The sequence below is a fragment of the Ceratotherium simum genome, chromosome 11 (assembly GCF_057802395.1).
Source record: "Ceratotherium simum simum isolate JZ-2026a chromosome 11, ASM5780239v1, whole genome shotgun sequence".
Taxonomy (NCBI): domain Eukaryota; kingdom Metazoa; phylum Chordata; class Mammalia; order Perissodactyla; family Rhinocerotidae; genus Ceratotherium; species Ceratotherium simum.
This window is the reverse complement of record NC_141910.1, coordinates 53,811,618-53,936,632: the sequence shown is the minus strand read 5'-3', so window position 1 is coordinate 53,936,632 and position 125,015 is coordinate 53,811,618. Positions and strand designations below refer to the sequence as shown.

The window sequence follows — 125,015 nt, the reverse complement described above, 5'->3', positions numbered from 1 at the left end:
GCGCATTCTACTCCATTATCGGATCACACCTAGATACCCCTGAGAGTTGAAAACCCAACACTGCTGTTAATAATAGCGTAACTCTCACCTGCAACTTTTCTGCAGAAACAGCAGCAAGGAACAGGAGGCAGCCATCAGACTGGTCACAGATTCCACCACAAGGCACAGGAGTCATCGTGGTTAGTGCCTCAAAATGAAATTAGTGTTCTTCAAGCCCTTTCACAGAATCAAAGACTCGTAGGTTTGGGAATAACCTACGCTCAGCCAATCTATACCCACACCCATGCCTGAATCTCCTCTAACAACCTCCTCCTCCCATCTGCCTGTGAAGCTAGGGCGGTATGCCTCTTCTTGGACTCCTCTATTGAGCAGGAGCTCATTATCCCCCCAGGCAACCTATTCCATCCCCCGACACCTCTGACTCCAGAAAAACCTGTCATTTCCACCTACTGTTTCTAATTCTCCCCATTGGGGCCATACAGGTCAGGCCTCAGCCCTCCCCAACATGACAGGCTTTCCTGTAAAAAGACAGCCACGTGACAGCTCCAATGTCACCACTGGATTGCCTGTCCTGACTGTTAGGTCAGAGACTCCAGCTCCTTGGCTCAGAGGATATTTAAATTTGATTACGACTTTCGAATCGGGGAGGAAAGAGAAGGTTCCAGGCCCCAAGCCCCTTTCTCAGATCACATCCCCTCTCCCCTAGGGGAGCCTCTTGGCCCCAGGCCTTCGTTGGTCACTCTCATGGCTCCTAGGGGAGGAGGTAGGATGGGGCTCACTTCTCAGGACCACCCTGGGCTTTCTAATTCTCTGAGGAATTTTACTTGAGCATAACCGTTCACTCTCTACTTCTAAAGTAGGCTCTTTAAAGTGTTGAGGAAGACGCACGCCCAGCCAAGGAGACGATGCCTTCATTTCCTGCACTGCTGTGTCTTGGGCTTCCCTCTGGGCCCTCCTGTACTGGGCACCAAGATGCTCTGGCAACCACCTCAGCTCTTCCCCTGACCAATGTCCTCCTTTCTTCCCTGAGACCGAACCAATATTTTTACTAAATGTTTAAAGTTGTGAGCAGATATATTTACTATGTAAACTACAAACTTGGAAGACTGAGTAGTCAGTCTTGGAAGACTGAGTAAGATTATACACCATGATCAAGTGGGATTTATTCCAGGGATGCAGGGATGGTTTAACATTCGCAAATCAATCAATGTAATACACCACATTAATAAAATGAAGAATAAAAATCACAGGATCATCTCAATAGATGCAGAGAAAGCATTTGACAAGATACAGCATCCATTTATGATAAAAACTCTGAATAAAATGGGTATAGAAGGAAAGTACCTCAACATAATAAAGACCATATATGACAAACCCACAGCTAATATCATCCTCAATGGTGAAAAACTGAAAGCTATCCCTCTAAGAACAGGAACCAGACAAGGATGCCCACTCTCACCGCTCCTATTTAACATAGTACTGGAAGTCCTAGCCAGAGCAATCAGGCAAGAGAAAGAAATAAAAGGGATCCAAATTGGAAAGGAAGAAGTGAAACTGTCACTATTTGCAGATGACATGATTTTATATATAGAAAACCCTAAAGAATCCACCAGAAAACTTTTAGAAGTAATAAACGAATATGGTAAAGTTGCAGGATACAAAATCAACATACAAAAATCAGTTGCATTTCTGTACACTAACAACGAAGTAGCAGAAAGAGAAATTAAGAATACCATCCCATTTACAATTGCAACAAAAAGAATAAAATACCTAGGAATAAACTTAACCAAAGAGGTGAAAGATCTGTACACCGAAAACTACAAAACATTTCTGAAAGAAATTGAAGAAGACACAAAGAAATGGAAAGATATTCCGTGCTCTTGGATTGGAAGAATTAACATAGTTAAGATGTCCATACTTCCTAAAGCCATCTATAGATTCAATGCAATCCCTATCAAAGTTCCAACAACATTTTTCACAGAAATAGAACAAAGAATCCTAAAATTTATATGGAACAACAAAAGACCCCGAATAGCTAAAGGAATCCTGAGAAAAAAGAACAAAGCTGGAGGTATCACACTCCCTGATTTCAAAATATACTACAAAGCTATAGTAACCAAAACAGCATGGTACTGGCACAAAAACAGACACACAGATCAATGGAATAGAATTGAAAGCCCAGAAATAAACCCACACATCTATGGACAGCTAATCTTTGACAAAGGAGCCAAGAACATACAATGGGGAAAAGAAAGTCTCTTCAACAAATGGTGTTGGGAAAACTGGATAGCCATATGCAAAAAAATGAAAGTAGACCCTTACCTTACACCATACACAAAAATTAACTCCAAATGGATCAAAGACTTGAATGTAAGACCTGAAACTGTGAAACTTCTAGAAGAAAACATAGGCAGTACGCTCTTCGACATCAGTCTTAGCAACATCTTCTCAAACACCACGTCTGACCGGGCAAGAGAAACAATAGAAAAAATAAACAAATGGGACTACATCAAACTAAAAAGCTTCTGCACAGCAAAGGAAACCATCAACAAAACGAAAAGACAACCTAACAATTGGGAGAAGATATTTGCAAACCATACATCTGATAACGGCTTAATCTCCAAAATATATGAAGAACTCATGCATCTCAACAACAAAAAAACTACCAACCCAATTAAAAATTGGGCAAAGGACCTGAACAGACATTTCTCCAAAGAAGATATACAGATGGCCGACAGACACATGAAAAGATGTTCAAAATCATTAACTATCAGGGAAATGCAAATCAAAACTACAATGAGATATCACCTGACGCCCGCCAGAATGGCTATAATTAACAAGACAGGAAACAACAAGTGTTGGAGAGGATGTGGAGAGAAGGGAACTCTCATACACTGCTGGTGGGAGTGCAAACTGGTGCAGCCACTATGGAAAACAGTATGGAGATTCCTCAAAAAATCAAGGATAGAACTACCATATGATCCAGCCATCCCACTGCTGGGTATTTATCCAAAGAACTTGAAAACACCAATTTGTAAAGGTACATGCACCCATGTGTTCATTGCAGCGTTATTCACAATAGCCAAGACTTGGAAGCAACCTAAGTGCCCATCAAGGGATGAATGGATAAAGAAGCTGTGGTATATATACACAATGGAATACTACTCAGCCATAAGAAATGATGAAATCCAGCCATTTGTGACATCATGGATGGACATTGAGGGTATAATGCAAAGTGAAATAAGTCAGAGGGAGAAGGTCAAATACTGCATGATTTCCTTCATTAAGTAGTAGATAATAACAACAATAAACAAACACATAGGGACAGAGATTGGGTTGGTGGTTACCAGAGGGGAAGGGGGGAGGGAGGAGGGTGAAAGGGATAATTCGGTACATGTGTGTGGTGATGGGTTGTAATTAGTATTTTGGTGGTGAACATGATGTAATCTATGCAGAAATAGAAGTACAATGATGTACACCTGAAATTTTTACAATGTTATAAACCAATGTTACTGCAATAAACAAAAAATTTAAAAAAAAAAGAAAAACAATTCAACTAAAACTTACACAGAAATGTACCAGGCACATGAATACTATGAATGACAATGAGGAGATGGCCAAGTAATTAGGTGTGGTGATCAGCAGGCCATAAGTGAGTGACCCAAATGCTAACTGATGGCCATTGGGACCAGGATTATAACACACCGAATCCAAGGTCACCAACCCCTGGGGGTGTGTTGGGGGAAGAAGGGGCAGCTAAGATGGGCCTGCACACCCAGCCCGAGGGTTGTTAGCAGTAACCAGGTACCTCTCATTCTCTCCCAGAGCCTAGACTGATCAGGATAGGACAGCCCTGCAATAACCCCCTAGAGACTTCCAGGGGTTCACATAAACCTGGGGCCCCACTGGGCTCTACCGTTGGAGTCCCTTCCAGTCTCCCCATTCTACAGCCAAGGAAAAGGAGAGGGTAAGTGAATTCTTGGGCAAAGAGGCTGCCCTGACTGAGGTCAAGGGGACTTTGCAGGCGGGAGGTGGGGCTGGTTCTTAGTCATGACACAGTGATGGGGACCACAGATCAGGGAGACCAGGGTGGGGAGAAAATTGACACAGAGAAAAGAGGGACACAGCATTAGTCTGGGACATGAGTCAGCCCGAGTTACCCCTAAGATCCCAGGGGGCACCAGGTCCCCGTGTCCTGTGCTTCTGATCCCACTCCCCTCAAAAGCAGAGTCCAGCTCCCCTGGGGCTGCAGGGAGCACTCCAGGCCCTGCCTTTCTGTGAGGAGAGAAAGGGCTGAAGCCCCAGTAACCACCAGAGCCAGGCAGGCAGAGCATGGCAGGACGTTGGGGACCTTTCTGTCCCTCTCCATCCCTGCTGCCACTGCCCTCACTCATGCAGGACCCCGACCTTGGAGACCTGTCTAAAGTATCCCTTTGACCCTTGTTATGGGCTGAATTGTGTCCCCCCAAATGCATTTGTTGAAATCTTTACTCCCAGTACCTCAGAATGTGCCTGTATTTGGAGACAGAGTCTTTAGAGGTAATTAAGGTAAAATGAGATCATTAGGGTGCGCCCCAATCCAACGTGACTGGTCTTCTTATAGGAAGAGGAGATTAGGACACAGTCAGATATAGAGGGAAGATCATGTGGAGACACAGGGAGAAGACGGCCGTCTACAAGCCAAGGAGAGAGGCCTCAGAAGAAACAACCCTGCTGGCACCTTGCTCTTGGCCTTCCAGCTTCCAGAACCAAGAAAGAATGAATGTCTGTTGTTTAAGTCACCCAGTCTGTGGTACCTCGTATGTCAGCCCTAACAAACGAACACAGCCCTCATCTACCACCCGGATCTTGCTGTTATAGAGGCATCCACAAGACGACAAGCTAGATGTGACATGGAAACGGGCTCTGGGACCATTACAGAGAATGTGTGTGGAGGGTGTGGGGTAAGGTGGTGAAATGTCACCACGGCAGACACGGGGGGTGGGTTGCTCAGGGCAGCAAAGCTGGGGTCCACACAAGTGAAGATACCCAGTAGAAGGAATGGGTCCCTGTGTGCTTGGGAGGGAGTCCAGTCTCACATGGGGCCTTTTCACTGGGACCCCCAGCAGCGAATGTTGAGTAGGGGGAAGAAGTGTAGAACTGATGGTGGGGAGAGAGTTCTGCAAGCCACTGCTCACCTTCAACTTCTAAGGTGGCAAGAACAGCAGGCCACAGGCCCGGGAGGAGCCCTGAGGGAAAATAAACCCGATTAGATCACTGCACTGGCAGCATCTGTGCAGGCATTTAAATTAGAGAATAATTGCAAAAATAAAGAGAGACAGACACATTGATAAAGAACCCTCTATGTTCCGAGGGCTTTCGTGGGCTGATACCTAGTCCTCCTGACAACCCTGTGCAGTGAGCGTTAGGACCCCATCTTCCACACGAGCTAGTGAAACAATGGAATAGAAAGGAGCATAGGCCTGGCATGGGACAGCCCCAGGTTTGAACCCCAACTCTGACCATAGCTCGGTGACCCGGGCAAGTTGCTCATTCCCTCTTAGCCCCAGTTATGGGGTTCAGCAGATGGGGATGAGAGAACCTCCTCACTGGGGCACTGTGAGGACTGAACTCAGTGATGTTGGGAAAGTGCCTGCTACCCAATAAATGGCAGCTGCTACTATTATTATGGTTCCATAGTGATGGCTTCGGGGAGGCTGAGGAGCCACGTGGCAGAAGTGGGGCTTGAACCTGGTCTGCAGATCTAAGCCAGGAACGACTGCCAGTAATGGACACCCTGTACCAAGCAAGGAGCACGGGCGGCCACATCCACAGGGTGTCAGCCCTTGAAGCACCTGCACAGGGAGCCCTGGGCCCTGTTTCAGGATGGTTACATGAGGATGGCTCAGAGGGCAGCAGTCTTGGGGACTCGGTGGGGCTCAGGGGTTTTAAGTAATTCTGAAAGGTTGTCACAAGCTATTGAATAAGATTGATCACCCTCAGTTCCAAAGCAGAGGGACTAAGACGCTGTGACATCTCGAATTTATTCGGTGACTTTCTGCCGAAGGAGATCAAAGCACTTCAAAATCATTTCCTCTAAACTTTTCTGAGAAAGAAGCCAGTAGGGAAAAACCCATTTCACCTATGAGCCATGCTTGGCATTGGTCACATCTCTGAAATTTTATAATTCTTTATGGTTTACTGCGGCTTTTGCATATACCCTTCGTGGCGCTCTGGGAAGTAGCAGACAGGTGGGATTGACCCCATTTTACAGACGAGTAAATGGGAGCCCAGGGAGCTTGAGTGCCTTTCCAAAGGGAAGACTTCCATCACACGCTGCTGCACATTGATATTTCCACGGCTTGGTGTCAAGCTCCACGCAGACCCCAAGCAGGGCCAGGCCCCTGGAAGGCCTCTGAATCAAGCAGCTCATGACAGTGCCGTTATGCCCCACTCTGCGAATCCCGAGGAGCCGGAGCCTGAGCACAGCGGAAGCAGCCCTGCGCAGTGCTGAGCCAGGGCCAGGGCTCTCCCAGCCACAGGGCTCTGGGACTCCAGCAAGTCTCAGACTGGGAGGGTCCTCCATGCATGCCATGTTTGCTAGTTTGTCCTTCCCGGGGTGTCCCCAAATTCCTCCTGTGTTCTCCTCTTCCCCGCTCCCTTTCCCCAGAACTCACCTTCTTCAATCCTTCTACACCACTGTCTCCCCGCTGCATTCAGCTTCTTGCTCTTCACGGGACATTTCTCCTTGCCTACAAACATGGCCCAGGCCATGTCCTCGAAGCTGGAAAAACCTTCCCCTGACCCTGCTGCCCCTCCTCTTAGCCACTGCCCACTCCCACCCCCGCCCCCTCCTCTCCCTGACAAGCTTCCCCTGGACTGTGGACAGTGGTTGCTTCCATTTTTTCACTGCATTCTCCTGATCCTACAGGCAGACTTTCACCTCACCCTTTACTGCAACTGCGCACCAAACACATTCTCGCACTCCTAAATAATGACTACCATATATTGAGGGGTCTACCTTTGTAGGCGCTGTGCCATCCACCCTTAAAATGACCTTGAGAGATAGGTACTGTTAGCCCAGGTTACAGATGAGGCAACTGAGGCTTACAGTGAGTGTCTGTGCTCCAGCTCACAAGTCTGATTCTGAAGCCGGCGCCTCTGCTGCCCTGCCACAATCCCTCTCCTTGTGCTGCTATGAGTCTGGAACAGGGCAGGCCTCCCCCACCCCTCAGCAGCCCCCTCTCTTGCCCTCCAGGCTAGAGTTTCCCAACGTTCTTCCTTTGTCCCTCTACGACACTCCTACACTCTGCCCAGGCTTCAGCTGAGACCTCTTTGCTGAAGGCCCCCAAATCCTGCCTCTGGCTCCAGCCCCTCCGAGATTCTGGTTCTACATTTCCAAATCCATGAGGTCGCAGCCCCTTGGCTGCACAACTTCCTGCAATATAAAGTTTCTAAACCCAGACTCTTCATCTTCTCCTCAAAGCTGTCTCCATCTTGCAGCTGCTTGACTTCTGCCAAGGATGCTGGAATTCTTGGTCATCTTTCTATAAACCTGGCCTTTCCACGTTCAGGCCGGTCACCACTGCATAATTCTTTCTCCCTATTTTTCTCAAAACCGTTGCTTCCTTCCTCACTTTGTCTCCTTACAGCTGATCTACTGTCACCATCCCACAGGCCTTGCCTGCCCCTTGGAAACCTCTGGCCCTGGGCCCCCTCAGTCTCCTGCGCATGCCCTGGGATTGACCTTCTGTGAGGTGAAGTGTAGGGAGTCTGTTCCTCGGTCCCAGCCTCCTGACATAACTCCACCTCCCCAACCTGGATGCCACACCCACTGATGCCCCACTGAATTCCTCTACAGAGGAGACACAGGGTTCAAAGTCAGACAGACCTCTGCCTGAGACCTAGCTCCCCTGTTCACTTGCTGTGTGACCTTTAGATTGGTAAGTTAACCTCTCTGAGCTTCAATTCTCTCATCTGAAAATTTAGCAAGTTGTTGAAAGGATTAAATGGGGTAATATTTGTGGAGCACTTAACATACCCCTGGCACCTCATTTAGGAAGCAGTGACCACTATCTTTACTGGAGACCAAAATATACTTCAGCCACCCCCAACCCTGGCCCACCTCCCCACACCCCATGCTGCCTTGGGGACAGACTTCTCTGCTGCAGGAAGGGCAGAGATGCCCCATCAGGAGTCGTCTGTAAGGGGAAAGCAAGTGACGACAGTGACAGCACATTTAATGTCAAGGGGAGATGGAGAATTACTTGCTTGAAAGGCAATACCATGTCAGGTGACAGCCAGGACCAGCAGAAGAAACAAAGCCTTCATCCTAGGAGCAGCAAAGGGCCACTTCCTCCCCAGGGATGAGGTGCTGGGCGGAACCCGAGCTGGCCTCTCCCTTTATACGAAGGATGAGCCTTGCAGCCCCTCCCATGGGAGGAACTTGATGTTTCTCCGCCCTGGTGCTCTCAGGGACCAGGCCAGGAACCGGGGTCCCTCCTCTTCTCAGCTTCCAGCCCTGGCGTCAGGCTGACCTCCAGCCACAGTGGCCTCACTCTCCTTCTCAAGCCCAATGTGGCTCCCCAGGGCTCTGACCCTCAGCCCTTATTATGGAGAATCAGGCTTCCCAAAGTTCTCTCTTCTGTACTCTGGGGATTCAAGAGTCACATAGAAATTGATGTCACAGGGAAATGGAACCAGGGCTTACCCGAATTCATTATCGGTAACTGCGGCCAATCAATGAAGCTCTCCCCTGGATGTGAGGACAGGATGGGACTCACCCTTGAGTCAGGGACCTACAGAGGGTTTATTCATTTTTGTTTATTTTGTTCATTTCATGCTCCAGTTTAATTATATTATTTTTGTGGATTTGCCTCAGGAGTAGCTCAAAACTACATAGTGAAGACTATTCTACTTCAATTACATTTGATTTGCAGGTCTGGGGAGAACGGCTTGGGGGTGGCTCCACAGTGACGGCTATAGGGTACATGAGTACACACACACACACACACACACACACACACACACAGAAATAAGCCTTATTAAGATGCATTCTGGAGTAATAAACATGCTGTAGAGAGAAGGCACATTTACAGACTGCAGGTGGGGATGTAGTTGAAGGGGTTCAGAATATGTCACCCCAAAATATGCCACTTCGGGGTATTGATTATTTTGAATTAAAGGTACTTAAGAAACAGCCACTGTAAGAAGGATACTCTGACCCTCCTTTCTCCTCCTGAAAGCAGGAGATAAAAATCTCCCATGTGATAGGTACCCTCCCTGTACTGGGAGGATAGAAGACATCTTTATCACCAGAGACAGGGAATTCGGGGCCAAGAAGGCTGTATAAGCAAACCTTGTTAAACTAACCCGTCTCTTCCTAGCCGCTTCTTCACTATTTACTACCCCTAGCCCAAACCCCTTTGTTTTGTCAATTCTTCACAAATGTATTGTTTTTTTGTCTAAAAGGTATAAAAGCTTCCTGCTCTGGTCACTTCTTCAGGTCTTCATTCTCTTACGAAGGTTCCCATGTACATGTAACACTTCAATTAAGTTTGTATGCTTTTCTCCTGTTAATCTGTCCTATGCCAGTTTAATTCTTAGGCCCAACCAAAGACCCGAAGAGGGTAGAGGATAATTTTTCCTCCCCTACATAATCCCATATTTTCTGTATAAAAATCCTTAAAAATATGAGTACCCAACAGTTCTGCCAGTAGGTTTCCCTTAATGAAATAATCAGATCAGGATACCAGGATGTATGTTCAAAAATGTTTGTTCTGGACTGTTTATAATAGTAAAAAATACAAACAACCTGGAAGTCCAAAAGTAGTCTACAGTTAGAGTTCTTAATTGCAAGCAACAGAAACCATTTCTGACTTATCTAGACAAAAAGGGGATTTATTAAAAGGATCTTGTACTGCTTTAGTTATGCAGCCAGGAGCAGTGGGTGCCTGAGATCACGGGGCAGGACTGATGCGGTGGGCTCACCACTGCTGCCAGGGTGTGTACTTCCAGCCCCACCAGCACCAAGCGCTGGTCATCGCCACCAGCTCCACCACTACAGGCTGCCCAGGGATGTGCCATCTTGCTGAAGCTGCTGCCTGTACCAGAGAGTTCCATCTCTGCTTTTAGCCACCAGCTCCTAGTTCCAAGCCCAGGGTGGATGCTTGTAGGGGGCAGAGCCTGACTCCTGTCCCTGTGCTCTGACGGCAAGGGAGCTTGGGGACTGATTTGGGACTTTTGGCTCCTCTAGGGGGAGGCTGGCTCTGCCTCTCCTCACCCAGGTAGGGAGTTTAGATGTTGAGAAGCCAGAAAGATTGATGAAGGTACACCAGATTAGGAGATAGATAAAGTAAATGATGATACCTGAATACAAGTGAGATACTTTTGTAAGGGCGCTGAATCTAAATCTACAAGCTTGATTTTCCCAACTGAACTTGATTTTGTCACAAGTGCCCATTCAGTGGGACTGGGAGTAGCAATGGTAAATTAATCTCAGAGAATTTGTGGTTCTCCTCCTGTCGGGTGTATCTAAAATCTGGGGGCTTACATAGAGCAATAGCAAACACTCTCTGCTCTAGATTTGCTATTTTATTAGGGCAGACTTTCACCCCAGCCACCACGGTTTGACTTGGAGCAGAGAGAAAGCCACAGAGCGCCCTCTATTTGGTATCCACGATAGCTATGTTCAACCCTCCTCATCCTCCCTATTGCTCTCCTGAGCCCAAGCCTGGAAATCTTGATCTGACTCCTGAGCATGAAGACTTACCCATGCTCATATATTATTTCAAATCTCTTGCTTATGCCCGAGCTCCTTCTGCTCTCCCTGAGGGCTAGGCTTTGGAAACACAAAAGGCAGGAATTAATTCTTTTTCTCTCTGCTTTCTGTATCTTCATCCTTTTCCTGAGGCAGTGAATGTTGAATACCCTAGCTGACTGACTGGGGAGAGAACCAAGGAATTGTGGAGAAATATCCTTCTGGAGACATTTCAAAATATTATCCCCTCACACTCTGTACCTCCTGATATTTTTTTCAGAAAGATAAGATCATGACACATACTAATATAGAATGAACACATTTAAAGATTTTATTTAACTCATTTATTACTGAAAGAACCAGTAAGATATAAAAACTATTAACAAGGAGAATCCAAAAAACAAAGACATATAGATAACCAGGAACACTGAGGTGAATTTGGTAATAGATGCAAGACTGGTCTCTTTCACTGGATGAAATGAATTGCCTCTTTACTGGGGAAAATGTATTCACGTGTCTATAAACAGGAATCATTTGCAGTCACCGTCAATTCTCCTGTTATGTTTTTTTCTAGAGTTACAAAATGATCAAAGATCATGAAAGGCGCAGACACTATGGAATCAGATAACCCCAGAAAGGTCCCAACCTGGCCAGCCATGGAAAGACTACTGTATTAATTTCCTAGGATTGAGTCCCATAACACAAACTTGGTCTTTTAAAACCAGAGAAATTTATTTTCTAACAGTTTTGGAGGCTAGAAGCCTGGGATCAAGGTGTCTGCAGGGCCATGCTTTCTCCAAAGACTCTAGGGAAGAATCCTTCCTTGTCTCTTTCAGCTTCTGGTGGTTCCCCGCAATCCTGGCCATCCTTGGCTTGTAGACATCACTCTGCCTCCGCTGTCACATGGCATTCTCCCTGTGTATCGTGTCTAAATTTCCCTCTTCTTATGAGGACACCTGTCATATTGGATTAAGGCCCACCCTAATGACCTCATCTTAATTTGATTAAATCTGCAAAGATGTTACTTCTCACAGTTCTGGTGACTGGAAGTCCAAGATCAGGGTGCCAGCATGGTCAAGTTTAGTGAGGGCCCTCTTCCAGGTTGCAGAATTCTCATTGTGTCTTCACATGGCGGGAGTGGCAAGGGAGGTCTCTTGGGCCTCTTTTATAAAGGCATTAATCTTATTCGTGGGGGCTCTGCCCTCGTGACCTAATCACCTCCCAAATGCCCCACCTCCTAATACCATTACATTGGGCATTAGGATTTCAACATATCAATTTGGGGGGGGGGGACACAAACATTCAGCCTATAGCAGAGCCCCATCTTAGAGGGGCCTCCACACTTTCATGGGTTTTACCTCCAGGAACCCCACTGGGTTCTCATGGTGAAGACTGGAGAAAATCACCCTTGTGTTTCTGGCATGGAGAGGGAAAAGTAACCATTTTAAAATAAGCCCAGAGGGTTCTGCATAATAAGAACCCTTCAGGGGAAAACTTACCAGAGTCTTATCTTACCTGAGGGAAGGGCAATTAGCCAGCTCTGGCCCCCTCTAGCCCTCCTGTCTATGTAAAAGAAGGGAAAAAAAAGTTGAGGAATATTTCTGAAAGTCATAGCCCAGCAACTCAAGCCCACTAAAAACAAGGGATTTAATCATAGGATTATAGAACACTTTCCTTCCCAGCACCTTACCACCACATCAACAGGCTCCAGGATAATAAAAGTGGATTACAACTGAGAAACCTGCAAAAATCACAGAGTCATTTTAAGAAGGAGTTCTTAGGAAAACTTAATGATAACAGAGGAAGAAAAAACAAGGAAATTAGAGGAAACAAGCCTTTGGCACCCATAGCCATAGCAATTATTAAATATAGTCCAGCTCCTAACCAGATAACACAAAGCCTTACACTAAAAGCCTAGTTACCTCAGTTTCTCTTACCCAGTGCATCATGTCTGGCTCTCAACAAAAAATTACAGGTCATGTTACAAGAGAGGAAAGAATACAGTCTGAGGAAACAAAGCAAGCATCAGGACCAGACTCAGATGTGACATAGATTTGAAATGATGAGATAGGGAATTTAAAATGACTATTATGTTGAGGCTCTAATGGAAAAAGTAGACAGCATGCAAAAACAGATGGGTACTGTAAGCAGACAGATGGAAACTCTAATAAAGAGTCAAAAGGAAATGCTGGGAAAAAACACTGTAACAGAAATGAATACCTTTGATGGCCTCATCAGTAGACTGAATACAGCCAAGGAAAACATCAGCAAGCTTGAAAATATGCTGATAGAAATTTCCCAAACTGAAGTGCAAAGAGATAAAAAAAGAAACAATATGCAAGCATGGTGGGACAACTACAAAATATATAACCTATGCATAATGGGAATACCAGAAGAGAATACAGAGAGGAGCAGAAGAAATATTTAAAATAATCATGACTGAGAATTTTCAGAAATGAATGACAGACACCAAACCACAGATCCAGGAAGCTCAGAGAAAACCAAACAAGATAAAAATAAACAACAACAAAAAACTACACATAGGCATATCACATTCAAACTACAGAAAACAAAACACAAAGAGAAAATCTTGAAAGAAGCCAAAGGAAAAAAACACCTTACCTAGAGAAGAACAAGAATAAGAATTTTGTCAGACTTCTCATAAGCAACCACGCAAGCAAGAAAAGAATGGAGTGAAATATTTAGAATATTGAACGAAAAAAACACCAACCTAGAATTTTGTATCTAGTGAAATTTTCCTTCAAAAGTGAAGAAGAATTAAAGACTTTCTCAGAGAATTTTTGACCAGTGACCAGTAGACCTGCCTTGTAAGAAATGTTAAAATAAGTTCTTCAGAGAGAAGGAAAATGGTATAGGTCAGAAATTTGGATCTAGGGCCGGCCCTGTGGCTTAGCGGTTAAGTGCGTGTGCTCTGCTGCTGGCGACCCGGGTTCGGATCCCGGGTGCGCACTGATGCACCGCTTCTCCGGCCATGCTGAGGCCGTGTCCCACATACAGCAACTAGGAGGATGTGCAACCATGACATACAACTATCTACTGGGGCTTTGGGGGAAGAAAATAAATAAATAAATAAATAAATAAATAAATAAATAAATAAATAAATAAAAAAGAAATTTGGATCTACATAAAGAAAGGAGGAGTGCCAAGGGAAGGATAAATTAAGATAAAATAAAATATTTTATTTTTCTTATTCTTAGCTGATCTAATAGACAACTGTTTCTTCAAAGTAATAACAGCAATGATGTATTGGGTGATTATAGCATATGGATAAGTGATATGAATGACAGCAATATTATAGGATGTGAGGGAGGAATTGGGGAATTTTACAAGGTACCTGCACTATCCATGAACTGGTATAGTATTATGTGAATGTGGACTTAGATTAGTTGTAAACATATATTGCAAACTCAAGGGCAACCACTAAAAATATTTTTTAAAGAAGTATAATTGATACGTTAAGAGAGGAGAGAAAATGGAATCATATAGAATGCTCAAATAAAACCACAAAAGGCAGAAAAAGAGTGGAAGACAAAAATAGGAACAAAGAACAAGGGTAACAAATAGAAAACAGTAACAAGTATGGTAGATATTAATCCAACTACATCAACAATCACATTAAGTGAATGTTCTAAGCACACAAATTAAAAGACAGAGACTGTTAGAGTGAATTACAAAAAAACACAGAAAACAAGACCCAACTACATGCTGTCTATAAGAAACCCACTTTAAAAATGAAGACACAGACAGATTAAAGTAAAAAGATGGAGAAAGATATACCATGCTAACAGTAACCAAAAGAAAGTTGAAGTGGGGGGCTGGCCCGGTGGCATAGCGGTTAAGTTTGCATGTTCCGCTTCAGCAGCCCAGGAGTTGCCAGTTTGGATCCTGGTCACGGACCTACTCACCGCTCATCAAGCGACGCTGAGGTGGCGTCCCACATAGAAGAGTTATGACTCTCCAGCTATGATACACAACTATGTACTGGGGCTTTGTGGAGAAAAAAGAAAAAAGAGGAAGATTGGCAACAGATGTTAGCACAGGGCCAATCTCCCTCAAAAAAAAAGAAAGTTGAAGTGGCTATATCAATCTCAGACAAAGCAGACTTCAGAAGAAGGAAAATCGCCAGGGATAAAGAGGACCAACACATAATGATAAGCATTATGTAATGATACAGGTCAATTCTCCAAAAAAGACGTAACAAATAATTAATTGTAACAAATGTACCACACTAATGTAAAATGTTAATAATAGGGGAAACTTGTGTGTGTGTGTGAGTGTGTGTGTGTGTGTGTGTAGGGAGGTATATAGGAACTCTTTGTACTATCTCCTCAATTTTTCTGTAAATCTGAAACTGTTCTAAAAAATAAAGTCTATTAATTTTTAAAAAGTAATACATACTGATTTTTTTTTACTTGGATGAATCAGAAAAATAGATGAAAAGAAACCTGATGACCTACCACCCAAAGACAACTGATATTGACAATTTGGTATAGTTCTGCCAGACTTCTTTGTGTAGGCTTTCACTAATAGAACGTTCTTTACACCTATATTATATCCTGTACGCTCACTTGTCTCTTATTATAGTTATCTGTGTCCTCTACTAGGTCTTAAGTTCTCTGAGGGCAAGAACCACATCTTAGTAATTTTTATATTTCATATGGTTCTTGGCTTAACATCTGGAACAGAGTAGGGCTTCAGTAAATCTTTATTTAACTGAATTGAATAGAGAAGAATCTTTCCAATATCAACTCTATATTTACTGGAGAAAAAAAATTCAGAATGACTGAGAAAAATAGAACTATTATGAGAAACTCTTATTTTAAAGAGTTTATACCAGATTGAGATGATAGAGAAGACCTTAACACAGCAGGATCAAGAAAAAAGAAGTGTTAAATTTAACTTTAAGGGCCTCAAGGCTGGTACCTCTTGGTGGTCACACTGCTCAGAGGACTAAATCTTTGGCTATGCTGGTTCAGGAACTAGGAGACTTACATAGAGCATGTGGTTCTTCTAGGGTGGATCTGCAGAGCCTACTGTGAATGCATTTCCTCAGGAGAGCAAGCGGCTGGTGGCACTTTAGAGTATAAATTCCACGTGTTCATGCTGGCTATGGGGTAGGGCCCCTATTCTTCTGTAGGCATCTACCTAAAGAGTTGAATAAGTACACAAGATTTGTTGGGTGAATAAAGCATTCCAAACGCAAGATGAAGTCTTGTCCTTAGGGCTTTTCCTCTTCATATCATGGCGAATTCTAATTTGATTTTCCTCATTTCCTACGAGGGCTATACCTAAGTTTCAGCACTATAGGTTTGGACGTTTCTGTGTATTTCTTTGTTCTACCTTATGAGGACTTTTGAGAAGATAAAGTCAGAGACTCTAGAATTTTCACTTCCACAAAGAATAGGGCAAAATGATGGCTCTCTGAACCACAACTACAAAGTTACATATATAATTTTATGACCAAACTCTAGCACCCAACCCCACCAGCCATTCCCAAGGACTTTGGAACAATAGCGCAGGTCTTCCCTCTTAGTGTTTCTCAGGCCATTGAACCACAGAGTTACAACTTTCTTTCTGATTAATGGCCATTTTCTTCCCTACACACTCAAAAAGAAGGATTCTCAAACAAGTAATGAACTTCCTTCTCCATCTTAAATCAGTCTAAAATTTAAATCTCCATTTCCAGATTTCGAGTATTTGTCTGGAAGAATTTTCAATAAACTTCTTAACTCATCTTGTCTGTACTCAGGGTCTAGTGGAATTACAGATTTTACAAACCATACTCATCACATTTCTATCAATCCAGGCGATGTGTAATTTGCAAGGATAAGGGCTGCTGACCAACTGCCCACACACAGCAAAAAGAGAGAGAGCAAAACCAAGGGATTCTTTAGGCCTCAGATCAAATCATAATGACAATAATAATTGGCATTGATATCATGCTTTATATTCAATTCAACAAAAAGTTGGGTAATTTCTTAAATGTTATCTCACTTGACTGGGTGTCCTAAGGCACTTTGCTTGGTCTCAAATGAGCTTAATTCCCAGCACAGACAAGCATTTGCTGAAATGTCTCAAAGGATACTTAAATTGTAACCAGCCTGACCACAGGCTCTCCTCCCTAAGAGAAAAAAGCTGGAACGTGTTAAAGTGTGTTTGTTCACCTCCAGTTCTGGTACTCAAGGTGTGTGGGGTACATCACCCACTGTTAGACTGATGCCACATTTGTAATCCTCCTAATGGGAGCATCCCTGGCTGTGGCAGCCTGGCCCTCTGTAGGGAGTGGGGCACTCTGAATGACAGGCACAGCAGTCTTAGCATGCGGTGTCCTTGCCAGAAAGGAATGGGAGAGGGAGGCGAGTGGGGGCCTGTGCTTGGATTCTGGACACACAGAACAAAACCCTCAAAGCTCATTTGAGGGACTTCGGTCCACCTACAACTCCTGGCCAGGTACCTGGATCTCGCTAGGAATTTGGCTAAACTCCTGGCTTATAGCTGGACAGTTTGGTGAGGCAAGATTCCTGGAAAGGGAACGGCCGAAGGACCTCAAAGACTGTTTCCATTCTGTGTATGATAAAGCCAAGCAGAGTTCTTTTATTCTTACCGGGAATACGATCTGTCTACCATAGTTTCACACTTATGGACACTTGTTTCACTGAACATATAATAATAATGATTATAATTATAATTGCTAATAATTTGTGAGCACTTACAAAGCACATCTGACTTATTCAATCCTCGTAACACCCCCAAAAGTAGGTATTCGGCTATAATTGTACATTGCAATTGCATGGTGCTTCACACTGTCAAATTTTTAAACTATTAATTATAAACAATTGATTAGACACTGAACATGTGCCGAATACCCGGCACCTTATGTACATTACCTCACTCACTCCCCACACCACCCTGCGGGTAGGCACTGAGTTATCCTGCTGGTACAGGGGAGGAAACTGAGACTTGAGATGCTGCTAACTTGGTCCCGCAGCTAAGTGAATGATTCAGGCAGGTGTCAAAGTTGCTCCAGCGACTCCAGAGTCTGCCCTGTCTCCTGCCTCCATTGACGCTCACAAGTGTCACCGACTAATTGTCCTGAGGAACCCAAGGGAGGTTTCAGAAGCATTTGTTTCTCCAAATTGTTTTTTCTTTTTTATTACGTTAAGAGATGCAATCACCAACCACACTGAACCAGTCCAAATCCCACCACAAGAGCGAGTCCTGCGCAGATGGGCTGAAAAGTGCCCAAGAGGTGACCTTTGCCTCATTTTAATGCTAACATCTCCTCTCCGGGAGGCGGTTAGGCCTTATTGCCATAACCTGAAGTGTATGTGGAAGGATATTCCAACTGAGACTGTGCAAGCAAATGCCCACCTCTCCCTTTTTAATATTCATTCCCCATCTGAAATAAAAAGCCACTGCTGTCTGGGCTCTCGGAGAGGCACGGCTTTGGGAAATAATTCCCCGTGGGCTCCTTATGTGTGCAAATAAACTTTACTTTGTGTGACAACTACTTCTGGGGAAGGCTCTGATTTCAACTGACCAAGAAGTGGACGCACTTTGGTTGGGTAACAATAGCAGAGCAGATGATCATTGCCCTACAGTGAGGAAGCAAAGTCTCAGCTGAGGGAGGGGACTCGTCCCAGGTCACCCAAGCACTTGACCTATTAGCCGCACAGGTCCAGTCCTTCTTTCAAGTGCCCTGAGACACTGTAAGGTTGAACAGCAGGACACATGGCTCCCTGGGCACCTGACAGAGCACCCACATGGGGCTTTTCATGAGAAAGTGGGGAGGCAAATTAACCAAATTCAACAAAATCGCTACCTTGGATGGGATGGCTGCCATTCTGACAATTACAATATGAATTCTAATAACCATTACAGATTTGAGAAAAGGGCAAATGTAAAGAGAATAATGGTCAATAACAGGTAATGTGGTCTAAAGGAACACAGATCTTGGGGTCAGACCTGGATTTCGATCTCGGCTCTGCTCCTTTGAGCTGTTTGAACATGGGCAAGTTATTTGCCTTTGAGATCCTGTTTCCCTCTTCCATAAAGTGGGTGTCATGATATCTTTCTCACAGGTCTGCTGTGGCGATTAAATGAATAATGTACTTAAGTATTCAGGAAATGCTCAATAAATACTTGTTTTAATTCTTGCTAAGTTCTGATTAATGGAACTAAAGAGGAAAAATTAGCTCAATGAAGGGCTGGCTTCATAAAAGAGTATCAGAAAAAAATCGGGTAAGGCTGTAACGGGTGTGTTTTTTCTTTGTTTGTTTGTTTTTTGCTGAGGAAGATGAGCCCTGAGCTAACATCTGTACCCACCCTCCTCTATTTTGTATGTGGGATGCCGCCACAGCATGGCTGATGAGTGGTGTAGGATCCGTGCCCAGCATCCGAACCTGCAAACCCAGGCTGCTGAAGCGGAGCACGCTGAACTTAACCACTACGTCACTGGGCCAGCCCCTGTAATGGGTATTTTTTCACTCTTGTATTTCTTTGGACTCATTTCATAGATGAAAAGCCAACTTGGTGAGGAGATTCTTCCCAATATTCTCAGCAACTCAGTGCTGGTCAGGGGTTTAATAAAGTGTTGTGTTGTGGAGTGTGACAGGTGGGGATCAAAAAGATGATTAAACACCTGGCTCTTAGAGAAACTCTTTTGTTTTCTGAAGGTGATTGTGTATATTTGAGTTGTGTTTCTTGTCCTCACTATTATTGGTGCTAATATCCAGATGCATTGTATTTGTTAAGGGAGAAAATGGCTTAAAACAAAGCCTCTTTAACCTTATCTGTATAATGTTGGTATTGTGAGACTATGCAATTTCTAGGTTCCCTGTGGCTTGAAGAATCTCTATAGCTGTGTGAAATAAATGCAAATTTAAAATTGTAGATTTCTGCTATGGGGCTAGGGCAGCTGGAATCACCTAGTGATTCCTTCTTTATGTTGGTTTATGGCCATTCCAGTTTCAAGAGAAGACAAACTTTTATTTCAAGACTAAACTTTGAAATTTAAAAATAAAAGCAGAAAAAAAAAGTTTCCTAGGCCAGAAGGAATGATTTAAATTTTTGGAGAGCTCATTAGCATTTCAAGGGTAGTGATAAGCCATCGGAATTTACTTTGATTTTTTTTTCTTGTTTTTTGTGAGGAAGATCAGCCCTGACCTAACATCCATGCCAATCCTCCTCTTTTTGCTGAGGAAGACTGGCCCTGAGCTAACATCTATTGCCAATCCTCCTCTTTTCCCTTTTTCTCCCCAAAGCCCCAGTGGATAGTTGTGTGTCATAGTTGCACATCCTTCTAGTTGCTGTATGTGGGACACCGCCTCAGCATGGCCCAACAAGCGGTGTCGTCGGTGCACGCCTGGGATCCGAACCTGGGCCGACAGCAGCGGAGCGCACGTACTTAACCGCTGAGCCATGGGGCCGGCCCTACTTTGATGTTTTCAACTCAAGCACTGCCATCTCCAGCCTCCCAGGTCCCTTCCCCTGTGTCTCAGTGTCTCCCCAGTGTCCTCCCCAGTGTCTCAGTGTCAGGCTGGGTGGCCACAGCTCTGGGGGCTGAAATTGTCCCAGTCTCATTCCATACTGTCCCTGTTTGTATATCTGGTTATCTCTGTGTCTTTAAATCCTCTTCATGCTCCCTCTGTTGTCCTCTCCCTCTCCCCCTTTCCTCTCTCTCTCTCGATGTCCATTTGCCCATCTTCTGGACTCCTTTTTGGCCCCTGCCCTGTGGCACTGACCTCAATACAGAGGTTTGACTGCTGGCTCACAATTTTTTATAATGGCTAAGTAGACTTCACAGCATGTTCTCCACACTAGGGTTGTCATGGAGAAGTATGAAGGGGAAAAAATGTAAAAAGAGGAGGCCCAGGAGGAAATTTAATGCAAAGCTCCTCAGGAATGTTGAAGAACACCCTTCTCAGAGGGCACCTCAAGGTGGAAAGGTTGAAACTTCAGAGGAAGGAACATCTGGGTGCCAGTGACTTGGTAACAGGCTCTCCTTGGTCTCATTCATGGTCACCTCGGTCTGTGTGCACTGGAGAGTCAGCCCTCTGGAGGAGTTGTAGGGAAGGGTGTGCGGGAGAAGGAAGGGCTCAGCTGTGCGTCAGGTAGGTGGGTTTGGAACCCTGGTTCTGCTACTAATAGCAGCGTGACTTTCCAGGCAAGTCACTCCACCTCTCTGAGCCTGATATCCTCGTCTGTAAGAAATGAGCAGTGCCACCTGCATGTGGTGGGGTAAGGATCAAATGTGTTCTAAACACATCTGCAGGTCTTTCCTCCCTCTCCCTTCGATGGAAGCCCTTCACTTGCCCATTATTCAGAAGCTTGTTCGGGCAATTTGAAACCCCACACACATTTACTCATAAAAACCAGTAGCCCTGAACTTTGTGAAGTCTGGCCCAACACCAGCCTACCTTACTTTCCCCTTTCTCTTCCCACCACCTCTGTTCATGGACTTGACTTCCAAGCCACGATGGATTCCTCAGCTGTCTTCCAAACACCCCTCAGCTTCTCCACCCACAAACTTTTACTCCTTCATCCTGGAATCTCAGACCTCTGCTTAGAATCATCCAGCAAATCAGTATCCAGGTGAAATCCAAATCCAGCCCCTCCATTCCCTGATGATTTGTTTAGAATTGACCTCTCTTGTCTGAATTTCTATTCTACTTTGTCTAAGCTGGTCATAGGAGCTTTACAATAAAAGTCACAACATATTGCCTTTCATGCCTCTTATAATGGGAGTGTCGTATTATATCCCTTGCACTGTTCAATAACCATTTGTTCTTGAATAAATGAATAATAATAGCTACATTTGTGGACTGCAAGCTATATGTCAGGCAGTGGGCTATGCCATTTATATGCATTTCCTTGTGTAATTGCCACAGAAAGGTTAAAAGAATGTATTACTACTCTCACATTCTGTGGGAAGCGAGGCTCAGATGGAATCCGTAACTTTCCCAAGGTCAAGTATCCAGAAAGTAGAGCAAGGATTCCAACCTAGGGATATATGACTCCAGCCCTGTGCTCTTTCTACTTCCCAGGAGAGAGAGCCTAGATTAGAAATAAAGACATAAATAAAGCCAAAATAAGTACTGGGGACATTTACAACTTCAGGTTTGGGTGCGAGTTTCATCAATGTCCCAGGCCCACAGACGACTTCGAGGCAGCCCTTTCTCTGACCAGGGGTAGTAGGCCCAAGAAAGGAAAGAAGCCGAGTCCAAATTTGAGGTCCACTAAATCCTGCAGAAAACGTTTGCTGCCACTAGAGGGCTCCCTCCCCCACAGGCAACAAGCGTAGCGTTGAATGTGCGCCGTAGTCAGAGGACCCAGCTGCCGCCAGCCGGCTCTGGGCTCCACTCCACCTCGCCGAGGCTCAATCCATTTTGCCTAAATCGCTGGGTTGGCGCAGAGCCTGGCCAGCCTGGGGGAATCCATAGGGCAGTGCCCCAAGTTGGAGCAGTGGGGGAAGGACGAGCCACTCCCCCCAAGTTTTCACAGACACATCCCGGCTCCCTGGGTTGGGGATTCTTTGGTGTAGGCCCTAGGCTCATTTGGGGGTCCCTGCGTCACCATGTGGAAGGTGGGGGTTGGGGAGGTGGGCAGAGAAGTAAACCTTCCTCCCAGGAGAAGTGGAGACTCAGTGGGGGTAATCCAGAAGTCCATCCCCCGAATGCCAGCCTGGCCTGGTCCAGGCTCTGAGTCCACCGCGAAGGTCGGCAGTGAAAGTGGCCCACGGTGACCTCACTTCGGGGGGCCACGTATTTTGCTGAGACGGGGAGGAGAGAGCCTCCGGAGAAGTGAAGCACCGTTTTGTTTGAAAACATCCCGGAGAGAGAACCACCTCTCCGGGCGATGGCTCCCGGCCATGAGCCAGTTCCACGGTTCCCAGGCAGCCAGGGAACTCCCTCACCTCCACCCCTTCCCGCCAGCCAGGGAGGAGAAGGGCTCCTGCAGCAGCCCTTTGGGGTTCCCCGGGGGCCCCGGGGTGTGGTTGGAGGTGAGGACTGCATGCTGCATTTTAACACCGTATCAATAGCAACGCCTTTGGAGTGACATTAAGTGAAAAGAGGCAAATCACTAAACCATATCTAAGCTATTGTTACTATCACATAAAATAACAGATATACGTTAAAGCCTTGAGAGGGGATCAGGGAGGTGGTACAAAGCCGTGATGATCCTCCCTCTCCTTTTTAGATCTGTTGATTTTGTTAAACTATGTGTGTATTTAGAAAGTGAAGAAAAAAGGTGAAGCGAATATAAATTGAGTTATAAAACATTTCCAGAGGCTTCACCATGCCCTGAAAGGAGGCGTCAGAAATAAGACAGGCAGCTGGATCTGAGAGCTCTGGATGGAGAAGCCTTAGCTCAGCGCCGCGGAAAGAATGAACTCCGGGTTCGAGCCCCAAGAGGGGACGGATGCGAACTCAGGTGGCCCTGGGTGGCCATCCACCTGTATGTGAGAACATTTTCCTATAACGACCACCCCCGCCCTCTCCATCCTGCAATCCCGCCGAGCGCCCACTTCGAATGCCTCGGACTGGGTCTTGGAGGGAACCCGGCGGCCCTAGCCGGGCCCAGCAGCGAAGAGCAGGCCCAGCAGTAGCCGGGAAGACGCGGCCGGGGCATTGTTTTAGCCCCTCGGGTTGGGTCCTGCAGGGGGAGGGGAGGCGTTGTGTCCTCGAGACGAGCCCCGTAGCCCTCCCAGGGGACCCGTGCATCAGCGCGTCCGAGCGCCCGGGCTTTGTGAAGTGTCGCGAGTCACCATGGAAACCCAAAGGAAAGCGCAGAAGGGCGCGAAGGGGGCCGGCGGGTTCTCGGGCCGCTCCCTCTGTGCCCTCTCGGACCCCGGCCCTGCAGCAGGGCCTGTCGGGAGTTGTAGTCCCAAGGCGGCGGCCGCGCGCGGCGCCGAGGATGCGGGGCGCCGCCTGTCTCCGCCTCCCCTAACCTGCGAGCGCGAGGTGGGGAGCACTGGGGAGGAGCCGTTGGATCCGTGATTGGCCGAGGCCGCCTCCCCCCCCCCCACGTCCCCTCCCCCGCTCGCGGCTTCGGACTCCAGCGCCCGGCGCGCCAAGGCGGCGATCGAGCGAGCGCGCGTGCAGCCGCCGCCGCCCCGAGCACCCGCAGCTCCGGCGCCACGGCGAGACCGAGGAGAGACGGACCGACCGACGGAGCCTCGCAGCCGCAGCATCCCGGAGGAGTGGGTGATGGCGGGGCGGGCGGTGGGCTTATTCTCCCCGGGCTGGGACATCCATCTCTCACCCTCTGCTTCTCTGGGAGGCGCACAAAAGGGCGGGGGTTGGGGTGCGCCTAGGGGCCCTGCTGCAGGGCACGCGGTGGGAGGTGTAGTTTGGGATTGGGGGCGGCCGTCCGGGCTAAACTGGGGCCCGAATCCGGTCCTCTTTGTACGCCCACAGAGCGCCGTGCGGTGCCTTGCGCATAGTAGGCGTCTAATGTGAGCTCGTGGGATTTCGAAGAACTGGGGTGAGGAGGCGGCTTGGGTGAAGGGGTTTCATTCCTAGCACATAGTAGGCGCCCAGCCTCGCTCGTCGAGGAGCGGTGAATGGCTGGAAGGCTGGGCGGGGGCTTCTCTGGGTGTGGGCCTGTCCTGCCCGGGTCCCTAGATCGGCGCGGTCCCCGGCCCCCCACCCACCACCCATACACACACCCTCGGTCCATCTCGCCTCCGGGTTGGGATTTGCCCAGCCTGGACCGGACCCGGCGGCCCGTTCCACCCGTCCGGCTGACGGAGCGGACGCCTGAGGACGATTCGCCTCCGAGGCACCTGCCTGAACCACAAAGGCCGCCTGCCGCTGCCCGGCCCAGAGCGGGCGCCGAGCTGGGTTCCTTCGCTTGAGCCCAGCGCGGGAGCCCTCCCCGCAGCATCGATCTTGGCGGGCGAGAGACGTCGACGCCCCAGGCCTGGGGAGGGTGCAGGAGTCCAAGCCGGAGAGAAGCTGCTGTGGGGAGAGACGGAGGCTAAGCCTCCGTTTGAGCAAAGATGAGGAGATGGGGAAGCTGGGTGGGGACAGGTGACTGGGTCTGGGAGGAAGGGGGAGTGGAGACCAGGGTTCGAGGAGGAAAGAGAAGGGGGCGGGGGGAGGGTCTGAGGAGGGAGGGAAGCAGCTTGGAGCAGGTGGCGCGAGACGAGGGGAGGCTGGGGCTGATGAAGAATGAGGATGGGAGGAGTGATGCAGGAGGGTGGAGACCGACTGGGTTTGAGGAGGGTAGACGCGAGGGAGGAGGAGACCAGCGCGGTGCGGGGGAGGGTCTCCCTGGGGAGGGAGGTCTCTGGGGAAGGGAGGAGCGGGCAGCTGGGAGGCCGGTCTTGGGCCTGAAGACCCTCAGCTTTAGGCGTGGGGCCTGGCGGTCCAGGTGGCCGGCTGGGTGTGGCCCTTGGAGAGGCGACAGACCCAGGATGGCGGATCCGGGACCCGGCTGGGCTGTCCCCTAGAGGAGCTTTGTCTCCCGGCTTGACACAAATCCGTAGGGACTCCTTTAGGATTTTGTGATAATCCGCAGCGCCGCGGGCACTCCCTTTTCTTCGCGGAGCTGAAAGGCTTGGTCCAGCGGCAGATGCAGCCAGGAAGGCGGAATGGGGAACGTCTCCCGCCGAGGAGACCCGGAGAACAATAGCTGGCGTTGGTATCCACCTGACCACGAACTAGGGCCCCCCAGAACTCAAGTCTGCAGTTTTCTGGTGCAGAAATGCTCCCAGAGAAATCTCAGGGCATGTGCTCGTCTCTTGGGGTTTGTGTTGGGGCGCCAAGCCCCGCCGTTAATTCCCTGGTGTGACTTGCGCGTCCCCCTAGACTGTGGGGCCGGCAATTGGTGCTTTCTGGCTGCGGCGCCGCCGCCCGCGGCTTGCTGTTGTCCAGCAGCCGAGACGTGGCGCGGCGGCCCGGCGGCGACCTGCGGGTCGCCTGGGTGCATAACGGGCTCCCTGAGCAGCCGGCTTTGTCTGCGAGGCGGCCTGCATCGAAGGTCGGTTATGTGTTCACAGAGGGAGCAGTCGGGGCTGGTGCGGATGGTGGTAAAATCTGGGATAAGCACTCGTGGAGATTCCCGCCAAGGGTGCGGCTCCTGGTCTTAGAGCCTGTAGGACCAAAGCTTCCCTCTGCCGGTGACCACACCCAAACCAGCGTGTCCATCCTTTGCAGATTTCGCCCGTATTGTCTGCTGACCTAAGACGGGGCCGGCTCTGTGATAGCAGGGGGCTGCTTGCCCATGGGAAAGCAGATGAACAGACATGGAACCACAAAACAGGAATCCAGCAGAGCTTTGCGTGCGTGCATAGTCTTCCTCCCTGTCTAAGCACCTTTCATGTCAGCCTGCAGCGTCTTGACACGTGAAATGACAGCCAAAAACCAGAATTCGGTTTTATAGGTTTTCTTTGATAATTGTTTAGCTGATATTAAAGGTGAGGTTATAGCATAAGGTTTATACTTTTCAATTATCATTCATTAAAAAAAAAAAAAGAGCAAGGCAGAAGCATTTTTATTCCAAGAGCAGAGGAAACTTGGCTAAATTGACAGAGCATCGTAAGACTAATTGATGTGACTTATGTTTGCCATTTGCCATGAAGTTAATTGATGAGCCTTTTGGCTCTCTTATGCTAGCCTTGAAACCTCAGGATTTTCTTTCTCAACCAGTTTGATGCATAAGGTGAGGGGCTCTGATGTAACTGTTGGCTCTGGCCCAGAACGTATGGTCATTGCTAGCACGAAGGCCTCCTATCTAGGCTGTGCCGAGTGGCCACAGGAAAGTAGCAGTAGACTGTGTCTTGCAGGTTTTAAAGGATGGTGCTTTGAGGAGGTGCTTCTCAGAATTTACAAAACTGGTCTGGAAGGACTGGAAGCTGGATATTTTTAACTAAATTAATAGACCTATCTATCTCCAGAATAGGTGAAAACCGGGAATCTCAATATTAGAAGACCCAAAATCTGACGCTGAAGGTTTTTTGTTATGAAAAAGCTGCAATAGGAAATGTGTTTTCATGTTATTACCCAAGGGGAAAAGTTTCAGGAGGGAATGTTTTGTTGGTTTATTATTTTTGAAAGCATTTTACGGATTTGTTTAAGGGTGTAATCCTAGTAAAGGGCTGTGAACATCCTACCCAGTCTTTTCCTTGTGGGGAGTCCATAAATGAGGAATGCCAACATGCCCAGCCCGTTTCTACAGGGAAGATGGAGAGAAAGCAGCATCCCCCTCTGGCCTCCTGTGAAAATGTCTGGGAGGCAGGTGACCCCAGAGAAGGGCTTATGTCCCCAGAATCCAGGGTGCCATTCGTAACTCCCATCTCCCTGACCTTGGGGACCTCAGCTAGGTGTACAAAAGATGTTCACAGGACATGAAGACCTGGTCGTTTTCAGCATAGCCTCTCCAAGATGCAGACTTAGCCAGGGTACTTCCAGTATTCTCAGCGCCCTGCGTGCATGTTTCCACCTCCAGAAACAGTTACACAGCAAGGCAAGTCTACACAATTGGCAAAACTTAGGTTTGGGGACTTGGTGTAGGCTTCATCTGTGGTACCTCCACCTCTCTCTGTCCTCCTGCCATGGATGTCTGAGAATTTTCCCTTCTTAATAATAGCTCCTCTGACCCAGGATGCAGTGTGACCCAGCATTAGCTCCAGGGAACTGTAGGCCAAAGGCCATCACAACTGTGGACAAATCTCTGGGGTAAATTAGGATTTAGATAAATATTGACAGCCAGAGAAGTCAATTTTACTAGAAAAGAGTATTGAAGACTCAGTCTATCTTTCTGGTGTAAAAATTAACCAAATTCTGATAGAATCTGATCCTGTTCATACATTTTTGTTTTCTGAGCTATAAGAAAACATTTCAGAAAAGTCTAAGACTTAGTTCTCTGGATCCTGTTGGAGAACTATAATACAGAAAATCCTTGTCACTGTGGAAACCTGTAGGGAGAAGCTGGTGTAATATGAAATCAAACGAGAATAACAAGAAGGTGTTTGATTTTATTGCACTGCTAGTGAATAAAATAAATGAGAAATTAATCTCAAGATCTTTGCCTTAAATTTTTTAGATGAAGATGAAAGGCTCAAATACTATGATATGAATCTTTAGTGAACTTTGATATTTATGCATAAAAGTAGACACATTATATTCTTTTTTTTTTTTTTGGTGAGGGAGACCAGCCCTAAGCTAACATCTGTGCTAATCCTCCCCTTTTTGCTGAGGAAGACCGGCTCTGAGCTAACATCTATTGCCATTCCTCCTCCTTTTTTTTTTTTTATCCTTCCCCAAAGCCCCAGCAGATAGTTGTATGTCATAGTTGCATAGCCTTCTAGCTGCTGTATGTGGGACGTGGCCTCAGCATGGCCGGAGAAGCGGTGTGTCGGTGCGCGCCCCGGATCCGAACCCTGGCCGCCAGCAGCGGAGCGTGCGCACTTAACCGCTAAGCCACGGGGCCGGCCCGACACGTTATATTCTTTAACAAAACAAATTCATGAAAGAATATTGTTTATGATTTGTTCTATTTCAATCTTTGAAACTTATTTAATTGAAAATAATGGACTTAACCATAGCATCCTCTGTGTTAATATATGTATAGCACTGAGTAGTATCTGACACCTGGTAAGTGCTCAATGAATGTTAGTTATCACCATCATCATACTCTCCCCCCAGAACGTATGCCCACAAAAACAACATTTCGGTTCCTTATTTAATCTTTCATTCCAAGGGGCCAGGGCAGGCTGCTGTGGGCTACCAACAGTGGGAACAGAAAGAATGATTAAGTCCTCTTTCTGAAGCTCCCACCCTTGCAAATAGTAGGAATAGCTCTGTGCTGAGTCTGAGCCTCTTTAAGCACAGCTGTTTTCAGCAGCTGAGAACTTGCAGAGTTAAGAATGTTCCAGAAGCACTCTGACCCCAGCTTTGCCAAATCATCCCTGGGTGTAGAGTTGGCCTGGCGTCTCACCCTGCTCCTACACCTTCTAAAGGAACAATCAGACACCTGTATTAGTGAGGTGCTGTTGTTCCGAGGCTGTTCTGTTCTTGGTGTGGGAAAGAGTGACCCTCTTTGGTTGATGGCAGATTGTTAGGAATAAAAATATCTCAAGTTTTCCAGCTAAGAAATAAACTCAGCACCACAAAATTACTTATTTAACAAACACTTTCAAAGCACTTACTCTTTGCTGGGGTTTGTTCTAGCTCTTATGAATTAAGTACTATTATCATCCCCATTTTACAGATGAAGCAACAGAGGCACAGAAATCACCCAGCCAGAGAAGTGGCAGAGCCAAGCTTCAAACCCTAGGAGTCTGCTTAGAGTCTGTATAAGTCAGAGTTCTCCAGAGAAACAGAACCAATAAGGATTGGCATATGTGATGGGGGGCTGACAAGTCCCATATGTGTAGGGCAGCCAGCAGACTGGAAACTCTCAGGCAAGGAGCTGATATTTTGGTCTTAAGGTAGAATTTCTTCTTCCTCGGGGAAACCTCAATTTTTCTCTTAAGGCCTTTCAACTGATTGTATCAACCCACATTATAAAGGAACATGTCCTTTACTTAAAGTCAATTGATTGTAGATGTTAACCACATCTACAAAATACCTTCACAGCAACACATATACATGAGTGTTTGATTGAATGACTGGATACTATAGCCTAGCCAAGATGACATGAAAAACAAACCATCACAGGGTCCATGCTTTTAAAGATTTTATTTATTTTATTCTTTCCCCCCAAAGCCCCAGTGGACAGTCGCGTGTCGCAGCTGCACATCCTTCCAGTCGCTGCACGTGGGACTCGGCCCCAGGACGAACGGAGAAGTGGTGCCTCGATGCGCACCCGGGATCCGAACCCGGGCCGCCAGCATCGCAGCGCGCACACCCAACCACCAAGCCACAGGGCCGGCCCCATGCTTTTAAACACTACCCCAAGCTAAGAACCTTACTTGTTGGGTGTAAAGTTTACAATAAACTAAATAATTTAGCAATGGGCTATTCCATTACAAAATGGTGCTCCTTGCCTTATTTAAAATAGAATTTGGACCTCTTTTTTCATCCATGTAGCTTCTAGCACAAAACATTGCTCAGAGTAAGGGTTCAATAGGTAATATTGAAAGAATGACTGACGGAATGATTTAGATGATATTTTACATGATTTTCCAGCCATTGAGGCCTCTGGCTCCCCATTTGAATTTAAAGTCATTGGCCCAAGTGAGGTTGAGGTTTTATGAATGACTAGATTCTCCTGAAAAAAGCAGAATATCTGCATTCTGAATTGAGCGTTGTGTCATTCTCCACCCGCCAACATCTGTCCATTTTCATTCGCTCGGTAAAGTTTTTTGGGTCTCAACTGCCTTGACTCCTTGTGCGTGTCTCCCACACAGTAGCAGTGCCCGGTGCTCAGTCACACCATCTTTGTGTCACTTCAGTGTCCATTTACAGGCAGCCCCTTTGTTGAGTTCAGATCTGCATGGGCTCGCTCTAATGTCTCAGCCTTGGGTCTTTATTCTCCCTGCTTTTGTCTGGTCCTGTCCTTCCCTTTTGTCCTTTTGCAGAGCATGATCCACTGTTAAGGAAAAAGTTGCCTCGTTTCTCATTTTTACCATTTCAACCAGATTTCTGTCTTTGTGGATCGATATGTTCATTCTGTTATAAAATTCAAGCATAGCCTCTAATTTTTTCATTCAATATCTTTTTGCTCTTGTGTCCAACACATGTGAAACTCAACTTTAATGAAGTCACGTGGATTGTTTTAAGTTGGCCATATTGTCAATTATGTGGGCAATACACATATGTAAAATGGTGACTACATATGTGGGGGTGGGGTGGGGTGGGTAAGGGTGTGTTTTTAAAATATTTTTATTTTTTAAACTTTTTAGTGAAGTATAACAGATATACAGAAAAGTATACAGATCATAAGCCTATAGCTTAATGAATTTTGGCAAACTAAACACATCCATGTAATCAGCACCAGATCAAGAAAGAGGTTACCTATACCCAAAAGCCCCCCTTAAATCCCCTCCCAGTTGCTACTCTTCCTCAAGGTCACTAACTACTATGCTGACTTCTTACAGCATAGATCAGCTTTGCCTATTTTTGAACTTTTTGCGAAGGGAATCAGATAGTGGGTCCTCTTTCATGAGTGGCTTCTTTTGCTTAACATTATGTTTGTTGCATTTCATTTGCTCGCTTTCATTGCCATCTAGCATTCCGTTGTGTAAATGTACCACAAGTTATTTTCCATTATATTGTTAATGGGTATTTGGGTAGTTTCCCGTTTGGGGCTATCATGAATAGTGCTGTTGTGAACATTCTAGTATGTATCTTTTGGTGAACACGTGTGTTTTTGTTGGGTATATACTCAGTAGTGGAATTGCTGGGTCAAGGGTACGCATATGTTGTGTTTTAGTAGACTATGCCAAACAGTAAGATTAACGGTGAAATTAAAAAAAAAAAAAAAAGACACTCTGAGGTACACAATGCTGTGATTAAACTATTTTTGGAAACCCTGAAGGCTGGCGTAATGTTGTGGCTTGATCGGAGGTTGGTTTCAAACTCATTCTTCAGCAAAAAATAGAACTTGAAGCTGTGTCTAATTCTGAAATGAACATTTTTAAACTAATGGTTCTGTGTTTCAGTCTTGCTATAGCAGTTTCCTTACTCCTATTTCTTAAGGTAAAGATGAGACTCAGATTATAGTCACAGCATGGGCCCAAAGAACATTCCGGAGATGTCCTGTCAGCCTTGAACAGGATTAACAAGTGATTTTTGTTCTGTTAACTATTTTGTATTTCTTGTTTTGGGTCAAATAGCGATTTTGAATTATGTGATTTCTGTGGCTTAAAAATTCCTCAAAAAGTGTCAGCTTGGAATCACGGAGTTCAGATTTCTCACTTGGGAATTAGAATTATAGCCTATATCCCACTTTTTGTGGGTTTCTAAAAAGACTTAAAATGGACATGATTTTTACAACTAGATTATAATGGAAAAAACCTCTGCAACTACTGAAAAACAGCAAATATGAGACACAGAGATATGAACAATAGCCTTTAGATTGTGGATATAAGGCAAACTCATCTCATTTCCATGGCTGGTCTTCGTTGATGGCAGTGATAAACATGGCCAGTGTGGATCAAGGGCAGCAATTCAGGCATAATTATAGGATGATGGTGAGGAAACCTGTGCCACCAAAGGAGCATGACAAGGCAGTCATGAATTCCTAACTTGGCTGGGTTTTCTTTATGAGACCCATTCACAGCCAAGTTGTTCCTGAGAAAGATTTTTTTCCTGTCACATGGCCTGCCATTTGGTATTGGTATTGGTCCCCATTCAAGCAAGTGAGCGAGATGAGATTTATCATTGCTTTAAAACCTAAATTTACTGCTTGAACTCTGAGTCCCTTGGCACTTACATATTTCATATCTTTTATAATATAGGATTTATTTTGTACTTTAAAATGTACAATATTCCAGTATTTAATCAATTATAAAACCACCTATAGACCATTTTGCTAATACAGCCTATGTAATTTTTACTTGTTCCAGCAAACCCTTGTCCATATGCGCACGTCATTTTTACAGAGTTGTAACCCCAACGTGGATACTGTTTCATATTCTGTTCTTTCATCTGACATTAGAAAAACTTGTTCATGTCTCCACCTAATTTAAAAAGGTAAACTTTTAAATGGCTACCTAGGGGCCAGCCTGGTGGTGTAGCAGTTAAGTTCACGTGCTGTGCTTTGGCTGCCCAGGGTTTGCGGGTTCGGATCCTGGGTGCAGACCTACACACCACTTATCAAGCCATGCTATGGTAGCATCCCATATAAAGTAGAAGATGGGCACAGATGTTAGCCCAGGGCCAGTCTTCCTCAGAAAAAAGAGGATTGGCAACAGATGTTAGCTCAGGGCTAATCTTCCTCAAAAAAAAAAAGAAAAGAAAAAAAGAAAGAAATGGCTGCCCACCATTCCATTGGAGTATACTATACTCTATTTAGACAATTTGATTGTCTTATTGATTAACATTTGGGTTATGTCCATATTTTTCCATTATTTTAGATAGTATTCGTGTCTTTGTGAACATCACATACATTATTTTATTGCCCAGCTGATAATATTTTTTTGAGAAATGAGATTCTTTTCAAAAAAATGTTTTTGATGTGGGGGTTGCAACCTTACCCATAATACCTGATAGTTTTCACATAAAGAGAAATGCATAAATACATATTAATTCCATGATTTAAGGACCAACTTCACCAAGTTCCCTCATCAGAGAATGCTTTCTAATCAGTCTTAGTTGGCAAGTTGGTCATCAAAGAATTTGTAAAAGTGGAATAAAATTGTCTGAGATAATCAGTCATTAAAAGCAGGACTTGCAATAATAATTTGGAGGGCAAAAGACTCCAAGTAAAGCTGATTTTTATCAATACATTCTATAAAATTGTGCTGTCTCTTAGTAGCAGATAGCACCTAAAGTTGGCCATTGTGAAAGAAATTAAATGGGCTCCATGTTGTGGAGATGAAACAGTTATGAGAGAGTCCAATACTTAGTTAAGTTCTAAATATCTAGGAATAGAATGCAAATAGCCAGGAACTGGAAATGAATATTGGAACAGCCTGGCAAGTGAGAGAGAGGTTAACTAACCATTCAATACCTGGACTTAACTTGCACTGAGCTGTTATGGGCTTGAGCCTCCTCTCAGACCTACACATATTTCCTGAGTACCTGCAAGAGGCAGTGGGAATTCCAGGAAAGACCTTGCACGTGGGAGAGAGATGAGTTTGAATCCTGACTCTGCTGTTTCCTAGGTGTGAGAGACTTGGGTAAAGTCATTAATCTCCCCATCCTCAGTTTCCTTGTGATTTAAAGAGATGTTACTGTCTTCCTCACAGATTTGTTAGGAGGATTCATGCAATAATATGCACGGTGCCTGGTGGGTGCATGGTAAGCACTCAGTAAATGGAGATAATGGTATTCTCTAGATGCTAAGTTAGGTGCTTTGAGATATATATAGGTATATAACAGTATCGTCAAAGGTTCATGATTGTCAAATGAACAGGCTGGACCATATGATAATTGATGCAGAGGTAATAGACAGCACATAAGAAGTTCAGTCAGAATGGCTCAGTTCCCCCTCTGTACAATGAGGAAATGGAGACTAGATGATATCTGACAGCTTTGATGTTCTGTGACAGCCATGTTGTGTTACTGCTGAAACTGTCATGATTCCTAACCAGCTAAAACCACAGACTTGCAGTTTGGCAGTATCTATCAAAGTTAAAACTGCGTACTCTTTAACCCGGCAATACCGCTTCTAGGAATTTATCCTAAAGCTATACAAGTATGTGTGCACAATGAAAAATAGGAAGGGAAATTATTGCAGCATTATTTGTACTAGCAAACAATTAGACCCAAACTAAATTCCCATCATTGGAGAGCTAATTAATTACATTATGATGCATTCTTACAAAGAAATATTATGCAGCCATTAAAAAGAATAAGCCAGCAGGTATTTTTGCTATGATATAGAATAATCTCTAATATACATCATTGAATAGGAAGAAAGTGGGCAGAACAGTATTTAATGCATGCTGTCATTCGTGTAATAAAAAATATATACATTTATGCTTAAATATGCTTAGATTGTCCATGGAAGGAAACACAACAAAACCTCTGTTGGTGCTTGTCTCTGGAGGAAGGGCCTGGGGAAAATTTAACTATTTATATGGTTTTAAGTGTTTATCATGTATATATTTTACCTGTGTAAACAATAATGAAAAATATTGGGCAGTCCTGGATGGCTCTGGCTCACCCTGTTAGAGACTCAAGAAAACTTGAGAAGGGTGCAGTTCTTGGCCCCATGTTCATGGCATGTTCTCGTGGACCCCCAGATGGAGGACTCCTGAATAAGACACAAGCATTCAGAGTAAGGCTTTTAAGCCTACTGAAGAGACATAATGTGTCACCCATTCAAAAAAGAAAGGCTCTGGGACCAGGAAGTGGGGATGACCCATTACTGCCGAGTAACAAATAGCATTTCTTTTTTTTTTTTTATTTTTTTTTTTTATTTTTTTTTTTTTTAAAGATTTTATTTATTCAGTTTTTTCCCCCCAAAGCCCCAGTAGATAGTTGTATGTCATAGGTTCACATCCTTCTAGTTGCTGTACGTGGGACTCGGCCTCACGTTGGACGGAGAAGTGGTGCCTCGGGGCGCTCCCGGGATCCGAACCCGGGCCGCCAGCATCAGAGCGTGCACACTTGACCGCTAAGCCACGGAGCCGGCCCGCAAATAGCATTTCTAATATTTTCCCTTTTAGTCATTTTTATTCAAATTTGATTCAAATTTTAAGACACAGAAGATGAGAAGCACTAACTGGGCATCATGAATCTCCCACAGTGATGTGTGCATGTGCTCATTCCCATATCCCATCCTTCATAGAACGGTGTTTCTTGAACACCTACAGTGGTCCAGGTGTCATCATAGGATATCAGAGCTAAAAAAGAACCTTAGACAACATTTAGTCTTTTCACAGAGGAGAAACCTCTAAGGCGATTTACCCTCCAGTGAGCTGTATCAGTGTGGAGTATTGGCTAATTTTGCCCTTTTTGGTCTCGAATGACAGGTTAGGAGGCCTCTGGTTGCTCCTGCAGAGTTAGTTCCCTCATGTAGAGTGTTCATTCCATTCTGCCTTGCATTCTGGTTACATGTGGACATGTTTCCTCTGGAAGGACTGTGAAGACAGACTCTTGGTGTGTCCCCCGCCATGATCCCCGACTCCTGGTGTTCACACCTTTGTGTAATCCCCTTCCTTGAGGGTGGGCAGGACCTGTGGTTTGCTTTTAACCAATAGAAGATGGCAAAGGTGATGGGGTGTCATTCCCATCACTATGTCGTGTAATATAAGACCCCATCTTGCTAGCAAACTTGCTCTAGAGACTCTCATTGCTGGCTTGATGAAGAAGTGGCTATGTTGGGAAAGCCCACTTGGCTGGGAATTGGGTGGCCTCTAGGAGCCAGTAGTGACCTCTAGCTGAAAGCCTACGACCACAAGGAAATGAATTCTGCCAGCAACTTGAGTGAGCTTGGAAGCAAGTTCTTCCCAGTCAGATCTCCGGATGAGAGCACAGGCTGTCCAACACCTTGGTTGCAGCCTGTGAGACTCTAAGCAGAGAACCCAGGACTCCTGACCCACAGAAAGTGTGAGGTAATAAATATATGTTGTTTTAAGCCATTAAGCTTGCGGTAATTTTCTACACAGCACGGAAAACTAATACAGAACTCTCCTGAGGCACTGTTTATAATTTTATTTATTTATTTATTTTTCCCCCAAAGCCCCAGTAGACAGTTGTATGTCATAGTTGCACATTCCTCTAGTTGCTGCATGTGGGACGCGGCCCCAGCATGGCCAGACAAGCAGCGCGTCTGCGCGCGCCTGGGATCCGAACCCGGGCCGCCTGCATCGGAGCGCACGCACCCAACCGCTAAGCCACGGGGCCGGCCCATTGAGGCACTGTTTATATGTTTTCCTCGCCCATTTTGCCGCGTGAACTCATTGCTTCCTTTGTCTATTAATCTCTTCCCGGTCTTTGCTCCCCCCCTGCCTCCCCGCCCTTACTCCTGGCTTCTGCTGGTTAGAGGTGGAGAGCAGCTGTGCTCTGACCCTGACAATCTGATGGAAGTCACTGGCACAGTGGGCACCTCCGGCCTCTGTAGTAGAGGTCCAGCAGAGTGAGGGAGGGTATTTTGCCCAAGTTGGTGGGGAGGGAATCTGGGATGGAGCTGTGCAGAGGAATTTACTAGAAAGCAGTTGTGGGGGTGGTCAACACTCAATTAGTGGCCTTTTTCAATGTATACAACCTATTCCGGAAGTTGTTTCAGTCTGTTCCTGGTTGTTTTTGTTGTTGTGTTTTGTTTTGATGGTGGGGAGGGTACTTGTTGAGTCCTCTTTTTGGAATACACTCTGTAGCCTCTGGCACATGCACTCTGAGGGCCTCTCCACAGAGGAAGAGAAGATGTTCCCCTTCCCCTACCACCCAACTCCATAATCATCTTCCTCAGAATCCACCTGGGGAGCTCAGCCCCTTCCCTCATGTCACCTGAATGTCCCTTCACTTTTATAGCAAGCCAGACACCTGCATTGCCCTGGGCCCAGCCCACCCCTCAGAGCTCAGCTCTGCCAAGCCACATCCCCCTTCACGCCCTTTGCCACAGCTCTGACATGGCTGCAGATCTGCCTCCAAAAACCACTCCAGGCTTTTGGCATCCTCACCCCCGTTTACACTGGTTCAGTTTCAGCTTCTGTCTAGGAGCAGTGGGGACGTTCTTGACACTGACCCCCAAGCCTTTACCCCACTTGCCCTCCTGGGAACTTGTTTTTTGACTTGTGGACCAGGCTGGAGTATCCATTCTTTCCTATTACTGCTTCTTAAAGCTTGCCCTGTGGGCTTAGCCTGAAGCCCCCTGATGCAAGTTTGAAATATCTTTGAAGCCTTATTAACAGCTTTATTAAGATATAATTTACATACCATAAAATTCATCCATGTAAAGTGTGCAATTCAATGGTTTTTAGTGTATTCACAGAGTTGTGCAACCATCACCATACCCTGATTTTAGGACATTTTCATCACCCCAAAAAACCCCTTAACAGTTACACCCCATTCCCCTCTACCACTCCCCCTGCCCCAGCCCCTGACAACCACTAACCTACTTTTTTATCTCTATAGGTTTGCCTTTTCTGGATATTTCATATAAATGGAATCATATGTGGCATTTTGTGGCTGTCGAAGCCTGAGTTTTTAACCTTAAAAAAGTAATGGCATTGGGGCCGGCCTGGTGGTGTAGTGGTTAAGTTGGCACGCTCCGCTTGAGCGGTCCAGGTTCACAGGTTCGGATTCCAGGAGCAGACCTACACCACTTGTCAGCCATGCTGTGGCGGTGACTCACATACAAAATAGAGGAAAGATTGGCACAGATGTTAGCTCAGGGCCAATCTTCCTTACACACACACAGAAAAGTAATGCATTGTCTGCACTCTAGCTCACAATATACTCTTTTTTGTTGTGATATAAAGTCATAAAGGTTTTGGGAATTACATACAGCTAAAATATGTAATGCCACCAAAGTGTTCCAGGAAGAGGTGTGCTGTTTGCCCCAAGCTCACTCATGCAACACTCCTTGGGCCCCAGCCAGAAGGGCAGACCAAGACAATTCTGACAGCATCTAGATGTCTTTCTATCCAGAGCAGGTAAAAGTCCAGAAGTAGCATTATTTGAGCAGACAATTAAAGGGGATGATGATTAACATTCTCTGAGCATCTGCCGCTAGCCAGGCCCATGCTAAGTACTGCAGGAAGGAAAAGATGGAGGGAGGCACTGCCTTAAAGACTGTGTAACTGGCAGGGAAGTGGCCACTACAACTTATGGGGGCAGGGCCCACAAGCCCAGAGACTCATCTTGGCCATTAGGATACATCAAAGGTCTTCCCTTGATGAGGTCTTTGGGGAAGAAGATATTCAGGCAAAAGGATGGGTTTGAAATGGAAAATAGGGCCAAGGACATGGAGGATCCGCTTGGCTGGTGTGTCAGAGGAAGGAGGCTTGGACAGCAGGGGAAGGAGACAGACTGAAGGTGGTTAGGGGCAGCTGAGCACAACCCCACCCCCGTGTTTCCATCTCTTCCCCTTTGGGAGTCTGTGTGCTCAGGGGAGTAACAAGGATGGGGCCCGGGAGGATGGAAAATGAGGAGACCTTGTCTTTATCTGCATGAATTCACACAGACTCACTAGTGCCCCTGGGCCTCCAGACCACTCTCAGCAATTTTTCTTTCCTAATCAAAATCAATGACAACACAACGACAAGTTTCAAAATATATTTAGTTTAGTGTGTGTGTCTGTGTGTGTTTAAAGTAAGAAAATCATGTGGGTAAATGCAATGTGCTTTTTCTCTTTTTAAGCTTGTATTAAAATAATCTCTTGTTCTTGCTTTCTTTAGAACCTTTGTTTGTGTCCTTCATGCTCCAGATAACCAGTAAATAGCACAGAAAATGCAGTCTTTCCTCCTAATTGTGGAATCCTCTGTTCTCAGTTAAGATGTGTAGATAGTTTTTGTTTTTGTTTTTAAGGTTATGGTGAGCTTGGAGTAATCAGCATGTTTTATTGTATAAGAATTTATTGTTGGGGCCGGCCGGGTGGTGCAAGCGGTTAAGTGCGCGCGCTCCGCTGCAACGGCCCGGGGTTCGCCGGTTTGGATCCTGGGCGCGCACCCACATGCTGCTTGTCAAGCCATGCTGTGGTGGCATCCCATATAAAGTGGAGGAAGATGGGCATGGATGTTAGCCCAGGGCCAGTCTTCCTCAGCAGAAAGAGGAGGATTGGCAGATGTTAGCTCAGGGCCGATCTTCCTCACACACACACACACAAAAACAATTTATTGTAATGGGTATGGCCCATGAGAAAGAGTGGGTGAAGAGACTGTCAATCAAGAGCCTGGAAAACATACATAGCTCAAGGCTTCTGTTATGTTTTTCAACTCCTAAGTAGTAGTCAACACATTGAACATTTATGGGGCCCTGTGCCAAGTGTGAACACAGATGTTAACACAAAGATATCTGTAATGCACAGTCCTCGCCCCTCTGACAAGCACAGCCTGAAATGCCAGCAGAGAGGCAGAGACTTGAGATTCTTGAAGGCGGGGATTCTGTAGTACTCATTTTGAAGCCCGCCATCCAGGACAGTGAGGGGCACCTGGTGGGCGTCTGTATGCCTGGTGGGTGAAGGACACATGGGTTGGCCAGACAGAAGGTAGATGCCCTGTGACCAGTAGAGCCCGGAGAGTGAGAATGCAGGGCAGAGGCAGGAAAGAGAATGTCTAGGAGTTCAACCTGGGTTTAGATCTTGCCTTCCACACTTACTAATATTCTATGTGATGCGAAGCAAGTTACCTCGCCTTTCTGAACCCCATTGTCCTCATTCATTGCAGTGTTGCTGTGAGGATTAGAAATAAGGCACATCTGCTACTGTGCATGGCACATAAAGGGGCTCAGTAAATTTGACCAGCCTTAGAGGATGGAAGGTAGAGTTTCCTCGGTGAAAATGATTTTATTGCTTCCCCGGTCCCTGGTTTTATAAATAATACATATTCACTGTAAAAAAAAAATGTAAACAATATTTAAAGGTATAAGAAAGAATGTAAAAGTCACCTGAAATCCCACGACCCTAAGACAGCCACCATTTGCATTTTGGTGACCTTCTTTGATGCGTCTCGTTATGTAGACACACACACATTCTGTTTTAATTGTTGACTTTTTTTTCTTTTTTAAAAATTAGACTTTTCCCCCTTCCTCTAATTCCTCTCTTTTCCTCTCCTCTTCTCCAACTAAATACCATCTTCTCCCTCAGGTAACCAGTGTAACTAAACAGGGGTGTTTTCATCCATATTTTACTCCATACACATCATTGTGTATAAATATATACATACATAGATATTTTTTGCACTTGTTCATTTTACCAGAATGGGATCCTATTATGTCTATGTCTATGTGTAGATGTATTGGATTTCCATTTTGGTAAAATATATCATCTCTATAACTTGCCTTTCTTATTACATCTTGGAAAAAGCTTTAAGTCAATTTGTATAGATCTAACTTTTTTTTTTGGTGAGGAAGATTGTCCCTGAGCTAACATCTGTTGCCAATCTTCCTGTTTTTTTTCTTTTTTTTCCTCCCCAAAGCCCCAGTAGATGGTTGTATATCATAGTTGTAGAGTTGTAGCTCTTCTATGTGGGACACTGCCTCAGCATGGCTTGATGAGTGGTGAGTAGGTCCGCACCCAGGATCTGAACCAGTGAACCCTTGGTCGAAGTGAAATGCATGAACTTAACCACCAGCCGGCCCCTACACAGCATGGCTTGATGAGCGGTGTGTAGGTCTGCACTGGGATCCAAACCCATGAACCCAGGGCAGCGGATAGGGAGAGTGCCAACTTAACCACTACACCACTGGGCCGGCCAGATCTAACTTTTAAAAATTGCATGATATTCTATGGCATGGATAATGTGATATTGTGATATAATAAGAAATATTATATCACATTTGGTCTTCATTCCAAGTTCCTAGCACAGAGCTCCTAAAACTCTTGTAATTTCCTGAGTGATTGGGGTGAGAGGAGCGTCTTTTGTTATTCATAATAAGCACCTTTCAATCATACCTGAGTTTATACTAATAAGATGACTCTCCGAAGATGGGAGCTGGTTGCCAAGGGAACCAACTAGGTAATTAGAGGTTTGGAGCTCGCAGCCCCACCTCTCACCCCCCACCTCACCTCCAGGGTGGGGCTGGAGGTTGAGTCAGTCACCGATGGCCAGTGGTTTAATCAATCGTGCCTGTGTAATGGAACCTCCATAAAAACCCTGAGGAGTTTGGAGAGCTTTCAGGTTGGCGAAGACACGGAGGTGCTGGGACAGTGGTGCGCCTGGAAAGGGTATGGAAGGTCCACATCCCTTCCCCATACCTTGCTCTGAGCATCTATCCCATTTGGCTGTTTCTGAGTTGTATCCAGTAATAACAAGTAAAGTGTTTCTCTGAGTTTGTGAGCCATTCTAGCAAATTACTGAGCTGGAGGAGGGGGTGTTGGGAACCCCTGATTTATAGTCAGTGGGTAGGAAGTACGGGTGACAACCTGGGACATGTGACTGGTGTCTGCAGTAGGAGCAGTCTTGTGGGACTGACCTTTTAGCCTGGGGGTCTGCGCTAACTCCCAGTGGTTAGTGTCACAAGTGTTGTGAGTAGAGACAGTTTTCCTTCAGATAGTACCACAGGTTTTTCAACCATTCCCCATTGGTGGGCCTTCAATTTGTTTCCTGTTTTTTGCCCTACCAACAGTACAGCTGTGGACCTCTCTGTATATGTCTCCATATGTTCTTGGGCTTTTCTTTCTATGGATGGAGTCCTAGGAGTGGAGTTGCTGAGTCAGAGATCTTTTTAAAAAATTTAATAGAGGTCTTTTCAGACTGTTTTACAAAAGCATGTAATAATTCACATTTCCGTCAGCAACGCCTTCACAACCACTCCCAATAGCACCCCTCCTCCCCCAAGTCCTGCCAGCATCAGGTATCACCCTGGAATTTTTGCCAGTCTAGTGGATGTGAAGTAATACCCCGTGGAGACTTTCATCTGCATCTCCTTGATTACTGGAGAGGTTGAACCTCTTTTCATATGCTGTTCATCATTTAAATTTGCTCTTCTCTTTAGCACTTACTGATACCCTGTGCCCATCTTTGTCTTGGTTATATTCTTCCTATCAATTTATAGGAGTTCATAGCTGTGGTATGCATTGCACATGTTTTCCCAGGCTATTTATTTTTTGTCTATTGACTTTATTTCCGTGATATCATTTACTTTACCAAATTTAAAAAGTTTTATAAAGTCAGAAATGTGACTTTTCCTTTGTGGCTTCTGGGTTCCCAGACTGAGTTAAAAGGTCTCCCCTACTCCTAGGTTGTACATATAGTTTCCTGGGCTTTCTTCTAATATTTTTTTTGTTTTATGTTTTGTATTTAAATAAATTCCAGGCAGATTACAGATTTTCGTATATGCTGTACGGTAGGGAGCCAACTTAATTTTCTTCCAGACAAATAGCCAGTGATGCCAGCCCCAACTTTTAAGCAAATCATTGAAATATCGCTTTTGTTGGATTTGATTGAAATCTGTTACCAAGCACCTTATTCTGCTCTACTCCTCTATTTGTCTAATCATATGCTGATACCATACAGTTTTAATTACAGTAATTTCATATAGCATCTTTAAATATTCCTAAGGAAGTCCTTTACCTACCCCACAGAATTCCTTTTCCTAATTTTCTTGGCTCTTCTCAATTCCATTATTATCCATTTCAAAATAAACCCATTGAAAATTCTAATAGGACTTCTATTACATTTATATATTAATTTTGGGAGAATTGACATTTTACAATATTAGCTTTTCTCATCTAAGAATATATTTGTTTCATTTTGTTTAGATCCTATTTTATGTACTTTGAGAAGTTCTATAGGAGTCTGTGCCTTACTCAGTTTTTTGGTATGTGAAGCTGTATTGAGGTATAATTTACCTACAATAAAATTCACCCATTTTAAGTATACAATTCACTGATTATTAGTATATTTAAAGAGTTGTGCAACCATTGTGCAATTTAATTTTGAAAAATTTCCATCATCCCAACAAGGAAACTCAAGCCTATTTGCAGTCACTTGCATTCTCACCCCCAGCCCTGAGCAGCCGCTAAACAAAATAGAGAAAATACTTTATATTTAGATTTGCCTCTTCTGAACCATTCTTAGTGTTTTATTCTTTATGCTTATGTGTTTCACAGTGTTTTTCACTGTTGTGAACACAACAGTTTTTCCTGTTTCTATTTCTAGCTGGCTGGCTGCTAGCATAGAAAAAAATACATTGGTTATCTTACCAATTTTCTTAGGTTTTCTAGGTATACAATCATAACACAATTTATCTCTTTTTTTCCATGTTTATCTTGAGGATTTAATTTTCTTCTCTTATTGCAGTTTTTAGGAAATTGCAAGCATTGTTTAATAATCATGGTCTGAAAAGGCATGCCCCTGCATTATTCCTGATTATAGTGACTGTGACTTGCCATCAAAATGTAATATATTGACAACTCTTGATGAACTGGTAGAGGCAGGGAAAGTCTAAAGAATAAAGAAGGTTGAGGGGCCAGCCCGGTGGTGCAGTGGTTATGTGCCCGCACTCCACTGTGGCGGCCCAGGGTTCGCAGGTTCAGATCCCAGGCGCGCACCGACGCACCGCTTGTTGAGCCATGCTGTGGCGGCGTCCCCTATAAAGTGGAGGAAGATGGGCACGGATGTTAGCCCAGGGCCAATCTTCCTCAAGAAAAAAGGGGAGGATTGGCATCGGATATGTTAGCTCAGGGCTAGTCCTCCTCACACACAAAAAAAAAGGTTGAGAGGGAGTTATCTTTCCATTGACGTTTGTCTTTTAAGCCAGGTATGACATAGTTCTACATTTCCTTAAGCATTGGCTAGAGCGGCACTGTATAGTGCCTTAGCCACTTAAAAATACATACAATTAAAATTTCAGTTCCTCAGTCACACTAACCACGTTTCAAGTGCTCAGTAGCCACACGTGGCTAGTGGCTACCTCATCGGACAGTGCAGCTCCTAGAGCGTGGATTGGCAAACCACGGCCAGGGGAGTCTCTGTCCAGCCTGGCGAGTGAAGAATGGTGTTTGCAATTCTAAGGGATTACTTAAAATAGAATATGTGACAGAGCCTGAACGTGGCCCACGAAGCTTAAAATATTTACTCTCTGGCCTTTTACAGAAAAAGTTTGGTGACCCCTGGTACAGAGTGTTGTCTCCCCACCTGAGTCATTTGCATATACCTTCCTTCCATCTATGGAATTATAATACCATCTGTGTGATTGATGCTTAATATTTTTCGTTAAGTAAGTTTGCCTTTTTTACTTACATTTTTAAAAAATGTTATATCAACACCATAAATGGAAATATTTGCCGTAAATAAATAACTAGCAAAATAAATACAATGAAAGCCAATCAATGTCATTAAATCCTAATAACAAACGAGACCTTGCTCTTCCCTTGTTAAAAAGGGAAATTAGCAAGTGCTAGATAATGGAAGATACACACCCACCCACTGAGCTATTCTCCTTGATGTAATCAGACGTGTAGAAAGAGAACTGAAGAAGGAACCACCTCCGCACTCCTGATTCAACATCATTTATGTTCAAGTACATGTACCACTAAAGTCACCTATGCACATGTTCCTCGATTCTGGAGCACTAGGCTGAGGGGAGAGGAGATCGGGGAGCATGAATTTGGCTTAGGGGTTGGCTAGAGTTGGGGTGGCCTAACTAGAGGAGTAATATGTAGACACCTTCCTTAACATTTCCAGTAAAAGGATATACCAGACATATTTGCATTCTCTTTATAGTGTAGGTTAGAACACCAGATGTGAATTTATAATTGGACTCTATCACTTTAACAGTCCATAGACATGTCATCACTAAGTTAAAATTTAATGGTAGTTCCTCAGCCTTCTATGGGTGTTTGCTCTATACTAAAAATGGGCATTGGAAAAATATTTCTGCACCTTCTGCAAAACTGCAGTCAAATATATCTATCGTATTTCTTATTTTCCTTAAAGAGTAATCCAATAAATTCCTCCCAGAATTACCTACACAGACAGCAGACCTGCTTTCTGTAAAACATTCTGAGTGAAACCTTCTTTTGAATTTCAGTTGGACGGAAGGGAGCCATGACTTATTTGGGGTTCAAAAGGCTTTTCCTGGTGGGTGAATCCGAGCCTCGCTTTTATTCAACAATAGGAAGAGTTTTTCCTTTCCTTCCCAAATCATTTCCCCCTCTGCCTGCACTGCCAGGAAGCTTAGCATTGAATATAATTCCTACTAAATTATATCTGTTCATTTTCTGATTTACCTTTAGCAATCCTCTTTTTAATGTGTTTTTGTTGCTTTTAAGTCAGCTTTGTTAAGGTGTAATTTACATACAATAGACACGACCAGTTTCAGTGTACGTTCAGATAGTTTTGACGTATTTATATACCTGAGGAATCACCACCACCATCAAGGTGTGGAATATTTCTATAACCCCCAAAACTTCCCTTGTGCCTCTTTCTATTCAATCCCCTTCCTACTGCCCCCACCCCAACCAGTGATCTGTTATCCCTATAGATCAATATTTCTCTACCAGGGGAGAGTTTGCCCTTCAGGGGGCACATGGCAATGTCTGGAGACGTTTTTGGTTGTCACACCTGGGCAGGTGCTACTGGCATTAGTGGGTAGAAGCCAAGAATACTGCTAAAAATCCTTCAATGCACAGGATAGTCCCATACAACAATGAATTAGCAGGCCAAAAATTTCAATCATGCCAAGACTGAGAAACCCTGCTATAGCTCTAGATCGGGCGTGCAAATATGTCCCGTGAACTAAATCCAGCCTTTGTTGGCCCATAAGCTACAAATAGTTTCAGTACATAGTCTTTTATGACTGGCTTTTTTTACTTAGCATGATGTTTTCAAAGTTCATCATATTGTAACATGAATCAGTTCTTTTTATTGCTGAATAATATTCCATTGTATGATTATACCACATTTTGTTTATCCATTCACTAGTTGATGGACATTTGGGTTGTTTCCACTCTTTTGGCTATTATAAATAATGCTGCCATGAACATTCATGTGTAAGTTTTTGCATGGACATATGTTGTCATTTCTCTTAGGTATGTACTTAAGAGTGGCATTTCTAGGTCATATGTAATTCTATAACTTTTTGAGGAACTGCCAGACTGTTTTCTGAAGCAGCTGCATTACTTTACATTTCCACCAGCAGTGTATGAGGGTTCCACTTTCTCTCCACATCCTCATCAACACTTATCATTATCTGTCTTTTTTATAATAACCATCCTAGTGGGTGTGAAGTGGTATCTCGTTATAGTTTTGATTTGCATCTCCCTGATTGCTAATGATGTTGAGCATCTTTTCATGTGCTTATTGGCCATTTGTATATCTTCTTTGGAGAAATGTCTATTCAGATCCTTTGCCAATTTTTAAATTGGGTTATACGTCTTTTTATTACTGAGTTGTAGGAGTCTTTATATGTAAGTTCTTTATCAGATATATGATTGCAAAGTTTTCTCCCATTCTCTGGGAGTTCGTTCCTTTTTGTTTTTTTGGTGAGGAAGATTAGTCCTGAGCTAACATCTGTTGCCAATCCTACTCTTTTTTTTTGCTGAGGAAGATTGGCCCTGGGCTAACATCCATGCCCATCTTCCTCTACTTTATATGTGGACGCCTGCCACAGCATGGCTTGATAAGCAGTGCATAGGTCCACGCCCAGGATCTGAACCTGCAAATCCCAGGCCGCCAAAGCAGAGCATGCAAACTTAACCACTACACCACCGGGCTGGCCCCAGTTAGTTTTTTTTTATGACTGAGTATTATTCCCTGTTTATTTGGAATTAGTACTGTATTCACAATTTGTTTATCCATTCACCTGTTGGTGAACACTTGGGTTGTGTCCAGTTTGGGGCTATTAAGAAAAAGTTACTACAAGTATAAGTCTTTGTGTGCACATATTTTTATTTATCTCTGACAAATATCTACAGAGGGAGACTACTGAGTAGTGTGGTAAGTGTGTGTTTAACTTTGTAAGAAATTGCCAAAATATTTTCCAAAGTGGTTGCACCATTTTACATTCCCACCAGTGACACTCGAGAGCTCCAGTTGTTCCATAGCCATGCTAACCTTGATATTAGTAGTCTTTTTAAATGTAGCCATACTAATGGGCATATTTCACATTTCTAGTAGGTGATGATATTTCATTATGGTTTTAATTTGCATTACCCTGATAATGATGTTGAACATCTTTTCATGTGCTTATTTGCCATTTGAATCTTCTGTGTGAAGTGCCTTTTCAAAGCTTTTGCTTATTTTTTATTGTGTTGTTTGTCTTATTGCATTATAAGGGTTCTCTTTATATTCTGATATAAATCCTTTGTCTTGCAGATATGTTTTGCAAATGGTTTGTCCGAGTCTATGGCTTGCCTTTTCATTTTCTTTTTTTTTTTTTCTTTTTGCTGAGGAGGATTCGCCCTGAGCTAACATCTGTTGCCAATCTTCCTTTTTTTGTATGTGAGCCACCGCCACAGCATGGCCACTGACAGACGAGCGGTGTAGGTCCTCGCCTGGGAACCGAACCCAGGCTGCTGAAGCGGAACGTGCCAATCTTAACCACTAGGCTACTGGGGCTGGCCGACCTTTTCATTTTCTTAACATTATCTTTTGAAGAGCAAAAGTTTTATATTTTGATAAAGTTTCATTTATCAATTTTATCTTTTAGGCTTCATGCTTTCTTTGTGCTAACCCAAAGTTCTAAAGACTTTCTTCTATGTTTTCTTCTAGAAGTTTATGGTTTAGCATTTATGATTAGATCTATTGTCCATTTTGAGTTCATTTTTTTCCCCACATGGATATCTATTTGCTTAGCATCATTTGTTGAAAAGACTACCCTTTATTCCATTGAATTACTTTGGCACCTTTGTCAAAAAATTGATTGACCAGTATATGTAGGTCTATTTCTGGACTCTATTCTGTACCACCCATATATTTGTCTATTCTTAAGCCAATACTGCGCTGTCTTGATTACTGTAGCTTTATAGTAAGTCTTGAAATCAGGTAGCATAAGTCTTCCAGTTTTTTCTTTTTCAAAATTAATTTGCCTATTCCAGGTTTTATGCATTTTTATATAAATTTAGAATCAGCTTATCAATACCTGTAAAAAGGCCTATTAGGATTTTGATTCAAGTTGTGTTGAATCTCTAGATCACATTGGGGAGAACTGACAACAATGTTGAGTCTTCCAATCCATGGACGCATTATATTTCATTTATTTAGTTCTTCTCTAATTTCTCTCAATATTGTGTAGTTTTTGTTGTACAGGTTTTGCACACATTTTGTTAAATTCGTCATGTTTTTTGATGCTTTTATAAATGAGATAAATGTTTTAATCTTGTAAACTGCCTCATTCTGCCAATTCTCAGAAAAGCAATGGATCTTTTGATGAACTGCAACAGAATTGGGCAGATTGGGAAGGGCTAGGACCAGAATGGGTGGGGTGGGGTGAGGGGACAACTAGTCACAGACATTGGAGCACCTTCATTCCTCTGGGCAAAATACCCATGATGGCGGAGACAACAGCTGGTAGTGACCCAGGCAGGCAAGTGGCAGAACACAGCAGATAGAGCACCGTGACAGGAGTGCAGGCACAGGAGGTGAGAGGAGGCAGTTGGTGTCAGGAGAGTGCGCCTCAGACAAAGATGGGCAGGTCTGACTCCCTGGGGAAGGCGATAGGCAACACGTAAGGGTGTGCCAGCCTACCGGGAATGAGGTAGCAGGCCCTTTACCAAACACGGCTTGGGCACAGGGAATCAACTACCTGATATGGAGTCTGGGGTCTGACCCTCAGCAACAGAAGAGTTGGAGCACACAGTCAGGGCTTGTCCAGTGCCAGGTGTCCTAACCTGGAATCTCAGTGTGTTGGACTCTAGTCTTGAGACTTGCCTTCAGGGACTGGTCTTTGGCCTGGGCGGGGGGTGGGGAGGAGGCTGCCAGGGACTGGAAACCAAGGGAATCAGGCCAGTCCTTCTGGCAAGTAGAGGGGAATAAATTGTAAGTATTTATAAAAATAATTGGGCGTCTGTCATCAGTTCCAACTCCACCTCTCTTCTGGCAGGAGCAGGTGAACAAGAAAAAGAGGAAATGCTGGCATTCAGGATGAATTAAATGGGCAGACAACCAGACTTCCCTTTAATCCCATTTACTTGCTTTCAAGAGATGTAGACTTGTCTTTTGTTGGCAGTTACTCGGCAGGTGCTTCACAGCCCAGCAAGGGCTGAAGGAAAGGCTTATTACCTCATTTTGTTTAAATGAATGAAGGTATCTCCACTTTTTCAGACTCAACCCCCAGGAAAAGCCTTTTGAACCCCAATCAATCAATTGCTCCATCTCACCAACCATTCATTCAAGGCAGGTGGCAGCCAGATGGGCTGGGTTAAAGAGGATGTTCCTCTTTTGGGATGTTCAAAATAGGATGCTCCTATTTTGCAGCCATTTGAGAAGACACTGCCTTGTCTGGGGCCACAGTGAACAGAAAGGAGGAAGGGGGCCATTCACTCTTGTCTGTGGAGGTGGCCTATCATTTGCTTTCCTCATTGAAGATGATGCCCCTGCTGCTGGGTTGGTCCCAGGGTAGGGGGTGGGGTGTCTTTCACTGAGATGGGAGACACCAGAAGAGGATCCAGGTGGAGACAGAGCGTGATGAGCTTAGTTTTAGATGTGATAAGTTTGAAGGGCCAGTGAGACATCAAAGTGATAGGCCATTAGGTGTACGGATTAATGGTGGTTAAATAAATGTACAAGAGATGTTAACTTGTTAGTGCGTTGCCTGCCCTAGTGCAGGCTTCCTCAGAGTGTACTCCAGTGCTACTGCACCTTGACCCGGGCTATTGTTGATTCCACAGCCGTTTTATTGTAAAAATATTTTTACAATCAAATAGTACAGAGCAATTGAGTCCTACTGCAATTCTCTTTCTCTGACACAACTGAAGTTAATAGTTTAGTGAATAACCTTCCAGGTATTTTATGCAAAAAGTTCATTTATATACAAATGAATTTTCATACACATATATATGAATATATATAAGTGAGATTTCGTATTCATATGTATACGAAATCTCACTTATATATAAATACACAAGTAGATACACATACCGTGGGTCCTGTTCTGTAACCTACGTTCTTCACTTAGTACTGTATCATAGATAACCTCCCATGTCAATGTTTGGAGATCTATAGGATCTTCTTCAATGGCTGCGTAGCTTTCTATTGTGTGAATATATCATTATTTATTTAAACAATCCTCGTGTTGACAGACCTTAAGCTTGTTCTCAAAATATTTGCTATTATAAACAGCAATACAACAAAATACCCACATAATACATTTTTGTGCAATGGTCCAATTATTTCCTTAGAAGAAATTCTTAGATGTGAAATGCACATTTTAAGTTTTCATATAGGTTTTCAGATTTCCTCCTGGGAAGGTTATACCAGTTTGAACTCCTACTAATAGTGTATGGGAGTGCGTGCTTTTCTCACCTGCGCTAGGCATTGTTCTCTTTTTTCTGTGCCATTATGATAGGTGAAAAATGTCATTTCATTGTTTTCATTTGCACTTCTTTGATTATTCATAAAGAGGGATGTCTTTTCATTTGCTTATTAGCTATTTATGGCCTCACCTCCATGGGTTGCCTATTCATATTCTTTGCCTATTTTTTCTATGGAGTATTTATTTGTCTTTCTCTTAAGATTTATAAGTGCTCTTACTCATTACAGATAGTAATCCTTGGTTATATGTTGCAGACATGTCATAACCAGTTTTTGTTTGTCTTCTTTAAAAGTAGTTTGTGGTATCTTTTGCCATATCACAGGTTTTCGCTGTTATAGAGTCATATCTAAATCAGTCATCTTTTATGGTTTCTGGCTTTGGATTGTGTTAAGAAAAGCTTAACTCATCCAAAATTTATAGACATATCTTTCTATGTGTTCTTCTAGTACTTTATACTCTTATTTTTTATGTAAAATCTAATGATGTCATTTCTTTGCTTGCGGTACCAGCAAGCCTTCCTGCTGCACCCAGCTTCTAGTGCATGCTCCTGGCAGGTCCGGCCAAGCCTGGAGGATTTGGCCCCTGTCTCCTCTCCAGCCTCGTACATCAAATGCACCAACCATCCTGAATGCACCGAGCTAGGTCTCACTCATCCACTTCTGTCTGGATGCCCCTGTTTGGCTTCTCCCCCACCCCGCTGGTGATCTCCTAAGCAACTATCAAAGCTTATCTCCAAGGTGTGTCCTCTGAGAAGCAGTCCTCTATCCCAGTCAGTGTTAAGTGCTTCTGCCCCTCCTGGTACTGACACAGCCCTTCTCGTAACTCATATTGAAATTTTTTTTATGCATTTCTTTCCACTATGAACTTGTGCACTCCTTGTGAGCTCCTCTGGGAGTTAGTGCAGCATCAGGCACTTAGTCTAGTGCCATGTAGTCGGTGCTAAGCCTGCCTCTCTGATCCGATTTGCATCTTAGCAAGCTCATTACGCTAACAGTGTAGAGGCCGGGAGACCAAATAGAAGTATCCAGGTAGTGGTGATGTCATAGTGCAGGTAGATGATAAGGGCCTGGACTGAGGCAGTGGGTTTGGAGAAAAGAGGACAGATAAGAAGCAAATTTAGTAGACAGAATGGACAGTGCTTGATTACAGTGTTTTGTTTGAAATGTCTCCTAAATGTCCAACACACGAGTAAATCAGAATGTTAGCCCATAAGCACAGTCCAGACCTTTTGATTCTGGTATTATTTGGTGGTTACAATTACCTCTACTCCTGTTCCTTTCCATAAAGCTGTGTGACCTTGGCTAGTTATCACCTCCAGTCATCATCTGTCAAGTGGAGAAAGCTTGTCACTTCCAAGGGCAGTTGTGAGATTGTTCAATTAAATGCCATGTGTAAGAACCTTCACAGCCCCTGACACGTAGCACTGAGCGTCAGTTCTCTCTGGTCTCCTCCCCCTCCTTACCGTGCCATCTTCTGACAGATCTAAAAGATTCCTAGAGAGAGAAGCTGAAATCAGCTTTTACTATTGGGTTTCCGCAAATGACAGGCATGCCCTAGACAGCTGGTCCCCATCTGTCTGCACCAGCTCTCCACTCTGCTGTTTGTCCATCCTGCCATTCTTGCTGTCATCCCCAGTCTGTTTTCCTTTCCCTCCAGAGAACCTCCCAGCGTTCAGTCCTTTCTCAGCTCTGCTCCGGCCTTTTCTATTCCGTGGGCACCACCTAATTAACCCACGATATCCTCAAACCTGGATTACTGCAATCCCTGCTCTCCCGGCCTCCACTCAACCTGTGCCAGGAAACAAGCGGGAAGACGAGCCCCAAATTGTGTTTCGTCCCCTGACCTTACTCAGGATCCCACTCTGAACGCTCCTGGCGTCCTGTGCCCCGCGGGTCACACTTAGAAGCCCGAGCCTCTTGCTCTGTGCTCCTTGACTTCACACCCTGGCTCTCCAAGCTGCTTCCTCCTCCCAGTCTAATCCCTCGGCCCCAAGGCAGTCTGCTTGCATTCCCATCCCTGCTTACTTAGTTCTGCCTCTTGTCTCTTCTTCCTCCCAGAGAATGCCTGCTTTGTTCCTCTGCCCCAGGCTTTGCACCAAACACCCTCACAGCCAGCACAGAATTCTCTTGAGAAGCCTCCCTCCCCATCACTAGTAGCCCATTCCTGTGGCTGACACTTTGCACACGCAAAGTGCTTTCACACCACTATCTCCTTGGCTCAATCCTTGTGCCTTCTTTCAGCCAGCATTTAATGAGTCTGCTCTGCGTGCCAAGCCCTTGGAAGGATAAAATAAGGCACAGGCTTTGCTCTCAGGGAGCTCTAGTCTAATAGGTCTGAATTCCAACCACAGTTTCTTCAGCCATAAAATGGGGATAATAAGGGCTAATTACTTCATAGGGCTGTCATAAGATTTATATGAAATTGTGTGTGAGGCTGACACACGAAAAGCTTAATGGCAGTGATGTGGTGCTGATGGTGTTGATGCCTACTCTACAGCTGAGAAGACTGGCTTGGAGCAGTTAAGGGTGTGCCCCAGTCACACAGCCAGAAGGGCACAGCCAAGTTCCGTGCTCCTGGCACTGCCCTACCCCATTGCCCACTCCATTCCTCATCATCCCCACCCTTGCATCCTTTGCATCCCCACTCACTCCCATTCAACTCTCAAAAACAGGTCTCTGAAACACAGACACAATTGGGCAAGTGGCATGACATTGGTAGTTTCCACCCCTCGTCCTTTCTTTAAGCTTCCTAAGAGTGCCCACTTGACCTGCCACTCTTGGTGGGCACGGGGCTTCCCACATGTGCCTGGCTGTCTCACCTATGTGAGTTTGTCTCCTGCAAGGAGATGATCAAGCTCACAGTGGCTCACCTGCCTTGCTGCCCGTCTCCCCAAAGGTGGGTTCCATTAGTCCTGTATTTCCACGAGCACTGATGAGATCTGCTTATGAGGCTCCGGGAATTCTGGATTGGGGTAAAAATATCTGTTTGCCTCAGTGATGGAGATGAGCCAGGTCCATGAGAAGGCAGCTGTCAGAAGCAGGCACAGGAGGGGGATGTCATTGATTGGACGGAAGCATTATAATATGTAAAGTCAGTGGCAGGTAAAAGCATTGCATTTGGGAGAGAGAGCTGGAAATGCATTTTAAGCACGAGATGAAATATCTGTTACCTCTCTGAAAGAGCTTTATATCACAAAGAAAAATCTTGTGCCCTTCTGAAATCTATTTTAGAGTCAAAAGAAGGAAGGAGATTGGTTTGCTCTAAAGCTCAGTCCTTTTAGGAAATCTTCCAGAAGGTGGCAAGATGACAGCAAGGCTTCCTGAAAGGAAGAGGGAAAGTTTTTCACCTTATTTCAATTTTTTTTTTCAAACAATATAAAGTCTTTATGTGCTTTAAATTATCATATTTAGTCTTCATTAGAAAAGTAAGATAATATTATATAGAAAGTTTGAAAAATTAGAGGGGGAAAATCACCTATAATCCCATAACACAAGCCTTGTTGTTTATTTCATCTGGTCTGTTTTGTGTGTGCCTATTTTACATGGTTGTAATAATGCCTGACAGCATTTTTGTATACTGGCGTAAGAATTTTTTTTCTTTTTAATGTTTTATGAGATACATACAGAGGAGCACAGAAAATATATGTACAGTTTAAAGAGCAATTTAAAGCAAACACCTGTGTAGCTCCCACCCAAGTAAAAGACTAGAATATTTGCAGCTCTTACAGAGCCTCCCCAACCATGTGCCCCTTCCCGAACCTAGCCCCCCACCCTCCCTGGGAGACAACCACTACCCTGACTTTTCTGATCATCATTTCCTTGGTTTTTCTTCATGGTTCCACCACGATATGCCTAAACACTATAATTCACTTTTACCTATTTTTGAACGTTATATGAATGGAATCATATCATATCTACTATTTTGTGTCTTGCTTCTTTCCCTCAATTATTGTTTGCAAGATGTTGTATATGGCTGTAGTTAGTTCATACTAATTTTCAGTTTAAAAGAGAAAAAAGCAGGGGCTGGCCCGGTGGCGCAAGCAGTTAAGTGCGGGCCCTCCACTGTCGTGGCCCGGGGTTCACTGGTTTGGATCCCGGGCGCGCACCGACGCACCGCTTGTCAAGCCATGCTGTGGCGCCGTCCCATATAAAGTAGAGGAAGATGGGCATGGATATTAGCCCAGGGCCAGTCTTCCTCAGCAAAAAAAAGAGAAGAGGATTGGCTTGGATGTTAGCTCAGGGCTGGTCCTCCTCACAAAAAAAAATAAAAGAGAAAAAAGTAGAAGTTTTATATTTCCGCTCATTTTCTATCCCAAATTTAGACTTTATCAGGTAGCACAGGTTTGTGAGACTTTTATAGTTAAGCAAATTCATTCTTTTCCCTGTTTGTGACTTGCCCACCCACCACCTGAGAGTGTAGGCCTCAGACTGAGAAGAGTCTTGGCCCTCCCTTTTCTGGCAGTGGGCGCTGGCCCCCTCCATCCTTTGGCTGGCGTTCTAGTAAGCAGCCACTCTGTGGGCCTCTGGAAGCCCTGGAGCTGCAGTTGCTGTCCTTCCAAGGGAGTTGATGGAATTATTGCTGGGGCCTGAAGACAGCTGGCGAGAGCATGGAAAGCACAGCAGGGCTGGGGAATCTGCCAGAGGGTCGGCCGCGGAGAGGATTGTGGTGGTGATGGTGACTCTCCTGGTCATGAAAAGCCTGGTGTTCTCTGGCTGAAGCCTCAGTCAGGAGCAGGAATTCTTGTCTCCAGTGTGTGCACGCCTCCCTCTGCCATTCTTCCAGGGCCCTGGAGGAGCTGGGCTCGGGGAAGGGGGATCTGCTCATATTTACTGGTATTTGCTGGTGCTCGGCCTCCCCGAGCCTCAAATGAAACGCCTCCTGACCTCAGGAAGTGAGCCCTTAAGACGAGCTATGTTTTTGCCCAGATGCCTAAGACCGTGCATGCTTGGGCTGGGATGCCCACGTGGGCACACACGTGCGTCAACACGTGGGGGAGCCTGTCCCGTCCCGACGACGCGCCCGCTCGCACCCACTCTCCACTTTGCCTTCCGACAACTGCCCTGGTTCTCTCACAGCTAATCTTGTTGAACAGGTGGTCTGCAGCTCCATTTCTTACCACCCTCTCACGGCTAATCCTTTGGAATTTCGCTTTTGCCCTCTGTGCACTGATGGTGCTCGCTCATTAAGCCCAGCCATGCTGGGCGAGGCCCGGTCAGATGAACCCACGGGATTAAAACCTCTTACTTGATCTTAACCTGTTAAGGACTCACCCCCTTGGATTTATATCTGCCTTCCCAGAAGCCAGGCCCACCTCTTGGGCTTCACTAGGAGCAGCTCCTTTGTCCTGAGCTTGTTTTTTTATGCTTTTTCAGGAACAAGTCCTTGTTCACCACATTCACGCCCATCACAGGGACAGATTTGGGTCATCTTTGCCTCCCTTTCCTCTTACTGCCCTGAAGAGGCGGCCCTGGTGCTGGGCTCTCATCTTAGTCTTGCCCTTTCCTAACCTACCTTGTCCCATTCTACCTTCCCTGCCAAGTGGTGACAAAGGTAGTGACAGTATTCCAGATGCAGATGCTTCAAGGTCTTGTACACGTGGTCCCCACTTACAAGCACCGTGGGCCAGCCTCCACCCACAATGACGCCTGCCATCCATAGGCTTGATCCTGCCCAGCCCTGGGTTAATGAAACAGGGGCATTGGGGCATTGAAGGCCTCCTGACTGACCAATTAGGTGCAGAAATCGTTTATGGCTACCAGAGGAAGGATCCACTGTTTCAGGGTGGGTGTAACATTGTCCGCAGCCTCTCTGCCCTCCATGTGCTACCCCTCGGCCTGACCGGCCCTTCTTCCTGTCCAGGTCTCTGGTCTCCAGGTCTCCAGTAGGCCCTGGAGACGCCTGAGCCCCAGAAGAAAGATAGAGGACCTGCCCCTTTACCTTCCCCAGTTCCTCCCCCCTCAGCTGGGTTCAATTTCAGAATCCCTCAATATCTTGTACAAAACTCCCAGGTAACCAAAATCAGGCCCACCACTCAGACCAGCCGTCCAGGGCACTGACACTGGCCTCGGTTGGAGAGGAATCTAGGGAGATTTGCAGGTTTCTGGGTGAGTGATTGGGGATGGTGCAGTTGGTTTGGGACAGGTTGAGTGTGTGCTGCCTGTGGAGCGTTTCAGTGGAATGGTCCAGTGGGCATTTGGACAATGCTAACATGCCCTCACTCCCTCGTTATTAGCATAGAATAGGGTCTCAGGTTCCTGCTTACCGTGGAAAGCAGAGAACTAGGTGGTGAAGAGATAGGTGAAGTGTGATTATGGGATGTGGGGAGAGGTGGTCATGGGGTGGGAACAACCGTGATCTTGTCTTTGTTCGTTTACTTGTCACCTAATTGTTATTAGTCATTAGTTCATACAGATTGTCTAGGGAAGTGGTTATGTCTGGGGAGGGATGTGGGGTGGGACAAAAGAGGTGCAGGGACTTCAATGATGATAATGATGAGTTCAGAGGTGTTTGTGACATTTTTCTGTATACTTTACATGTATGTTATAAATATTACTTTAAATCTACTCGAGTTGATCAAGCCAATTAAGAATTAATTATAAAATTATACTGTGCTTTAATATTAGTTAAGAATTGTTTAGTGCTTTACTATTTAGAAAGCAATCTATTAAAAAATTAAATTTATTAACTTGAACCCTTAGCTGTTTCCCACTCAAACATCCGTTCTTGGCTTTCATGTCCTGTTGAACCTTTAATTTGTTCTCATTTTTCAACTCAGAGAATCCCTTTCTAGCATCATCTCAGGACAGACGCTGTAAGTGCAGGCACCTCCACCCCCTTGAGGGACGGCTCTCCCACTGTTCTGTTTCCCTTTTCTGTGTGCTGATCACAAGGAAAATAGCTACGTGTTTTCATTTTCTTTTCCAAACCACTGCCATATATTTCCGTTAGATCTGTTAGCAAATGTTACCTGCTTGGAGCAAGGGGAAAGCCACGTCATCCACTGTGTGCCTGATGACCATGCTGGCTTCACCTACCCCTCCACTTACCACCCTGGGCTGCCGTGAGGATTGGCTTAAATGCCACAGAGCCTGTATGTCACAGGGCAGTTGTGTAGCTCTCGTCCTGCATGTTTCTTGATATCACAGTGACTGATTATCTGTAAAATCACACATTTTTCTGTGTATTCTACCAAAAGAGGAAATGTGAGTCTTAAGCCTTAAGCCTATTAAAAAAGAAATACCTGTCTTAAACCAATACCTATCAAGTTAATTTTAAGGTCTTTATGCAAGAAGGGTCCCCTTTGCACCAAGAAGGGCCACCCCATGTGTCTGTACCGAGCCCCAAAGTCCCCTGGTGTCCTCCAGCTGAGCTGCTGGCAGGAGGCAGCTGCGCAGGACAGACTGTGCAGGCTCTCCTTGTCTCACACCTCCTTGCAGGCATGGGGGAACTGTGCAAGGTGATGACAGAAGCAGGCAATTCCAAGAGAGAGTGTCAGGGTTGGCATTTCCTTGGCAGGACTAACGCTGTGCATCTTCTTCGGAGTGTGGAGCGTGTGCATTTCATGAACGAGAAGCAGCAGCTGCCATAACCTTGACTGCCCGCTTGGCAAGATGCCACCTGTGCAGTTCTGCATTGGAACTGCTCAACAGCAGTGAAAAAGGCAGGAGAGTGGGTGGCGCAGGAAATTTTCTGTTCTCCAGCAAGATAGTTATTGGATAATGGATAGCAATAATTGTTACTATTTTAAACACAAAGAGGCTTTCTCATGAAAGCCTGCACTCCCAGGTTATAGTGTTGTTCCCCCCCCCACTGAGAAGTCCCTGTTTCTCCAGCTTGCACATCACTTTAGCTCTAACCCAGCACTAGTTCAGGAACATAAGGAATCCATGCTACAGAATCAGGAAGTTGGGGGATACAAGCTGTGTACAGTTTGATAAATCTTGGCATATCAAAGATATCCACTATCTTGCTGTGGAAAGCATCATTGCTTCCCTGAATAAACTGTAGAATTCTTAAGATCCCCATATTTGCAGCATAACATCACCTGTTAATCCTGGACTGATACCCTTCGATTCAAGGTCACTGTTGGTAAAGTCCAGGGACTGGAGGGAAAGTCAGGGTAGACTTGATGAATCTTTGCAGCTCTAGAATTACATACTTCTGATTTATTCTTTCTGATAGCATTTAACTATCTGGCATTTTTTTGCCATTTCTGCCTAGGAGGACAGACATGTGGTTTGAATTTTTCCATTCACATAGACAAAATAGCTGGTTAAGTTTTCGGTTAAACAAATGGGAATGTGGGATACAGCCAGAAGTCTTTAAAGGAGGTGACATTTATTTTACGGCCCAGTTGTTACTTAATGATGATTTGATTACTGTTTATTTCTGTCTACTGTAGTATCTTAGTCAGCACAGGCGCTATAATAACAATACCGTAGACTGAGTGTCATTAACAACAGAAATCCATTCCTCACAGTTCTGAAGGCTGAGAAGTCTGGCCAATTCAGTTCCTGGTGAGGACTCTTTTCCTGGCTTGCACACGGCCGCCTTCCCTCTGTGTCTTCATATGGCAGAGAGAGAGATTTTGTGTTTCTTCTTTTTTTGTTTTGAAGCATAGTTGACATACAATATTGTATTAGTTTCAGGTGTACAATGTAGTGATTCAACATTTATTTACATTACAAAATGATCACCCTGGTAAGATTAGTTACCATCTCTCATCAATACAAAGTTATTACAATATTGTTGACTATATTCCCTATGCTGTACATTACATCCCCATGACTTATTTATTTTATGACTGGAAGTTTGTACGTCTTATCCCCATCACCTATTTCACCCTTCTCCCTACCCCTCTGCCCACCCCTCTCCCCTCTGATAACCACCAGTTTGTTCTCCATATCTATCAGTCTGTTTCTGTTTTGTTTTGTTTGTTCATTTGTTTTGCTTTTTTTAGATTCCACACATAAGTGAAATCATATGGTATTCTTCTCTCTCTGCCTGGCTTATTTCACTTAGCATAACACCTTCTAGGTCCATCCATTCTCATGTCTCTTCTTATAAGGGCACTAATCTGATTTATGAGGGCTGCACCCTCATGACCTAATTACCTCCCAAAGGCCCCACCTCCAAATACCATCACATTGGGATTAGAGGGCATATGAATTTGGGAGCATACACTCAGTCCGTAGAATACAGTAAGCCAGATATTGGGTCTGTCTACACACTTATTGTGTTTTGGAATAAAATGGGTGACTTGAAGCATCATAAATTAGTAAAACTGATACTGACCTTCTCTAGACCCCAACCACTGACAAGAATGTTCTCTGAATATGCTGCCCCAGCCAGAGCAGAGGGAAAGACAGTCATAGCCAGTGGCATTTGTGATGCTTAAGCACATTTCAACAATTGTGCTCTAATCTTTTCCATTTTGAGGGACTTTCCTAAGAGGCCCAAGATATTTTCCCCACTCACCCAGTCTGTTCACTCCATCGTGTCCACACATTCATACACACACAGACAGCAGGCTCACTGTTGAAAAAGATGCCAGAATCCTTTGTTTAGTTTAGCAAAGACGAGCAGAGAAAGTGTAGGAATGAGGTGCTAATGAGGTTACTGGGGGAGGTGAGAAGCTTAGTGAATGTCAACCATCAACAGTGAGCGGGGCGAGGAGGGAGGTAGACAATTTAGTAATGTAGAAATGTGTGAGGAGGATACTGGTGTAACAAGACATTTCTCCCATCGCCAAACAGCTAGTCTCACCCATTCACAGCTCTGGTCTCTGGTACACGGTGAGAGACACCCAGTTTAAACCAATATCTGTTGTTAGGGTTTTTTTTTTGTTTTTTTTTAAAGAAAGAGTGCTTAGTTTTGTTTTGTTTTTTAATTTTATTTATTTATTTTTCCCCCAAAGCCCCAGCAGATAGTATATGTCATAGCTGCACATCCTTCTAGTTGCTGTATGTGTGACGCGGCCTCAGCATGGCCGGAGAAGCGGTGCGCGCCCGGGATCCGAACCTGGGCCGCCAGCAGTGGAGCGTGCGCACTTAACCGCTAAGCCATGGGGCCAGCCCCTGTTAAGTTAGTTTTAAGGTTTTTAGGGAAGAAGTGTCCCCTTTACACTTTAGTCACTTAGTAATGCAATTATTTGTGTCTCTCCTGCCCACCAGACTGAATTTCTTGAGAGCAAGGCCCTTGTGTTCTTCAGAGTTGTCTCCCGTGCTTGACATTGGCAAGGAGTGAAGTTACAGAAGACGTTAGTGCACACAGATGTTCGTTTTAAAAAGATGTTCTCCAAAAGCACCACAGGCAGGGAGTGTGTTAAGCAACCATGCTATGATATTATCCAAACACAGCAGTGCAGGCCTAGAGTGTTCTGAGGCCGTGGTAACCCCAGAAGCCTGAAGGTTTGCAGGTAGTCTGAAGCTGGGAGTCTGCCAGAGGGTTGGGATGGAGCTCACAGCGTACACTGAAGTGGCTCTACCAGACAGCTTAAGATCCAGGGTCTGGGTCACTCCCCTTCCATACTGGCAGTATGGTTCATGACTAAGAGTGTAGGCTCTTTTATTAGTCTGCTCAGGCTGCCATAACAAAATAGCAGACTAGGTAGCTTAAACAACAGGAATTTATTTTCTCACAGTTCTAGAAGCTGGAAGTCCAAGGTCACGGTGCCAGCATGATTGGTTTCTGATGGGAACTCTCTTCCTGGCTGGTAGATGGCTGCCACTGTATCCTCACATGGCCTTTTTTCTGTGCCTATACATGGCACTAGATTGTGGGGGGTGTGAATCGAGCCCTCTGGTGTCTCTTCTTATAAGGACACTAATCCTGTGGGATCAGGGCCCCACCCTTATGACCTCATTTAACCCTAAAAACTTCCTTAGAGGTCCCATCTCCAAATACAGCCACACTGGAGGTTAGGGCTTCAGCATATGAATTTTGGGAAGACACAAGCATTCAGTCCATAACAGCTCTAGACAACTGTCTGCCTTTCAATCCCTACTCTGTTACCAACTAGCTGTGTGACCTTGAGGAAGCTCCTTTAACTTTTCTAAGCCTCAGCCATCTCATGGTAAAAATAGGGGCAATAAGGGCACCTGTCTCCAGGCGTTGTAAGGATCAAACAAGATCATGTGTATGATGGGCTTAGTGAAGGGCCCAGGACAGAGTAGGTGTTCACTAATTGTTAATGTTAGTAATAGGGTCCTCCAGGTTCTGAGAGTGAGTTCCCTCTGAGGTAGTCTGAGGAGTCCAGTCTAGGTGGATGCTAGGATTTGCCCAGTCCCGTGTAAATGGGATCCCCAGACCAGAGAAGTTCCAGAACTCCCCAGTAAGATTCAGGGGAGCCCAGCCTCTTCAGAGCCAGGTTAGCCTTCAGAGATTTCCAACAAGGAAGTGGAAAAAGACAGATTGAATCATGGAGGCAGCCCAGGGGTTCTAGAGAAAGGATTAAGTGTTACAACAGCTCCATCTCTCCCTCCCTCTTTCTTCTCCCAGAAAGGATGCAGAGGGAGGGACTGAGCCTGCTGGACCTGAATGAAGAGTCACACGGGATTCCTTCTGGCTTCTTTTTAGCTTACAAAAAAAGCTTTTTAATATAACTTTTTTTTTTTTTTTTTTGAGGAAAATCAGCCCTGAGCTAACATCTGTGCCAGTCTTCCTCTTTTTGCCAAGGAAGACCAGCCCTGAGCTAACATCTATTACCAATCCTCCTCCTTTTTTTTCCCTTTTTCTCCCCAAGGCCCCAGTAGATAGTTGTATGTCATAATTGCACATCCTTCTAGTTGCTGTATGTGGGACGCTGCCTCAGCATGTCCGGACAAGCGGTGCATCGGTGCGTGCCCAGGATCCGAACCCGGGCCGCCAGTAGCAGAGCGCATGCACCTAACCGCTAAGCCATGGGGCCAGCCCCTAACTTTTTAGATTATAAAAGGCGTACGAGTTTATTATATATGGTTTGAAAATAGAGAAAACTCTGAAGAACGTAAAAATCACCTGTAACTCTTCTGCCCAGAGTTACTTCTGATAACCTTTCGTTTAGATCAGACAGACCTGGATATGAAGCCCCTCCTTCCTCTGGAGTTGTGTGACCTTTGATGTGCTACCTGTTATTTTCAAAACGTCTGTTTCTTCCTCTTATAATGCACTAGTATTCCTGCCTTGTTCCTACTTCTCGGAGTTGCTGTGTGGGTTAAATGCACATGAAGTGCCAGGCACTGAGTGTCAGCTGTTGCTCTTATTTCTATTAAAGAACACACCCTTGGCTTTGATTCCAGCATCAAAGCTCAGACAAGAATCCCCAGTCAATCATTTATCACATCACCCTTCCAGGTTCTCCACCCTCCAGGTGTCTGCTATGAACATGTGTTCTGGATTAATAAGGAAATCAATATTCTCATTTACAACATTGACATAATGACTATGCAGCAATTTCCTAGCATAAATATTCCTATTTTTCCTCTTAAAGCTACATTAAAAGGTGAGGATTGTATATTTGCACAGAGAATTAGGTGTACGTCTTCTTTCAGCAACTCTTACCACCATCATCTTTTCCCTCTTCCCATGCAAACTGAGAACTTGCATCTCTCCTTTCATGGTCACACCTGGCCTTGGCTTTGTAACAAGAGAGAGACCACATCTCTCAGGCTTTCTGGGCTTCCTCTGGCCAGAGTGGCTGTGTCCATCACCTGAGAACCAAACTCATTTCTTGAATATTGTGTATTAAGTTAAAACTCCAGTTTTCAGATTTTAGGACAAAAGGTCTCCTCAAACATGTTCAGCTTCAACCCAGCTTCAGACAATAGGCTTGTGGCTATAACTGTCCCCACCTTCCTATCTCTCCAACCTGACTCCTCCCCACTGCCTCTCTGCTCAGTGCCTTCCACGCTAGGGGAGGGGCCCCTTCTCCCCAGAGGTGGGAATGATACCTGGAAGGAACAGATGTTCATGGGGAACAACTGTTGCTGCATAAGGGAACGGGGCTCCCTCCCAACCACCTGTCTATTTCCCAGCAGCAGCACCCAAAGGTCCAGCCTCTCCTAACAACAGGAGAACCTGGTGGTGGAGGCTGAATAGGCACTGCAAAACTTGCTCAGTGTTGAGACTCCAGGCACTCCAGCCTGGTCAACTTGGCAAAAAACCAAACCAACTGCTTAACCAACTGTGTCTAGGAGAGCAGGCTAAGCTCTCCAGATATCTGACTTATTTCCGTACAAGAGGTATTCCTTCAAACAGATTCCAAGGCCTTTTCATCCTGGGACACAGCCTTCCCGTAACTTGCCTGGTGGCAGGTAAAATGAAATGACGAGGATCAGAGAAAATATGTTGCTTCCTTTGCTCTGTTCACAGTGATTTACTGTATTGGAAAAGGGACAAAAGTTGAGCATTATCCTGGACATAGAGTTGCCATATATCCCAGAAAACAAATATGGAATTGGCCTGACACTCATTGCTTTAAACCATTTTGAGTGTGTTAGAAAGCAGCAAGTAGATGCGGCCATTCATTCATTTACTCACCAGTTTTGAGTATCTTGTACTGGATGCTGGAGATGGGGAGAGGCAGAAATGAAAATCATTGATACAATTTTGCCTTTGAGGACCCTAGTCCAGAGGTGGAGATAGGCTCCAGGGCCATGAAGTCTATGAAGGTGCGGATAGAGTCAGGGAAGCCTTCTCAGAAGAGGGGACAATTGAATTGGGTCCAAGAATGAGAAGTGAACTGAGTACAAAGGGCTTCATTTGAGCCCAGGGAGACACTGCAATAGTGTAGTCTCCCTCTCCCTGGTGAGAGTTTGTCCTTTTCTTCCTAAGTCTAAATGAAAATATTTTTTGTTCATATACCTAAGGGTCAAGAGAGTTGCAGATCCAACCAAAGTGTGCTCCCAGGACAGAATTCTAATTAACTCGCTGTGACCACGGCTGCCTGAACTGCCCTCAGCACTGACCCCTTTTCCTCTGTACACTCCCGTTTCACATCTCAAGTTCCCTTCAGCAGTGGCTCCTCCACATCTCCCACACTCTGCTCGCATCCACGCACCTTTACTGCTCCCAGGAGCTCTCAGCCTTCAGCTTTTCAGAGCAGAAAGAATGCAAACTCCCTTATATTCCCATCTCTTCTGCGTCTTCACATATATCCTTCCTATAAGCCTTTGACCTTTCTAAGTCTGTTTCCTCTTCTGTGAGGTGGCCATAATAATACCTTCCTCATAGGGTTGTTGGGAGGATCAAATCAAATAAACCATGCGAATTGACAGATGAGGACCTGGCTGGTTGAGGCCTTTACATTAACGATGGCCATCATTCCATGCTCCTTCAAGACCTTAATAAATATCACAAATAATCCCTTAGGCTTTTACAACTTTAGTCTCTTTCCTTTGACTCCTTCCTCACTGCCTGAAAAATCTTAGGTCTCCCTTGTTCTAAAATTGATTCCTTCCCTCAGCCATGCTCCTCAGGCCATTTCGGGGCTTCTTTTATTCACAAAGATCTTGACGGCTGTAAGTGCACTTCCCGCAAACTTGCCTTCAACCACAGTTCATCAAAGACCCACTCATCCCCAAAGCAGCGGTCAAGATCTCCTGTGGTCCTTGTTGCCCTCTACTGCATGGCCTCATTTAATGCTAAGAGAAGGGAGTTCCAAGAGGAAAGGAATAGTTAGTGGTGTCAAATGTGGCCACTCAGTGTATGATCCATTTTGAGGTAATTTTTGTATAAGGTCTGAGGATTAAGTCAAGGTTCATTTTTTGCCTATGGATATCCAATTGCTCCAACATCATTTGTTGAAAAAACTGTCCTCCCTCCATTGAATTGCTTTTGCACCTTTGTCAAAAATCAGTTGACCAGGGGCTGGCCCCATGGCTTAGCGGTTGGGTGTGCACACTCCGCTGCTGGCGTCCTGGGTTCGATCCCGGGTGCACACCGACACACCGCTTGTGCGGCCATGCTGAGACGGCGTCCCACATACAGCAACTAGAAGGATGTGCAACTGTGACATACAACTATCTACTGGGGCTTTGGGGAAAAAAAGGAAGAGGATTGGCAATGGATGTTAGCTTAGGGCCGGTCTTCCTCAGCAAAAAGAGGAGGATTGGCATGGATGTTAGCTCAGGGCTGATTTTCCTCACACACACACAAAAAAATCAGTTGACCATACTTGTGTGGGGCTATTTCTGGATCTCTGTTCTGTTCCATTGGTCTATGTGTCTATTCCTCCACCCATACCACATAATCTTGATTACTATAGCTATGTAGTAAGTTGAAATCAAGTAAACTGATCCCTCTCACTTTATTCTTCCTTGACAAAATTGTTTTAGCTATTCTACTTCCTTTGCCATTCCACATAAATTTTGAAAATAATCTTGCCTCTGTCTACAAAAGATTTTTAATTTTATTTTTGATAGGAACTGCGTTAAACATGTATATCGTTTTGGGGAAAATTGACACCTTTACTATGTTGAGTCTTCCAATCTATGAATGTGGTATATCTCTCCACTTATTTAGATCTTTGTTGATTTCTTTCATTAGCATTTTGTAGTTTTTAGCATATAAATCCTGTATATGTTTTATTAGATTTATACCTAAGTAATTTTTTTGTGTGTACATATGTTCATTGCTAGTATATAGAAAATCCATAGCTTTTTGTATGTTGATCTTGTATCTAGCATTCTTGCTGAACTCACTTATTTGTTCTAAGAGATTTTTTGTAGATTCTTTGGGATTTTCTACATAGATCATCATATACTCTGCAAATAGAGACAGTTTTATTTTTTCCTTTTTCATCTATATGCCTTTTATTTCGTTTTCTTTCCTTATAGTGCTGGCTAGAACTCCCTTTGTTGAACAGCAGTGGTAATAGTGGAGATTCCTGCCTTGTTCCCAATAGTAGGGGGAGAGCATTCAATCTTTAATCATTAAGTCTGATTTTTGCTTAGGTTTTTTGTAGATGTTCTTTATCAAGTTGAGGAGGTTAACTTCTATTCCTACTTTTCTGAGAATTTTTATCGTGAATGGGTGTTGAATTTTGTCAAGTGCTTTTTCTGCATCAATTGATATGATTATGTGGTTTTTCTTCTTTAGCCTATTAATATGGTGGATTACATTGATTGATTTTCAAATATTGAACCAGCCTGGCGTCCCTGGAATAAATCCCACTTGCACGATGTATAATTCTTTTTACATATTGCTGAATTCTATTTGCCAATGTTTTGTTAAGAATTTTTGTATCTATATTCATGATGGATGTTACTCTATAGTTTTCTTTTTTTGTACTGTCTTTGTCTGGCTTTGGTATCAGGGTAATACTGGCTTCATAAAATGAGTTGGGAAGGTTTCCTTCTTTTCTAATTTCTGGAAGAGATTGGCATTAATCCTTCTCTAAGCATATGGTCGAGTTCTCTAGCTTTTAAAAATATTGATCCTGGGGACCCAATCTGGACCAAATAAAGCTGAATCTCTGTAGGTGGGGTTGAATGTAGGTGCTTTTCAGAAGCTCCTCAGATGAGCTTATTAATGTACAGCCAGCTGTGGAGCTTCAGTGTGGTAGTGACTTCTTGAGGCAAACACATGAGGGTGAACTGAAGCAGAATCCATCTGAAGAATGACATGAATTAAACAGCTGTGAGGCTTGGAGAATTTGGCTCTCGAAGACAAGCCCCAGGAGCCTCTGATATCTTCAGGACCATGTGGTGTAGTGGGGACATTGGTCATACAAGACATCTGGGTTCAACTCAGCCACTTAGTAGCCATAAATTCCTTACTTGGCAATTTCAGCTTTCTCATCTATAAAATGCCACTCTTAGGGTTGTTTCAGGAATAAAATGAGACAGTAGATATAAAAATGCTTCAGGGGCCAGCCTGGTGGCCTAGTGATTAAGTTCACATGCTCTACTTTGGTGGCCTGGGTTTCCCAGGTTCGGTTCCCAGGTATGGACCTACGCCGCTCATTGAGCCATGCTGTGGCAGCATCCCACATACAAAATGGAGGAGGACTGGCACAGATGTTAGCTCAGGGACAATCTTCCTCAAGCAAAAAGAGGAAGATTGACAACAGATGTTAGCTCAGGGACAATCTTCCTCACCAAAAATAAAAAGGGAGAGGGGGCTTTTCAGAGCACAGCTCCTGCTAAAAAAAAAAAACATTTTGAGAATGTAAAAATTGATGTTTCTTTGGGCCCCAGCTTCACCCTTACTGCCACTATGTCGTGATTCCCAATAAGTCCCGCTGTGAGGTCAGTGGGAGGCTTTTGACCCCAGCTGGCTGTAGGACCAGTGTCCTCAGGCTGTGGAGAAACTTCCTCCCCATCCCTGCTCACTTACTCTGCCCATGGAGTTTGGAATCTGATAGGAAGAGGTGGGCCCTTGGTTACAGTGAAAAGGGACTTTGACTTTGACTGGTGCCTTTCTCTCACCTCCCGTAGGAACATGCTTGCCAATTCAGCCAGCGTGCGGATTCTCATCAAGGGAGGCAAGGTGGTGAACGATGACTGCACCCATGAGGCTGATGTCTACATTGAGAATGGCATCATCCAGCAGGTGGGCCGTGAGCTCATGATCCCCGGAGGGGCCAAGGTGATTGATGCCACTGGGAAACTGGTGATCCCTGGAGGCATCGACACCAGCACCCACTTCCACCAGACCTTCATGAATGCCACGTGCGTGGATGACTTCTACCACGGGACCAAGGTAATGCTCCTGTTTGCTAAAGGTGCTTTCCCTGTTGGCTTCTTCTGTTTCTGGCGCCACTCCAAACTAGACTCGTGTGGACAGGATGCTCCCACTGTGTTGCCAAAAGGAGGAGGGTGCTCTCAAGGGGGCCACTGTGGCCACTAAAATAGGAAATTCCAGACTAGATATCATGGATTTCCATGATTTTAGAAACGGAGGTATTTAGGCCTATTTTGCTGATCTTACACTTACCTATGTACCCAGGCCAGGAACTGACTTTATTTTTGTATTTTTATGTCACATAATACAGACCTAGAAGAAGAAGAGAATTAGCTAGTGTTTGTTATTGTGCACATGTGTGGTGGGGGGTGGGAGGTTGATCTGATGGACTCCTTTATGTATGATGAGCTAAATTAATTCCCCAGGGATGATGAAAAATAGATATGCCTCTTCTAGAGGATTTTAATAGTAGAAATTATGAAACAGACATAGCTGGCTATCTTCTATTATCTCTCCTAGTTTGTTCATTATTTTTAAAAACAGCTTGAAAAATACTGGCAGTGGGTCCTCTTTTCAGAGGGAGTTGTCATGGACAATATTTAACAGCCATTGAGCTGGGCCTGAGTTACTCTATGTTCCTGAATGCAAAATACAAAAATTCAGACCTGTGAAACAATTGAATTAGGAGGAAATTACAGTTTAGCAAGAGTCACAAGTGAGTTCTTTTACCCCTCTGCTGTGCTCCAGAACCTCTGTCATCCTTCTGCATTTTAATTATCTGTCACATGCCCGTCTCTCCCTGGACACCAGATTATGGGCTGATTAAGGGCAAGCCCTGACAATATTATTCTGCTTTCCCAGAGTCTGGCACTGACCTGGAACTAGAGTCGCTACCCAGTAAATGTTTGTTGAATTAATGAGTGAATGATGCTTATCCATGTGGGTCTCTACACCCAGCTGTGCATCCTGAGAAGATTTTTTTAAATGCAGAATTGAATCAGAATCTCAAAGGCCACAAGTCCCTGACCCTGGCAGCAGCCCCTTGTGTGGTCTGATTTACAGAGGACTTGGCCTCTAATGCTCCCTGGGCGAAAGAGATCCACCAGCTGCTGGCCCAGTGGCTGCAGTCCTATGTCCTGCTTTGGCCCATAGCCTGAAAATTCCCAATCGCCCTGTACCCTAAAATCCCACCTCTGTTCTACCTTGGGTTCTCAGGGTGCCCCTCTCCCACGCTCAGGTATCTCCCCCTGGGATTCATCTTCCTGGGGGCTCAAGTACTGTTGCTGCCAGGCGGTGACTGATGAGGCTCCCCAAAGCCCTGGCTGGGGCAGGCTCTGCTGCAGGGGCAGGCAGAGGCTGGCCTTTGGGGTCACAGTTCTATGGGCCAGCCCACCTCAGGCAGATGGCCCTTAGGGTTTCCCTGAGGATATGCCCGCTTCCCAATCCAGGAGCAGCAGACCAGACCTCTGGAAGGCTGAGCTAGAGTCACAGTAGCCAGTGCCCAGCCTGTGCTGAGGCAAGGATGCTCCCAGGCCTAATACTCTGGCATCTGGGGCCACACCTGCCCACTCTAGCCCAGCCCATGGAAGAGAGACAGTAGGTGAACCCCCCCTACTTTCTCCTCTGAGAATTCCCCTGAGCCCCACGGGTGATGCTTCTCTGATGAAATGGGGAGCCCCATCCTCATAAACTCTTGCAGGGTCCTCTTGCAGGGATGGACCCTAGTGGCAGTCCAGACCTTTCTGAATTGACTGAGCCTATCCAGTTCACCATCCCCATGCACTTGAGCCAGGCCAGGCCAGGCCTGTTTTGTTTGTGGGGTTTTTTGGTTATTTTTATTGAAGTATAGCACACGTAGTGAGAAATGCATAAATTGTAAGTGTACAGAATTGTCGTAGCTGAACACACGCTTTTGACCAGCACCCAAATCAAGAAACCAAACATTGCCAGCACCAGAAGCCCCTCCTTGTGCCCCCTCCCAGTCACTACTGCTCACCAAGGATAGCCACTATCCTAACTTCTAACACCATAGATTTTTAAAAAATAACAGCTTAATTGAGATATAATTCATACACCATACAATTCACCTATTTAAAGTGGAGAAGTCAATGGTTTTTAGTATATTCACCACAGATTATTTTTTTTAATGAGATTTTTGTTTGTTTTACACTATTTTTTTTTTTTTTTTTTAAGATTGGCCCTGGGCTAACCTCTGTTGCCAATCTTCTTCCTTTTTCTTTTTTCTCCCCAAAGACCCAGTCCATAGTTGTGTATCACAGCTGTAGAGTTGTAGCTCTTCTATGTGGGACGCCGCCTCAGCGTGGCTTGATGAGTGGTGAGTAGGTCCATGCCAGGATCCGAACCAGCAAACTCCAGAACGCTGAAGCGGAACGTGGGAACTTAACTTCTACTCCACCGGGCCGGCCCCTGCCACAGATTGGTTTTGATTGTTTACTTTATATAAATGAAATCAGGCAATATGTACCCTTGTGTTGGCTCCCTTTGCTCGACATTATTTTTGTGAAATTCATCCATGTTGTTGCCTGTTGTACTTCATTCACTTTCATTGCTTTATAGTATTCCACTCCGTGATATACCACATAGTACTTATCCATTCTGCTGTCAGTGGATGTTTGGGTTGCTGCTAGTTTGGGACTATTACAAACACTGTTGTTGTGAACGTTCTCATACATGTCTTTTGGCAAACATGCTTGCACACATTTCTGTTGGGCATATTCCTAGGAGTGGAATCGATGGGTCAGAGGTGCATATATGTTCAGCTTTAGGAGATACCACCAAATCGTTTTCCAAACTAGTTGAAACAATGTATACTCCCAGCAATAACGTAAGAGAAGCCACAGTATTTACCATCAACATAGCTCTGATAACCACACCCGTCCATGCTGGGGTCCATACTGTAGTATGCTCAGGCCTACACCAAAAATTGTAGCTTTCCAGTTACTGTCCCCACTTGGGAGACCTTTAGTCCAGGACTGGATGCCATGCAGTCACTACGCTGTCTTCCAGCTTCTTGGAGGGCAGGCTGGCCTTCTTTGTCTTATTTTGTGCATTGCCCGGGCCTCATTAGCCAGGAGTGATGGGTTTTCCCCTGGGAGCCTTCAGCTCTTTATAGCCAATGAAACCTCTGCACATGCATGTTTGTGCAAGGTGGTGGGTAACTCTTATCTTTTCCAAGCTTCTCAATTCATGGGAGCAGCTGCCCCTGGGAAACACATAAAAGCCCCTGTGTGATTAAAGGCCCAGTTCTCCCAGTTCCTACAAGTTTCAGCTAACTCAGGCACCCCCCCGACCCATGTCAGACCTAGTTTAAAGGCCCATAGACCCCAAGCCACACTGGCTGCTGGTGTCACCTAAACCAACCCTTTGTTATATCCATCCCCTAGCAAAGATTGGACCTTGAAGTCCTTGTGACCCGGCCCTCATATTGAGCATCTGTTTCATAAGCAGCCCCTACCCAGTCCTCCCCCATCTCTTCAGTAGACCCTGCCCAGAGTCCTGCCTCAGGCCTCCCAGCCTCCCAAGAACTGGCTTCCCGCCCCAGTACCCCCTCCCCTCCACTCATGGATTTCCCCTCCACCTTGGTGCTCCTACAGCTGTATGCTTTGGCCTCCTCTTTCCTCTAGTTCTTGACAATCTCCTGGGAGAGAAAATGCTCTCCTGTTGCCATGCTGCTCCGGAGACTTGTGGATTTAATTATTCACACAGCCTGTGGCTCTCTTGCAGAGGCTGTGCACCCTGATAGACCAACGTTGACCTACTTTGTACGTTCTAAGAAAGGTAGCAGTTGATTCGCTTTAAGCATCTGGTTTATAATAGAATAATAATCCCAAGGAAAAGCTCGCCAAGCGATTAGCCTAGAGAGAAAGAGAGATCAAGTTGCATCTTTTTGTTCTTGCCGACAGACCCGCGGAGCCTTGAACTCTGCACCCCCTAAGCTATTGCATGCTTGTCAATTTGGCAGCAGCAGCCAGGGCTGGGAAAACAAAGCGGTTGAAAGCCTGGCTTTTCTGAGAGCATCTGGGTCTCCATTGTACTGGGTCTAAAGGGATTTCTCTAGCACTTCTTTAACAAACACTTTGCCTGCTTTCAGAGGCTGTGGCAGGCTCTGCCTGGTTCCCCTGGCTCCATCTCATGCTCACAGCCTGTCACTTGATCTTCCTCCCCGCCTCCCCCACACCCTCCCAACCTGCATGCCCCGCCCTCCCCAGGCCCAGAACCCGAGGTGCCAGGACCACCTGCTTGTTAACAATGCAGACCCCATTGAAGAAGGAGGTTATCTCCTGTTGGGAGGCAGGGGGAGGAGGGGAGGAGGGAGAACTAGTAACACCAACTGTGTTTATCAAGGTCTAGGATTTCAGTGGGGCCATGGGGTCTTTGGCTCTCATTCTGCTTAATTTACTTATATTTATTCTTTTGTTTGTATCTAATGTTACATAATAAAGAATGTTAATGCCGGCTCTTGAGCTCCATCCCACTAATGGCTCTCCGTGGCCAGGTGGGAATAGCAGAGTCAGCCTTTTTAAACTACAGGAACCGCCCCTTCACTAAGATGTTGATAGTGGGGGCAGCCATGGGTAATGGGAAAAAGCTTCTGAAGCCTTTTCTGCACGGCCCCCCCATACCCCTGCTCCTCCAAAAGTATATAAAGAACCACTGTCTAGGTCAATTGTTTTCAACCCGTAGAAGCAAATTACATTAGGGCTACTTGGGGAATTTTTTAAAGATATCAGCATCCAGGCTCCATCCCAATGAAATCAATGTCTCAAGATCTGCCTCTTCCCCCATCAGTATATTTTTAAAGCATCCCTGGTATTCTCACACTGGCAGATAGATTATTAAGGAACTTTTTGGCTCTTTTGAATGGCACAGTGTCCTGGCTGTTACTCCTGTTGCCCACCTGACCCTCACCTTATGTGCCAGGCTGACATCTGAATCCCCTTTGAAAGCTTGGGGCTGCCTTGCCAGTCCTATTTATTTCCTTCTCTCCTAGTTACATTCCAGGGTCCCATCATTGGGCTCCCAAACTCCAGCCTGGGGCCTAGAGCCCCTGAACTTGCTAAGTTTCCCTGGCCCTGTGTTCTGCCCTCCTGTCAACCCCATAGACATCATCAGTGACTGAGAAGTTGGCCAGGGTAGAAGTGTCATCAAATGGAAGTCCGGGTGGTCTGTCCCTCTTCTTTGAGGGCCCAGAGACTCCCTCTTGTCTGTGCCAGGGCCATCTGGCCACAGAGACAGCCTCCCACTAACAGAATCAGCATCAGCCAGTCAACCTACAAGGGAAGCCAGATCCTGACCAGGAGAGTGCTTGGCCAGGACGGGATCAGCCTAGGGAATGTTCAATGGTAGAGGCTAGGATAGCCTGCCACATCCTGCCCCTAGTGGAGATCTTGACCCTCCCTCCCCATCTCCCACTGCAGAGGACTGGACCCTCTCTGGCAGAGTACTGAGGTACGACAGGCTACGACATAAATAAATTCCCTTTGATGTCCAGCCTGCCAACATCCCTACGAAGGAGCCCCTTTATCCATTGGGCAGACTGTTTTTGCTACTTTGCCTTTGAAATTTGCTCTTTTGGAATTAAACCTTTAAATAATGTTCACTGCCTTTCTTCTTTTTTCTTGACTCCAGTTTCCTGCTTCTGTTTAATTCTGGCCGAAATGTTTTTCCAGTCTTTTAGCTCTGCAATAACGCTTCTTGCTTATTGGGATCCAGACTTCTATGGTCTTGCTTATTCATTGATGTTCCCAACTTCACTTATGTCTTCATTCCTGTAAAAAGCTGGAAGGGACCTTAGACATCTAGTCCCACCCGCCCATTGATAGGCGGATGAATGAGTTGCCCCAAGTGCCAGAGGTAGTTGGACCAGAATGCAAGTTGCTCAGTCTGAGGCCCTTTTCACCACATCACTCAGGGACTCCTGAAACCCCAGAGCTGGACAGTCACCCATTTAAGGCAGCCTGTGACCTCTCGGTGGGCTGCACGCAAATAGTTTCCTTGACAGTCTGTAGTTCTAAACTTGCCTGGACCAGACGAAGGCATCACAGAGCTGACACGCATCAGGCAGACAGTAGAGTGAGTTCTCTGCCTCCCCGAGATGGCAGCTTTATAAAACACCTCTCATCCTGGAGGAATAGCATTGATGTCACTGCCTTAGAGCTGACACTTTTTACCATTTGCAAATGGCTGTTGTGAGGATTAAATGAGGTGATGCATGAAAAACACTTCACACAGTGCTGGCACAGCATATGCATACGATAAGTGTTAGTCCCCAGGCTGTGACTCCCCTCTTCCACCCTAGGCCTGGCCTTGGCTGCGTCTTCCAGTCTCTTGGCTACTTGATCCACTCACTTGGGCTTTGCAATAGAATTGTTCAACTGTCCATCTAGTGCCCCTGCTGCCTGTGTCCCTGGGCTTCGCCAGCTCTGTGGCAGGCTTTCTCTCGGAATCTACCCTCACTTCTAGCTTGTTTCCCCGGGCCAGCTACTGTCGCACTGTGCCTCTTCTTCCTGCCGGCCTGCCACCTTCTGGCCTGGCTGTGCTGGTTGCGATCAGCATAGCTGGGCTCCTCTCTCTTTTTCTCTGAATCACCCACAGTCACACTCAAGATCTCCATGAGTGCTTCATGAAGTGACTTCCCTTCCCCAGCCACCTGGAGGGCATCCCTTCTCCTGCCTCTCCCGATGATACCTAGTACCCTTGCAGGGGGTGTATTAGTTTTCTACTGCTTCATAACAAATTACCACGAATTCAGCAATTTAAAACAATACCCATCTATTAGCTCACAAGTCTGCAGGTCAGAAGTCTGGGCATGGTGTGACGGGGTTCTCTGCTCAGGGTCTCACAGGGATACAACCAAGGTGTCAGCTGGGCTGCATTCTCATCTGCAGCTCAGAGTCCTCTACCAAGCTCACGTGGTTGTGGCAGAATTCAGTTTCTTGCAACTTGAGGCCTGAGGCCCTAGCTGGCTATCAGCTGAGGGCCCATCTCAGTTCCTAAAGGCTGTCAACATTCCTTGCCATGTGCCCCCCTCCATCCCCAAAGTCAGCAACAGAGACTCTTTCCCTTTGCGTCCCTTGTGCTTCAAATCTCTCTGACTTAGAATCTCATTTGCCGGAAGGAACCCCATCCCTTTAAGAGCTCACCCGATTAGCTCAGGCCCACTGAGATAATCTCCCTTCCTTAAAGTCAACAGTGCCATATACTATAACCTAAGCATGGATGTGGTATCCCATCTTATTCACAGGGTCCCTGCCACACTCAACAGGAGGGGGTTGACAGCTGTGGTTCACTGGGAGTCTTCTGCCGACTGTAGGGGGTCACATGCAAAAACATGGCCATCCTATGGTCATTCTGCCCTATACATCTCCATTCCACCAATTTTCCTTAAATGACTTAAACCTTTTTAAGACTCCACATTTACATTTTTTAAATCAAAAATCACCTTGGCCACCCTTCACAGCTCTCTGTGCCTCGTGTCAAGTTCCTGCTTAAGGACCTGGAACAGCTCCCTGTTGTCTAGAGATAAGATACCAAGTTTGGGTTTCTAGATCTTCACCCTGGGCAGCTCCCCATCCGACCATGCCCTCTCCATCCAATCCTCGTTCCCAACATGTGCCCATCCATCAGGAAGGTGGTTTTCTCAGCCCCCTCCCCTAGGAACGTCCCATGCTCTCTCCTGCCATCCTTTCCCACCCCTCCACAGAACACTCCAAGACCTACCAAGCTCGTGTTGCATCCTTCTTCCAGCCAGTTCAGCTCCAGAATCCCTAACTGAAATAATTTGTCTCTCAGCAAGATTGAAGACGCTGAGGCGCAGAGACCACATTTACGCTGAGGCGCAGAGACTACCTTTATATTTAACTCGTGACTCACCAGAGACTCACATAGCTTTAAACATATAGTAGATGTTCAAGAAGTAGATAAATGTCAGCATAGCATGGTAGTTATGAGCACAGACCAGAGTAGACTGCCCGAGTTTGAATTTCAGCTGCACATTTACTAGCTGTGTGATTTGGGCAAGTTAACCTATCTCTGTCTCTCAATTTCCTTCTTGGGAAAATGGAGATTATAATAGTACTTTATATGTGTTAATTGAGTTACTATTTGTAAAAAACTTAAAATAGTACTTGGTGCTTACTAAGCACTATATGAGCATTTGTTAAATAAATAAATAGATCATGCCGATCAAGGATTGATCCCTGGAAAATCCATTTGTAAGTTTCCTTGTGAGCATACGTATTAAACTGTTAGGCATCGAATAGGAACTAAAAAATTGGATTCTATTTCTACTGTTCAGGTTGACTGTGTATTTTAGATTTCAAATGGAGTCTAACAGTAATGTTCATGAATTCTAGAAAATTTTCTGTCTGCTCTCTTTCTCTTAAAAGCAGAAATAGCCAGTCATAAACTCTGCAGGCTTCAGGAGCTGTTTAAAGATGTCCTACTTCAAATCAGTTATCTTGCGTAACAAAACCTTGCTGGCAACCTTCCTTCTGCGTCTACTTTAATTGGCAGGCCACAATGTAGGCCAGGTTGACCCTTCTCAGAACAAATGTAAGAGAGATCTATCACTTCTTATAAATTTTTATATCTCGTATTGGAAAAAATCTCTTATGGTGACCAAACAGCTCCTCAATTCCTAGAATAAAAAGTGTTTGCAAAGAATTTATCTCTGCAGAGAGATTATTGCATTTTAAAACCTTTGGTTCAAGAATAAACGCACCCTCTGTGACTGAGCCCAAGCATCTTAGAAACCTTTCATACCTTGCACAAGAAGTTCTGCTTTTATACTCTCGTCCTGTGGGGTTTGAAAAAAAAAAAGGAAGAAAAAATAACATGTACTGTATGTATACTTCAGTGACACATACAGTACATGAATGATGTATTTTTTCTTAAAGTCTGCATATTTTTTAATATTTCAAGAAATATTTGAATATAGCCTCATGTAAAGCTTCAAAAATCTCAATTGAAATTGTCTCGTCTCCCAAACCATGCTGAAGTTGCCTCTGATCTGAAGGTGCCGTATTCCTGTATAAGGGCCATGTCTCAGAATGGTTTGTTAACAGGTAGAAATGCGTGTAGGCGCCATATCTTTTCCCCTTGGGGGTTTCAGCCTCATTGTTCCCTCAAGTTATCACTGCAGCCAACCATGTTTTTCTCTCCTTCTGATCTTTTTTTATTTCTTGTTAATTAAAAATAAGGAGCTATAGGGCCGGCCCCGTGGCTTAGCGGTTAAGTGCACGCGCTCCGCTGCTGGCGGCCCGGGTTCGGATCCCAGGCGCGCACCAACGAACGCACCGCTTCTCCCGCCATGCTGAGGCCGCGTCCCACGTACAGCAACTAGAAGGATGTTAAACTATGATGTACAACTACCTACTGGGGCTTTGGGGGAAAATAAATAAATAAATAAAAATTAAAAAAAAAAATAAGGAGCTATAATGATCCTTAATTAGTGACAATATGAAGATAAAACTATGGGCCAACTATAGTAAGAACTTCCTCACTAATCAATGTTTCTCTCTTATACTACACACACATTCACACACTTTCACATTCTCACACTCACTCTCACATACACACTGATTCACACACACTATTTTAGAACCGGAAGTACCATTAAACATTAATGAATCCAACCCCTAATCCATAAATTACTTTCCTGTTTAGATTTAAATTCTCCACAGTATTCTCAATTAATATTTAAAAATAAAATTAAACTTAATATATGTTAGTCAACTCTATTCTTGGGAAGAGTATGTATAGAATGAAGAAGGTTATGATTCAGTAACCTAGGAAGCCACCTTTATTTTTAATCTATGTGTCACTTTTTTTTTTCAACAACTTGATTAAGGTATAATTGACATACGATAAGCTGTGCATTTTTAAAGTGTATAGTTTGATACGTTTTGACACGTGTATACATGTAAAGCCATCACCATTAATATAATAAACATATCCATCACTCCCAAAATTTTCTTTGTGTCCCTTGTAATCCTTCCCAGCCCCGGGTAACCACCCATCTGTTTTCTGTCACTATAGATGAGTTTGCATTTTCTCACATTTTTATATAAATGGAATAATATACAATATGGATTCTTTTTTCGATCTGGTTTCTTTCACTCAGCATTATTAAGTTTCTGGCTGTTAACAGATAAGGCTGCTATGAACATTTGTTTGTAAGTGTTGGTGTGGACATATGCTTCCATCTCTCTCGTGTAATTACCTAGAAGTGGAATGCCTGGGTCACATGGTAGGTGTATGTTTAGCTTTTTAAGAAATTGCCACACCGGTTTCCAAAGTGGTTGTAACATTTTGTATTCCTTCCAGGCTCCACATCTTTGCCATCACTTGTTATGGTCAGTCTTTTTAATTTTAGCCATTCTGACAGATGTGTAGTGGTATCTCATTGTGGTTTTAATTTGCATTTCCCTAATGGCTTATGTTGAATGTCTTTACATGTGCTTATTTGCCCTCTGTATATCTTTGGTGAAGTGTTCACGTTTTTGCCCATGTTTTAATTGAGTTGTTAGTCTTCCTTTTATTGGGTTGTCAGAGTTGTTTATATATTCTAGTTATAAGTCATTTTTTGGGTACATGTTTTGCAAATATTTTCTCCCAGTCTATGACTTACCTCTTCATTTTCTTAACAGTGTCTTTTGAAGAGCAAAAATTTTTAATTGTGAAGTCCAATTTATTGATTTTTTTCTTTTTAATTTTCTTTATTTATTTTTTTAATTTTATTTTTTATTTATTTTTTTTCCCCCAAAGCCCCAGTAGATAGTCGCATGTCGTAGCTGCACATCCTTCTAGTTGCTGCATGTGGGATGCGGCCTCAGCATGGCCGGAGAAGCGGTGCGTCGGTGCGTGCCCGGGATCTGAACCCGGGCCGCCAGCAGCGGAGCGCACACACTTAACCACCAAGCCACGGGGCTGGCCCTGATTTTTTTCTTTTATAGCTCATTTTTTGTGTTGTAATCAAGAAATTTTTGTAAAATCCAAAGTCACTAAGCTTTTCACCTATGTTTTCTTTTAGAAGTTTTATAATCTTAGCTCTAACATTTAGGTCTATGATCCATTTTAAGTTAGTTTTTATGTATGGTATATGGTAAGGGTTGAGGTTCAGTTTTTTTGCATATGCCTATCCAATTGTTCCAGCACCATTTGTTCAAAAGATGATCCCTTGTCAGAAATCAGATGACCATGTATGTATGGGTCTATTTCTGGACTTTCTTTTTTGTTCTTTTCTTCTATTTGTCTATCTTTACACCAATACCACACTGTCTTAATTATCATAGCTTTACAATAAGACTTGAAAGCAGATAATGTAAGTCCTCCAACTTTCTTCTTTTTCAAAGTTGTTTTGGCTATTCTGTGTCCTTGGAAGCAAACTTTTTAGTGCAGGCTGTAAGCCAAAAACTTGAGAGAATGCACTTGTAGACTGAGTGCATTAACTGAGCACTTGATAAACACTCTCAGCCCTTAGCATGGTCCCTTTCTGTTAGCTAAAAGTTAAGAATTTTCTTTAAAATTTTCTCAAGTTATTTGAAGGGGAAAAAACTTATGGGGTGGGTGGGTGGGTGTGTGTGTGTGTGTGTGTTAAAAGGAACTTTATTTGGTGTTGGAGATTCAGATGAGATCCATGAGGATGTCATCCTCCATCACACTGGGCTACATATTGATGTCGATATCTTGTGTTCATGTGATCCATATCTTAACGCACAGTAAATTATGGTGGCGTCGTGAGGAAGATTCATTCTGCTCCCTCTTTGCCTTACATTTAGAGTTAGTGGAGAATAGGGGTAGGCCAGGGAGTTCTGAGTAAACTAGATTAGGATAAAACTTGCATAGACTGAAATTCTAACCACTGAGCCATTGCCATCCTCTCCCTTTCCCTCTGTCAGGTTTCCATTCTTTGTGGTATCCTTTGTTACCACCAGGCCTGGGCTGTAGCTTCTCTTTTTTTTTTTTTATAATTTTATTTATTTATTTATTTTTCCTCCAAAGCCCCAGTAGATAGTTGTATGTCATAGTTGCACATCCTTCTAGTTGCTGTACATGGGACGCAGCCTCAGCATGGCCGGAGAAGCGGTGCGTCGGTGCGCGCCCAGGATCCGAACCCGGGCTGCCAGCAGCGGAGCGCATACACTTAACCGCTAAGCCATGGGGCCGGCCCTGTAGCTTCTCTTTTCTGGTTTGGTGCCCTGGCGCTCACTTGGCCAGGCTAAAGACACTGTAGGACTCCTGTTTGGGAGGGCAGTCTGGCTCCAAATCTCTAAGGCCTAGACTTCCTGGCCCATCAAAGAGTATATTTTTCCTGTTGTGTGGAAAATACAGTGTTCAGAATGGAGCATGCTGAGCCTCTGATGGGCTCCGGGATCCCGGATGCCCAGGTGGCACCCGGCAGTGCATGGCTCTCTACAGGACCCGCAGTTGAGCTTCCACCCCTGCCCCCAACAGTAGGGGTGCACTGACCTCTCAGTCCTGGACAACAGGCTTGCTTGTCAGAGCACTTCTATATCCATTATACGCTTATTTGGATCTCTAAAGCCCTCTCAGGCAGGCCTTATTGTCCTTCTTTTTAGGTGGGGAAGCTGAGTCTCAGGTGAAATAACTTGCCAAGCTACTGAGTGCAGGAGCAGGTCTGCCTGCCTCCCAGCCTTGACTCCAGCCCCATTCCTCCATGCCACGGATCTGGGGAGGCCTCAGGGCAGCCTCCCCCAGCAGTGCGATGGCACTGTTATCACTTAGCTTTGGGACTAAAATGAAGACTCGCCAACATGGGAATAGACGAGGGAAGGAGAGCAAGTGGGGTCACATGTGGTTTATTTCTGGATTTTTGATAAATCCCTCAGCTCTGGCACCTCTGGGCGGCCGGGACTTTTAATAAAGGTGGTTGTGGTCTGCTTGCCTGTAAACTTTCCCACTGTGCCATTAGAAGGGGCTTTGCTAAGGAAGAGGGTGACAAAGGGCCCCTCTGTGCAGCTCTATTTTAGCATGGTTTCCCCAGGCCCCTTGGCTTCTCAGAAGCTGGCAGCCATGTTCTCTCTGCCACATAACTCCCTTTGAGGATCATCTCCAGTTTCCATGGTAACTGCGTGTTGGGAGACAGCCTGCTCTGTACTGCGGCTTTGTATTAAACACAATGAATTTAAATTGGATGCTCGGCTGTGAAGATAATCGTTCTGGATTAGAGAGAAGCCTGGAGCTCCTCATTTCATAGTTTTAGATGTTGGCACAATTCTCAGTTTTCGCCCTGTAATTCAAGCCCAGGCCACACCTTCTCCCCTGTTTCTAAACCGCAGTTAGGTCCAGTTTCACTTGGTCTTTTCTCCATCCTTTGACAGAGGAATCTTGGAGCCAGGGAGCCCCTCAGTCAGGCCAGGGCTGTCCTGAACTCTAGACGGGGCTGCATAATGTAGGGGAAACCTGGGGGCTCTAGAGATGGACCCTCATTCAGTCTGGCTGTGTGATTTCCTCTGGGCCCCAGTTTCCTTATCTGTAAAATGAGAAGAGTAACTTCTACCCTACAGAATCACATTTTTAAAATTTTTTTCTTGTGATAAAATATATATATCATAAAATTTACCATTTTAACCATTTTAGATGTACAATTCAGTGACATTAAGTACATACACAATGTTGTCACCACAATAATCCATCTCCAGAACTTTTTCATCTTCCCCCACTGAAACTCCGTACCCATTAAATACTAATTTCTCCATTCCCCCATTCCCTCAGCCCCTGGCAACCACCATTCCACTTTCTGTCTGTATGAATTTGATTCTAGGTACCTAATATAGTGGAGTAATACAGTATTTGTCCATTTGTGACTAGCTTATTTCCCTTAGCATAATGTCCTCAAGGTTCAGCCATGTTGTAGCGTATGTCAGAATTTCCTTCCTTTTTAAGGCTGGATAATATGCATTATATGTTTATACCACATTTTGTGTATCCATTCATCCGTTGATGGACACCTGGGTTGTTTCCACCTTTTGCTATTATGAATAATGCTGCTACGAACATGGGTATACAAATGTCTGTTTGAGTCCTTGCTTTCAATTGCAGAGTCTTTTTGACGATCAAATAAGATAATAAATGTTAAGAACACTGCACTTAGTAGGCCATCAGTAAATGTTAATTTCTCTCCTGAGAGTGAGTTCAGCCCAGGAGCTAATTGCCACAGAGGTCCAACAGCTTCAGTGAGAGTGGTGTCACTTTTTGCTAGCAGACTGCTTCTGTGTTCCCAGGACATGCTAGTCTGCCATGTCTGGGAATTAACAGAGTTCATTCTAGGGTTTAAAGGACATGTCTTAACCACAGTGATGTGAATCATGTCACAATAAAAACCATGCATACTTTTACATTTCTCCCACCAGGCAGTATTCACATATCCCTAGTTCCAAAGTGAGAAAATGTTAGGGCTGATGTATATACGTCCTTATCAGTTGTCTATTTTAAGTATACCCTCTGGGAGATCCTGAAGTTGGGGTGGGATTGCCCCAGGCTATGAGGTGCTGTGCTTAGTTACTATTTCAGCGGTATCAGATCTGGTCTCAGCATTACAGAAGAGTATGGGATTTGGAGTAAAAATACCTAGATCCCAGTCTTGGCTCATCTCTAAAAAACTGATGATGAAAACGTCTGTCACACGTGATGGTTGTGAAGATTAGTTGAGGGAAGTACTTTGCTGTGCAGATGACCCACTCCTGGAGCATTTCGCGCATTGAGGGAGAAAGGGACCAGGTCCTTGGGCTGGTTTGCAGCTCTCCAGGAGATTCTCTCTGGGTCTGGTTTCATCCAGAAGTTTCTGTAGTAGGGGTGACTCCCCTGCTGCCTTGGGCCCCTCCAGGAGTGAGAATCCCGGAGTCTAGGAACCATTTTCCCCTGTGGGGTCCTCTGAAATTAACCTTTCCCTGGAGAGAGCAGCTCCCTTTGTATTTAGGAATTTGTGACAGAAGGGAAGAGGGGCAGGAGCTCCTGCACAGCCTCCTTGTGACCTGTGCGTGACCCAGCTGCTCCCTGCAGCATGGCAGTTAGGCCTATTCTTTATTGATGAGGCTAGAGGGAGGAGGGGAGATGGGGATTTCACACCAAATCTCAGACCTTTCTCTCACTTCTCAGCAGTGCCCAGAGTCTACCTGTTGAGCAGGAGCCAGGCAAACTTAAATCAGGGCTTCTTGGGCAGGTGTGTTCACTGTCCCTGAGACCCAAAAGCTACCCTGGTCTGTTCATCTCTGGGGAGGGGGTGCTCGGGTCTCCCGGGAGGGCATCTTAACCTCTAGGGCAGCTCACCTCTTCTTGAAGCCAGTGAGCCAGTGAGTTTCTTGCCTTGGTAGGAGGGTTTGCTTGGCCTCCATAACCCCATGCCAGCCCGGTCTTCCTCCTACCTCTTGGCTATCCTTCCCACTCTCCTTCTTGGTCTTGTCTTTGTCTTAATCCTCTCCTATGTGGCTGTCTCTCAGAGTCCTATCCCAGATTGCCTTCTCCTCTGACCCACCTTCTTTCCCCAGGTGGTCTGTTACCCATGACTCGCACATTTATAGCTACAGCCTAGACACCTCTCTGCACCTTCCCCAAACTCAACACATCCGCCACAACCCCGCTTCTCTCCCAGGGAGCCCTCCTTCCGGGAATGGCACCCCCATCCTCCGAAGCCAGAGCTCATTTGCCCAAGACCACAGGACTCCTCCATGATACAGCCAGACTCAGATCCACGTCTGCCAGGCTCCAGAGTTCAGGCTTCTCCCACTAGAGCATCCTGCCTCCACACACCATCAGAGAATCGAACTGCATTTCTGACAAACATAAAAAGGCAAATGTCATTCTAAGCCCCAGCCAACCTCTGGGCCTGCCCTGGGACCCCTCCCCAGTTTTTGGCTGTGCTGGGCCTCTGCCAGGACACCTTTGTCAGCCATCCCTGACCCCCGGGCTCCCACTCCCTCAGCTCTCCCAGCCTGCTTTCTCTGCCCCTGCTCCTGGCTTCGTGGAACTGGCCCTTTACAACAGCGTGTTAATTTCAGCCCTCTCTCATTGATTGTGCAGTGCATCTCCCTGACGATTTTCTTAAATCTCATGTTGGCTCAGACCAACACTCCTAATTTTCCCAAAACCTTTCCTCTGGGATTTTGGCTTCATTTCCTGTTTTGCTAAGAAGTCTGGGACCAAGGGCCTGCGAACCCTTAGCTCTCCTCCATGTCATCACCTCTGATCATCTCCTTTATCCATCCACCTCCTGAATGGATGGCAAGAGGTGTCTCTCCCAGCCTAACAGATATGAATATCAACCAACCTCAGTTTCCTCGTGAGAATAATGGGGATAAAATGCACCTATTTCCCGGGGCTATTGTGAGAACTAAACAGGCACAGAGTACATGCTTAACGCAGGTTAGTTATAATTCGTGGTTTTTATCTCCACTTGAATGCCCCTTAATCAGCTCTCTCTTAAGATGTCTGGAAACTCCCTTCCCTCCTAAATTTGGTAGTTCCCCTTCCTTATACTATTTTTTCAGCCACACAAGCATAAAACCTCCCGCATTATTTACATCACCTCCTCTTCTGTCATCAAACCCTAGCTGCTGCTGCTTCCGAGAAACAGGTTTCACATGTGTCCCCAGTTCAGGTCCATCGTCTCAGCACTGCAGCTGCTCACACTCCACAGCCAGACTAATGTTCTGAAGTCTGATTTTCGTGTTCTTCCTCTGTCTAGAAGCCTGCTGTGAATACAGACGTGTTCAGGGCGGGGAGTGTGACCAGAGTCCTCCTGCAAATGTGCTCCTAGACCCCACACTCCCTAAGCCCCCCCATTACCACCACCTCCACAACACACAAGTTGCTAAACTTCGCCGACTGGAGCGAATCCAGGTTCATCAAGGTCCTCACCGTTTGGTCCTATTCAGACCTGCCTTGGCCAAAACCAAACAGGTTTCTTTTCTCTCCTCCAGCTGTGCCCCGACTTTGCCCACACCACTTCCTACCCCGGAGTGTCATTTTGCCCACCCTCTAGCTCTCAGCCTGCCCATCCTAAGGCGTCCTCCCTTCCTCTGGTCTTCTTTTGCACTTGCTGCTGCCATCATCATTGAGGAATTTTATGATATTCCTTGTGATGCCTTGTTCTCTCCTATTATTTGGAAGTCATTTCTATTAAAAGTGAACTTTTTTCTTGTCCTGTTTGCCAACCACACTCTAACCACTTAAGGTACTTAAGTTTCTCGCTTCTTCTGGAGCATCTGGTATACATAATAGAGGGCACATAGTGTGTGCATTAGTGCTACCTACAAATATGCTTATTGTCGATCATCTCTACCATTTATGTGCTCCTACTGTGTGCAGGCACTGTGCTAGGTGCTTTATATGCATTATCTCATTTAATTATCCTAGTCACCCCATGAGATATATGTCATTATCCTCATTTTACAAATGAGGAAATGGAGCCCAAAGAGATTAAATAACTTGCCCAAGTTCTTACAACTAACGAGTGACCAGAGCTGGGATTTAAACCTGGATCTGCCTGCCTTAAAATCTGATTCTTGTCACTGTACTATTTTGCCTCTAAATATAGCATTAATACGCCTTTAGATGGCAGACAGATTAAGTGTGGGAAAATGTCCTTTTCCCAAAGTATATTGTGCATTGAATTTTGCCTGATTCCTCTGTAGAAAGTTTAAAGAGTGAAGTGTGAGTTTTAGATGTGGTAATGCTTAGAATGAGAGCATTGCATGGTCAGGAAGTGGGACCATGCCCTAGCTGATGTAGTAGAGGCTGCAGACCCAGAAGGTAGGAGTGAAAAGTAAAAGGAAGTTTAGGAGCAATTAATTATAAATGTGCAATTTAGAGAAAACCAGTCAGCTGCAGGATGAGCTCAAGAGGCTGCCAATTATGGCTCCAGAAAAGGCTTGAGAGCCATTTATACCCAGAGGGACAGAGAGGGTGGCCCCAGGGAACTTGATCACACATCACTTGGATGCCCTGGAGAAAAGCTGGGGTTTTTTGTGTTGTTTTGTTTGTTTGTTTTTCAAAGAAAAGGAGCATTTGATAACAGGTCTTGGGGAGACTCCAAAGGAGTATGGGGCAGTGGTCAGCATTCGAGCAGCTTGGAAAGGAATTATCAGAGCAAGAGTCAGTGTCCTGAGCCCCCAGTGTGGCTGGCTGAGTTGGCAGTGAAGCCCAGTGGAAGCCCGCTAAGGGCATGATCTCCCTAAGATCAGGCCAGTGTAGCTGATAAAAATGTGGGACTCCTTGTTAAAAAATTTTCAAGCATTTCAAGATGATGACAGCAGAGCATTAAACCAAACATGGAGCCCTTGTAAATGCAGAGCACTGTGGGACTGCCCAGGCCACATGCCTGAGAAGCTGGCCTTGGCTGATGGGCTTGTGTTTCAAGATGAGAAAGGTATTTACTGAGTGCCAGGCATGGTTCTGAGTACCATCCAAGTATCATCTCACTTGATGAAATGCTCAGGCCCTTCTTTTGGGGAGTCGCTTACTTCCCAAGGCGTGGTGCTGCTTGAGAGTTTGCTTTCCTGAGGGCCAGTAAGCAGTTACTCTGAGCAAGAGAGAAACCACTGAGCTGGTTATTTTTTTCTCTTGTACTTTGAGAGAGTATGAGTAAAAGATGGAAGATAACTGAAAAGAAAAGGAAGTGATTCAGCAATTCCAAGAGAAGCAGATCCATCAGAACAAATGATGGCTTTCCCAACTGCGTTAAGAAATGCAGAAATGTTGGGCCGGCCCCGTGGCTTAGCGGTTAAGTGCGTGCGCTCCGCTACTGGCGGCCCGGGTTCAGATCCTGGGCACGCACTGAGTCACCGCTTCTCCGGCCATGCTGAGGCCGCGTCCCACATGCAGCAACTAGAAGGATGTGCAACTATGACATACAACTATCTACTGGGGCTTTGGGGGGAAAAAAAAAAACTGCAGAAATGTTTGCCTTGCACTTACTAGTCTACAAAGCACATCCAGATGCTTATTTGATTCTCAGTGCAGTAGTGTTCCCTCTGTAAAGACCGAGTTGCCCTTAATCTATACATCTAGATGAAAATATGCTCCTGGAAGTCCCTCTCCCTTCTGCAATGAAAAACCCCTCGGCTTAGCTCTGGCCTAAGTGCCTTCTCAACAGCAGAGCACAAAATTTATGCCTTGACCTATTGGTTCTTGGCCTTGGAGCATGAGAACCAGACCTTTTTCTTTCAGGAGGGATGGGGGTGGTGGGAGAGAGAAAAACACCATTGCTACTGGGAACTTAACAACACATGATTAGAGCTGCAGTGATGTGGAAGACAGTAAGAGAGTGACTCTCCAAAGACCTTTGTCCTGATGAAGCCGGGAAGGGCCAATACATTGTTCTCTTCAAAGCTGTGATGTCAGCAAATAAATCATAACTGGAATTTCTTTCTGACTTGCAGAGCAGGTCCCTGGTCAATATGGAGACCCTCTGTGCCCCACAGTGGTCTGATGAATTTCTGAAGCATAAAGATGACATTTATAACAGGTTTAAGTTGAGTTCAGTACAAGTTCCTGCCAAGTGTAAGCCTGGAAACCGTGTCATAAAATGGGTTAACTTTAAGTATATTGGCTTTTCTTAGGAAACAAATGGAGGCGACATTACTGGACATCAAATAAATCCAGATTTACCTGTGTGTCATAAAAAACATCAAAAACAAAATAATGGTAACCCTTTAAAACAGTAAAATTATGTTTTGTATCCTGCCAAATGTGTATAATGATGCTGTGTCTGTTGGTTAAACAAATGGTCCTAGTATCCATATTAACTTGGTAGTGAGAGATGTGGAGTCCCACATTCACAATAAAAACAAAGCCACATACACAGTGGGGAATGCTTGACTGAATAGCAGTTTATGTAAAAAAATAAGGGTTTTGGTCAGCCACCAGACTCCAGGAGGCCCTAGTGAGTTAGCTGTTCTGTGGTCAGGTCTGGTATAATTGGAGATGCGCATGTGTCATGAAGCTGCAGTTCCACTGCCTGGCAATGGATACTCTGCGGGGAATGCTCATGTGCACGTGAGAATGCTCGAGAACCGTGTATAGCAGTAATGTCCATGAACTCAGAAATGAATACAGACCTAGAGGAGTGTTCATACATTGAATTAATTAAAATGAATGAAATAAATCTACATAAATAAATCTTAAAGATGGTGAGTAATAAAAGCAAGCTGCAAAAGGATATGGATGGTACAGTGCCACTTGTGTAAATTTTGTAAATTCACAAAATAAACATAGTAGAAGCATAAAAACATGAATAGGAGAAGTGTATATCAGTCCCAGGGGAGAGGGATGGGAATAGGATGGAGGGCTTCAACTGTATCAGAAATATTTTATTTCATTTTTTAAAAACTATTTTTAAAAACAGCAAAAATATTAACATCTGTTATATTTGATGAGTGAGTTCACGGGTAGGTGTTGTTTTATTTTCTATACTTTTACTGAATGGTGGAAATGTTTCATATTTAAAAGAAAATATTTTAAACACACAAGGACGGTTAACTAAATTTGAAATAATTTTAGCTTCTTCCAAATTTATTTTTTAAATATATATTATAAAAGTAACATTCTATTAAATAAATTTCAGAAAATTAGAAAAAATAAATTACTCAGAATCTCATCACCCCAGCATTGTTAATGTTTTGGTATATTTCCTTCCATTTTTTTCTCTGTGTGGGTGTGTGTGTTTAAACATACTTCTAAGCATCTTGGGCACACATATTGAATTCTGCCTTTTTCACTCATTGTAGCATCACCCTTTTCCCATGTTGTGACTTAGCCTCCATGAGCATCATTTCTATTGATTTCTAAAGGTCTTCCCCAGCTCACTTAACCAACACCATTTTTGCATAAAAACAGTTAAGAACTTTCAACAGTCATACAGTCACATGTTCGTAAACATCCTTTTGAAAACTGCAGGAACAGGATTGGGTCCTGCTCTGCTGTTGATTCCCACAAGGCTGTTTCGTGTGGGATGACAGTTAAAAGGTCTATCACATCTGCGATATCACATTCTCGCGAAGACTGAGCGCGTCGGCATTCATCCCATGGAGGGGAACTGCACATCGTTAAAAAGCCAGCTCTGTGTATCTTGTCGGAGAGGAAACAAGTGCTCCACATCCAGCGTCTGCTCTGAGCTCGCGAGCCTGCAGCTGGGGACTGTCTGCTGATCCTATCAAACTCTTGTTTTGAGGCCTGGGGTAACAGCAGAAATAATTATTCCAGATATGTGTGTGCCCCTGCCCAGCTTGTGGATGCTCTCACATCCATTGCCACCTGATCCTGTCTGAGCCCCTGAGAGATGAGGGGCAGAGTGAGCACCTGGCTGTTCCTGGATTACAACCAGTAAGTGGGAAAGTCAGGACTACTGCCCAACGCTCCTGACTCCTTCCAGAACTCTTTTCAGTTACTGCCCTTAGACCCAGGTACGAGGGGCATGTCTGCCCAGAGCCCACTACCCCACTCCTAGACCACACTCTGGATTGCTAGAATTCCCTAACAAATGGCCCTGAGCACTTCCAGGGCATACACAAGCCTAAATCTGTCCCCCTGGGGTCGGTTCACCAGGGTGTGCACACCTAGGCCCCAGGGAAACATTTTGCAGAGGGTGGAGAGAGCTTATCGGGCTGCAGGATGAATCTAGGGTTGGGCGGTGTGGGCTGGGGGCAGGTGCAGAGGCTGAAGGCCAACATCCCCTGCAGTGTAGCTCAGAACTGCAAGGACTCTGAGAATTTTAAATTCAAGGCTGGCCCCTTGGTCATTAAGAAGACGTAGTTGCAGAGGAGGAGGATGGAATATATTCTGTGTAACAGTTTGTTGGCTTGATCTGTAACTTTGAATGGTTTAGAGATCGGGCACTGGACCTCCTTTTCTGGTCTCGCTCTGGGACCCACAGATATTAAGAACAGGCTTGGCTCTCTTATCACACTGAGCTGTTTCCAAGTTTCCTTTCTTCTACCCAAGGCTGCAGACATACTGAGGGAGTGCAAAGGAAAGCAATTTAGAACCACAGGAAAAACAAAACAATTTAGTGTGTAAAAATCCCAATATATCAGACACCCCCATGTCCACATATAAAAGCAAGAAATGCATTTCAGGACAAAATAGAGTACAACCACCTGCTCTGAGGATGAATCAGCCTGGCACGATCCAGCAAAATCAGACATAGAAGCCAGCTAGTGAAGCTACAATCTGCTGCTCTTCCCCTCCTCTCCATTTCTCTGCCTCCCGCATCACAGTTCCTGCATGTGTACCGCAGAACTACGCCCCTCTGTTGGTTGCTTTAAGCCGTGCAAGAAGTCAGACCCCTGGGTTTCCCATGGCAACATGGAGAGCAGACTCACTGGCTCAGCCAGGGTCAGCATGGAAAATCAGCGTTGCAAAAGTTTTCATTTTAATTGTTGTGTAGCCACTGAACTAATTTTTTTTTTTCAGTCCCTTATTCCCCAGCAACATTTCTGATTTGTGATCAAGGATTTAACTGAATAGAGAAGCATGAAATCATTTAACATTGTGCTGTTTTGCTCCCCTGCAGAAAACAGAGATGAATGACTAAGCTCTGAATAATGACACACATATGGACAACACTTTACTAAGCCCATTGTATTAGTGATGTTTCACTTGACGTTCACAACTGTCCAGCAAGGGCGCTATTCCCATTGTATAGATAAAGAATCTGCATCAGAGAGGTTGAGTAACCTGGCTGAGGTTATCCAGCCGGGAGCTGGCAGAGTAGGGACTCAAATCTGGGGCTGATTCCAAATCACTGTAAGGATCCAAATAGAAGAATAGGTTTTGTTCAAACTTTTATTCATCTGAAAAAGAGTCACTTTATATCAGACCCCTCACAAAGTCTCGTATCATGGGGCCCTGTCTCAATTTATTTTAATAAAGTTTTGTTTGCAAACAACACATTAGCCTAGTACAGCCATTGGTCAATGCTGGTTTTGGAAGCTCGTGGAGGTCACCTGACCAAATTGGTTTTTTAAAAAGCGTGTGTTGTGAGGGAGATCTTTCATGCAGATTTATTACTTACTCCTGGGGATATCCTTTGTGGTTGCAAATGAGGCTTTTTTTTTTTTTTTTTTTTTTTGCTCGAGGAAGATTAGCCCTGAGCTAACATCTGTGCCAATCCTCCTGTATTTTTTTGTATGCGGGACACCTCCACAGCGTGGCTGGTGAGTGGGCTATGTCCGCACCCGGGATCCAAACCCGTGCCGCAGAAGTGGAGTGCTTGGAACTTCAACCACTCGGCCAGCCCCCAAATGAGGTTTTTTAAAGATTTCTTTTTAAGTGGTATCTTTTTTTTTTTTCTTTTTTTTGTCAGGAAGATCAGCCCTGAGTTAACATCCGATGCCAATCCTCTTTTTTTTTTTTTTTTTTGCTTGAGGAAGATTGGCCCTGGGCTAACATCTGTGCCCATCTTCCTCTACTTTATATGGGACGCCGCCACAGCATGGCTTGACAAGCAGTGTGTTGGTGCGTGCCCGGGATCAGAACCTGCAAACCCTCAGGCAGCCACAGCGGAGCATGGGGCACTTAACCACTATGCCACCAGGCCAGCCCCCCCTTAAGTGGTGTCTTGTGGGGATTGTGAATAGGATTTTTTTTTTTTTTTTGGTGAGGAAGATTGGCCGTGAGCTAACATCTGTGCCAGTATTCCTCCATTTTGTATGTGGGGTGCTGCTTCAGCATGGCTTGATGAACAGTGTATAGGTCTCCCTGGGATCCAAACCCACAAACCCCAGACCACCGAAGCAGAGTGCATGAACTTAACCAGTACACCACTGGGCTGACCCCCATGAATAGGATAATCTTCCACTGATAAATCATACAGGAGCCTAAAAAGTGCTCTATCTCAAACAAGATAGATGGAAATAAAGTTAATGTGCTTGGAAAAACTGAAGACAAAGACCATGATGTTGAAGATGCATATGAAAACTTTGAACAGAATTGTTTCATGAAATGTGAGAGAGTAAAACAAAACAGTATATCCAAATTAACATTTTATTCATTATAGTTTATATATGTGTAACTAAATTAATAAATATTACAAATAGACATTTGATCATATATTATACTATATTATACATTTGATTATGTCATCTATATAGTCATGTTGGCCAAAAATCGTTTGGAGGATCTTCTCATTGGGAATTAGGGGTTGGCTGAGGCTTGGTTAACACACTAAGTGGTTTTTCCAAAGTGCCGAGCTACAACCCGAGATGAGACAGAAGCAGGTTTATGTGCTGGACCCACAATGATGATGGTTACACACTGGCTCCTGCGTGTCCAGGCAGCTCCTTACAGTTTCCCAAACGTTGCTGCACTTGGCTCACAGCCTCTTGTGCAGTAGGGTCTACAGTTGTCCTAAATGTTCACCCGAGGACCCCGTGTCTCCCCATGTCAGTGACTCGGGTGCAGGCAGAGATGTGAGAGACTGCTTTTCCCGTCCCCTCAGGCAGCACTAGTTGGAGGAACCACCATGATCATCGGCCATGTCCTGCCCGACAAGGAGACCTCCCTCGTGGATGCCTACGAGAAGTGCCGGGGGCTGGCCGACCCCAAGGTCTGCTGTGACTACGCCCTCCACGTGGGGATCACCTGGTGGGCACCCAAGGTAACAGTGCTGGGGGGAATCCCAAAAGAACAGCAAATTCTCTTTGAGGCAGAGGGGCCATTTGGTTGGAGCCAGCTAGAGTGTGGTGCTCTCCTGCAGGTATGGAACCCTCCCTCCGCCATCCCAACTCCCCCAGATGCCAAAAGAAAAGACGCTTATGATTCCATAAGGGGGTGAGTGGGCTTGTTCTGCTTAGTTTAAACAGCCAGTTTTCCAGCAGACACAGAGGGTCTAAGACCAAAGTCCTCGGGAGCGGGGGCTCCTTGCTCTGACCACAAGGCTCTCAGTGCTTCCGAGGCTTTGCATTAGGTGCCACTGGCACCTATGGGATGCTGCAGAATAGTGGGCTCAGCAAGGGTCAGGCTCTGGGGGTTCTATTTTGTGCTGGGAGTGACAGCACTGAGCTGAGGTCTCAGAACAGAGGGTCCTGTCCTGGCTCAGTACTGCCTGGTATGGATGGGCTGGGACCCTTCTTTCATACTGGGGCCCAGCTCCTGCTCTGAGAGCCCTGAGGCTGCTCCTGGTGTATGGCTTAGGCTGTCTCCCATGGAGCCCTTTCTCAGTTCAGCCTCTTTGTCCCTGGGCCCTGGCTACCCTGTCTTCCTGCTGCCCCAGGCCCCAGAGCTAGAGTCCAGTCCCCTCTCCCCAGATTCCCACTTGCTTGCTCTTCCTGAAAACAGATGTACAGGCAGTTAGATTTTGCTTCATTTCTGAAGTTTTACTGCATATCCCCCAGGGAAGCAGCCTGGATATTCGTTCTTTCGTCAATTATTTTTTAATCACCATGTGCCGATGCTTGAGTGGGTACCCTGGAGTCATAAAATTAAACAAGCATTAACGAGTTTTACAGAGTTCTTCAGCTGTGGGCCTCGGTCTAAAGGGCCTGACTCCCTCCTGAGGTGATAATTAAAGCCTCGCTGTACTTCTGCCCTCAGGTCTTAGCCTGAGTGTGGGGCTCACCCAGTCTCTTCCGTTATTTCTTACCTGGTGCTTCTGAAAGGCCATGGAGCCCCCAGGCCTCATACCAGGAAGACTTCCCTCCTGGTACCGGGCTAAAGGTGCAGACCACGCTGAATGTCAGCCGTTGCATATCTCAGATGGGGGTTTTGTCCATTTTGGACACCCTCCTGGGTGCGTGTCCCCTACCCGGAGCCTCTCTCCATTCCCTGCCCCAGTGTTGGCCTGAGACAGAGGGTCCACACAGATTCTCAGCAACACTGAGGCCAGGCCAGCCATCCTGTTGTCCCCAGGGGTTGTGGGGACTTTCATGTCTAGAATTTAAAATTCTTTTTATAATAATTGAATAATTTTTTCTAATTACAGATTTTAAAAATAGAAAAAAAAAGGAAGCACTTAATCTAGTCATCCCAACACAATCACTACTGTTATTTTAGCTTATTTCTTTCTAGTCTTTTCAGACATGGTTTTTACATGGTGACTCTTTGGCTTAAGTGTGAGCATTTTCTGTCTGGCTGTGTGGTCTTCATGACCATCAAGGCAGTGGCCACCTAACGTTCTGTCAAGTAGATGAACCTCAATTTGTTTTCCTATTGTTGAGCGAAGGTTGCTTTTATTTTTTCCCAATATAAATCATGTTGGGGTGAACCTTCTTATTCACATGGCTTTGTTCGTGTTTGGCTTTGTTCCTCAATTAGATTTTCCCCAGGGTCTCTGGATGTTTAGCATTATTGTGCCTTTGTAACACCACTTCCATTATAAGGGAGGGAGGAACAGGCCGTAGGAGTGAAAGTCATTAGTGCATTTACCAACAAGGCTAATGTGGAGTCAGAAACACAGGACAAACCTATGTGATAAGAAAAACATGCCTAGAAGGTAACCATATAGGTCCTATATTTGTGTCATGCTTGACAACTGTCAAAATATTTCTGCATCCCTTGCTCACGTGACCTCACGGCAGCCTGTAGAGGGGAGGAAAGTGAGATACTGCGAGGTTGTAGGTGGTCATATGGTGACTCCACCGACTGACCCACATCTCCTCCGTGCTGGGCCAGCATCTGTAGTCAGGCTCTTGAACACCTGTACTCACATGGCATTGCCTTTACATTTTGCTCTCCAGGTCAAAGCAGAAATGGAGACACTGGTGAGGGAGAAGGGTGTCAACTCGTTCCAGATGTTCATGACCTACAAGGACTTGTATATGCTTCGGGACAATGAGCTGTACCAAGTGTTTCACGCTTGCAAGGACATTGGAGCAATTGCCCGAGTCCATGCTGAAAATGGGGAGCTCGTGGCCGAGGTAAGGCAGTAGAGAATGTTGGGGGGAGGGGGGCCTGGGTGCCACTAGAGACAGTTCTCAGGGCGATTCCTGACCACCCATCACCCATCCCACAAGGTTCAGACAAAACAAGTTGTAAAAGAAAGTGAGATGTTAACACCCAGATGACAAATCTTTGTCAGAAAATCCACACTTTTCTACTATCTGTAAAAAACAAATCTCTCTTTATAGTCCAACAAGCTTTCTAAGTCTTAGATGATGATGTCTTAGTTCTAATGATAAGATAGTCAAATTCCATTATAGTAAAATAATTTGGAGCATATCTAAGACATATTTTTAATAAGATTTGACATACAGAATAAATAAGAGTCAGTTTTCCACTTTCCTGTACCTCCCCAGAGGAGCTGAGATATTAGAGATCTAATCACTGGTACCAAGAAAAATGAGCCTCTTTGTACTTCTAGGTCTTAACTAGGAGATGTGGGGTCAGAGTTAGCCTAGGTATGGCTGGAAGCTAGAGATTTGACTAGATTTCCAGTGGGAAAATTCTGACTTTCAGATCAATAAAGAGTGCTCATCTTTGGTGTCTCAGGCCTGTTGGCTAGGTACTGAACTGTATTTTTAAGAGAAAAAGATATGTCCAATCATTATGACGTGAGACTCAGGAGAGCCTTATTGCGAGGGAGCCCTGTACTTATTCTGCTCTCTTCAGAAGATGAATAGTATAGAAGTGGGAAAAGTAGCAAGCCTATGGGATGAGCTGTGTCTAGCATATTTTAGTGTTCCTTGGGTTCATTATTTCCTTGTACCTCTGTGATTCTCTCAATTTTCTTCCTTTTGCCATTATTTAGGGTGCTAAGGAGGCGCTAGATTTGGGTATCACAGGCCCAGAAGGAATTGAGATCAGCCGTCCAGAGGAGGTGAGGAAGACTTCCTGTGTCCTTTGTCAGTTTCTTTCCTATAGATTCACAGAATCTTTAGGATAGAAGAGACATCAATAACTATAAGTCGTATATATTTTTTTTAAGTTTTACATTTATAATTTTATTTATTTATTTATCTTTTCCCCCAAAGCCCCAGTAGATAGTTGTATGTCATAGCTGCACATCCCTCTAGTTGCTGCATGTGGGACGTGGCCTCAGCATGACCAGAGAAGCGGCACGTCGGTGCGCGCCCGGGATCCGAACCCCGGGCCGCCAGCAGCGGAGCGCGCGCACTTAACCGCTAAGCCACAGGGCCGGCCCATATAAGTCGTATATTATCACTTTCTCCATGGGTGAAATTTCCCTCTGAAAGCTTCCCAGGGAACAGCCTCCTCCATGCTGAGGCTGACTTGGCCTTGAGCTTCCTTGAGAAAGACAGTTTGGGGAAAACCAAACCCACCTCATTTGATTCTGATTTCAAGGATCTGAGGGAGACAATGTGAGCACGCCAGGGGTTGCTTTGCCCAAAATTGAATCAGGAGAAAAAAGACAGACTGGAAGGGCCTTCAGATGTTAGAAGAAATTCCAGTATGTAAGCCAGTGACTCAGTGTTCTGGGGATAAGATCCCTTTGAGCATCTGAGGAAAGCTTTGGACCCTTCCCACCAGAAACCAGAGGCACGTATGTGTCTGTGCTCTCTCTCCCTTATCACCTTATTCCTCACTGAGATGGTAGTTCAGAGCCCTGCTCTCCTCCTGCCCTCTGGTTTCATCCTTGCACAGTCTTGCAGGGCATCAACACCAACCCCCCAGTGCCCCTGCTAAAGAATTCTGCTCGGGAGGGACCACATTAGACAAAGAGTGCCTTCTTGCCCTATGACCCATCCATTTGTGAGGAGAAAGCTATTTTTCATTTTTCAGAGCCTTAAATGCAGATGGTTTGGTGTCCACGTGTCCATGGGAGGCCTTGAGGGACGTGGAGCAGGAAGGAGACAGATGTGATGATACTGATGTCAGATAGGAACGAAGTCGGCCTATAGTGGGTCACCTGGGGTCCCACCTTATTCCTGCCCTGGGTCTGTGTCTGTCAGAGCCCTTGAATATAGCTCCCGTTTTGGCACCTGAGAATTGGTAAAGATGCACCGATTCAGCAAAGTCAATGCACTGAGAGTTAGCCTGTGGGAGCAAGAGTGGGTGGGATGGGCACAGGACTGGACTTCGTTAAGTTATATGAGAGGAAGAGCAAGGTTTTGGCTATAGTGGATAGTAATAGCAAGAATTATCACTGTCATCATCTGCTGGTTAAATGGGAGAGTCCTGGGTCTACGCCAGGGGAGATTTTGCTCCGCAGAGGACATATGGCAATGTTTAGAGATATTTTTGGTTGTCCCCATTGGGGGGGTTGTGCTGTTGGCATCTAGTGGGTAGAGGCAAGAGATGCTGCTAAAGATCCTACAATGCCCAGACAGTCCCCACTACAAAGAATTATCCAACCCAAACTGTCAATAATGCCGAGGTTCAGAAACCCTGATCTAGGCTAATTTCCACTTTGATATCAGTGAATATCACTCCTTTGCTACAGTGCTGAGGTGGCTGTGGAGAGAATACACCAGAAAACAGGGAGAAATGTGACTCCAGGTTTGCCTTTGCTTTTGTTTCATTACCGTTTTTTTTTTTTTTTTTGGTGAGGAGATCAGCCCTGTGCTAACATCTGCCAATCCTCCTCTTTTTTTTTTTGCTGAGGAAGACTGGCCCTGGCCTAACGTCTGTGCCCATCTTCCTCTACTTTATATGGGATGCCACCACAGCATGGCTTGACAAGCAGTGCGTTGGCACGCACCCGGGGTGCAAACCTGTGAACCTCGGGCCACTGCAGCGGAGCGCGCACACTTAACCACTTGCGCCACTGGGCCAGCCCCGTTTCATTGCCTTTTTTTTTTTTTTTTTTTTTTTTGGTGCGGAAGATTAGCCCTGTGCTAACATCTGCCAATCCTCCTCCTTTTTTTTTTTTTTTTTTTGCTGAGGAAGACTGGCCCTGGGCTAACATCCGTGCCCATCTTCCTCCACTTTATATGGGATGCTGCCACAGCATGGCTTGCCGAGCAGTGCGTTGGTGCATGCCTGGGATCCGAACCGGCGAACCCCAGGCCACCGCAGCAGAGCGCTCGCACCTAACCGCTTACGCCACTGGGCCTGCCCTCACTGCCTTTTAATTAAGCCCTGAGTAGCATCCAGCAAGGGTATGCCTGGTTTACTAAGTCCTAGGATTCTCTCAGGGTGAGCGGAGGTGATTGGAGCTTGGTGCCCCTGCCCAGGGCTCACTGCCAAACTAGCCCCTGGGGTGCAACTGGCCCCTTAAGCTCTGTGTTGGATATTCCAGCACTTTCCACAAGGTGGGTTCTGGGCATATGTGGACTTGCTTGGGGGAGATGGTGAAGTTTGTTTTCTTCCTGTCCTTTCTTTCTAACAGCTGGAAGCTGAAGCCACTCACCGGGTAATCACCATTGCAAACAGGGTAAGTAGACCCCGGCTTGCCCGAAACCCATTCTCAGCTCTGGGATCAGAAACCAGCCTGTCCAGTGGAGTCACTTTCTGTCCTGGGTGCCAGCACCATGCCTGGCCCACAGGACCCCAAAACTATTTGCTGAATGAACATTGTTATTCCCACAGACCTGGCAGAGGTCCTCCTTGCCCCCAGCTCTCCATTCCCCTCCATTGAGCTTGCTGAGCCAGCCTTCACTGCTCAAGTGGAAATGGCTCCTAAGGGAGGCAGGACAAGGTGGGGGATCACAGAGCCTCACTGCACCTGGAATCTGTCTTTCATAGAGGAATAGGTAGACATTTTACTTAGAGAATCATGATTTAAACCTCTGCCTCTGGGCCATTGATAATTTTTTGTTGGTATGGTTCAGCGTAAAGCCCTCGCAGGGTAAGGGGGTGCTGGTGCAGTGGAGTGGTGGGAACAACCAAGAGGTGTGGGGCCTTTAACATTTATAAGCTTTCAATCATATGCAAGTCCTCACCCACTCTGATACACTATTTTATTATCTAAAATTGGAATGATGATATCTCTCACTTCTCACAGGGTGGTTGTGAGGATCAAAGGATCATGGGAGGAAAAGCCCTTTATAAACAATAGAGCCCTCTGCCAAGGTTACTTCTCCTTCTAAAAGGCATCGAAGGGTTTGATTTGCTCAGATAATCTGAACTACCTCCTCTAGAACACTTCTTCAAAGTATGGTCCCTGGACCAGCAGCATCAGCATCACTTGTTAGAAATAGGCACTTTAAATGCAAATTCTCAGGCCCATGCAGACCCACTGAATGAGAAATTGGGGGTGACGCCCAGCAATCTGTGTTTTAACAAACCCACCAATGATTCTAATGGGCACTAACGCTTGAGGACCCCTCCTCTCAAAAGACCCGAAGGATGTCAGCCTGAGGGTGTGGTGTTGGGAAAACAGAGAGATTAGAGGGTCTGCTGGTCTCAGAATTAGTCAGTAAATTTGTGTTACTGCACAAAGGGCACAATCTGCTTGCCCTGAGACAAAAGCCAATCGTCAAGAGGCAAGATGGTGGCAGAGAAAGGGCATTTTATTACAACTTGCTAGCAAGGAGGAAGATGGCCGACTAATGTCTGAAAGAACCATCTTAAGGGGGGCACAGAATCTTGAAGCAGTTACATAGGCCAGTGGGTTACAGAGGAGGAGGTTAGGAATGTTGACCCTCTGGTGTAACAGACTGGGAGTGGCCACACTAGATAGACTCTCTGTCCGGGGGTCATCACATTCCTAAGGAACTCAAAAGAACAAAGTTATCATCTTATCGCAGCTGGGAGGTACATGCACAAGCAGGGGTCATAAAATCTACAGAGCAGTTAGATCTCCTGGAGGGTGCATATCCAGCTGGGTTAGACAGTCAGAGGTCATTCAAAGTTACAATATGGTTTCTTTTCTACGATATGGCTTCCCTTCTGTCAACCTTGTGTTGAGCCGGTATCACTTGTACCAGGCACATCAAACTTCAGGCCAGCTCCTAAATTCTCTGTCCTCTTAATTTGATAATCAAAGAAGGCATCAGAAGAACATTTGGGAAAACAGTTCCCAATTAGCAGTTTATAAGTCTGCAGGCTCGACAAGGACATTGTTTTACTGTCATAGCAATCGTCATTATATCATTACTTCCTGATGGAAACTTACTCCAGAATAAGGAAAGATCAGAATAACAAAAGGGCAGCTCCTCGTTTTTAGCTCCAACCTTTGCTCAGAGAAGTTAAGCCATGGACCATAGTTGCACAGCTCAGTAGAGGAAAAGCTAATCAGTATTACAATCCAGTCGTCCATCTGCAAGGCCAGTCCTGTCTGGCGTAGACTCTGAAGCCTGAATCCCTTGTATTCTGTTTTCTCTGGGGTACATCCTGCCCACTGATGAAGCAGCCCTCAGACTGCAGGCATCATAATTTTAGATATGAAATATAATATACGACTATCTCTAAGTCATCACATTCACGAACAGGAAATTAAAATAGTCCCTTGTTTTAAGTTATAAATAGTCTTGGTGTCAGCTGGTAAAAAATGTGAGGTTCAGCACTCGGCATCTTGCCCCGACGTTCCGCTCTTGGGCTCTGGTGCTGGGCGCTGCTTGCTTCGTGCAGTTCCCCAGGCTGCAGCTTGTGCTCCGGCAGCCAGCCCTGCATTCCCAGCAGAAGACTATCGTCGTTCCCTAGGGGTGGGGCTGGGACCAGGGCTGATTTGGCGGGGTTACTTGGTGCTTGTTAGTTTATGGGGTTGATGTTCTCTCCTTCCCGCCGTGTTTCTGTGTTTAGACTCACTGTCCAATCTATTTGGTCAATGTGTCCAGCATCTCGGCCGGTGATGTCATTGCAGCTGCTAAGATGCAAGGTGAGTCCTTGTGCTGGGATGGACAGTGCACAGATGTGGTAGGACTGGAGCCTGATAGCCCACCAGCTCCCTGCTCTCCCTGGCCCCAGACCCAGAGGCCAGGCCCTGAGCCTGCCCTTCCCTTTTCTCTCCTGCTGTCTTCCTCAGGAGCACCCTGCCTGGGTTCAGTCCATTAAGACCAGTGTGTTTTCCTCTGCACATTTGTATGCATAACAGCTTTACAGAAGTGTCTGTCACGTCTCCTGGGACTGGTAAAATTTTCCAAGTTTTAATTCAACTCATTAATTGGTATCTTTTTGGCCTCTTGGGTTTTACTAGTGGTTGCCTTGGTAACCAACATGAAATCCTGGACCAGATCCAATGGACATTTCAGGGGATGCCTGGGAAGTCCCTGGAGAAGTAATAGCATATGGGTCCAACTTCCTTACAGCTGCCTGGAACTCTGTGTACAAGTCCTGGCGCACCTGTGTGTCTCCTGTTGCTGAGCACCAGGCAACACCTGAAGGCTTTCTACTTGCTTACACTCCCAGCTGGGGGTGCCAGTGAGGTCCTAGTAACAGGAGAAACAAAGTCACGGTCACAAATCTCGGGATATAAATCAGGAGCAAGGGCTTCCCGCCTTCCCACTGTACTGCCCTGCAGATCCTGCCCCCTGCCTCTCCCCTGGTGGAATCCCCTCCGGTGTCTCACCTGCCCTCTTGTCTCCTGACTGGATCCCACCTCCCAGCCCCTGCTACAGATCCCACCCCCAGTGATTCTCGTGAAGGTGCTCACAGTGCCCGCCTGCTCAGAAAATTGTCCAGACTGCCCCTTCACCTGGCCTTCGCAGCCGTCCATCCTCCCGTCAGCACCCTCAGCACCCGTGCTCCAACCAGACCATGCTCCTCTAAGCACCATCAGTGCTGCCGCACCTCAGCACCCTTGCCCTTCTGTTCTCCCTGCCTGGGGTCAGCAGGGGGATAGGGCGCACTCTGCCTTGAACCCAGCTGTGCTCCTAAATGCCCGAGTGAGCTTGGGCAAGTGCCTTCCTCTCTCTAACTTCACCTCCTTCACCTGTCAGATGAGAGGCTCAGATCAATGATCTTTCAGGTTCAGTGGCTTCCTAGTTATGATTGACCCTTCTTCTTCTTCCAGGGAAGGTTGTGCTGGCCGAGACCACCACTGCACATGCCACACTGACAGGCTTACACTACTACCACCAGGACTGGTCTCATGCGGCTGCCTATGTCACAGTGCCTCCCCTGAGACTGGACACCAACACCTCAACCTACCTCATGAGCCTGCTGGCCAAGTAAGGCATTTCAGCAGGACCGCTGTGGCCCCATAGCACGTCATTAACTCATAATGCATGCTGTTCGAGGAATTTGTAGATCTTTAAGGTGATGTCATAGAGGCCCCAAATCTGACCTAGGTTTGATTTCATTATGCCCATAGGATGATTTTGCTTTTGTTACCATCTCTAGAGCCCATCAGATAATTGCCATCCCATCGGGCTCCTATGACCACTTGATTCGGAGTAAGAGCTTCTGAGGTGTAAGAGTATAGAGCGTACATAAAACTGTGAATGGTGGTTCTTCAGAATTTCAAGACATTGGTATCTTACCTTAATGCCCACTAGGGAGCTGTAGGACGTGGCCTCTGACTTATCCGAGAGTGTACGTGGACCTTTCTGTCTCTTTTTTTTCTTTACCTCTCCTCTTCTCATTGTCTCTCACGGGGTTTTCTCTCCTTGTGTGCACTTCTCTCCTTCTGTGTGCTTCTGCCTTCTTTCTTTCCCCTTCTCCTGTTTTCTTCTGCACTTTCTCCCTCCTTCCCCCCATACTGTCCTTCCAGATCTCCTCTTCCCAGCTCCTCCTTTTCTAACACTGCTTTTTCCCAGTAAATCCAAATCTAAATAAAATGGTTTAATGAACAGTCTGAATTCAGTAGGACACAAACGTGAAAAGATTTTGTTCTGTCCTGATAACTGGTTGCAGCTTCTTTCTTCCCTCTAGTGACGATTTGGGTAGAGGCCATTGCTTTCTCTTCCCTTTTGGTTACTAAAGTCCAGTCCGGTTTAAAAGTCAGTCTCCTCCGCTCCCCAGTGCCAGCGCAGGGATGGGTGGTGGGAAGATTAGGAATAAAGGGGTGGGGGTTCTTCTCCATACCCCAGCACGCATCTGTACTCTGCTGTAGTTGTTGCTGCCTCTCAGGCCAAAAGTGTCCCGCCTTTGGGGCCCTCCTTGTGCAGGGCACGTGCCCAGTGTGGGCTCTCATGCCACCCTCACACAATCCCCTGATACAGGAGTTGGATTCCAGCTTGACCTCTTCTGCGTGCACCTTCCCACCTTCCAAAACTAGCAATGTCCCTGTGAACAAGGACCCTGGCAAGGCAGCTTAAGCCTGGCGACCTTCCACAGTGTCTGGGGCCCAGAGGAAGCTCACACAGCTTTGCCACTCCCTAAGGTGGGGGGCAGGCTGTCCCCACCCCACCTGCTCCCCTCACCCGGAGGCTCAGAGGCAGGCTCACCGGTCCAGCGCCCAGGCAGGTGCCCACTACCATCGCCTCTGTTCTCCAGAGGTGAACTCCTTAAACTTCCCTCCTTGACTTTGGGGTAGACTGGTGGGGAAGAGGGTCGAGAAGCACCACTCAACCCATGAAAAGAGGAAGGAGGGAGAGACCGCTGGACTCTCCATTCTGCCAACACCCCAGTCTCCCTCCCTGTCTTCTGCTTTTATAGACCTGGGGGGGTGACATGCCTCTTCTAGGGTGACGCTGGGGGGAGTTGAGGGAAGTGACCAACCCAGTTGAAGGTGGCTGTCTAGATAAAGGGGCACTTATTTTATCCATGTCCTTAGTTTTCAGTCCTGGTTGCCAACAACTGGAAAATTCCTCTCAACATCCTGCTGTGTTAACAACCTAAAGAGCAGCGTGCGGTGCAGGGGCTTTCCAAATACGAGTGGAGTGCCGTCAGTGGGGTCCCGGGGTGAAGGTGGCCCAGTGTATGTCATGGCACAGTGACAGTAATTATAATCTGTCCCATAGCTTTGCTGTGATACTGAGCAGCAGCAGTTTTGACAGATTTAAATAAATCAAGAGAGAAAGAGAGGGTGAGGGCAGAAATGCTCGCTCAGCCCCTACTTGTAAAAATGCTTTTCGTTGGGAAAAACTAGCCTCCTTTTCTTCACTGTCAACACAACAAAAACACACAAGTATCAAGAACCCACTATAATAATTTGGGTTCAGTTCCAAGGTCAAAGAATCTTTTGAAATACCTCTGCTTGCCACATGCGGATTTACTGAAAGAACGAAAAAGTAGTAAATGCCCCAACCCACCCAAATTACAGTGCCCAAACCCACACAAATTCAAATAGGCAGAGGTAAAAAGTATTACTAATTGAATAATTTCAGTTTTTATATCTAGTCTAATTTGTCAAATTTATTTAAATGATAGAAATAAATTCTCTTCAAGTAGAATTGTAATTTCGTGTGAACTATTATGAGAATAATTTGAATCCCTTTTTTAATTGGCGCATGAACAATTTTATAGCTTTTGGAGCATAGTTTTAACATTTTAGTTATTTATAGGAATTTATGATTACTATAATTTTGCTTTTATGTCAAATTGTTGGTGATAATTGATATTATGCAAAATACTTGCTAGAAAACCTGGACACTAATTATCATATTCCTATAGGAAAATATGAGCTGCTTCATAATGATCTACTTAAGGATATGAGTTCTTAGGATTATCAGGGTAAAAAGTGCAATCGATAGATGCAAGGATTTGTCCTTTATTTAAAATCTGATTTCCTAAAGGGACCAGAATTTTTTTCATTTGAATATATAAGATTTTAAAGTACTTAACAAAGCTGGTCATGTTTTAAACTTTGAAGTGTATGAGTGGGTGTTTCATTTCTCCCAGATTCAGGGCAGCCCTGGGAGACCTCAAAAGTCCTTCTGGAATGTAGCCACAGTCATTCACACCTGCCCAGGGGTACCTATTTGTGTAGGAGCCTCTTTGGAAAGATCTTTAGAAAAAACTGAGTGTCCAGTTAGACTTGTTGGTTAAAGAACGGGAGCTGAGCCGGTGCTCCTGGGGTCCCTGATCCAAGGCCCGTGACTAATGGCGCTTCTTCTGATCTGAGCCTCCAGGTACTTGGAGGACCCATGAGGAGAAGGTGAAACCCCAAAGATTCCATTCTTCTCTGGTGGCTCCAGCAGGCCCAGGAATGTAGGGTGTCCTCAGGGACCCTAGAACGAGCCCTCTGCTCTGTGGAAGAGTCCCACACAGTCTCTGAGAGGACCAGAGCATCTTTGGCCAGGGAGATACCAGCCCATGCCACAGGAGGAGCTAAGTCATCTCATGTGGATTTAGCCAAGGATATTGGTCATTAGGCAAGAACTGTGACTAGTGAGCCCTGCCAGGCCCCCAGTGAAACAGCCCTATGTGCAGCCTGACCCAGAATCATCTGAGAGCCTTAAGAACATGCCTCCTCACCAAGCCAAATAATGCCCTCTGCTCCCAGATTCCCCTTCTAACATGGGCATCTGAGACAGCCCACATGCACTCATGTTGCATTAGTGCCTCCTACAAATGAAATTAAACTCTCAAGGCCCCCATTGTGTGGTCTCAGCAGTTGTCCCCCTCTGCCCTTCAGGGGTGTTTCCTCCTGTGGTTGCCTTGGCCTGGGCAATGTGGGCATTCTCTCCCCTCTGCCCCTTGCCACCTCTGAGCCCTCAGCATACAGAGATCTCTGAACGTGGGCCAGCTGTCTGCCTCCCTCATTAGGCAGAGGGTCTGCCACCATGTGCATTCTCTCACCATCAGAATGTCTGCCCTGAGTTCTTAGCTAGCCCGGGAACCCCTGGAGAGCCACGCCATGCCATAGCCACCCGCAGCCTTTAACAGAGGCTGGTCTCAATAACCATCTAAGGACGATGGTCATGAATGGCAGTGGTGATGAACTGGTTGACTTGCATACCATTGCTGGTTTATTAAGGCAGACTTCTCTTCTGTCTTGTCTCTCCTTTCCCATTCTGGGCCATTAGAGCCCCCACCTCCAAGGAAGGCTATGGCTCCAAGTTATTTAGCAAAGCTTAACATTGAGCTTGTGAATGTTTTTACCAAGCACATGCTTGCTGCCAGCAGGGACTGGTAGGGGCGGAGGGAAGAGAGGCAATTTGCATATAGTTCTTCGGTAGTAGAACTACCTCCACCCTCTCACTTTAGCTAACTCTTAAGTTTAATTTTTCTTCTCCTGCTATCTTAACTCTTAAAAGTTGGCATCCCAGAGGCTCTCATTGATGTCTCCTGTGACACCGACAGTCAGTGCCACACTCAGCACATATTCCCCCTCTGCAAATGAGTAACTGAGCTTCACACAGATTAAGTAACTTGTCAGAGGTCATACAGCTACTACGTGGCAGAGCTGAGATTGGAATCAGCTTTGCCTGGTTCCCAAGCAAAGGTTTTTTCCCTGTACGTGTCCACACCCTCCAGGACCTGGGCCTTCCTCCCCTTACTGGTCACATCCTTCTCTCTACACAGTGATACTCTGAACATCGTGGCATCAGATCACCGGCCTTTCACCACGAAGCAGAAAGCTATGGGCAAGGAGGACTTCACCAAGATCCCGCATGGAGTGAGCGGCGTGCAGGACCGCATGAGCGTCATCTGGGAGAGGGGAGTGGTACGTTCTCAGGAGCCCCTCCCTGCTCTAGTCCTAGTAAGAGCTGTCACCCTTAGGAGGGCTGCGTCAACCACAGCCCCTTGTTTCACTCAAGAACAAAACCACAAAAAGGTCTTCATTTTTTTTTCCTGATCAGAAAGGTAATAAGGCCTAGTATAGAAATTAGAAAATACAGAAAAGTATTAGAAAAAAAAAATCCCCTTAACTCCATACCTAGAAATCAAACTATTAATATTTTGGTATATTTCTTTCTATGCATGTTACTATACATTGTTTTAATAAGGTTCATCTTTTTTTTTTTCATATAACAATATATCTTGAGTGTCTTCCTTTAGCAGTAAAAATTCTTTAAAAACGTCTTTGTTAATGGCTAAATAACATTTCCTCCAATGGAAGTACCATCCTTCAGTTAATCCTTCCCTGATGTTTGGAACTTTCAGCTGTTTCAAATTTCTGCACTAGAAATAATGCTGCAGAGGACCTCTTTATTCATGAGTATATGTCAGCATTTCTAATTATTTCCTGAGGACGGATTCCTAAAAGGGGATTTCTGGGCCAAGGGATGTGAACATTTTTAAGATTCTTGATATATTTTGTCCAATTGCTTTTCAGTAAAGATGGATACTGGGACTTCATTTGAATACCACCTGTTCTGCCCATGAAGAATAAGGTTTTTTGGTCTTGACCTATCATGGATTAGATGCAGCATAGAGTATGAGCCCAAGGAGATTTGAAATTCTTAAGACTCAGCCACCAGCTCAGGGAAGGCCGAGTAGGTGGCTCAGGAGTCCCCTTTGAAGAGAGTCCACAGTGCTCTCATGGGTGGGGCAGTAAGATAGTTTCCCAGAGCACAGAATATATGTCCATTTGTGGATGAAGGAAAGCTCCTGACTCAGCCACAGTGGCACACGAGTAGAGCTGGTTTTACAAACAGGAGATAGATTTGCACCAGGTAGGCAGATTTTTGGAACAAGGGTCTGCCCACCATTGTTGCTGCATGAAGGAGAAAGGAGTAAGCTAGTGCAGGGAACCAAGCTAAGGAGGTTGGCTCATCTGATCTGGTGCCCACGGCATTGTCCTTCTCAGCACCATTGTTCTGACCAATGGAAATGCCACAAGCCAGGGTCAAGGGTGAGTGGGAGTTTGAGTCACACACACAAGGCCTGGTTGACTTGACACTTATGCAATGTTTCAGGTCGGAGGAAAGATGGACGAGAACCGTTTTGTGGCCGTTACCAGTTCCAATGCAGCGAAGATTCTCAACCTGTATCCCCGCAAGGGCCGCATCATCCCAGGAGCCGATGCCGACGTGGTGGTGTGGGACCCAGAAGCCACAAAGTAAAGCCTGCCACTAGTGTCCAGGGCTACTGGGACTTGGGATTTTAAGGAACTTGTATTACAGAGCTCAAAAAACATATCATCTTTGCACTACTTCTAGCATAGAGAAGTATGATCCTGAGGTGGGTTCCATTCAACAAATATTTGAGGGCCGGCCATTGTCCAAGCACTAGGAACGCAAAAGTGAACAAAACAGTCTTGAGAACTGCTGCAGTGCAGCTCCATCTGCACAGCACTTCACAGTGTTTCAAAGCTGCTTCACGTCAATTATCTTATTGATTTTCACACGGCCGCAAAAGCACTCAAGCCTGGCGTTCTTATTGCCGTTTTACTATGGAAGAAACTAAGACCAGAGAGTAGAGAAACGCCCCACATCACGTAGCTGATAAGTGGCTGAAGCAGACAGATATCCCGACACTCAGTTCCGGGCTCTTCCACCAACCCTCTGCTTCTCTCATTGTGGGCAGGTGCACAGCACTTGACACCCACAGCATTAGTGAACAAGAGTTGAGTGAATAAATGAAGTGTGTCAGCAGTTATCATGCCACAGCATGCAGAGCATCATTTTTACTTAGAGATTTGGGCAGGGGAGATGGGAATCGTTTTTTAATATTAAATTTCATTCAGTCACTCAACAAATATTTGTTAAGTGCTATCATTTGCCAGGCACTTTTCTGGGTGCACAATCTAACAGTGAACAAGATAGACAAAAATGTGGTGGACTTTTGAAGACAAAAAGTTGAAATGCAAAGAAAATTCACCCTGTGCCCACCACCCACCCCCATGCCAGGATACCCACACTGTCTTCTCCATTAGGGCCTTGAGAAGCCACATTCTGCATCCTGATGCCTGCGGCTGGTCCCTATTGCTGTAGCAGCGTGACTGTTCCTGATTGCTGTTGGCGGAAAGACCCCTAGAGTTTAGCCCAGTGTATTAGTCTGCTAGGGCTGCCATAACAAAATACCACAGACTGAGGGTCTTAAACAGCGGGAATTTATCTTCTCACAGTTCTGGAGGCTAGAAGACCGAGATCAAGATGTCAGCATGTCAGCAGAATTGATTTCATTCTGAGGCCTCTCTCCTTGGCTTGTAGATGGCTGTCTTCTCCCTCTGTGTTCACATGGTTTTCCTCTGTGTGTGTCCATGTCTGATGTCTCAGTGTCCTCTTTTTATAGGGACACCAGTCAGATTGGATTAGGGCCCACCCATGTGACCTCATTGTACCTTCATTACCTCTTTAAAGGCCCTATCTCCAAATACAGTCACATTCTGAGATACTGTGGGTTAGGACTTCAACATATAAACTGGGGAGGGGACACAATGCAGCCCATAACAACCAGCCTATGGGGATAATCTCTTCCCATTGAGCATCTTCCCTTCCCACTGAGCATCTCCCCTCCCGCCTGAGCTGTGACATCTTTACCTCTTCTCAGAGCTTTCTCTCCTGCCACTGCCTCCCTACCAGGACCATCTCAGCCAGCACCCAGGTGCAAGGAGGAGACTTCAACCTGTACGAGAACATGCGCTGCCATGGTGTGCCACTGGTCACCATCAGCCGGGGGCGGGTCGTGTACGAGAATGGTGTCTTCATGTGTGCAGAGGGCACCGGCAAGTTCTGTCCCCTGAGGTCCTTCCCAGACACTGTCTACAAGAAGCTGGTCCAGAGAGAAAAGGTAAGGTGAGGGAAGGGGAAGAGGATGGTGGGAAGAGGTTGAAGCCCCCATTGGAGACATCTTATATGACTTTTACATCTCAAAGATGTTCTCACTCTGTTTTCCCACTAAATCCTATAGCCTGGAATGGTCACTTTGGGAATAATCAAAGTAGTAGGAAAGAAGCACCTATAACAAAGTAAAATTTATTGAGAAGGGTCCCCAATTCCCCTGGAGCTGGGATAGTACTACGAGGTACTCACAGCTGTCCCGACATCTGGTCTCTAGGAGGCTTCCTGCCATCCCTCAGGGCAGGGGAGCCCTGCCTTGGCCTGGGTTGCCATATTTGCCCTGGAGTTGCTCTTTCCCTGAACACCAGCCCCCACCATGACTGTAGTGGACTGAGTGGGCTCTGCTGAGTTTGGGCCCCCCAACACTGAAGTGGTCAGGCCAGGTCTGGGAGAGTTCAGATCTCAGGGGTCCCCACCCAGTTCTCAGATCCCATAAGCACTCTGGGTGTTTGGTCACTAAAGCTTCAGGCTCCACCTCCTGCCCAGGGGCTCCCATCCTCTGGGTAGACACATTCACCCAGAAGAAGGCTGGCTGTTTCCTCGTTGTTTGGGGATTGATTGTCCAGCCCTATCTTTAAGAGTTGCCCTGGAGACTCTGGCCTGAATCCTCACTGACAACTCCAGGTGCTGGGAACTGAGGCCCTGAGCTCTGGGTGGAGGTCTCAAATCATCTGAAAAGAGCAAATCTCACCAAATGGCAGCCAAAAGCCTCATGCTGTTTCCCTGCCCCTTCCTCTGGTATAAAACAATATTATTGTGGCTTTAAAATGCTCCTGCCTGGCTATTTCCACATGCTGTCTAAAAAGGGTGGGTGTTCTTAGATACATGATGACTGGGGGCCTAGGAGTCCCATCCCTGACTGGGCCTAACAGCTCTCTCCTGCCCAGGCTCTGGGAGGCCACTGCTGTAATCATGGCATGCTTGGGAGATGTGGATGCTTTATTTTATTTTTTTTTAATTTCCTCACCCAGTTCCTCCTGTGTCCTATTCTTTTGCTCCTTTGCCCAGTGCATCCCACCCCTCTGTACACAGCAGGTGCCTAATCTGTGTTCTGGAGGTAGTAACAGTGAAGGTTTCTGGGTGAGTGGGGAAAACTGCCCTGTGTGGCCCTGTCAGTCAGCTACTTCTCTGTTCCAGTCGGGAGACCCAGTAAAATGGCTTGTGTGTGTTTTAGCCGGAGGCCCTAAGTGCCAGCGGTGGCAGGGGGTGAGGGGGCATTTTCTGGGTCCCTTGCAGGTGACCTCTCCACCCCCACCCCACCCCCCATATTGTGATTGCTGTCCCAGATCAGCATCGCTTCCCATGGCCCCGTCCCGTTCCCTCTACTCGTGATTGGCTCTGGTTTCCAGCAGGGGATCAGAGATTTAAAGGACTTTGACTGAAAATGGTCTCAGCTGCCATATTACAGAGCTCTAGAAATCTGCTTAGGAATATCTCAGGAATAGGTCTTTTAAAAACTATTTCTGGCTTGGCACACTTGTCATCAAATGGTCACATGACCTCTCCCCTTCAGCCGAACTTCCTTATTATCTTAGATCTCTAATCCTTTATGCAGAAATCAAGCTTCTTTACTCAGTTCCTCAGGCTTCCCTCCTTGTTCTCTCTTTGAACCACCCGAAGGCTTTCAGGAGTAGCTGTTTTAGCCTTTACCCTCCCCGCTGTTCTCTGAACACACTCCACGCTTGCTGGCCTGTGAGGCTCCAGCCCTGGGATGACCCAAGGACCAGAAGGAAGGAAGGTTCCACCAGGTGGAGTGGTGGGCAGGCCCCTGAGTCTGGTCCTCAGTGGAGCCCCTCTGCTGTAAGTTCATTCATTACGAGAACTACCACTTTCTTTCACAAACCATGGCCCGGCTCTTCTGTGCTGAGAGGGGAAGGTGTGAGGGCACGAGGGGAATGCCAGAGGCTGGTTTCCACCCCCCGCCTTTGATTACCAGATAGAATTTTAAATGATCAGGCAAACAGGGAGTCCTGAATCCCTGAAGGCACAGGAGGGAAACGTGAGTATGTCTGTGTCTGTGACGCAGAGTTCCTCTTGACTCGCAGGCTCGGGGGCCTTGAGGTACTGCCACTGCTTGGTTCCTCCCCCTCTTGGTGAAGTAAGGGCGAGTAAAGTTGATATTTGAGAAGCCATCCTCTAAAGCCTAGGAGTCCACAGGGTATGTTACCACAAAAAGATCCACTCTGCGGGAAAGCTTTGCACGTGTGAGGGCCCAGAATAACTAAAGACCCTTCTCTCCCAGAGGCCAACGAACAAGAAAATCCACAACCAGGTCTGCTGTGGGGGAGCAGACTTGGGTTCCCCGAAAAACACATGACTTTAGTTATCACAGTGTTCAATCCAAAAGCAAACCCAGGGCCTCTCAGGTAGGCGAATGGTTCCATCTCCAATATGCTTCCCAGAAGTGGACAATGGCAGGACGCCTCAGCACCACCTGTGGAGAATGTGCCAGAAAGAGCTGTAAGAGCCAAGTATTCGCACAGAAGAATATCTGACAAAGGGTGGCTCTAATTTAAAAAAAGAGAACAGAAAATAGCAGGGGTTGGTGAGGATGTGGAGAAATTGGAACATTCATTCATTGCTGTAAGGAATGTAAAATGGTGCAGCCACTTTGGAAAACAGTCTGGCAGTTCAACAAAAAGATACAGAGTTACTGAATGACCCACCAATTCCACTCTTGGGTTTATACTCAAGAGAAATGAAAATATATGTCTACACAAAAGCTTGTACAGTCATGTGCCACATAACGACGTTTCAGTCAATGACGGACTGCATATATGACAGTGATCCTTAAGATTAGTACCACATAGCCTAGGTGTGTAGTAGGCTATACCACCTAGGTTTGTGTAAGTATACTCTATGATGTTCACACAACGACAAAATCACCTAACGACACATTTCTCAGAATGTATCCCTGTCGTTAAGTGACACATGGCTGTACATGAATCTCATAGCAGCATTATTCATGGAAGCCAAAAGTGGGAACGACTCAAATGTCCATCAACTGTTGAATGGATAAACAAAATGTGGTAAATCCATACAGTGGAATATTATTCGGCTATAAAAGGTAATGGAGTACTAATATGTGCTACATACAACATGCATGAACCTTAAAAACGTTATGCTAAGTGAAAGAATTCAGTCACAAAAGACCACATATTATATGATTCCATTTATATGAAATGTCCAGAGAAAGCAAATCCGCAGACAGAAAATAGATTAATCATTGCTTAGGGCTGGGGGGAGGGGAGAAAGGGAGTGACTGCTGATGGATATGGGGTTTCTTTTTGGGCGTGATGAAAATGTTTTGGGATTAGATAGTGGTGATGGTGGCACAACGTTATAAATATACTGAACACTGTTGAATTGTGTGTTTTAAAATGGTGAATTTTATGGTATGTGAATTATATCTCAATTTGGAAAAAAAGAGTATCTGACAACAGTTCTGTGGCCTTCCTGGAAAAGAATGTCTTAATTGAGAAATAGGGTCAAAAGAGAGCAAGCTCTTCTAAAAGCCAGCCTCACAAAAACGTAAGATAAATACCAATTTACAGCAGACCACTCCTCGGGCCGGCCACAGTGGAGGAGCACCAGCCTCCAGGATTGATAGAAATTCACCCCAGAGTCCCTGTATCTAAAGCACTTATCATAATGACAATGTAAGGTCCCCAAGAAAAAGCCAGTTCTATTCCCTGTTCTCTGTCATAGCCCTTATGTAACAGAGTGCAGAAAAACTATCAGAAAACCTCATTTTCCAAAAATTATAAATGAGCAGTTCCTAAAGAGCACGGACCTTGAGGGGGAGGGCAGCTGTGGTGTAGGTCCCCCTGTATAAAGCCAGGAAGCAAGGAGCTGCCGGGAGCTGTGGCCTGCCACGGTCACTCACCAGGATTCACCCGGGTCTGTGCTTCTGCGCTTCAACACTGGGACCCTGGCCTCCAAAGCCGGAAGGCCAAAGTGCAGCCCAGCAAAGCCCAAAACAGTTCGGACCAGGTTTGACATCCTGAGGGCCGAGCTAAACTACAGATCTGTTGTCGGAGAATACAAAGGAGAATGTAGAATGAAGAGCCTTCAAGAAATTCTCTGTATCTATTATTTCTCCCAACAAGACTTTCAATAAACGTAGAGCAGCAAGGAGATTGAGGTTATGTCCCCGCCTGGGGTGTGGATCATCTACACTGCTCCTTCAGACCTTATGCACACACTCCAACACACTTCCTCCTCACAATAGCACTTTTTAATATGATTAAGCACTTGTGAATGACCTCTGCAATAATAACAGCTGCTGGTACTTATATGTCACTCACCATGTGCCAGAGCAGTTCTGAGAGCTTTACGTATATTATTTCATTTGATCTCATAACAGCTCTCTGTATAGTACTAATAGGTACTTTCAGCATCCTAATTTTACAAATAAGGAAACAGGCACAGAGAGGTTAGGTAACTTGCACAAGGTCACACAGCTTACAAGAGCTGGGATTGGAACCTAGGCAGTCTGGTTGCAGAATATAGGCTCTTGACTCTACTGCCTTTGTGAGTACATGGTTAACTAGTATTGCTGCTGAGGGACTTTCATCTCCAAATCGGCTCTATTAAACCTCTATCCCCACAAAGTTGCCAGATCACAGTGAAAGGCATGGCCTCGTGGGAGCCTGGCAAGTGAGGGAATGACATTGCTGCATGTGAGGGGTGTTCTCTAGGGTCGAATACCTCAGACGTCTACCTGCTACCTCGGAAAGAATTCCACCAACGTTGAGGGGGAGCCAGTGGGTATCTCCTGTACACACGCGCGTGCACACACGCACACGCACTATTTAGCAGGTATAAGAAAAGAAGTCTCCACCCCTGGGCTCAAGGTGAGGAAGACTTTGTCCTGTGCATTAATTTGGGACCCGAGCAGAATGGCAGCAGCTAGAGTCCTCTCAGCCATCGAGGAGGCTCTGGTGGTGGTGGTGTCTTGGCCCTGATGGTTGATAGTGTCTGGGCTCTGATGGTGTCGTCTTCTCCCTTTGCCTCCTTCTCCATCCTTCACTAGATCTTAAAGGTGAAGGGAGTGGACCGCACTCCCTACCTGGGGGATGTAGCTGTCGTTGTGCATCCTGGGAAAAAAGAGATGGGAACGCCACTGGCAGACACTCCTACCCGGCCCGTTACCCGACACGGGGGCATGAGGGACCTTCATGAATCCAGCTTCAGCCTCTCCGGTACGAGTGAGGGCCGTTTGCACTGGCACCTGGTCTCCACCGCAGTGGGGTGGCGGGAGGAGTGCAGAGGGGCCAGGAGGCCCACTCAGGCAGTGGACCTTAGGCCGCTTTTCCTCTCCATCTTCTCCCTCCGTCCCCATCCCATGTCTGATAATGAGTGAGGCTCCAGTATTAGAGACACACAAATGTTGGGGTGAGGGGGCTTTCTCCTGGTCCCTGGGCACCAGCCACTCTAACAGGCCATGGCCCACCAGGGGCTCTCTCCATGGTTTCTAAGTTCAGATATTTTCATCCCTTGAGACATCCTGAGGGCCCCGCACATAGCGGGTGCCCCAGAGATGATCTGAGCTCAGAAGGGTTAATCTTCTCTGAGCTACATGGGACTGCACCCCTATTATTGCACCGCACCCCTCCTCATCCCCGCTCCTCGCCAGCCTCTCAGAAAGACCTGCTGTTTCCCTATCTCTTTCCTCCCTCACCTTGTTCCCACGTTTGCCCTTCTGTCACCTTCTTTTTAGCTAGGAATTGTATTATATGTAATACAATATGGGGTGTGTCTGTGCTTGGGACTTTATTATCAACAGCATGTATCTCAGGACGCAGGAGGTAAAGGTGGGGTCTCATTGCCACGTAAACGGCCACCCTCAGTGGAGAACAAGCAGGTCCTGCAGGCAGCTTTGATGGAAACTGTGACAGCCACTTGAAACGGGTGGGGGGTCTTCAGGACTAGCCCGGGTGCAGACCTAACATCTGCTCACAAGGGCTGTGCTGGGGCCGGAACAGCAAGGGAAGCAAGATCCAGGTCCTTCCACACAGAGTGTGGCGTTTACTGGTGAAGTAAACCACCCCTTTTTACTGGAGATGAGACCCATACACAAACCGTCGTAACAGGAGAGGCAGAGGTCTAAATCAGAGGGATGCCAAGGGAGCAGGGCTGCCTGCCGAGCTTCCTCTGTGCCCGGAGCTGTGCTCTGTGTGCTGGGAGCAGCTCTGGGTAGAAGACACGAGGTTCCTGTTTGAGGAGCTGATAGCCTGTGAGGAGGGGTCCTCTCCACCACTCTCCCCATTCAGAACCTAACCTATCTCATTATCAAGAAACTGCTCCCCCACCCTGAGGGCCACTGCCACTCCCCCCAGTGACAGGACACAAGTGCAGGGAGTCAGGGCTCCGTGGTGTGGAGTGTCTGTGGGCGCTCCGGCCTTGCCAGTCCAGGAGGAGTAGGTTCCCATGGCCTCCCGGGCACGGCCCTTCTTGCAGCAGCCAGCCCCGCAGGAAGCGGCAAAGCCCCAGAGCTGTGGGCCCCCGCTGGCCACTGGCTTCTTCTGCTCCCTCCTGGGTCTCCAGGCAGAGCCAAGACTGGGCAGAACTCCTCTCAGATTCAGCAAACATCAGACAGCCTCTCACCTTCCCTCTGCCCCAAACCTTGTCTGTTCCAAATGGGACAGGCTGAAGAATGTCCCCCTACACTCCCTGGGGCAGCAGGCCTCCTTTTCTAAGTCTTGGGATTTCAAGATGTGGGAGCCTTTAGGGTGCAGTTCTTTGATTTTCCAAAACGGTGGAGCACCCCCCTTCTCCCTCTCTTACTCACTGAAGCATATATACAAAGGCCCCCTTCTAACAGGCTGATCCACGGTCTATGGGCACGACAAGAGACCATACATCCATTCTTGGGAGCAGTGAAGGTGGCTTCGTAGGGCAGCTAATCATGGAGGCTCTGAATCAGGAAGGCCTGGGTTCAAATCCGGGCTCTACCATTTACACACTGTGTAACGGTGGGCAAGTGACTTCCCTGAGCCTCAGTTTCCTCATCTGTAAAATGGGATGGAGTTGTTGTGAGCAGTGAATTAGATAATATGCATGGAGGGCCTAACAGCCTCCACCAGTAGATGGCGGCTGTGGTTTTATCACCCAGGCAGGAGCAGCCGAGCTCACCCTCTGCTTCCTTCCCCACAGGTTCTCAGATCGATGACCACGTTCCAAAGCGAGCTTCGGCTCGGATCCTCGCTCCCCCCGGAGGCAGGTCAAGCGGCATTTGGTAAAGGCACTGACCAGCCCCCCAAGAGAGGATGCACCACTGCCACCAGCCCGCGCACCCTCCAGCCGCAGCTGCAGGGGGCGGGAGAGGCTGGACTGGGCAGCACACCACCTGAGGGGGCCAGGGGACCCAGGGAGCCCTCCCCATGTCAGACACGTGATTCACTGTGCTTCGAGCCAACCCTAACAGGCACTTTGAGATGTGTTCCTCCCGCTGTAGTCCTTCCCTGCCTTGGCCCCGGCAGGCTTTTGTGGGGCCCAGGAAGCCCACACTATGCACAGAGCCCAATGCATAGAGCCCGGCCCAGCCCCTCCTCTCACACCTGCCTCCGTGTGCTGGCTTGGGGAAAGGCCAGACTTTAGTGCCCTGCCCCTGGCTGACCCGCCAGTTGTCCAGAGCACTTTAGCAGATGTGTTTTAAAAGAAAAGGACTCCCTCCCCCATCCCCATAGGCCCCATGGTCACTTTTCCCAAGTCAGACAGGTGTTAGCTTCCCACCATGCCCAGGATGTCCCGTTGTTCCTGACTCGCTTCTGGCCCCTGTGTGGGTGTGGTTGGGACATCCTGGGTGTGGGTGTGGTTGGGACACTCTGCGCCCTTTGCCAGTTTCTTCCTCTCCCCACCCTGCCCTCTGGGAGTCACAGGCCCAGAAGGGCGAGCTGGGCAGGCGCGAGGCTGGCGCCAGGCGCGTGTACATGATTTCGTTTTGCACGTTTGGTTTGCGCAGTGGTTTGGTTTGACTTGTTTGTGCATCCTGTGAAAAATAACGGTGCTTCGTGTCACTAGCATAGCATAGAAACAGGAATAGATGTGGACCGTAGGAGATGCTGCACTCGACACCAACCAGACAGCCTAGGATCCAGATGGGGTGGGAGTGCTGGACTCACAGGCCCTTCTTCTCCCCCCTGGAGTCTTCCAGGCTGCCAGAGGCCCTCTTCCTGTCCCCTCCCCTCCTGGTCTAGTTTCCTACATTCGAAGAGGGTGCCTGGATGCTGGCCCTGGAGACCTTTGGGGAGCAGGGTGGCCTTTCCTGTCTCTGGCCCTGGTCACTCCCAGCACTGACCCCCCCACACACTCAGTTTCCTGTAAACTCCCCCTGCCAGACAGAGGCCCAGCCACTCCTCCTGTGTGATTGGCAAGAGGCCTCATGCCTGCTGAGAGAGGGGGAGCAGGACCAGGGGGAGTGGGCTAGCTAGATGCCAGGGAAGGAGACCAGGCCATCAGGACCTGGCTGTAGAACCACATTGCTACACAGGTGCCGTGGTCTCCTGTGGTCAGCACCTCGTCCTTACCTGCTTGTGGCCTCCACCTCCTCTCACGTCCAGTTGGGCCATCCCTGCCTCTGAAGCTCCAGAGGTTTCCATGGAAACACTAGAGGCTGGTTGATCTCTGTGCACTGAGTGAGCTGGGAAGTGACCCAGCTGCCTGCCCTTGTAAGCCTTGTCCTCCCCTCGGGGAAGTGATTTCACGTTGCACGTTTGGTTTGAGCATCCCGGGCTTGCATGTGGCTCCTGGACTCTTGGGCTAGTGGTCATACCCTGCACATGTCTATAGTGCTTTTCACGTTTTCAAAGCACTTCCATATACCAGCTCTCAATTGCTCCTTATGACACCAGAGCAGTATTATTCTCCTCATTTCACAGAGGAAGACCAGAAATATGAGGCCTTCTGACCCCAGAAGTGTCCACGGCTACCCTTAAGAGCTTGGCTGTCTACCGCAGCTGTGGAGGTGAGGAGTAGGGTGATGTCTCTTGTAGATCCCACCCGAGAGTTTAATGAGCTAGAACACTCACTCCCCTGGTAGGCATTCTGCTTTTTTTGCACAGGTAGATAGATTTTTCTTGTAAACAAACTAATGCATATTCACTCTTTGAGCCAGAACTAGTTAAATGTTGAGGGCTTGCCATGTGGTTGAGCTGCCTCCACATCCTCACTTCTCTCTTCATGCTCATCTTCCTCATGTAGGGGCTGAGAGGACAGAGACGGTAACCCAGGGAGCAGAGGCAGCAAAGGCACTCAAGGAAGGTGGCAGCCATGGGGACAGTAGGTAGGGATCTGGACCTGGGAAACCGTGACACTGACCCCTTGGTGCAGTGCACATCATCTTTGTCCCTTTCAGCCCTTGCTGGGTCATGGGCCTTGGGCAGATGCCAAAGAGCTGAGCAGTGGTGGTGCCCAGCGGGCAGAGCACCCCTGCTTGGGCTAGGAAAGCTTTACCTTCTCTGAGTGCCTCCGCCCGAGAGATGCATGGTCCGTAGCTCTGGGAGACCACATCTTGGAGTGGTCCAATGTACGCCTTCCACTTCATCCACCCCCGATCCTTACACAGACCCCACCGTTGCCCAGGAGCTTCTAGATGAAAATCAGAAGGAGATTCAAGGAACCAAATGAACGGTCAGCCCCCACCACCCACTGCTTGCCCCTGTGCAGAGCTCCAGCCAGCTCCATCACCAGCCCCACTGGCTCCTGGTTGGAATGAAAAGGGTCTCTGGTTGCACTGAATGCAGCTCTCTAATTGGTCTTGTACTTGCTGAATAAATACTGTTGTTCTTGCCTTAGCTGCTCTCTAGGTTTGTGGGGTTAAGTTACCAGAAAATTGTGCTACTGTGTTTGCGTGTGTGTGTGCGTGTGTGTAGTGCTAGGAGTCCACAGTAGGTCTCTGTCAAGCCAATGCCATGATGAGGGCTTTTCCAATACTGACCCAGAAACCACAGAACCACGCGGAAACCCACACCCCCTTCAGCTGCTCAGGCGGCAGGCATAGCCTGGGGTCGGGATGGAGCCTCCAGCACCCAAGTGACTTCCTCACTCCTCTGTAAATGTCGTGGTGCTAAGATCGTGTCAACCCCAAGATGACACGTGGTCCTGTGCTTTGGCCACCCATTTGAGGCAAAAACAAAACAGCCCAACACATTGTGTTCTGGTGCAGGTTTGTATTAAACTGTAGCTACTTCTCACTTGGTCTCAGTTGTGTTTCTTCAAAGAGGAGGGAGTTTGCCAGGGGACCTCTTCTACAGTGGCTGGGGTGAGGCTTCAGTTGCTAAGAAAACTCAGCTTTGGTTCTTCATTCATGTTAGGTGGCAGGTGGCAGCTCACTGGGAGGCCTGAGCAGAGTCTGCAGATGAAAAAAGTTGAGAGACTGGAGCCTCAGTGGCCCAACAGCTAGCACTCGGTCCTCTCTCCTTGTGGGAACAAAACCAGGGTTTTTGGTGCCAAATTTCCCAGAACAAGATTGCTGAGTTATCTGAAATGGATAATTAGGGGAAAGCATTAGATGCAAAACAGGGAAAAACTAGGCTTTCCCCACCTACCCTTTGTTGCCTGTTCTCTTGGCTACCATTTTGGAAACCCATAGGCCCTCTTCACACAGTGGAACCCTTGGCTGATGGAACTATCGCCTCATAAAATCACGTGACAAAGGGCTGTCTCAAGGCCAATGTGTCTTTGAAAGACCTTCAGGCTGCCCTCTGGCTCTCCAGAATCCCACCTTTTGGATTGGCCCATTGTACCCTCAAATCCCTTCCACTTGCATCAAGACTCCTCTACCTTCTCTCTAGCTCTCAGCCAGATGTTGGGAGGGATTATCTGATCACTTTCCTACTTAAGAGTGAGTTAAATTGTTCTTCCAGTACTGTGGGGTCACTTGTACTTATTTCTCGGCCCCAAAAGACAACCCTAATGAGAGAATTGTAGGTAGTATGGGGAAACAGTTGGTGGCAGGGAAGTTTCCCAGCTCTCAGCAAATTAGCAACCCTCCTACCAATAAGACAGACCATGACCAAAAGAAATATTCAGAGCTCTGCAGTTAAGGCAAAGCACTTGGCTATAATAAAAGGAGCTGTATGTACAGCTCTGGTTGGGTTTCTGAGCCAGATGGAAACACTATTACCTGGCTTGCAAAGGATGCCAAGTCCCTGGGATGGTACTGTGCCAAAGTGTCTGTGTTACCCTGCTTTCCCATAGCATGGGAGCACAGCAGAATTTTATTAACTGCCAAAAATCCATTGTAAGTGTTTAGATGAAAAATGACATGGTCACACATTTAGCAGGGCATGTTCATGGTATCAGGCGGTTTACAGAGAAGAAATAGAAGATACACAGGCAGACGCTGGACCCCGTTGTATGTATGTAGTTGTGGAAAAATAAACGACCACACACTCAGACTTTATTAAAATAAGGCTCGATCATTTATAAGAATCTGCATTTGGAGAAATCTGAACCAGCCAGCAGCTAGGCAACCATCACCCTCAATTTCTTCACTCAGAATTACAGGTTGACTTTTATATACAGATACAACCTAACACTAAGAATTGCCTTGTAGCTGGTGGAGGAGGAAGAGTCTCATGACACCCCAGGGATGGAGAAGAAACCTCATGATACAGTCCTAATTTAATAAAGGCTTTTTGACAGTGTTGCCGATAACACATTTGAAAGGGCTCTTAGTACTTTTCCAGTAAAACATTAAGGGATTTAACATGTTGTTGACACTTGGTACCATCTTATGATGGAAGCTAAGTTCATTTTCTTCCCCTCGTGTATTTACAAGCCACACATTTATACCTGGGGGGATCTTGTCCTGATTTGCCCAGGACAATCCTGGTTTAAGTCTATTGCCTCAGAACAGTTATTAATGGTACTCCCTTTCACTTTCAAATATGTACTGGTTTAGACAATAAATTATATGGTCACCTTATGTATGCCTATATATTCATTAGGCTATTAATATGCCTGTCCAGGAGTTAAAATGTTTTCCATCACTGAAAGATGAGGGGCAGGGTATGGTGGGAGGTGGGGAAGATGGGTCCTTCTGCAGTGGGTGGGGACAAGGGTTTCCTGTGACAAGCCGAGTCTCCATACAGTGCTTGGAGGCTTCATGAGGTCTCAATGGCTGTGGATGCAAAAGAGTGGTGAAGGACTGGGGGCACTTTCCTAAGCTTTTCAGTATAGCTTATAAATATTATTCCGTTAAAACTTGTAAAGCTACCAAATTTTATCATTTATGTTTAAGGGGCCTTAGATCCCATTTATAAACTATTAAACACCTTACAACATTTTAAACTACATTTGAAATTCTATTTCCTTTTTAAGTAACTTTCCTAAGTACTAAATAATTACCAGTCTAATAAAGTAAATTTTTATAAATATAATGACCTTAGATGTTTATTAGATGTTTTGCTGCTAAGCATAAACTTAGTAAGATTTCAACTTAAAGTCATAAGTTATACATTTTAAATTAGTCATGAGGTGCTTACTCTAAGAGGCCAAAATTTTCTTTTACAAGTACATACAATACCAAATATGCACAGATTCTCTCAATATAAAAATGTTAATACTATGGTTTTGGTTCTTTCATATCTTTATTTTCTCAATTCTAGACCTTCTATCAGGTCTAGGTTCTCACTGAGCTTTGGCTATGTGTCTTGTCTTGACAGCAACTCAGCTCCTAGAGGATGCGAGGATGGGCTGCTTACTAGCTCCACTCAAGTGGCTCAAATAGCCAAAGTTATGTAGCAGATTTTCACTTTACCACTATCTGGTCCATCTACAATAGCTGCATAGTTATTAGTGCAAGATTTATAAGTTCTAGCCAAATGAGTTCTTCCTCCTCTTAAAATTTTTGAATAAATTAGAACCTTTTATTTTAAGGTTTCCTTAAATTTTAACTTAACAAATTCTGCCCTTATATAGCTTTCTTTATAAAATAGACTTTTTTAGAGCAGTTTTTGATTTACAGAAAAATTGAAAAGATAGTACCTACATTCCCTACACCCAGCTTCCCTATTATTAACGTCTTACATTAATATGGCATGTTTGTTACAATTAATGAACCAATTTCTCATTAACTAAAATCCATACTTTATTCAATACTTCATTCAGATTTCCTTATTTTTGCCTAATGTCCTTTTCCTGTTCCAGAATCTCATCCAGGACACCACAATACATTTAGTTGTCATGTCTCCTTGGGCTCCTTTTGGCTATGACAGTTTCTCAGACTTTTCTTGTTTTTGATGACTTGACACTTTTGAGGAATATTGGTCAGGTATTTTGTAGAATGCTCCTCTATTGGAATTGGTTTGCTGTTTTTCTCAAATAAATGGCTAGCCTGGTGTTATGGGTTTTTAGGAGGAAGACCACAGAAGTAAAGTGCCTTTTTTATCACATCACATTAAGGGTATGTACTATCACCATGATTTATCACTATTGATGTTGACCCTGATCACCTGGGTAAAGTCTGGTATAGCTTTTTAAATTTACATTGTTCCCTTTTATGAGCTACAAGCTCCTCTTTTTACAGTATGCAACTTCCTTAAGCAACTAAATAGTGTATCATACCATGTATTGTTGTACTGAATTTTGCAGGTGTTTGCTAAATGATTCTCCCAGTTAGGAATTTTTTTAAATTTAGTATCAGTCTTTAATTTACCTGTGGGAGTTCAAAAAGATACTACGATCTTAGAATGCCACATGATTAGCAAGAAATATTCACATAAATATAGGCTTTTGAGGTTTATCTGAAATCATCTTGACTCATGGATCAAAATTTAGGCATTTATACACATACACACAAACAATATTTTTATTTTCTCTACATAACACAAACTTCAGGAGGCCTTTGGATAAATACAAGTATCCATTACCTTAATGCTATTTGAATTCAAACTTCCAAAATCTAATTAAAAGTTCTAGGAAAAAACGGAGACTAAGCAGATAGAGTTAATAAGCAAATGTTGGGGAAATATATGGTATATTATTCCTTTAACAGTACCCAAAAGTTAAGTTGAAATTTTTCTATGGATTTATGTAATTTCAGATTATCTGAGTTTTATTGAATAAGTTGATAAAGAACTCATTTTTTCCAGTTGTAACATTTCAGTCACAATTTCCTTCACTACTGTTAAAATCTCATGTCTTACATCACATTTTTAAAAAGCTTTAGCTGTTTTGTTTTAGTGCAGGAATTCAAATTCTTGTTTAAATCGATACTGCCATATTCAAAATTCCTGATTTCACATTCCATATTTACCACTTCAGGGAGAAAAAGACAAAATTACATTTTTAAAAATTAACTCATTAAATTTCCCAGCTTTGGGCCGGCCCTGTGGCTTGGTGGTTAAGTGCGCGCGCTGCAATGCTGGCGGCCCGGGTTCAGATCCCGGGTGCGCATCGAGGCACCACTTCTCCGTCCATCCTGAGGCCGAGTCCCACATACAGCAACTAGAAGGATGTGCAGCTATGACATACAACTATCTACTGGGGCTTTGGGGGGAAAAAATAAAAAATAAATAAAAAAAAATTTCCCAGCTTTCCCAGCTTTGTTATATAATAAGTTTTAATCACCTTTTAAATTTGAAAGGAGGTTAACACCAAATTCCCAAAACAGCAATAAGAATTATAAATGATTATAAATAAAAGGCAAAGACCTTTCTAGAAAGTTGGTAGTTGACTCAACTATCTCCACTCCTTTCCTTGGTAAGAGAATCATTTATAATTCTTATTGCTGTTTTGGGAATTCAGTGTTAACCTTGAACTCCCACAGGCAAATTAAAGACTGATACTAAATTTAAAAAAATTCCTAACTGGGAGAATCATTTAGCAAACACCTGCAAAATTTAGTACAACAATACATGGTATGATAAACTATTTAGTTGCTTAAGGAAGTTGCATACTGTAAAAAGAGGAGCTTGTAGCTCATAAAAGGGAACAATGTAAATTTAAAAAGCTATACCAGACTTTACCCAGGTGATCAGGGTCAACATCAATAGTGATAAATTATGGTGATAAGAGTTTTATAGTTTTAGCTCTCACATGTGAGTCTCTGATCCATTTTGAGTTCATTTTTATACATGGGGTGAAGTAAAGTTCCAATTTTATTCTTTTCCATGTGGAAATTCAGTTGTTCAAGTACCATTTGTTGAAAACACTAATAAATAAAAGGCAAAGACCTTTCTAGAAAGTTGGTAGTTGACTCAACTATGTCCACTCCTTTCCTTGGTAAGAGAGTTTCTGTTGCTATCAGGAATTTTTCTTTTTGAGCTTAAGATTATGAAAAAATTTGGTTTAAAAACATCTTAATTTTCATAATTTTTAGCTTTACACAAATATATTCACATTATCATACCATCTTTCTGGCTTGAATCACACAAACGTATTGAATATTTTTCCCGAAATGCAAATTCTTCACATGTTTACTATTAAAAACAAATAAGCATTCCTGAGACCCTGAGATTT

At 45.6% G+C, this 125,015-nt stretch overlaps 1 protein-coding gene across 2 annotated transcripts; it reads left to right on the top strand.

Annotated features, from left to right (window-relative positions):
- Positions 1-23,812: 23,812 nt before the first annotated feature.
- DPYSL5 (dihydropyrimidinase like 5) lies at positions 23,813-119,743 on the top strand. Of its 2 annotated transcripts, XM_004418251.3 has the most exons (13): positions 23,813-23,960; positions 67,872-68,136; positions 92,597-92,755; positions 94,833-95,012; positions 95,843-95,911; positions 98,384-98,428; positions 100,738-100,813; positions 101,948-102,104; positions 106,345-106,486; positions 107,682-107,824; positions 109,290-109,497; positions 114,583-114,751; positions 116,706-116,940. In XM_004418251.3, the coding sequence occupies exons 2-13, from the start codon at positions 67,876-67,878 to the stop codon at positions 116,789-116,791; spliced, it is 1,695 nt and encodes a 564-aa protein (XP_004418308.1). In that variant the 5' UTR covers positions 23,813-23,960; positions 67,872-67,875; the 3' UTR covers positions 116,792-116,940. The 2 variants fall into 2 exon arrangements, with proteins under 2 accessions (XP_004418308.1, XP_087293155.1); XM_087437029.1 differs by lacking the exon at positions 114,583-114,751 and having other exon boundaries at positions 116,706-119,743.
- The last annotated feature ends 5,272 nt before the right edge of the window (positions 119,744-125,015 follow it).

Coding starts and splice junctions, on each gene's coding strand:
- DPYSL5 (XM_087437029.1), top strand. CDS start 67,876: ATGCTTGCCAATTCAGCCAGCGTGCGGATTCTCATCAAGGGAGGCAAG. Junction 68,137..92,596: donor ACTTCTACCACGGGACCAAG/GTAATGCTCCTG, acceptor CCGTCCCCTCAG/GCAGCACTAGTTGGAGGAAC. Junction 109,498..116,705: donor AGCTGGTCCAGAGAGAAAAG/GTAAGGTGAGGG, acceptor CCTTCCCCACAG/GTTCTCAGATCGATGACCAC.